General features: G+C 45.7%; 13 protein-coding genes, 1 long non-coding RNA gene and 2 other non-coding genes across 24 annotated transcripts; 6 read left to right on the top strand and 10 right to left on the bottom strand.

Moving 5' to 3' along the window:
- Positions 1 to 21,785: 21,785 nt before the first annotated feature.
- LOC112884080 (L-type lectin-domain containing receptor kinase S.4-like) lies at positions 21,786 to 27,923 on the bottom strand. 3 transcript variants are annotated; one of them, XR_003227031.1, is made up of 2 exons: positions 25,638 to 27,923; positions 21,786 to 21,821 (listed from the first exon to the last, which is right to left on the bottom strand). XR_003227031.1 is itself a non-coding variant. In XM_025949399.1 (1 exon), the coding sequence occupies exon 1, from the start codon at positions 27,754 to 27,756 to the stop codon at positions 25,690 to 25,692; it is 2,067 nt and encodes a 688-aa protein (XP_025805184.1). In that variant the 5' UTR covers positions 27,757 to 27,923; the 3' UTR covers positions 25,342 to 25,689. The 3 variants fall into 3 exon arrangements, 1 of the variants encoding a protein (XP_025805184.1); XR_003227030.1 differs by lacking the exon at positions 21,786 to 21,821 and adding an exon at positions 22,831 to 22,888; XM_025949399.1 differs by lacking the exon at positions 21,786 to 21,821 and having other exon boundaries at positions 25,342 to 27,923.
- A 3,416-nt stretch (positions 27,924 to 31,339) lies between these two features.
- LOC112887685 lies at positions 31,340 to 32,012 on the top strand. The gene is made up of 2 exons (XR_003227609.1): positions 31,340 to 31,405; positions 31,504 to 32,012. It is a non-coding gene; the product is annotated as an uncharacterized LOC112887685 (long non-coding RNA).
- A 2,044-nt stretch (positions 32,013 to 34,056) lies between these two features.
- On the bottom strand, positions 34,057 to 42,638 carry LOC112884680 (asparagine synthetase domain-containing protein 1). Its single transcript, XM_025950158.1, has 17 exons — positions 42,493 to 42,638; positions 42,272 to 42,377; positions 42,036 to 42,194; positions 41,761 to 41,957; positions 41,544 to 41,679; positions 41,020 to 41,400; positions 40,858 to 40,925; positions 40,580 to 40,694; positions 40,329 to 40,434; positions 39,812 to 39,905; positions 39,408 to 39,598; positions 39,186 to 39,285; positions 38,961 to 39,077; positions 38,622 to 38,678; positions 38,302 to 38,380; positions 36,012 to 37,144; positions 34,057 to 34,772 (listed from the first exon to the last, which is right to left on the bottom strand). The coding sequence occupies exons 1-16, from the start codon at positions 42,574 to 42,576 to the stop codon at positions 36,129 to 36,131; spliced, it is 3,006 nt and encodes a 1,001-aa protein (XP_025805943.1). The 5' UTR covers positions 42,577 to 42,638; the 3' UTR covers positions 34,057 to 34,772; positions 36,012 to 36,128.
- Positions 42,639 to 43,643: 1,005 nt separating this feature from the next.
- LOC112886275 lies at positions 43,644 to 44,654 on the bottom strand. The gene is made up of 2 exons (XM_025952119.1): positions 44,427 to 44,654; positions 43,644 to 44,348 (listed from the first exon to the last, which is right to left on the bottom strand). The coding sequence occupies exons 1-2, from the start codon at positions 44,574 to 44,576 to the stop codon at positions 43,920 to 43,922; spliced, it is 579 nt and encodes a 192-aa protein (XP_025807904.1). The 5' UTR covers positions 44,577 to 44,654; the 3' UTR covers positions 43,644 to 43,919.
- Positions 44,655 to 44,817: 163 nt separating this feature from the next.
- TRNAR-ACG lies at positions 44,818 to 44,890 on the top strand. Its single transcript has one exon. It is a non-coding gene; the product is annotated as a tRNA-Arg (tRNA).
- Positions 44,891 to 49,718: 4,828 nt separating this feature from the next.
- Positions 49,719 to 52,838, top strand: LOC112884727. Its single transcript, XM_025950254.1, has 4 exons — positions 49,719 to 49,997; positions 51,138 to 51,406; positions 51,455 to 51,628; positions 52,035 to 52,838. The coding sequence occupies exons 1-4, from the start codon at positions 49,817 to 49,819 to the stop codon at positions 52,668 to 52,670; spliced, it is 1,260 nt and encodes a 419-aa protein (XP_025806039.1). The 5' UTR covers positions 49,719 to 49,816; the 3' UTR covers positions 52,671 to 52,838.
- Positions 52,839 to 52,937: 99 nt separating this feature from the next.
- LOC112884726 lies at positions 52,938 to 57,192 on the bottom strand. The gene is made up of 5 exons (XM_025950253.1): positions 56,726 to 57,192; positions 55,474 to 56,360; positions 54,120 to 54,326; positions 53,888 to 54,021; positions 52,938 to 53,808 (listed from the first exon to the last, which is right to left on the bottom strand). The coding sequence occupies exons 2-5, from the start codon at positions 56,273 to 56,275 to the stop codon at positions 53,053 to 53,055; spliced, it is 1,899 nt and encodes a 632-aa protein (XP_025806038.1). The 5' UTR covers positions 56,276 to 56,360; positions 56,726 to 57,192; the 3' UTR covers positions 52,938 to 53,052.
- Positions 57,193 to 59,723: 2,531 nt separating this feature from the next.
- LOC112885595 lies at positions 59,724 to 60,104 on the bottom strand. Its single transcript, XM_025951181.1, has one exon. The coding sequence runs from the start codon at positions 60,102 to 60,104 to the stop codon at positions 59,724 to 59,726; it is 381 nt and encodes a 126-aa protein (XP_025806966.1).
- Positions 60,105 to 61,147: 1,043 nt separating this feature from the next.
- Positions 61,148 to 64,679, bottom strand: LOC112886470 (probable inactive purple acid phosphatase 1). The gene is made up of 12 exons (XM_025952378.1): positions 64,280 to 64,679; positions 64,087 to 64,178; positions 63,852 to 63,918; positions 63,638 to 63,760; positions 63,439 to 63,531; positions 63,084 to 63,213; positions 62,891 to 62,972; positions 62,647 to 62,779; positions 62,348 to 62,553; positions 62,126 to 62,251; positions 61,729 to 62,038; positions 61,148 to 61,635 (listed from the first exon to the last, which is right to left on the bottom strand). Exons 1-12 carry the CDS (start codon positions 64,451 to 64,453, stop codon positions 61,330 to 61,332), a joined length of 1,842 nt encoding a protein of 613 aa, XP_025808163.1. The 5' UTR covers positions 64,454 to 64,679; the 3' UTR covers positions 61,148 to 61,329.
- A 248-nt stretch (positions 64,680 to 64,927) lies between these two features.
- Positions 64,928 to 68,289, bottom strand: LOC112886471 (probable inactive purple acid phosphatase 1). 2 transcript variants are annotated; one of them, XM_025952379.1, is made up of 12 exons: positions 67,972 to 68,289; positions 67,785 to 67,876; positions 67,615 to 67,681; positions 67,412 to 67,534; positions 67,217 to 67,309; positions 66,961 to 67,090; positions 66,777 to 66,858; positions 66,518 to 66,650; positions 66,225 to 66,430; positions 66,013 to 66,138; positions 65,609 to 65,921; positions 64,928 to 65,443 (listed from the first exon to the last, which is right to left on the bottom strand). In XM_025952379.1, the coding sequence occupies exons 1-12, from the start codon at positions 68,137 to 68,139 to the stop codon at positions 65,138 to 65,140; spliced, it is 1,839 nt and encodes a 612-aa protein (XP_025808164.1). In that variant the 5' UTR covers positions 68,140 to 68,289; the 3' UTR covers positions 64,928 to 65,137. The 2 variants fall into 2 exon arrangements, with proteins under 2 accessions (XP_025808164.1, XP_025808165.1); XM_025952380.1 differs by lacking the exon at positions 67,972 to 68,289 and having other exon boundaries at positions 64,932 to 65,443; positions 67,615 to 67,665; positions 67,785 to 67,823.
- Positions 68,290 to 68,551: 262 nt separating this feature from the next.
- On the bottom strand, positions 68,552 to 68,624 carry TRNAK-CUU. Its single transcript has one exon. It is a non-coding gene; the product is annotated as a tRNA-Lys (tRNA).
- A 184-nt stretch (positions 68,625 to 68,808) lies between these two features.
- Positions 68,809 to 73,331, bottom strand: LOC112886169 (diacylglycerol kinase 1-like). 4 transcript variants are annotated; one of them, XR_003227350.1, is made up of 8 exons: positions 73,169 to 73,303; positions 71,829 to 72,967; positions 71,087 to 71,453; positions 70,937 to 71,013; positions 70,012 to 70,131; positions 69,609 to 69,773; positions 69,381 to 69,514; positions 68,809 to 69,298 (listed from the first exon to the last, which is right to left on the bottom strand). XR_003227350.1 is itself a non-coding variant. In XM_025951977.1 (8 exons), the coding sequence occupies exons 2-8, from the start codon at positions 72,954 to 72,956 to the stop codon at positions 69,149 to 69,151; spliced, it is 2,145 nt and encodes a 714-aa protein (XP_025807762.1). In that variant the 5' UTR covers positions 72,957 to 73,047; positions 73,169 to 73,331; the 3' UTR covers positions 68,809 to 69,148. The 4 variants fall into 4 exon arrangements, 3 of the variants coding, with proteins under 3 accessions (XP_025807762.1, XP_025807763.1, XP_025807761.1); XM_025951977.1 differs by having other exon boundaries at positions 69,381 to 69,518; positions 71,829 to 73,047; positions 73,169 to 73,331; XM_025951978.1 differs by having other exon boundaries at positions 69,381 to 69,518; positions 71,829 to 73,032; positions 73,170 to 73,329.
- A 2,810-nt stretch (positions 73,332 to 76,141) lies between these two features.
- Positions 76,142 to 78,630, top strand: LOC112885596. Its single transcript, XM_025951182.1, has 8 exons — positions 76,142 to 76,911; positions 77,011 to 77,056; positions 77,147 to 77,227; positions 77,386 to 77,502; positions 77,782 to 77,880; positions 77,959 to 78,018; positions 78,118 to 78,212; positions 78,408 to 78,630. The coding sequence occupies exons 1-8, from the start codon at positions 76,142 to 76,144 to the stop codon at positions 78,481 to 78,483; spliced, it is 1,344 nt and encodes a 447-aa protein (XP_025806967.1). The 3' UTR covers positions 78,484 to 78,630.
- An 876-nt stretch (positions 78,631 to 79,506) lies between these two features.
- Positions 79,507 to 88,559, top strand: LOC112884399. 3 transcript variants are annotated; one of them, XM_025949780.1, is made up of 17 exons: positions 79,507 to 79,761; positions 79,834 to 79,910; positions 80,846 to 80,924; positions 81,047 to 81,118; positions 81,606 to 81,678; positions 81,968 to 82,005; positions 82,118 to 82,228; positions 84,150 to 84,269; positions 84,364 to 84,444; positions 84,545 to 84,613; positions 84,729 to 84,806; positions 86,312 to 86,476; positions 87,052 to 87,159; positions 87,249 to 87,317; positions 87,401 to 87,463; positions 87,547 to 87,665; positions 87,760 to 88,559. In XM_025949780.1, exons 3-17 carry the CDS (start codon positions 80,898 to 80,900, stop codon positions 88,232 to 88,234), a joined length of 1,668 nt encoding a protein of 555 aa, XP_025805565.1. In that variant the 5' UTR covers positions 79,507 to 79,761; positions 79,834 to 79,910; positions 80,846 to 80,897; the 3' UTR covers positions 88,235 to 88,559. The 3 variants fall into 3 exon arrangements, with proteins under 3 accessions (XP_025805565.1, XP_025805563.1, XP_025805564.1); XM_025949778.1 differs by having other exon boundaries at positions 79,728 to 79,761; positions 80,846 to 80,911; XM_025949779.1 differs by having other exon boundaries at positions 79,728 to 79,761; positions 80,846 to 80,911; positions 87,766 to 88,559.
- A 4,644-nt stretch (positions 88,560 to 93,203) lies between these two features.
- LOC112886482 lies at positions 93,204 to 95,478 on the top strand. Its single transcript, XM_025952391.1, has one exon. The coding sequence runs from the start codon at positions 94,220 to 94,222 to the stop codon at positions 95,225 to 95,227; it is 1,008 nt and encodes a 335-aa protein (XP_025808176.1). The 5' UTR covers positions 93,204 to 94,219; the 3' UTR covers positions 95,228 to 95,478.
- A 476-nt stretch (positions 95,479 to 95,954) lies between these two features.
- LOC112886313 (formin-like protein 12) lies at positions 95,955 to 110,299 on the bottom strand. The gene is made up of 18 exons (XM_025952180.1): positions 109,957 to 110,299; positions 108,352 to 109,049; positions 108,058 to 108,279; positions 104,265 to 107,974; positions 103,936 to 104,059; positions 103,149 to 103,220; positions 102,188 to 102,286; positions 102,029 to 102,070; positions 101,780 to 101,860; positions 101,645 to 101,695; positions 101,473 to 101,554; positions 99,171 to 99,265; positions 98,323 to 98,394; positions 98,129 to 98,245; positions 97,897 to 97,965; positions 97,744 to 97,810; positions 96,571 to 96,900; positions 95,955 to 96,480 (listed from the first exon to the last, which is right to left on the bottom strand). The coding sequence occupies exons 2-17, from the start codon at positions 109,018 to 109,020 to the stop codon at positions 96,710 to 96,712; spliced, it is 5,763 nt and encodes a 1,920-aa protein (XP_025807965.1). The 5' UTR covers positions 109,021 to 109,049; positions 109,957 to 110,299; the 3' UTR covers positions 95,955 to 96,480; positions 96,571 to 96,709.
- Between the last annotated feature and the right edge of the window lie 5,241 nt (positions 110,300 to 115,540).

Raw genomic sequence — 115,540 nt, forward strand, 5'->3', positions numbered from 1 at the left:
GGAACAAGTCGAGGCCCCTGATGCCGCTCCTACGGATGGCGCAGGTAAGCATCTGACCGCCCGCGGCTAGCTGCCGGGATCCAGGCGCAATGTGCTGAAAACACCTGTACTTGCAGGTGCCCAGCAGCCACCACCTGAAGAAGCCGTCGGGATGTCAAGGAGTCCTGGTGAAATACTGAAAGCCGGGCCCGGGAACATAAAGACCTTCAAGAGAACCTTCAAGGAACTGTACGATTTTTCCATGGTAAGACCTGAGTATTGTTCTGCTTGTACGTATTGACAAGCTGTTTTGACTCAATCTCCGCCGTTACGCAGGATGTGATCACTCACTCCCAGAAGAAATCAGAGAAGCTAAGCGCGGTCGTGAGTGGTCACCAAGAGCTAGCTGCCCTGGATAAGCGCATCTCCGATGAGAAGATGAAGAACTGCTATCTGCAGAGGGAGCTCGACATGCTGAAACAGGAAAGGACTCGAGAGACTTGGCTACTCAAGAACGACCTGCAAAACCTCAAGAAAGCAAACTCCGAGCTCCAAAAATAGCTCAAGGAACAACAGGCGGCGCACCAGGAGCAGCTCAAGGAGCAAAAGAAAGCGCACCAAGGTAAGCCCTCGCTTCCCTTGGGTACTTTCCCTTAATGGGTTCCCCTGGACGCTGAAATATCTTCACCGCAGAGCTTAGGAAAATCATAAAATACAAACAAGAGCTGCTTACTGATGTGAAGAATATGCTGTATCGCCGTACAGATGACGTTGAGAGGCTGCAGAAGGTAGTCGCTGATACTGAGGAACAGTTCGCCGACTGCCTTCGACGAATCAAGACGCTAGGCGAGGAGAAGGGACGGTGGGAGAAGGAACTGGAAATTTTCAAGGAAGCCGCCAGGAACTGGTGGACATGGTGGATCCACCAGAAGAAGGCGAAACAAGCCCGCGTCCCTTACTAGAACGACTTCGCGGAGCACCGCAAAAGGTGGTCAGATTCCTATCGGAAGCCCCGGCCGCGTGCGTCAGCCACGCCCTCACCTTCTGAAGTCTTTTTTGCCGAGGGCGCAACTAGAGATATTTACTCAGGGCATGGCTGTGGATTGCACCGAGGACCAATTCGACCAATACCTCCAAGAAGCCCAACCTGTAGCAGAACAGATAGTACAAAGTGTACTGCAGGATTAGGGTGTAAAAAGTAAGTATTTACTTCCTTGTATATATACTTTCTTTGATGTCTCCACTTGTGTGCCTTGGCTGAATTGTCATCCAGGTTTAAAGGCTAGTAGTAGACGCGACCCTGGATGCAGCGATCCTGGGAGTAGCCATAGCTCCAAGTAGGAACTCGACTAATAAGTTAGCCATAACCCAGTCGGGCAGGCCTAACCTGTTAGGAAAGAACGCGAGCATCATCGCGGGATCGCCGTGCTTAAGGCAGAGAAAAAGCGAAGCTACCCAGAGTGCATCGACTCTAGATGTAGTCGAGCTCGCTCCTCATGCTAGCGCGCTCCACAAGTTAGGTAGGAACCGGATGAACGGATCGAACTTGTTGGGAGCGAATGCGGGCATCACCGCGGGTCTGCCGTGCATTTGGCAAAAAACGAAACTACCCTGAGTACAACGACTCAGGATGTAGTCGAAGTAGCTCGTCATGCGAGCCCATCCAACAATCTGGGTATAAACCAGTCGAACGGATCGATCTTGTTGGGATAAATGCGACTACTATCGCGAGCGACCATCCAAGGTCGCAGCGGAAGTCGATTTGTAGAAGATATGAACGGAGCTGAGGCTTCCGTCGAAACATGAAGTCGATAAGATATGAACATGGCCGGAGCTTCCATAAAATTCATACAGGAAGTCGATTTATATAAATGATACAAGTGGCCGTAGCCTCCGTATGTTCACAGAGAATTTTACAACCCGAATCTTGTGGCACGCAGCCTCCAAATTGATTTGAGAAAAGGAGACTGTCTAAGCCCTCGGAGATTCAGCTATCTCCGGACATCTTCTCATGGGTAAAACTTGCGCAGGTTCTGAATGTTCCAAGAGTTCGGAATATCTTGACCCTCGGGATATTGTAGTCGATATGACCCTGGTCTTATAACCTGCTTGATGACGAACGGACCCTCCCACCTTGAGTTGAGCTTGTGTAGGCCGGATTCGTCCTGAATGCGACGCAGGACCAAGTCACCGATGCTGAATGACCGTTCCCTCACGTTGCGATCATGATATCGCCGAATCCCCTGCAGGTATCGGGCTGACTGAACAAGAGCGGTGCAGCGAGCCTCTTCAACAGAATCGAGCTCTAATTGCCTCGCCTCGTCCGCCTCGCGTTCGTTGTACATTTCAACCCTTGGGGATTTCCACATGATATCGGCCGGCAAGATAGCTTCAGATCCGTACACGAGAAAGAACGGAGTTTGTCCTGTGGCTTTGGACGACTGAGTTCGAAGCCCCCAGACGACATGTGGCAACTCACGTATCCATTTGCCTCCCTTTTTGCTGTTTTCATCGTAGAGTCTCTTCTTGAGGCCGTCGATGATCATGCCGTTCGCCCTTTCGACTTGTCCATTGGCCCTTGGGTGTGCAACAGAGACATATTTAACCTCGACGCATGCATTCTCACAGAACTCCCACAATTGGTTGGCCGTGAAATTTGATCCCAAGTCCGTGATGATGGTGTTTGGGAAGCCGAAGCGATGCAAGATATCGGAGATGAAATCAACAACCCGATCTGGTGTGAGCTTGGCTATCGGCCTGTACTCGATCCACTTGGTAAACTTGTCGATAGCCACCAACACATGGGTAAAACCGCCTGGCGCCGTTGTGAAGGGCCCAATCATGTCAAGGCTTCAGCAAGCAAAGGGCCAAGATGGCGGTATGGTGACGAGGCTGTGGGCTGGGATATGGGACTGCTTGCCGAAGAATTGACAGTTTTGGCATCTGCGCACCAGATCCTCCGCGTCCGATACTGCGGTGGGCCACCAGAAACCGGCCCTGTATGCCTTCCCCACCAGCATCCTTGAAGCTGCGTGGTTACCGCAAACACCTTCGTGTATCTCCCGCAGTATGTCATAGCCAACTTTCTTCGTGACGCACTTCATGAGAACGCCTGACCGGGCACCGCGGCGGTAGAGCTTTCTGTCCACTAGGACGAAACCCTTACTTCTGCGCATGACACGTGCCGCCTCTGCGCTCCTTGCGTCAATTCCCGCCGGTAGCCTTTGATCCCGGATGAAGTCGATAAACGCCTCTCTCCAGTCCTCACCCAGCGTCATGACCTCCCGATCGGGTTGTTGAGGACCCGCATCGGTGGATATCTGTGGTGAAGGCTTGATGGATGGCTGCTTGAGCTCCTGGACAAAAACTCCTGGTGGAATCTGAGCACGAGTTGACCCCAGCTTGGACAAAGTATCTGCGCCAACATTGTGCTCTCGTAGCACATGATGAACCTCCAGGCCGGAAAATTTGTTTTCCAACTTGCACACTTCCTGTACATAGGCGTCCATCGTCTCCTTGTTGCAGTCCCACTATTTGTTGACTTGCTGAACGATAAGAAGAGAATCGCCGTACACAAGTAGTCGCTTGATCCCTAGTGATATCGCCAAACGAAGCCCGTGAAGCAAGGCTTCATACTCGGCTTCATTGTTGGATACCTCCCACAGGATCTGAAGGACGTACTTCAATTGTTCGCCCCGTGGAGAAATAAGAAGAACTCCGGTGCTGCCGCCATCGAGCTTGAGGGACCCATCAAATTACATGGTCCAGTGCTCTGGGCTTGTCAACCGGCGTTGGAACTTGATTCTCCCTCCATTCAGCCATAAAATCGACTAAGGCTTGAGACTTGATTGCAGTGCGTGGCTTGAAGTCGATTGACAAAGCCCCCAGTTCCACTGCCCACTTTGATATACGCCCCGTGGCATCTTGATTATGAAGAATATCCGCCAACGGGAAATCCGTAATCACAGTGATCTTGTATTCATCGAAATAATAGCGCAGCTTTCTTGATGCGATTAGAATTGCATATAAAAGCTTCTGGACAGCTGGGTACCGTACCTTGGATTCGGAGAGTACCATGCTGATGAAGTAGATAGGCCTCTGCACTCCAAATGCATGGCCTTCCTCGCCTCGCTCGACTACAATAGCACTGCTGACAACATGAGTTGTTGCCGCAATATAAAGTAGTAGATCTTCCCCCGGCAATGGTGCTGTAAGGATCGGAGGAGACTGAAGGTGGTGTTTCAGATCTTGTAGAGCCCGCTCGGCCTCCTCCGTCCATTGGAACTTATCTTGGCGTTTCAAGAGCTTGAAGAAGGGTAGTCCTCTCTCCCCGAGTCGGGAGATGAACTTGTTCAGGGCTGCCATGCAACCTGTTAATTTCTGCACATCCTTGATTGTGGCCGGAGCCCCCATATCAGTAATCGCCGCTGGTTTCCATGCGAATACGTCTCGGTTAGCCCGAAGGAATCTGACGAGCGCGAGTTCCTATTTCTCACCTAAGCCCGTGCCGATGACAACGGTCTTAGATGAATCACCCTCCTGGAGCTGGATCGTCTTGATTGCCACGTCATCAGTCGACTGGATGCTCGACTTGCTGGCCTTTCTCGAGGGAATCTCCAGCCCAGACTGGGAGAGCTGCTGCGCGGCCGTGAGTACTTCCCCTGAAGCATCTAGCACACGAGTAGTCGAGGCATACTGGATCGCCTCCTGATTGCAGTCATACGACTTCTTCAAGTCGCCCCGGAGAGCAAGTACTCCACGTAATCCTGGCATCTTGAGAAGCAGATAAACGTAATGTGGCACTGCCATAAACTTGGCGAGTGCCGGACGACCCAATATTGCATGATAAGAAGATTCGAAGCTGGCTACTTCGAATTTGATGAACTCAGTGCGGTAGTTCTCTCTCGTGCCGAAGGTGACTGGGAGAACTACCGTACCAAGTGGGTGCGCCGCGTTACCTAGGATGATGCCGTAGAAAGGGGACTTGCTCGGAACCAGCATGTCCTTGAAGTCCAGGCCCATCTTCCTCAGAGTGCTGGCGAAGATGAGGTTGAGACCACTCCCACCGTCGATGAGGACCTTGGTGAGCCTGACCTTTGCCACAACGGGATCCAGAACCAGGGGGAACTTGCCGGGCTCCGAGAAGCTCATCCACTGATCATCACGGGAGAACAAGATGGGGACCTCTAACCAACGGAGTGGTCGTGGCACCGCCGGCTCGACGGACATGATCTCCCGGAGAAGCAGCTTCTGGTCCCGCCTGGAGCCGAAATCTCCATCTCCCCCGAAGATGATGTTGACGGTCTTCGAAGCGTCCTGGAACTTTGGGTTGCACCCTTGGTCCTCGTGGTCGTCATCCTTGGGTTCTTTGTCCGCAGGCTTCTTGTTCTTCTTACCACCGCTGGAGTTGCTGAACGTCCTCCGGAGGTGGTAGCAGTCGATAGCCGCGTGATTGGCACCTGGATGCCATGGGCACTTCTTCTGCAGGAGCTTTTCGAACTCCTCCTGCGTCGTCGACTTCTTGCCCCGCGAGGGATGATCCACAACCGCGATGAGATCATCTGGCTTGCGCTTTCGGGGTGGACCCGAATAGTCCCGCTGGCCTTTGTCGTTGCGGTTATCATTTGGGCGCCTCATATTGCTATCTTCGCGCCGCGGGAACTGTTCCCGCATCTTCTCCTCCTATTCGGACTAATCGTGCATCATATCACGAAGGCCCGCAACAGTCTTCGGCCTGTTCCGCCCAAAATCTCTGTAGATGCCTGGGTCGGTGATGCCGTTGTAGAAGCAGTCGATGATGTCGTCCTCCGAGATGCTCGCGATGGTGGCGCGAACGTCGAAGAAACAACGTGTGTAGGACCGTAGGAGCTTGTTACGTTCCTGTTTACACTGAGCAAGATCATGACGAGTACCTGCTGTCAGACCCGGGGCCACCGGGCTGGGTACGTAACGTAGTTTAAAGAGGTCTAAGAGATTAAGTCAGTCTTATCTCTTATTCATCTTGTTTATCTCTTATTTATTCCATTTAAATAGGAGATGAGGCTAACCGATACAGGAGGAATCTACTCGAGATATGTTCTGGTACGATTTCTGGATGATATTGGTTAGTATCTTTGTAACCCTGGCCTCTCGGATATATAAGGGAGGTCAGGGACCCCTCTCAAAACAGAAGATCATTAGGTCATTCTACACCAAAGGCAATACAAACCACCATACAGAACGTAGGGTGTTACGCTCCGTGCGGCCCGAACCTGTCTAAGTCTTGTGTTCCTTGCACCTACGAGTTCCTGATCTCGGCGTCTCCTCACCCAAAACTTACCACCTTGGGTATACCCCTCGGTGGGCAGCCGGTTAAACACCAACACCTGCACGAGCAATCGCTCCCTGGAAGTTGTCGATGAAGACCTTCTTGAGCCGCTCCCAGGAGTCGATGGAGTTGTTGCTGAGGCTCTCCAACCACGTGAGCGGCGCAAGGTCCAAAGCCATCGGGAAGTAGACAACCTTGCTGATGTTCGAACCCCCTGCGACCTCAATGGCCGTGGAGTAGCAACGCAGCTACTACTGAGGAGCCTGCTTGCCGTCGTACTTGGTGATGCCGATCGGCTTGAAGCCCTCAGGGTACTTGTAGCTGCTGAACTGCGCAGAGAAAGCTGGGAAGCGGTCGCTGCAGTTCAGTACCTTCGGTCTCGACTTCCTCGCGTACCTTGCGCCTGGAGTCGATCACAGACCGCGCATCGCGGCCTTCATTGATGTGCTGGCGCAGGTCTTCTGGAGGAGGCCGGTGATTGGCCTGCCGCGGGTTACCCCCTGGAGGTGGCTGCTGCCGCCCGCCAGGGGCCTGACTCCCGCGGTTAGTTGTCGTTGTTGTGGCTAGGTTGAGGTCGTGGGCGTCCGCCAACCGTTCGGCTGTGAGCCTGGCTCCGACTCTCACCCACGCGCTCCTCCCTGATGGTAGACACCGGGTTTTGCTGATCCAGCTGGATCCAGGCCCTCTGCGCGTAAAGAAGTGCTTGACGCAGATTCGGATCATTACTGCGCTCGAGTATTGCCGTGACCCTGGCGATGTTGGCCACCGGAGTCCTGAAGCCCCGCTCGCTTACGGCGGCAAACTCAGGGTCAAGCTCGCGATGCATAGATCGCCTGCGCTCGTTGACCCTCCTCCGCCGGATTGTGCGGGCTCTATTCCTGGCCCTCCGCGCCTCACGATCGGCGTCGTTCTTGCCGCCGGCGTTGGCTGTGACCTTATCTTCAGATACAGCTTCGAATTCGATGATGGGAAAGTTTCCATCATCCTCGCCTTCTTCCGCCATCAGTACCTGGCGAGAGACGAGCTCATCAGAGCTTGCGTCGACCAGTTCAGTCGACTCCTCTGCCTCGGTAGCCAACGGCCTGCCCTCCTGGAAAGGCAAAGGTTCGAGGTGGGCCATAACTCGACCCTTAGCCTTGAGTAGATCGGAGAGATCCATGCCCCTCCAATGTACGAAACGCCCCTCCGGTATGGAGGTGATCATCAGATCACTGGCGCCAAAACAACCCGAAGCCCCCCGACATGCAGTGGCTTCAGGCCCTCCAGATTGGAGAAGAAAATCCAGGTCCTCCTCTAACGCAGAGAGGGACCCAGAGAAGTCGGCCTCCTGAAGATCAGTGGCCGGATTGCGTGAACCGAGTTGTGATCGGTTACGCGAGTCCTTAGATTGGAACGAGTCCAACCCAAGGGAAGTTACCGCAGCGCCGAATGAAGTCGAGCCGAGAGCTGACTCCATCTTGATCTTTGCAGCGGATGCATGGATCGACAAGTCGTCGAGATCATCGATGAACTTGTCGAGGTCGCCGCGAGGATCCGCCACGGGGGGTCTATGGCTTCATGTCAACGAGGAATCGCCGAAAATTGCCCACACCATCTGCGATGCAGACCCACGAGCCAAAAACAAATGTCATGCCCTGAGAGGGAACTTGTAAGTGCAATCAAGCTCTTTGTGGGTTTTGGCGTTGATGACCACCTAATTAGGGAACTAATGAGATTCATCGAGATGACATGCAGGGAACTTAAAAAGGAGGATGATGTACAGGTTGGAGGATTCCCCAAATTGATATGATGGCTATCTTGACTCATGAAGGCTTAATTTATTTTATATTTTGAATATTGAGTTTAAGAAAAGCCGTACTATAAAGAGGGATCCAAGAACAACTGTCCAACTGTTGAACCAAATGCTCAAATCCTAAAAAACCACATCTTCATGCTCAACCAAAACAGCCAGCAAAATTTCACATCCAGCAGAGCTGTTTTGATGGGTGCGGCGGTGCCGCACCTTGGTGCGGCAGTGCTGCACTTAATGTACCGTGGGGACCAGAGGGGTATAAATTCCCCAACGGTAACAGACCACGCCAGCAAGCTCTCCAACGTTCATATTCGTGGAAGAAAGAACCAGAGCTCTTCTCTCTCTCCTCCATTGCTCCCAACTCACCTCTCAAGTGGATCTTCACATCCAACCACCAAACCTTGAGAGAAAAGGCAGCAAACTTCGATTCGAGAGTGGATCTACTGATTCCCCCACTCAAAAGAGCATTTGGTTCACGTTTGGCCGGCGGTTCTAGGGTTTGTTACTCTTGGAGCTTGCTCCTAGCCGGCTTGGCGTCGCCCTTGAGCTTGCCCCTTCTTGTGGCAGCCTTGGGAGGTCTGTAACCTTCTCTTGCAGCTAATAATATCACCCCTCATCTCAAGAGTTCACTCTCTTGACCTGAGAACGAGGAAGGGCCAACCTTTGTGGTGAAGCCCAAGCCTTTTGTGGCAGCCTCAACAATGTGGACTTAGGCCAGCCTTTGTGGCGATGCCGAACCACGGGATAAATCTTTATCTCGCGTGCTGATTTACTTTATTGCTAAGATACTTTCTTGTTCTAGGTTTGAGGCCGATCTATTTATCTACTGTGGTGTTCTCTGTTTTAGTTCCATATATATGTTGCTGACACCTGTAGGAAACCTAGAAATTAACTCGATCTACTTTTGGTTCGTCAGATTTTGAATTCTGTAATTTGTGTTCTGTTGAGCACGGCAGTGCCACACTCAACACGGCAGTGCCGCACTCTCCTCTAACGAGAATTTGGAGTTGAGTTTTTGCAGGCCTATTCACCCCCCTCTAGGCCTCCTTACTGGTCCAGTGATCCTACAAGTGGTATCAGAGCCGCGTTGCTTCGTATACGCTTCACCGCGTGAAGTATGGAGACCGGTGGAGGTTCGAGGAAGACCGGTGGCAAGGGAAATGAAGTTCGCATGGAGAATGTTGGTAGTAGTAGTGAGTTATCACTATCTACAGCCAGCAACTCCACTCTCAAGGATGCTCCCGAAGGGAACACCACCGATGCTACGAGAAGAAAAGAAAGAAAAGAAAGAAGAGAAGCAAAGCTCAAGAAAAGAGAGGAGCGTGAGTAAGAAAAGAAGCTTCAAGAGAAGCTGAGCCGCAAGGAAGCTAGAAGAATCACAAGAGAAGAAAGAGCCAAGAGAAGAGAAGAAAGGGCCAAGAAGGTGTATAAAGCATCATCAAGTGAGCTATCATCTAGTTCGAATGATGGTGATGATGATGTATCATACCATATCTCTAAGGACGGCAAGAAGGGTGCGAAGAAGAAGAAGGATGAGAGCAGTATCAACAAGAACAAATACTCCGCTGTATCCTTCAATTATTCTTCTTGTTTCACTAACCGCAATAAGAAGTCTTTCATTAATGTACCCGCGGGCAAGTTGCCTCATTTCGATGGGACCAACTTTGCCAAGTGGAAGCACTTGATGAGAGCCTATCTTATTGGTCTTCACCCCGGTCTTTAGGAGATTGTGTGCAGTGGATTTGAAGGACCGGAGGATCCCGAAGCTCCCACACATGAAGAACTAGCTGCTGTCCATCTCAACGGCCAAGCCACAAGCATTCTTCTTAGCGCCTTGGATGAAAATGAGTACAATAGAGTGATGAATGTTGATGTTGCAAAACAGATTTGGGACACTTTGCATCTAGCACATGAACGTGTTGATAAAGTGAGAAAAGCAAAAATTGACTTGTTGATGGCGAAGCTCAACCGGTTTGTCATTGTTGATGGAGAAGTGCCACAAGAGATGTTTGATAGGTTGATGACCTTGGTGGGCAAGATTAGAGGCTATGGTGGTGATGAGCTTGATGACCACAAGGTAGTGAAGATCATGTTAGAAGCCTACTCACCAAGAAATGAGACCGTAGTCACCTTGATTAGAGACAAGAAGAAGTTTGAGCACTTCACTCCCAATGATGTGCTTGGAAGACTTTTGACATTTGATATGCAAAGAGAAGAAGCAAATGAGAGAAGAAAGCTTGGTGAGTTGCAAGCAAGGTTGGATGGCATGAAAATCAAAGATGTAGCTCTCAAGGCCAATAAATCAAGTAAACAAGGCTGTTCAAGCAAGGCAAAGGGCAGCAAGCAAACTTCTACTTCTCAGCCCAAGAAAGAGAAGGAAATGCAACAAAATGATGATCCAACTTCCTCCTCAAGTGAAGAAGAAGACCGTGGGGCAGATTTCAAGAAGATAGATGATATGGCACTATTCATCAAGAAGTATCACAAAGGGCTGAAATCAAATGGGTACAAGCTCGTGCAAAGAAGGTTCCCAAACAAGAAGAAGCGGACTTGCTATAATTGTGGTAGCACCGAGCACTTCATAGCAAATTGTTCTTATGAGAAGAAAAGCAACAACTACAAGAAGGACAACCATGAAAGCAAGCATGAGCACAAACAAGAGTATAAGAGAAAGAAGAAGCCTATGGGAGAGGCACACATTGGGCATGAATGGGATTCGAGTAAGGAGTCAAGTGAAGAGGATGTGAAGATTGCAACCATAGCCATCCAAAAGCCATCCTCTACACCAAGGCTCTTCAACAACATGTCCGATGATGATGACTACCACTCCTCTCACATTTGTCTTATGGCAAAGGGTGAGAAGGTAAAACTGAAAGCCACATCTCCTCCCTCACCATCTCCTGGTGATATCTCTAGTGAACTTAGTGATAGCTCTAGTGAAGATGATGTCTCTAGTGATGAGGAACTAAATGAGATAACTAGAAAACTAGACCCTTCAACTAAAATCTTCATCACTAAAACTATGGAGGACTTAGAGAGTGTACAAGCTGAGCTAACAACTAGAGATGATCTCTTAGCACAAGAAAAGCTGTACATTGCTTGCAAGGAAGCTCTTGCATTAGAGAGAAGTGAGGTGTCCTCTTTGCGCAAAGCCATGGCTAATGAGCAAAGAGAACATGCTCTCACAAAGAAGGCAAATATCGCACTCAATGACAAGTATTGTGTCTTAGATGAAAAGCACAAGGACCTTGAGATGCAATATAACCTTCTTTGGGAGAGCACCTCACATCCTTCTAAAGCAAAGGACACCTCTACTCCCTCCACTAGTCAAGATTGTGGAAAATGTTATAATGTTGATTTGAATGTCTATTCCACTAACCTTGCAAACATGGAGGCAATGAGAAAGGAGATTATTAGGCTCAATGCTATGCTGAACAAAAGTGGCAAAAATGATCAATCAAAGAGGCTAAAATATAAGGATGGAAGATTACCTCACATCAAAGATGGACTTGGTCATAAAAAGGGTAACAAAACAAATGGTCGCAAGGTGATCAATGGTTTTGAGTATGTTCAGTTCATCAGCAAAGGGAAGATAGGTACAGATAGACCTACACAGAGTGTGACACAAAGGCCAACCCGAGCAGCACAGTCTGTCAAGCGCAGCAGTGCCGCTGTGAAGGGCGGCAGTGCCACACCCCCAAGAAAGGGGAAGGTCACCTACTCTTCCTTTGCTCATGATAAACCCAAGAAGCAGGTCTACAAAGTGAAGAATGAGCCCCACAAGTCGAAGAATACCATCTGGACCACCCCAAATAGATATTCTTATCAACCGAAGGCTCATGCACATAGACAAAGCTTGAGTTCATGCTTTGTATTGAAGAACAACAGCAAGGGGGAGGTGTATGCCAAATATGTTGGCAAAGACAGAAATGTTTATATTAACACCTCTATTTGGGTTCCTAAGATTCTTGTTACTAATATGCAAGGCCCCAAGAACATTTGGGGACCTAAATCAAGGAACTAAATCTGTTTTGTAGGCATACTCCTCCGGTGGATCAAGTTGGGTGCTTGACAGCGGATGTACAAATCATATGACCGGAGAAAGGAGTATGTTCTCATCATATTCCCCAACTACAAATTCTAGTGAGAACATTATTTTTGGTGATAACTTAAAGGGGGATGTGATTGGTCTTGGTAAAGTTGCTATTACACTTGAGCATTCAATTTCTGATGTTTTACATGTTGATTCGTGTAGTTACAATTTGTTGTCAGTTTCACAACTTTGTGAGAAAGGCTTCAATTGTCTCTTTACGGATAAGGTGTGGAAGTCTTTAGTAGGGAGGATTCCTCTATTGTCTTAACAGGCCGCCTCAAGAACAAACTCTACTTAGTTGATTTCAACAAAAGTAAGCCTAAGCTTGAGACCTGTTTAGTGGCAAAATCTAGCATGGGTTGGTTATGACATCGCCGACTAGCTCATGTTGGGATGAGGAACTTGGCCAAACTACAAAAGGACAACCACATTCTTGGACTAACCAATGTTGATTTTGACAAAGACAGGATTTGTAGCGCTTGCCAAGCCGGAAAGCAAGTAGGCGTACCTCACCCACCAAAGAGCATCATGACCACCACTCAACCTTTGGAGTTGATTCATATGGATCTCTTTGGACCGGTTGCCTACCTTAGCATCGGGGGTAACAAATATGGATTAGTTATTGTTGATGATTATTCCCGTTTCACTTGGGTATTCTTTGTCTTTGATAAGTGCCAGGTACAAGACAAGCTGAAGACATTTGCGAGAAGGGCACAAAAGGAATTCGATCTCCCAATCAAGAAAGTGAGAAGCGACAATGGGACCGAATTTAGAAACACCCAAGTTGAAGAGTTTCTTGATGATGAGGGCATCAAGCATGAGTTTTCAACCCCATACACCCCTCAACAAAATGGTTTAGTAGAGAGGAAGAATAGGACACTCATTGATATGGCAAGGACGATGCTTAATGAGTACAAGACGTCGGATATCTTTTGGTGTGAAGCCGTCAACACCGCTGGTCATGCCATCAACCGCCTCTACTTACACAAGAAACTTAAGAAGACTTCATATGAACTTCTCACCGGTAACAAACCAAAGGTATCATACTTTAGGGTGTTTGGGTGCAAATGCTTCATTCTAAACAAAAGGCCCCGAACCTCTAAGTTTGCACCTAAAGTTGATGAAGGCATTTTTCTTGGTTATGGATCAAATGAGCATGCCTATCGTGTCTTCAACAAAATCTTGGGTAGAGTTGAAGTCACAATAGATGTGACATTTGATGAATCTAATGGCTCTCAAGTAGAACAAGTTGATTCAAGTGTTGTAGGAAAGGAGGATCCACCATGTGAGGCAATCAAGCAGTTGGCCATCGGCGACATTAGGCCACAAGAAATTCAGGCCACAGATGAGGAGGATCCACAAGCTGTTGCTGCACAAGATTCCGCTGACGTACTCGATGACCAAGTGCAGCACACTTCTGCTGGAAATCAGCAGAGTGGTAGTGCCGCACTTAGGAGCGGCAGTGCCGCTCCCTCTACCTCGGCAACAGCTTCACCAACTCCTGCACCACCAATTCAGGGGGTCAATCTTGATCCCATATTTGAAGTAGAAGAAGCTGAAGGTGAAGAAGAAGAAGAAGAAAGTGTTGAGCATCCTAAATTACGCCAAACCATTCAACGGGATCACCCTATTGACATCATTGGAAGCATCCGAAGGGGAGTGACAACAAGATCACATTTGGCAAGTTTCTACCAACACTACTCCTTTGTGTCACCCAAGGAACCAAACAAGATTGAAGATGCTCTCAAGGATCCCGATTGGGTCTTGGCAATGCAAGAAGAGCTCAACAACTTTGAGAGAAATCAAGTGTGGAGCTTGGTGGAAAGACCCAAAACCAACATCATCGGCACCAAATGGGTCTTCCGCAACAAGCAAGATGAGAATGGCGTGGTGACAAGGAACAAGGCAAGATTGGTGGCTCAAGGTTTCACTCAAGTTGAGGGCTTGGACTTCGACGAGACATATGCACCGGTGGCAAGGCTTGAAGCAATCCGGATGCTTTTAGCCTTTGCTACCCATCATGACTTCAAACTATACCCAATGGATGTCAAAAGTGCATTTCTAAATGGCCCAATTCAAGAATTGGTCTATGTCAGGCAGCCACCGGGTTTTGAAGATCCCAAGTTCCCCGACCACGTCTTCAAGCTCCATAAGGCGCTCTATGGGCTTAAGCAAGCACCAAGAGCATGGTATGAATGCCTTAAGGATTTCTTACTCAAACAAGGCTTTGAAATAGGCAAAGCCGATCCTACTCTCTTTACACATAAAGTTGGCAATGATTTATTTGTGTGCCAAATATATGTCGATGACATAATATTTGGTAGTACTAATCATGTGTATGTTGAAGAGTTTAGTAGGACCATGACAAAGAGATTTGAGATGTCCATGATGGGTGAACTCAAATTCTTCCTTGGATTTCAAGTCAAGCAAATGAAGGAAGGGACCTTCATATGTCAAACCAAGTACACCCAAGATATGTTAAAGAAGTTTAACATGGTGAATGCAAAGCCAATCAAAACTCCCATGCCAAGCAATGGACATCTTGATCTTGATGAATAAGGAGCACCCGTGGAGACCAAGGTATATCGTTCCATGATAGGCTCCCTACTCTATCTTTGTGCATCTAGGCCCGATATTATGCTTAGTGTGTGTATGTGTGCTAGATTTCAAGCTAACCCGAAAGAGTGCCATTTAACGGCTGTTAAGAGAATCTTGAGATATTTAGTGCACACTCCTAACCTTGGCTTGTGGTATCCCAAGGGCTCCAAGTTCAATCTACTTGGGTATTCAGATTCCGATTACGCCGGTTGCAAAGTAGATAGAAAAAGCACTTCGGGGACTTGTCAATTCCTTGGACGGTCCCTAGTGTGTTGGAGCTCTAAGAAGCAAAATTGTGTAGCCCTTTCCACAGCCGAGGCCGAGTATGTTGCAGCCGGTGCATGCTGTGCTCAACTACTTTGGATGAGGCAAACCTTAAAGGATTTCGGATGTCAATACTCAAAAATCCCACTCTTGTGTGACAATGAAAGTGCTATCAAACTTGCAAACAATCCTGTAGCACACTCTCGCACCAAACACATTGACATCCATCATCACTTCTTGAGAGACCACGAACTTAAAGGAGATATCGAAATTCGCCATGTGAGCACCGAAAAGCAACTAGCCGATATCTTCACTAAGTCTCTTGATGAGTCAAGGTTTTGTACTTTGCGCAGTGAACTAAATATACTTGATTCTCGTAACGTGGTTTGAATTCCTGCACACCTTCTGATTGATCAACTAGTATGTGTAGGAAAAGAATTTTAAAAATAAAACATCATATTGGGTTTCAAAACTAATGGCAAAACTAGCTCCAAAGATCCTGACCATAGCTTGTATTGATTATTTGTTTCTGGTCATGAAATTTGGAGAATATATGTCCATGTCTAAGATAAAAAGAGTCACCTAGATAGTAGCTAAAACTAGTCACTCTGGGGAGGTGCGGCAGTGCCGCTCCTTGTGCGGCAGTGCCGCACTTACGGTTTGCTGTAAAATTCGCCCGTGACTCATCTGCTCCGTGGGGCCCTTATTTATTCGTCCTTATCCACTCTGGCCCCGCAGTAACTCTTCTTCTCTCTCTCTTTTCCCCGTCGCCCGTGACCGTGCGCTCTCCTTTCCTCTCGCGCACGCACGGAGTGACGGCCGCCGCGCGCCCTGCCACAGCATTGCCGCGCCGTCCCTGGGTGGCCTCCTGCTCGTCAGCACCCAAGGGCTAGGGTTCCTGGCCGGACCCCTTCTCTCCTTCCCTCTCCATTCCACGCGGGCAGTCAAGGTGAAACCCTAACCAAATCTGTTTGTGCCCAATCTTTGCAATGTGATATCTTTGCTCTCGGATTTCTGTTTCTAGATGCAATGTGGGGCATTTATAATTGATTTTGGTGGTTTAAATCGAATCAATTTGTTTTTCAATGATTTGGAAGAAAAAGGGGGAGGGCGGCAGTGCTGCCCAAGATAGAACATCAATGTTCTGTGTTGATTCAAACAGCACTTAACCCCTCTTTCATCCACGTCGTTGACAACCAAGTAGATTGGATTTTCTCTTTACAAAGTCAAATTTCTTTATTTCCCATGTTTATTCTCTCAAATTCGTGAGCAAATATCATAATATTTTTAGACTTTGATTCAGAGATTGTGGTAAAGGAAAGATGGAGCATGGTGATGATCAGAGAAGCAAGAGGAAGCCAATTCGGAAGCAGCTTGCTCGCAGAGGCAGGGGGAGGGGATCCAGCAGCAGTGCAGCCCCTCGAGAGTCAATTGACAGGGAAACTCACAGGCAGTACATGCATCAGGAGGATGTGCAGCAGCAGATTGGGTACAGCATCCCTCCTGAAGGTGATCAAGGCACCCCTTTTCACCTTGCAGAAGCCAACATAGGATATATGGTCTTGAGGACAGAGGAGTTTAACCTCACAGCTCCAAAGAATGCAGCAAATCACCGTTTTGAAAGCTATTACAGGAAATTCAAGGAAGTGGCAGATGCTAGAGAGATCAATACTTATACAAATCCAAAGAGTCTAGTCGTTGACCATAGATTTTGGGATGGGTTCCATTCCAACTTCTATGCTTCTGTCATCTTCGATAGTAAGAAGGGTAAGATTTGCAAGATGCACTATATTGACTGGGCAGCTATGAGAGACAAAAATGAGCCCGAGTTCAATGCTGCAATTAACACTTGTGAGAGATATGACTTGACTAACATCATGGGTTTCAGGTATAACTGGAATGTGGAGATCCTTGCTCAGTTTCATTCCACATACTTTTGGAATAGGGATTCAGATGAGATCCACTGGATGACTGATGGCAGACACTACCGTGTTAGCTTTATCACTTTCTGCCAGATTCTTGGTTTTGGGGAGCAGCACAAGACTTACTCCAGGATTCACCAGGATAATCATTTCAGGGTCAGTGACATTAGTCACTGTTGGAGAGACCCCAGCCAGGCAGATGGCAAGAGGAGTGGTCTAAAAGCTACTATTATGTCATGAACAACCTTCTGAGGAACACCATTGATCCTAAGGATGGAGCAGCTTCAGATATTTGTGGCTATGTGAGGAACTTGCTTGCTCGTTTTCCTGATGGTGAGAAATTCAATGTTGGTAGGTTTATTTGGGTGCAGCTGGCTTATGCTATGGATGATGCTAGGAGGAGTCTACCCTATGCTCCCCACCTTATATTCATGATTGAGAGGGTTTCTGGTTATATATTTCCTAAGGATGGTTTCCACACTGTTTATAACATTGAGAAGACCCAGTCTTATGCAGCAGCCACAGAGACAGTTGGTGGCACCTCCAGAGGTCGTGAGGACGTTCCTGAGAGTTCTCACTCTAGGTCTCGCTCTAGGAACAGTGGCAGAGGACTGAGTAGCACAGTCAAGGCCTGGATGAGAGCTATCTTTGGACATTGCTCTTATGCTTCTCAGACAGCCTATGACACAAGGATGGAGCTAAGAGAGTCAGTTAGAGAGACCAGAGTGCGTGCAGGGCTTGCACGTTTCCACCTGCTCCTGTCCCACCTCAGTTTGAGTTGCCTGACCTTTCTGGGACAGAGCAGAGCAGTGACTCAGGACAGCATTCCAGTGATGGAGGACGTGCAGTAGTCTCTTCTGATGATGAGTGATTCCTCTATCTTCTCTTCTCTTTTTGGTACTTGATGCCAAAGGGGGAGAAAATTAGATGGGTCAAACTTTTTTCGACGCCGTGTCCCTGCTGCGCTCCATGTCAGATCCGATGAGAGTAGATGTTAGGTTGTGAGTTTGAGAGTCGATCAAAACTCTATTTGGTTAAATTGCTACCTATGTGACTCTATCTGTATCGGTTTGTGTGCTGTAGCGTACTTTATATTTATGCTAGAGATATTATCTTTCATATATGTCTTGCTGTGAAATATTCATGTTGATCTGACTGATGCAAATGAGTGCGGCAGTGCTGCACTCTTGTTCAGCAGTGCTGCACCCCATTGCAACAACCAAATCCTGTTATGCTCTGAACTGTCACATGCATCACGTATTATTATTTTGACACAGTGTTCAGCACCCCCCAACAGGCATGGATGTAGGGGGAGGCCCCAAATCACATCTAAATATATGAACTTTGACTTTTGTGTCAAAAGTGGAATTAAAATCCAAGTCATATATTTAGGGGGAGGCTCCTACATCCATTTCTCAAAAAATTCTCAGTTTTAATTTATACCTTTTGTAAGCTCTAATTGGGTTGTCATCAATCACCAAAAAGGGGGAGATTGTAAGTGCAATCAAGCTCTTTGTGGGTTTTGGCGTTGATGACCACCTAATTAGGGAACTAATGAGATTCATCGAGATGACATGCAGGGAACTTAAAAAGGAGGATGATGTACAGGTTGGAGGATTCCCCAAATTGATATGATGGCTATCTTGACTCATGAAGGCTTAATTTATTTTATATTTTGAATATTGAGTTTAAGAAAAGCCGTACTATAAAGAGGGATCCAAGAACAACTGTCCAACTGTTGAACCAAATGCTCAAATCCTAAAAACCACATCCTCATGCTCAACCAAAACAGCCAGCAAAATTTCACATCCAGTAGAGTTGTTTTGATGGGTGCGGCAGTGCCGCACCTTGGTGCGGCAGTGCTGCACTTAATGTACCGTGGGGACCAGAGGGGTATAAATTCCCCAACGGTAACAGACCACGCTAGCAAGCTCTCCAACGTTCATATTCGTGGAAGAAAGAACCACAGCTCTTCTCTCTCTCCTCCATTGCTCCCAACTCACCTCTCAAGTGGATCTTCACATCCAACCACCAAATCTTGAGAGAAAAGGCAGCAAACTTCGATTCGAGAGTGGATCTACTGATTCCCCCACTCAAAAGAGCATTTGGTTCACGTTTGGCCGGCGGTTCTAGGGTTTGTTACTCTTGGAGCTTGCTCCTAGCCGGCTTGGCGTCGCCCTTGAGCTTGCCCCTTCTTGTGGCAGCCTTGGGAGGTCTGTAACCTTCTCTTGCAGCTAGTAATATCACCCCTCATCTCAAGAGTTCACTCTCTTGACTTGAGAACGAGGAAGGGCCGACCTTTGTGGTGAAGCCCAAGCCTTTTGTGGCAGCCTCAACAACGTGGACTTAGGCCAGCCTTTGTGGCGACACCGAACCACGGGATAAATCTTTGTCTCGTGTGCTGATTTACTTTATTGCTAAGATACTTTCTTGTTCTAGGTTTCAGACCGATCTATTTATCTACTGTGGTGTTCTCTGTTTTAGTTCCATATATGTGTTGCTGACACCTGTAGGAAACTTAGAAATTAACTCGATCTACTTTTGGTTCATCAGATTTTGAATTCTATAATTTGTGTTCTGTTGAGCACGGCAGTGCCACACTCGGCACGGCAGTACCGCACTCTCCTCTAACGAGAATTTGGAGTTGAGTTTTTGCAGGCCTATTCACCCCCCTCTAGGCCTCCTTACTGGTCCAGTGATCCTACAGAACTGACCTGGAGAATTGGAAAGATGCCATCGAGCTCGCCGGTGGATCTTCGACGCGCTCCCCTACCTGGCGCGCCAGCTGTCGGTGTTTAACCGGCTGCCCATCGAGGGACATACCCAAGGTGGTAAGTTTTAGGTGAGGAGACGCCGAGATCAGGAACTCGAAAGTGCAAGGAACATAAAGCTTAAACAGGTTCGGGTCGCAAGATGCGTAATACCCTACGTCCTGTGTGGTGATTTGTATTACCTTTGGTGTAGAATGATCTAGAGATCCTATTTTGAGAGGGGTCCCTGTCCTCCCTTATATATCCGAGAGGCCAGGATTACAAGGATACTAACCAACACCAGCTAAGAAATCGTACCAGAACATATCTCGAGTAGATTCCTTCTGTATCGGTTAGCTTTATCTCCTACTTAAACGGGATAAATAAGAGATAAACGAGATAAATAAGAGATAAGACGGACTTAATCTCTTAAACCTCTTTGAACTACGTTATGTACACAGTCCCGTAGCCCCGAGTCTGACACTTCCCTTGTAGCAGGTTCTTGCTGCCCATGATCAGGTTCATGCTGCTCGTGATCAGGTTCCTGCCCTTGAACTTCGTTGGCACCAACATTACTTGAAGTTCCAAAGAATTTATATATAGCACTCCTTTGTGATTCAGCCAATTGATCATCTTGTTTTCTTTTCTTTCTTTTCTGAGCACCTGACAAGTGCTTCTTCGGCAACATCTAAGACCTACACAGTAAATAAATGATTACAACAAACAATTATCTCAAACCAAAATTTAATGAAGATGCAAATAAAGATTCGGCGTATACTGGAACTGAATCGCTGCCTGGCCTCCTCTCCTCGTTGTCCTCGATCTCCTAGTCTGATGCCGATGCGGAAGTGCGAGACGGCGGCGGGCGTCAGGCGGCGGCCTCCAGAAGCGCGGAAGATGGACAGTTCGGTTCAGGACCTCACGCAGAGACGGTCAGACTTACGAACCTATACTACATGCGTTGGCTGTTGGGGGCTTTCTGGCTGCGTTCATGGAGGCCTGCTTGCTGTTGACCTGTAAACATATATATTAGATGCTGGGCCCCTTTCTTCTTTGGGCCCCCGGCCGTCGCCTCTCCTGCATGGGTCTAGAGCCGGCCCTGCCCTCACGCAAGTGTGGCTAAAAGTTGTTTGTTACCTTTTGCCAATTTTGAAGGAAGTTTATCTAGGAAAATATTGCAATAATTATGAAACCTGAATAAAAAATATATTATTCATAGAAAACATGCATGCCTCATGGTTCTTATCATGCTTTGAATCGATCTGCTGATAACTGTAGGCTTCCACCTGCATAATTACAATTTAATTGTTTTCGTGTTTGGCCGGCCAAGATTGGCAAATTAGTTTTCAGTATCCTGTAATCGTCGTCGGAGACTTGCCGGGAGTGTAAGTGTTTGGGGGACGATATGTGTGTGAATCCTAATGTGTTTTTGTGGCTGGCAGCTGGTAACCTTGCTTAATTTTTGGTGTGTTAATTCAATGTTTGCCAGGGAGTATAGTGATGTCAGAAATGCCATACTCTTTGGATGTTCAGTTGGGAGAAGCAAAAGTTATCGAGAATGGGGGAAAGGAGTGCAAGATTCTTCAGAGACTGCAGTCGTAGAAACATAATGCTGATCAAACCGTGCTGTATGGTTGCTACACTCGTGGCATCGCTAATCGCTTGGACAGGTTGAGGAAGCAGCAAAGGGTTCATCTCAGCTGCTGTGAAGCTGATCGCAGAGTATACTATGTGTCTTGTGAAGTTGAGCAGGAAGGAGATGCAGATCCGGCCATGTCTAGCTTGCCAAAAGTCTGAGCGGCTGAACTCATCGTGTTGCACAATGCTTCATTGTCACACACGGTTTGGTTTGACAAAGATAACCGAATGCATCCCATATATGCGCCAGGATCAAGTTCCGCACATACAGTAGACATCGCAAGCAAATATCCGAAATAATGCATTAACGAAATAGAGTATAATAGTACTTTATTACATGACCGACAGTCTTAATCTTAAACGAATAAATAAACATCGATAAATTGCAGCGGACTTCCAACTTCACAGGCAGATGACTGGGAGACATACGCCTAGTATTCTTCGAAATCTTCGGGAAACACCGGATAATTATCTTGTTCTGAGCAACATTGTTTTTAATAAAGCAAGTGTGAGTACACTTATAATTGGTACTCAGCAAGTGGAGTAAATTATATGACATGCAAGGCTATGATCAAGGAAAAGCTGACATAGCTTTACTGCGATAAATATTTTTAGTTGGTCAAATTTTAATTAAGCAAGCTTTAATTAGCTAAGTGTAAGTATATACCAGCCCTTAAATAAACTATCTGAGGTAAATCAATCCACAACACAATAAATAAATAAACAATCAAGAACCATCAATTTAGATCATCTTTAAATTTGATTATCATGTGAGTATCCAAGCCGCTCTTAACCGTGAGCACGGCTGATATATCAGTTTTCACTCTGCAGAGATTGTACACTTTACCCACAACTCGTGTTTCCCTTGATGCCCGGGTTTGCAAGGCCCTTAAACACTTTCAAAGTGAGTGGCAGAGATTCACTACGAGGCTTTTACAAAGATTCCCTAACTTATGACAATCTGCTAAGGTTTCAAGTCAAAACTGTCATAACTCTCCCTAATGAAGAAACACCTTAGCCAAGGACCACATATAGCCATATGCCTCAAGAGAACTGAGCTATACCCCGACGATGCAACCCCTCTTGCCCTTTCGGTAAGATTATCATAAGCTAAGGTTTCTAATTAATTAGCCAAGACCAGAGCCATGTAGTATTGTGGTTGCACTGTTTTTCTGGGTGGTTCTCCATGTTCCAATTAATTCAATAATCTTATTTATCACCAATCAAATATTTCGGAACATGAGTAAACCAGTGTAACGATATCCAGGTTATCCAACCAACATCTAAGTAAAAGCAACTAGCATAACTACAATATAAATATAAATAACCCAGGTTTAATCAAGGAAGTTCAAATGAAACTAGGCATATCCTTAACATGGGATCCATCATATTCTAGACACATGCATGCATATAAAGTAAAGGTGTAATTGTATTGTTATTGGGACTTAAACATAATCAAGGACCACTTGCCTTCATTAGCGAACTGCTGCTGCTCGAGAACGTCTTCAAAGCTCGGCTCTTGCGGACCCTCGAACCGCGTATCGTCTATCGTAGCACACAAATACATACAAGCAAACAAATACAATAAATAAGAAACAGTACACCAATCAACATAAATAGAATAAAATAATGTAATAAAGCTACTGCATATGTCGTAAGAATCGCGTGAGCGCAAGAATCGATGAAAATGGAGTTAAAACGGAGAAATCAGGGCTAAAACATGATTCCAGAAGCTTATTTGTGAAAGATTTGAAAGTAGAAGGGCTCTAACAGAAGAAACTGAGGGCTAGATCATAATTAAACCGTAGATCTAGGGGTTAGATTGAAAAATAGAAAGATCTCGGACTGCGGGTTCTATATTTGAGAAAGTCAGGGGCCTAAACAGAAGAAAAAGGTTCTATTCGTGAATGCTTTTGAACTAACATGGACTGCGGATTGATTACCAGAAAACTTAAGGGCTAAACTGCAAGAAGACCGTGGGTTGACCGGTATTAGATCTGTTGACTCGGGTTGAAACGGATATGGACCGTTGGATCTGGATCTAAGGGCGGGGACGCGGGGGGACGGCGCGGAGCGGCGGCGGTGGAGCGCCGGCGACGAGTCCGGCGGCGACGCGCGGCGGCGCTTCGCTGGAGAAACGCGAAATCGCGATTCCGGCCTCGGGTCTGGCTCGGATCTAGACCCGGAGGTAGCGTGTGGGACGAGGAACCCAATTGAGGGGTTAAGAAGGCGAGGCGGCAGCCGTGGACGGCGGCCGGTGGTGAGAGGCGGCGGGGAACCTTCGGTGAGGTCGTGCGGCACGAGAAAAGCGAGAGAGAGAGAGAGAGAGAGAGAGAGAAGCGGCGTGCCAGCACCCTTACCCTACTGCTGTGCTCCTGCAGGGGCTGTTCGACGGCGGGGAGCAGCGATGCGGCGGCGCGGTGAGCTCCCGAGCTCGGCAATGGCGGCGGCGGAGCGAGTGCTTGGATGCTAGGGTTTAGGGCTTGTGGAGGCGGTGACTGCGGGTTGGGCTGCTAGGGCTCGGGTCCTCGCCTTAAATAGGGGTAGCGGCAGCACCTGGGCGTGCGGGCCCGAGGCGGAGTGCGGCGGGGACTGCGCGGGGGCGAGCCGGACTCGAGTTCGAATCCGGTTCCGGCGCGGGGGGGTGGGGGTGGGGACAAAGGGCCTGACAGGCGAGCCCCGCCTGTCAGTGCGAGAGAGAGAGAGAGAGAGAGAGAGGGAGGGAGGGAGGGAGGGAGGGGCGCGGGTGTGGGCCGGGGCGCGCGCGGCTAGGCCGGGAAAAGAAAAAGGCCGGGCCAGCTGAGCTGCGCGGGGAAAGAAGGGAAGGGAGAGAAGGGGGAGATGGAGAGTGGGCCGTGGGTCGGGCTGAAATGGAAGAAAAGGGAAGGGGAAAAATGAAAAGGAAAACCGGCCGGCCCAAATAGGAATAGGAGAGGGAAATTATAGGTTTTGCAAATGCTTTCGAATTTGAATTTGGAATTTAAATTCAAATAGCAAACAACTAATAAAATAATGCAATGAGGCATGAAATGCACAAATCCTATGTTTCCCTATATTTCTTTTTATAGACAAATAAAATGCTACTAAGTGGAGGTAAATGTTCTAAATTTAAAAGAATTTGAATTAAATCTTACGAATTTTAAATAAAACCTAACAAGTTTTGTTTAAACTCCTAGTTTGAAAATTAGGGTGTTACATTCATCATGCATGGTCTCCCTCTGCAATGATGTTCACTGTTATTGCGGCGTGTTGATCAGGACCGTTGGATTCCTATGAACATACCTAGATTTCAAGCACAAGCAGCTAGCTCTTATGTGCCCACTGAGGCCCCGTTTAGATTGCAAAAATTTTGCAACAGTGGAACTGTAGCGTTTTCTTTTGTATTTGACAAATTTTATCTAAACATGGACTAACTAGGCTCAAAAGATTCGTCTCGTGATGTACAATTAAACTGTGCAATTAGTTAGTTTTTTTACATACATTTACTGCTCCATGCATGTGTTCCAAAATTGATGTGATGGAGAGAGAGTGTAAAAAGTTGGAATTTGGAGGTGATCTAAACAAGGTCTGAATCTGATACTAGGCACTATAGTTCAATATCTTGATATGCAGTTCCACCTACCGAATCAAATTTAGAATTTTGATATGCAGGACCGAGGAGTTTCTCGAAACATATATATATGCTGGGGCCCGTTTAGATTGCAAATTTTTTGCAACAGTCGAACTGTAGCGCTTTCGTTTGTATTTGACAAATTTTATCTAATCATGGACTAACTAGGCTCAAAAGATTCGTCTCGTGATGTATAATTAAACTGTGCAATTAGTTATTTTTTTACATACATTTACTGCTCCATGCATATGTCCTAAAATTGATGTGATGGAGAGAGAGTGTAAAAAGTTAGAATTTGGAGGTGATCTAAACAAGGCCGTGGTCTCCTAGTCAAAAAGAAGCTTCTGCACTTCATCATGGACATATGTTCGGTAGAGACATATATACTAGTCACAAATTATTGGCATGGCTACTCACCAATCTAGTTGAATTTTGACGCAACCATATGCCAAAACTTCTTTGATTTGCAAAATTTTGCAAGCCAAGGTTCATCCCACAGAGCGAAAATAGTTTAAATTTGATTTAGCTAGACCACATCTCTTTGACTCTTCAGCCCAAAAAATTGAACGGCCTTTCTCTACAAGAGGCTACTACTACTGTCACTCCGCCGTTTACCGTTACCGAGTGCAGTAAAAAAAAAACAATAGACCTCACAGATATATATAAACAGGCACCCGGACTCACTTCGTTTGACTAAGCCACCTCGCTGACAAGCTGGCCCAGGGGTGACGACTCGTCACATGCTGACGTAGGTTGACCGCATGGACAGCGGCGAGAACGGGAACGTCGCCGCCGATGTCTGGGTCCCGGCGTCCCACCCGCCGCCCGCCGCGGCGGCGCGCTCGAACGACGACGACGGGTACGAGTGCACGAAGTCGTCGAACCCCACCTCGCCCGAGCACGCCGGCGGAAGCGGCGGCGGGGGCGGCGGCTCGGGAACCTCCCCTGCCTCCCCGCCGTCCAGGTACCTCGCCACCTCCCGCATCGTGGGCCGCATCGCCGGCGACGGATGCGAGCACCAGAGCCCCACCTTCACCGCCGCGGCCACCTCCGCGGCGTCGTACGCGCCGCCCAGCCGGGGGTCCACCACCTTCTCCACCTCCCCCGCCGTGTACCGCTCCCACGCCCACTCCGCGAGCACCAGCTCCTCGGGCGGTGCGCGGGGCTCGATGGGGCGCCGCCCGGCCACCACCTCCAGCACCAGCGCGCCGAACGCGAACACGTCGATGGCCGTCGTCGCCTTCCCCGTCCGCGTCAGCTCGGGCGCCAGGTACCCCAGCGTGCCGACCACGCGCGTCGTGCTCGGGTTGGCCCCGCGCTCGTGGAGCTTGGCCAGCCCGAAGTCGCCGAGCCGCGCCGACATGTCGGCGTCCAGGAGCACGTTGCTGGCCTTCACGTCGCGGTGGAGGACCACGCTCTCCCACCCCTCGTGCAGGTACAGCAGCGCCGACGCCACGTCGCGGAGGATGCGGTGCCGGACGGGCCACGTCAGCCGCGACCCCTTGAGGTGGTCGCCGCCGAAGAGGTGCCGGTCCAGGCTGCCGTTGGGCATGTAGTCGTACACCAGGAGGAGGTCGCCGCGGCGGCGGCACCAGCCCTGGAGCTGGACCAGGTTGCGGTGGCGGAGGCGGCCGATGGACGCGATCTCCGCCACGAACTCGCGGAGGCCCTGCCGGGACTCGTGGTTCACGCGCTTCACGGCCACGGTCTCGCCGGACCCCGGGAGCACGCCGCGGTACACCTTGCCGAACCCGCCGGAGCCGAGGAGCTCGCGCTCGCCGAACCCGCGCGTCGCGCGCCGGAGCTCGGCGTACTTGAACCGGTGCGGGCCGTAGTCCAGCTCCCACAGCTCGATGATGTCGCGGTTCTTGTACCGGTAGGCCCCGTACGCGCCGGCGGCGGCGAGCACCACCAGCGCCACGAACGCCGAGAACGCTACGGCCAGGATGAGCGACGTCCGGTTCTTGCCGCTCTTGGTCCGCGGCAGCGTCGGCAGCGACGAGATGTCCAGCTTTGGCGCGGCGCCGCCGCCGAGCCGGAAGCTCCAGCCCCTGACGTAGTGCGAGCTCGCGAGGAGCCCCGTGGACGCCGAGAATCCGACGTACATCTGCTCCCGGAAGACCCCGGACAGGTCGACGGGGAACGAGATGAGCGGCTTCGCCGGCTTGACCCCCGACGTGCCGTTCGCGATCGAGACATTCAGCAGCCTGGCGGCGCCGTCGTAGTCGACCCACGCGACGGTGTCCCCGGCCTTGAGGTTGACGGGGTCCGCGGAGGCGGACTTGTTGGAGACGAGGCTGTTGAGGTCGACGCCGACGTGGTTGCCGTTGATGTCCCCGAACTCGAAGTCCTGCACGGTGTCGAACTCGATGGCGAACACGTGGTTGGTGGCGTTCCCGTCGTCGGCGGCGTTGAAGAGGCCGAGGTACTGGCTGGGCAGCGAGCCGGGGAGGCGCGGGTCGGGCGTGATGACGAACGCGTACCCGTGCCCGCCCAGCTGTTCAAACTCCGGCACCACCGTGACCACGAACTCCGTGGAGAAGGACGCGGCGGTGCCGTTGCGGTCGAGGAAGCGGAGCGGGGTCGGGTAGAAGGCGTGGCCGAGGAGCCGGGACGTCTCGTTGGTGAGGCGAAGGATGCCGTCGGGCCAGACCTCCGCGATGCCGTTGAGGGTCAGGTTCGGGTTCCCCCCGCCGCCGGCGAAGCCTTTGTAGGTGAATTCTTGGGAGGCGGCGAGGCTGGCCAGGAGGAAGAGGAGCAGCAGGAAGAAGAGGATGGGAGGCTTGGGCTTCGAGCTCGACATCGCAGTGACCCAATGGAGACACAAGGTGGCGTGGTGGTTAGGAGGAATTTGATGGGGATGGAGATGGATGGGACTATGGAAGGGGAGGGGAGGTGATGGCTTTGTATCGTAGGGAGGAAGAAAGGGAGAGGAGTGGTGGCAGGCAGAGGTAGTGGCTTTGACGGTTTGGCCACCTCACTGTTGTTTAATATTAATTAATGGTAGCATGTACAGCAGCATTTATAGTACATGTAATTTTGTTTTTTTCCTAATTTTTAATTGCCTGAAATATTTTTGTTTACCTGAATTAGGTGGAGTTTTGTCTCATTATTTAAAATCCGCAATGGAGATAAAGCTGGAGATGCAAGATTCTTTGTGGTACAACATCCAGTGCCACATCTAGTGCTATTTCGACGGTCAAAACCTTTTGTCACCTCACTAACAACCACATGTAGTCTTCACGTTTACTCGATTTCCATCTTGGCTTACAGAGTTGTGTTCAATGTTTGTTGAAAAATTAATATGAAAAGAACTTCCAGGGGAAACCCCAAAACTGGCGTTGAAGATTCGGCCAATCAAACCTCAAGTCTGAAGCAGAACGCAAGCGGCTCTGAACCATATCTGGAGAAGTTGGCGCCAACTGTTTGACCCCAAGCGCCAAGAAATTCAGTCTGGTCTCACTCTGATGGGTGTCGTTGTGTGTGTTTGACCAATCGAAATCGGAGGGATCCGGAGCTGCAGGTTACATGTCGCTCTTCAGTTCGCCGCGCTGCAGTGGCAGGGGCATGCCTGTAGCTCGCCACTCTGACGAATGCTTGCAACGGCAGTTCTCACCAAACACCATGCCATCTGCGTATCCCTGCAAACTGCAAGGCAAAGTTGACGGCTATCTATCATGCTCAAAAAAAAAAAAAGTTGATGGCTATCTATCAACCGTCTAGTTTGGTGGCTCTAGGGATCTGCAAAAGCGCGAGGTTTTTTCCGCACATCCTTTCCAAGCTGTATTCTCAAAATGCGGACTATTGTCAACGATAAAATACGGTACAAATGCTTACTGAATTTTGCTTTTATTAGAGTTATTGAAACAGTACGTACGTCTTTCTCCTTAATTCTTTGAATGAATATAGAAAAATACGAGCATCTGTGTTCGCTCATTTGTAAAATAAAATCTGGTCATGTGCACAAGCAACCCGCGAAAAGATCCGATCATTTCACTTTCGATGGTTAGTTCCTTGGTTGAGTTGCCAAGGTTAGTCCACTGATGACCGACGAGGATAGCAGATAAGAGGAAAACAAACTATAAACTTTAACACGGTCAATGAAAGAACATTCAGGAATGAGTGAGTGACTGGCGCTCTCTCACTAATGATGACAGTGATCCTTGGGGCTTATGTCGCTCTCAATGTGGTTGAGATATGTCTGGCAGTGGCGCCTCTCCCAATGAGCATTCTTCCTGTCTTAATTTTTTAATTACAAGGATAACCAATAGTACACAAATGGTATGTAGTCCCGGTTATAAAGCGCCTTTAGTTCCGGATTCAATATAAAACCTCTTGCATCACGTATAGCTCATTGCCACCCCACCTACACAGTACATAGGATATTTTTCTTTTAAAATAAATCTGTGAAGATCCCTTTAGTCCGGATTGGTAGCATCAACTGGAACTAAAAAAACTCCCCACCCTCTAGCCGTTAGATCCGGAACTAATACCTCCGGACAAATGTAAAAAACCAATGAGGGTTCTGTACCGGTGAACGTCCCGATCACGCCTATCGTGTCCACCTGTTGGGCCTATCACACTTAAGTTCTAAAGAAGTTTAGCAAAAACAAAAGTTCTAAAGAACCTAAAGCATCTGAAACAAGACATCGCTGCTAAGTGAGGCACATCATCATCTACACGCAATCTGATAAATATTTGTTCATGGAGGAAGTTGCATTGGCAAATGCCAATTACTGATGATCATCCCGAAAGTTGCCGAAAGATTTCGTGAACGCGCTGTACAGAGAGAACAATTTTGAATGCGCTAGCACATGATCGAACCATGCATACAAAGGTCAACGCTTAACCGCATCGAATAGCGGTCAAATATGCTCCTGCCTGTTTGTTTCAGAAAAAAAGATTACATTAGCTGTGCCTTTTTTTTATTTTTTTGCAATCTTGGTTATAGCAAACACGGCCGGGTAGCTGGACAAATGCCTGGAAGCGCACATTGCGGCAGCATTCTCAATCCTTGTTGGCGCCGAAGTCGTAAAGGTGAAACGGAGACGTTTGAAAACGTCAAGAAAGGGGGGGATTTCCATCATTTCCAGACCACCAAAAAATAAAAATGCAACCGGCAACAAGTTCGCCATTTTCGGCAACCCTTACTGAGTCGCGTTTCCTTTAGATGTATTGATCACTAAAGATGTACGAAAAGGCTTGACCAGTAACTAAAAGATCGTTTGCCCAGTTTGGTCAAATCAACGGAAAACCAACCAAACTCAGATGTACTGAAAAGCTCACATGTACAATTTGAGGCATCGACTGAGTATTACCGGTCGCACGAAAATGTGCCCGAATCAGTGACCAAGTTTAAGCAAGAACACGTAAAGCGTGGGACGGCGACAGCGAGGGAGATCCACTCCCATTCCATCCACCGACCGATCCACACCACATGCGATGCATGGTGGCGGTTGGGTGGCTCATCCATGGATCCCACACACACCTGTGTGGCTTTTGGCTACAAGTTGCCACAAGATCGAGGAAGAAATCGCATCCAGTGTGGCTGCCTGCGGGTCAGCAAGAGTGGCTGCCGGGCCGGTCAACAAAACCGTCTCCTTGTTGGACGCCGCACCCGTTTCCATTTGGCACCGCATGCCATTGGCCAGCGAGGCAGCGACCCAGCGTGCGTGCCTCTCGTAAGAATGTCGGCAGTAGTGGCCAAACCGTTCGGAACCGAAGGATCAACGTGTGGGTGTATGTCAGTTAGTTCAATGATAGTGATGACGAATACTGATACTGTATTGGCTGCGATCGATGATAGTGATGCCTAGGTTGGTGACTGTGTGAGCTGGATCGATCGTCTTCAACTCATTCTCTGCACTCCTGCTAAAACTACGATCGGCGTTTCAACTGTATTACCGTTCGCTCATGTGGCACCGCATCCCGGCAGTTGCTTGGAGCCGCTGCTGCCCCATCCGCACTCTTAGAGATTTCTCCGAACTAAATTTTATAGTCCCGTTACATCGGATGTTTGAATACGAGTTGGAAGTATTAAATATAATATAATTAAAAAATTAATTGTATAAATGGAGACTAGTTCGCGAAACAAATTCATTAAGCCTAATTAGTCCATAATTGGCAATCACTAGTACAGAAATGATTTTTGATCTTTAATATTAGTCCCGGCTATTGTTGGGCCCGGCACTAATGGAGGTTTTAGTCCCGGGTCCAACCTTTAGTCCCAATTGGTGGTTCAATCTGGGACTAAAGATCCTTATTAGTCCTGGTTGGTGGCTCCAACCAGGACTAATGGTCTAGTCCTGGTTGGAGCCTACCAATCGGGACTAAAATGAGCTTATTGGTCCTAGATTGAAAGGAGCACCGGGGCTAAAAGCTGAGATGCGTTATTTTTCTTTTCCCGTGCACCCCTCCTGGTACTTTAGCTCTCTGTCGTCTCGATCTCTCCGGTCCTCTCCTTTCTCCCATATCCTTTTCCCTCTCTTCTCCCTCTTCCTCTCTTTTCTTCCTTTTGCAGCTAAGGACTTCTTTTCTCCTACTTGTGCAGCAGGAGAAGCGGGGAATGGAGAAAGCGGTGCTGGAGGGAGGGGCCAGGCAAAGGGCAGCGCAGCCAGCCGGTGCTGCGGCTAGTCATGGCGGCGTGAGGCCGCGGCGAGCCACGCTCCCTGCGCATGGCGGCAGCCTGGCGCAGCAGCCCGGCGGGCGCGGGCAAGGCCTCGGCGCGCGGCGGGCAAAGCACGGTAGTAGGGCGCGGCGGCCGGCCCGGTGCGACGGCAGGTCGCGGCAGCAGAGCGCGCCAGCCGGCTTGTTGCGGCGCCAGGGCGCGGCAGCAAGGCGCGGCGGCCGGCGCGGGCGAGGCCCCGGCACGCAAGGCCGGGAGCGGTGGCGAGTTTGGAGAAGATGAAGTCGACGAAGTCGTTTGAGGTTGATTCATTCACGGTAGCCACTCCTCTTCGTTTTGTTTTCTTACTTTCTTTGTGAATGATTCTAGGATTGAAATATGGACATACGGGATTTGAGATAGATTATAAGGATGATTTGTCTGTGGATTGTGATTGTGATTGGTTTCGTGAATGATTTTGTGATTGAGAAAGGAATTGGAAAAGTCGGCCCTATAGGAGCCGGCCGTCGTGGGCGAGCGGCGGGTGGGGTGGGGTTTGCGGGATGCTTTTTTATTTTAAAAAAATCACATTAGTCCCGGGTCGAGAGCTGCTAGGACAAATGGCCAAACACATTAGTCCTGAATACTCTATCCTCGTTGGGAATTCGGGACTAAAGCCGGTTCCCAACCGGAACTAAATGCTCTTTTTGTACTAGTGAATGTTGTGCTACAGTAAATATATGCTAATAATAGATTAATTAGGCTTAATAGATTTATCTCATGAATTAGTCTCCATTTATAAAATTAGTTTTATAGATAGCTCATGTTTAGTCCCCTAACTAGCATCCAAACATCCAATGTGATCTAGACTAAAAATTATTTTTTAGTCCTTGATCCAAACACCCCCTTAATTAAGATGTAGGTTTAATAGTTTTCTTAATGGGTATTTTGGGTGCAAATTTCGAGAGGTTATTTTTAGATTATTTGTCTTTTTCTTTTGACATGCTTGTGTTGTTTAGATAAAAAAATTAAGGGCTACTTTTGTGTTATTTTTCGCATTGACAGGATAGTTTTGACATAACAAATTTAGGCTATTTTAAACTTTTTTCATAGTGCTATACGTATGTGTGTAGCTTTTTCGTTGATAAAATGAATGCTTCAAAGTAAGTCTTTTGTCAGAATTAACGTGGATGCTCCAAAAAAAATTAAAGAGCATTTTGATAAAACGAATGATAGCTAGAGTTTGCAGGGCCATATTTCAAAGGAGTATACACATAGCACGACCGGAATAATGCCGCGTGAACTTGTGCGTGAGAGATATGGATATGGTTTTCATTATGCAAATCAAGTCTACATCCTGATGCGTTTGCTACCAAAAATTAAACCTCTCTATCTTGTGCCACAAATTAACGACTGCCGCCTCACGTTCAAAGTTTGGGGGTGCTATAGTATAGTATAACCAGCTACAGGCTACTATCATATCACTCTAATATAGTATTACTACCATAGTTATCTGTGACATGCAAACTTTTATATATATATATATATATATATATATATATATATATATATAAGCATGTACTTTGGGTACATTTGGCAAAGCTCCAGCTCTAGTAATTACCTGGAGCCGGCCATCTCTAGTTGTAGAAATTCTTGGAGCTAGAGCCACGCTCCAAACCCAGGCATTAGAATAAGGAAAACAAAGACGCGCCCGCCAGGCAGTCCGTCGCCGTCAGCTGCTTCCAAGGTGGACGCAACGCACCAGCGGTCCAGCACATCGGCCGGTCCAGGAGCACACACAGCGGAAAAGCATACAAAATGCAGGGAGATTCCCGTTGACTCGACAGCGCTGATCGCAACTGAATAAGAAGAAGAATAGAAAAAAAATAAGGATTAGCAGATTTAATCTTGTTGCGTTTCGCAAAAGAATAAAATGAAATGCTGCCCCTATTTGGCTCAAAGGAGTCAAACCTAGATGGTTTAGATGTGGGAATTTCATGGATCAAAATTTGGTCCTACTCCCTCCACCAACTCGCAGCATAGAACAGCACTGTAATGTTTCGAAATTATTTTGCAAGGCCTGTCTCGTAACCTGGAGGCGTGCATACTGAACACTTGTCCGACGACTCCTCTAGTGTCGGTCCCCGGCGCGTCTGTCATTCTGGAATCAAGGAGTACGGGCCTCGAAAGCTCAACAGAAGTTTCACAAAGTTCAGCTCGATTATGGATAAGGAACCTGTTTGGGCCCTGCTTCCTTGACAAGTCTTTCCCATGAAAAAAAAAATAGCCCAACACGTTCCCTACCCCAGCAGTGAATAGCCGGGCCACTTGTACAGTTCGGGCCTGCTCGGCCCGCAAAAAAGTCGCCTCCTGTCTAGCAGCCTGCGAGCCCTACTCAGGAGCAGGAAACAGCCGTAGACAAGACACAAGTGCATAAACTCCAGGAACACGTAACAAGCATGCCGCCTTTTGAAACATTCACAAACAGCCACAAACGGATGCACAAGCACCGGTCCAATCGGGGAAGCTCAGGTTAGATAGAGGGAAAAGAGCCGAAAGAATCAATATGGTACACAGTTATTACAGTCCCAGAAAGGGCAACCAAAGCTCAAGTCTCACAGAGGATATGGACTCACCTAGGTCAAGCCTTCTTTGAATCAATCAAATCCTCATGAATGTGTCCCATCAGGTGTTTTGAAAGCGCCCAGATTGCAGGCAGGCGACCAAACAGCGGGCTGAGCTATTAGGCCAACATGTAACATAAAGAAGCTGGCTCTCGGGAGTAACCCGCTAGGTACATCAATCCTGCCCGAGACAAGTCTCGGAGTCTAGGTCAGGAGAATCAGGTTAGCTTTTGTACAAACATCTCTCTTCAATTCTACCAGGGAATACAGCTACAAAAAGTAACTCGGGAGCATCATTATTTTGGACGCCATGTCTGGGGAGAGGAAACACGGCCTCCCAAATCAGCTCCGTATGAAGCGGCTCACTTACAGTTAACGGCTTAATGCCTTAGCAGTGAAATACCAGCAGAACCAAAGTTGAATGAGGTGAAATGGTGGAACTTCAGTTACAGCGCTGCAGAATAACCAGCACGTTGTGATTCCAGGAAAATGGTAGGTGGAGGCGGGAGAGTCTGGGTGCTGTTAGCAAGGTTCTAAGAATGCTTCTGATGTCATTCAGATAGGAGGAAAGTCGTATCACGGACTCATGGCCTGCAGAAATCACCAAACCTCAAGTCAGAACAATAATTTATTTGATCTACTAATTTACAACCATGCTATAAAGCAAAATATCATAAATAAATAAGCAATTCCTACTAGAATGTAGATCCATTCTGTCAAGAATCATGTGGTGTAGTATTGTTCTCCGGACACGTGGAAAACATAATACCAGTTGCATAGTGGATTGATTTACCATGGCTAATTATTACTAGATTTGTTGTGAATACTCTGGTTTGGACTTTTTAACTGCTGCACGAAGAACTACTAAATAACAGGCCATGTACTACATCTGCTTTAACCATGCACCCACACAGTTGTTGGTTACCAATAAAAGCTACTTCAGAGAGACTCCACATTTAAGAAGGAATATACTATATTAGCTATATTACCCTGCCCTCATGTAAATTTGTACTAATCATGTACGTGAAACAGATGAATATGGAAGTGCATATTACAGTGTAACTATATGATTGGAAAGTGGAAACACCCTTAAGCCAATCTACATATTAACCACCAATAGCAGCACGAAAATAATAGTTATCATGTCTGCCTCTTAATAGGGCAGTAAAAACATAAATCATGCAGTGTAATATTGTTCATTCATGTCTTAACTGACTAGTTGGAAGTAGGCTATCAATTAAAAAAACACTAAGCAAAGACTCAATTATGTCCGAGTCATTTCCATCAATTATAATATCTACCAGACTACCACAAAACCAAATTAAGCCTCAGAGCTAAAAAAAAATGGAGAATGTGAAGGGAACAAAAATAGACATATAGAAAAACAGATATGAGCAGGGAACAAAAGTAGAAATGTAGTTACTGTTCATTACAGATATGGAATGGCAAGTGCAAGCCATAAATTTGTACTCTCTTTTAAATGGAAAGGTGAGGGTACCAAAACATGTATCAGTATTGCTCAAAACTTTAATTGTTCAATTGCCAACGTTACTGAGAAGAGCAAGCCTACCTAAAGGTTCATAGTTACTGGATAGATGCATATATGCTTTAAATGATCTCTGTATCATTGTCCTATGTGAGCAACAAATTAACACAAATATATACCAATGCACTGCCTAGCTAAAATTTCAGCATTTTGATACCTACACTGAAATTTATTAAAATTAAGATTACAGATCAATGTGAATCCAATCACATTCAATGATGGGCCTCTAGAGCAATTAACAGCCAAGAGCAATGAGTTACAACAAGTTATTTGCTACAGCGTACCTCAAGATTCTGGAAATTGAAGTTCCACCATCAATCTGGAATATCCATAGCTCCAATAAACTCAATCGCACCGTGATGCGATTCCATTCTGTCACCGCAGTTGATCCATAAACCGCTTCAGAGTTGAGGAAGTTCCTGTGGGTTCTCCATTGATGCTCTTAATATCATTCCTGCTCTCCGCTTCCTGTCATCCTTTGCTTCCTCCTTCAAGAAGGAAGGATCATCCCTCAGATCCAGGGCTTCTGAATTCGGGACAGCTGCTACCGGCTTCTTACCAAATCCAATTTTGAGGTGTACTGGCACCCTCTCCTTTGGAACGATGCTCCTTTGGTTTTGATCCAACCCTGTCCCAGCATCAATCTCCCTGATGGCTGTAGCTTGAATAGCTGGTGCAAATGCCTCAAGGACAGAGAGTTTCTTCTTTTCAGGAGGCATATCAACCTCGGATATAGCCTTCTCTCCAGGCGGCAATGCTGGCTCAAAAAATGGATTTCTCTTGGTCCCAGCTGCCTGTATCTCCTTGCCCTTCTCCGTGCTATCCTGTGCAAGCCCAACTGCTGGATGAAAACCTTCAGCACCAGCCTGTGCTAGCCTTTGCTGCAAGCTGAGCAGGGACTTCTCAGCCTTCCTCCGTTGCCGCACCTGCTCCACCTTGTCCACCCGGTCCTTGGTCGCTGGCGGCTCAACCCACGCCTCTGTCCTCACATAGGTGTGCGGATCCGGGAACACCGGGAGCCACTCAGGCACGTGCTTCATCCCGGTCTCCCTCCCAGCCACCGCGAAGCTGGCGGAGGGCTGCGGCTGCACACGCGGCACAGGGAACCTGGGCAGCGGCCGCACGAACGGGACCTCGTCCTTGGTGTCGACGAACGCCATGAGGTCCCTGACAACGCCGGAGCCGACGAGGCAGTGCCCCGTGGCGGACGCGCCCGCGAACCCGTCCGTGTCGGAGCCGACCTCCTCGAGCGCCTGGATGACGTCGAGCTCGTTGGCGAGCGCGCGGCCGGCGAGGTTGGCGTTGAAGGCCGCGGACCGGCCCAGGTGGGAGATGTAGCGCAGGAGGACGTCGACGACCGCGTCCACCGCGGAGCGGTGCGCGCAGTCGAACCCTGCGGCCTCCAGTGCCTGCGCCACTGCGGCACGCGCCACCGCCCGCCCGAACTCGTCCCCGGCGCCGCTCCCGCCGCCTCCGCTCATATCTCCGCTTCTCCTCTGTGCCCTTCCCAACCACTCATACCGCCGAGCACCTCGCCGGCGCGGTCTCTCAGATCCGGCCGGCCGCTAGGGTTCAGATCCCGCCGACCGCGCCACCGCCCGGCCCGAATCGGTTGACCCACGCTCAGCACCGCATCGATCGAGCTCCCCCAGCTCGCTCTCGCTCCCGGCGGGGGCGATTCGAGCTCGAATTCAAATTCGAGCTCCGAATGGCCGGTTCGAAATCGACGCGAGCGCGCGGTGGTGGGGTATGATTAGGCGGGAAATCGAAGAAGGGAAGTGGGTTTTAGGGTTTGGTCGGGGGGGGACCGTTGGGGCTTAGGGTTTGGGCTCGGATCCAAGGTCCAAGCTAGGAAGGGAGGAGAGAGAAGGGAGCGGAAGCGGAGGCGGAGGAGAGAGACGGAGACGAAGGGGAAGGAGGTGGGCGGCCTGTTCTTATAGAGGCCGCGGCGGAGGGTGGGTGGATTCCCGTGTGCGCGAGGCGGGGTGCGCGGAGCCCGGGGGGCACACGTGGCCGGTCGATTGGGTTCGCGTGGTGGACTTTTTCCAACGAGAGGATTTGCTTACGCAGATTTGGTTCCCCACGGCCAGGCCCAGACCGGCCCAACGAGGCCCACCCAGGCACCACATCAGCCTCGGCAAACAAAAGAGCCGGCCGCTTTCAAGTTGTAAGCAGGTCTTTGTTACATCATGCAGTTACTTCAGAGCAAGGAACAGAACTATCAAGCTCTGAAACAGACAGGAAACAAGATAGAGGCATGTGCGAATTGCGATGCATGACAATGATGCTCCATCCAACTCTAAGGTCTCTACAAAGCCAAACCATGAAGGTAGCCGACCATTCGTCGCACCTAAACGTGTTCATGGAGTGCCATCACCATAATCCTCAACCGCAAAGTTGCCAGGCTGATTGATGAGTCATCCTTAGCCTTGCCTTGTGTCCTGCAGAACTTCAACGTAATTGGAGAAGCTGGACTCTGGTGATCAGCTTGCTCTCCTTCAAGCGGGTATTAGCTGTCAATGGATATGCTACCCACTGAGGACTTTCATTGCATATGCTGGTGAATCTGCACGCTGCCTGCTGATGCCTGGTTCGCAGCTCGGTTACTCCCAAAGTTCTTGCGGTTCGACTCCCTTGCTATTCTTGAGCCGAACTGCGTAAAGCATTGGGCGGAAGTAGTGTTATTAACTGTAAGATTTTAGTGTTCTGGGCCAAAACTGCTTGCACTTTATAGAACCAAGTAACTGCAATAGATGATTAACCTCTTGTTTGTCAACATTCTAATTTATGTGCATTTTTGTAACACAAACTATGACCATTGTTTCCTCAAGAGTTTTATTAATAGTTGGGTACTTTTGCTGATCAAAGCCAGAGTATCTGGTTAGAATGTGCACCTGAATTGCTCGCTTTGGCTGAAGAGCAGCTTCTTCTAGTCCCAGCAGCCTTGCAACCTTCAACGTGAAGAGGAGATGATTATCGCTATTAGACAAATGTATTCACGGAACAAGAAAGGACTGCATGCCATCAGCATATCAGGCTAAGATTCGAATATTCCCCAAGGCAATTTTGCAAGACAGTTTTGCCGGTGTATTACCACCCTGGTAAAGGTGACATTAGACAAAATCATTCAATCCACACAATTGATGCATTCAGCTAGAATGTGTATATTTGCAATGCAAATTGGAATATAATGTAACCACTTCCATTCAGGGTGAGGTGAATTAAGTGCAAACCTCTCTCAAGATCTTCTTGTCACCCTTTCCCACAGGTTCATCAAGTTTAGCAATCTCCCATAACGGAATGTCCAACAAAGTTTTTATCACGTTCTCGTCAAGAAATGGGAAACGGGCCTGCAGGGGATGGACAGCAGCATTAAATAAAAAAGTGAACCTAAAATCTGTCAATTTTAAGCATTCAAATTCATAAAAAATTAAAAACACAGAAATAAGACAGCCTACCTCCTTGCCATGATCAGAAATGCATCTATCATCTCTTCCCATGTTTCTTTTCCATATTCTTTGCACATCTAGTCTCATCTCCTCATTCAGTGCATTCCACCTAAACAGCAGCGCAAAAGATAAAAGAAATTAATGGGATTTTATAATTACAGTGCACAAAAGATTTTAACTGCGATTCATGTATTATCTTAAGTGCAAAAAATAAAGCTGATGCTAACATACCCTCCAAGCCTGTATTTAGTCCGGTGTCTACCATAACCGGCACACTGTTCATCAGCACCGGAACCGACTATTAGGACTCTTGATCTTGACTTGTACTTATGGCGAGAGCCATCTTGCATAAGACATGCACTCCCCTCCACCGAACCATCCCCACCAGCAGCCAACCAGAGAGCAATACCAATGTTTAAATCCTGTACAAGAGATCCAAGATTTCAACTTGAATAACTCTACAATGAGTTAATAGAGATACCAAATTCAAGATATGTTACCATTCAAAACCCCCAAATCCAAGAACACATAAGCAGAGTGCAAGTGCACAAACAATTTAAATGGTATGTTCTTAACATTACGGCATCAAAGAGCAATGCAATTAACATATCAAAGTCTAATAGAAGGATACATACCATATAAGTATTTGAAGGGTGTATGAGTGACATCACGTGTTCACTTTCCCTTTTCAAGTCAGTCAAAGCAGTGTCAATCTCAACAAGTTGCCATCTGCAATTTAAGATCACAGAGGCAACAAAATAAATAACTCAGTTCAAAGTGACCGTGTGACACAGCATTTACAGATAAACTGAAAAGTAAAACAGATAATGAACATGCATTAAAAAGGAAAACATTCAAGTAAATGATGCAGGAGTGCACTGAGATGAATTAATCTTTTTTTGAAAAAGACTGAGATGAACTAATCATCTGATGGGTAAATGCACATGAAATATCATAACAGAAAAAAAAAAGAACTCATAAGGCTATAGAAGTTCCAGAAATTGAGTCCAGAAAGACTCCACCAGATGTACGTGTGCAAGTGCATTGGAGAATATGAAGATTTGGATCATTAAACAACATCAAAATGCATTCAGTACTAGAACATACAAGCTGTTAAGGCTAAGAGCAGAACATGTTCAGAAGTGAAGTCACCTCCGTAGTGGAGAGATCCTCTGAAGCTCCCTCAGTCCTGCTATTGCAGAAATCCTATCTGGGGCAAGCTGACCATCAAAACTGACATTTAACAAATCAATTGTCCCTGTTGGAAATCTTTATTAGTTTTATTTACTTACATGCTGAAGCTTAAAGAGTTGAATGAAGAACCCTATCTTCTTGCAGCAAATATACATCAGAGAATTTTGTAAGTTTAAATGCAGTAAAGTAATATTAATATTTGAACTTACACTTGGGGTCAATGCACTGGTCTAACAATGCGGCAAGTATCATGGAGTCTAAGCCACCGGAAAAGAGGACCGCTATTGGGGCTAACTCTTTGTCCCTAAGTTTATTCAAACCACCCTGTCCACATGAAAGGACTAAATGTAACCTGATATACTAACAAGTAATGAAACATGTGAAAAGATATAACTACTTTCATTCAAGTAAATCCTAGTCAAGTAAAGTTGGTCAGATGTATTACAGAGCATCACTGAGAAGTTAAAACTTAGACATGTATGCCCACCTGAAAGAGTGTGTTCATCTTAGTCCGCAGCATTACAGATTCCCGTAATGCAACCAATACTTTATGTGCTGAATGGAGATATCAAGTTATACATTATATCAGTATTAGCAACTCTTCAAGATGATTTATTTATGAAATTTCAGCAGCAAATGTTTCATTAACCTGATTGTGTTATGCAATTTGCTGAACATAAGCTAGAATCTGAAAGGAGATTTATCTTCGTGACCCCATTTTTATTATTTTCTTCAGATTCCCCTGAGCTTACAAAGTTCTGAGACAAGTCATGGTTCCCACCATCAATAGAACTCTTCTCTATGGTAGGAACTGTCAGTTTCCTCTCCCATTGAATTAATTTATTCAATGAAGAATCCATCCATTCATGTGTATTAACTTCAACAATCCATCCTTCCTTCACACATGTGCCATTTTTTCTGATATTTTTCATGTGGATGCTGTATATCCCACAAGGAAGCTCTTCCCAGTAGCTAGCTTTGTTACAGTCAGAGATGTCAGGATCTGACACAAAACCATTTACCGTTGCATCTGTAGAAGAGGAAAAGATCACATACATGAGATTCAATTGTGAAACTGAATAAGAGTTATCACTACTTAAGCAGAAACATTAAACGCAGACAAAATCACAGCTTAATGTAAAGATGGACACCTGAACATTAAGCATATCTTACCTGCGTTATTTCTTGCAAATGAAGGGGGTGCTAATGATGATAATATGAAGCGTGAATCATCAGATGTGGGCCAATGTACCAATAGGCTTCTCCTTCCAAATGCATCCCGGCCAAACCAAATCGTATTTGAGTCCATCTGGAAGTTCAATGTGAATTGGATGTTACAACGATGAACCACCAACAGACTGCAAAAGGTACAATCATAATAACTACCTGCCTGCCAGTATATCAAAGCCCAAGGACCTTTGATTGTGGAAAGGATTTGTGGTACTGATTTGACACCACTTCCACAAGAACAAGCTTCATCTCTACTAAGAGCATGGCAGTCACATGAACAGCAAGATTCCAGTGAAGAAAAAAGAGCCTGGGTGTCATTTTCATCATCGGCAACTTCAATGCCTCCATATATCTCACCTTAGATGAAACAATTAGATCGGCATATATCACTGTAGGACAAGAACTTGTGGGAGCCCATCACGCTCAAGAAATTACCATTATACACAAGAATACTTCCAGACGGGGACACCAGTGGCTGCGCAACCGGCTCAGCTCCCCTAAGATGCAGTGTTGCTCCAATGAAGAGCAACTCAGCAACACCACCATCACCCACGCCGGCTTTACCCTCTCCTCCGCCATCGCATCCATCAGCCCCTGCAATAAAAAAACAACCGTTATAAGAAATGGAATATATACACCCAAATTCCCGCGTATATGAAGTCACCACCCACCTAGAACCGTGCCGTCAGAGCAAAGGCGGCGCCTTACGCAGCCAAGGCTGTCGGGACCTCTCCGGCGCAGAGCCTCCTTGAGCTCATCAGCCGACACGCCCTTCCCCTGCAGCGGCGTGAAAGCAGGAAATCAGCCCGGATCAACTAGGGTTTAGGGTTTGGGAAACCACGCTCGGGTTTTAACTGGGGATTTGGGAGGCGACGGGTCGCAGCAAAAGTACCTCGCCGGAGTGACGGATCTCCGCCGCCGCGGCGGCGGCGGCGACCAGGGGGTCACCAGAGAGGACGAGGGAGATGCCGCACATCGCGGACTTCTGGGCTATGGGTCCCGTTTGTCAGTGGGTTTTGGGTAGGGCGCACGGTGTGGAGTGTATTAAACCGGGGATTTTGCAGCAAGGGCCCGGGACAAAAGTTTATTTACTCTTTTCTTAAACTGTCGGTGTAACACAAACGGTAGAAGCGATACCAAGTCCTTTTAGGTACTAAACAAGGTTTACACAAATGAAAGAGTGCAAAATGATTGCCAAAATTCACACAAACAGAAAAAGGATTATGCCGTTGGTTGAGGCTCAAGCTTCTCTAGAAACCACTTTGTAGTTTTCTGATCGAACCAAAAGACCTAATCAACATTGTGTAAAAACGAGCTTCTCGTTTCCTCGTAATCTTGCCTCAAAGCTTACGTTTTCCAGCTTTTCTTCTTGCTAAAATGAGCAAGGTACACTCGTCATCGTGAGCTAGATTAATCTATCTTAATTCGTAAGTGAAGGTACGAAGGCTCACTTCGTAACCAAAAAATGGTCTAATTAAGAGAAAGTGAGAAACAAAGGAAGAGGTAATGAAAGAAGGTGTGATCCTATAGGAATGGCAAGAGTTTTGAGCAACGAGAGTAGAGACTTTGCCTTGATATTGCCTTGTGCAAGTATATTAATGTGAGAGATTGGTGCGAAAGGATGAGAGGAGCACAAATGTGAATGTGAGGGTGGGGAAAATGAAGGGTATGGTTGGATGTCCGGAGTTTTCGTTACTCAATGATGTGGTATTTGCGGTTGGCTTGTTGACACAAAAGCCGTGTGAGTAAATTCGAGGAGACATAAGAGCATGTTTGGATACTCGCACCACGTAAGGCTTGTCTTGATCTTGATGCTCTCACTTGGCAATACAAGACAAGCCACAACGCTCTGGTACCTAAAATGTTTCCTCCACAGCCTATGGGTTTTATTAGTACATTGCATTAAGCAAAGATTTGTCTGTGCTGTTTTTAAGTGACTTCTGCACTACTGTGTTTTTCTACTAGTAAAATCGTACTATAGTTTTCCCAACGAATTAAGAGATCAAAAGTGGCGTAAAAAAGAGTTTTGTTTCCTTATCATCATGCCTTGAAACTTAAAGATTTCCAGCTTTTCTTTGCAGAAGCAGGCAAGCAAAATCGCTTGCTAGGTTAAGCGAGCTCATCTTGCTAATTGAGGCCACCAAAGAGCTCGCTCCGCAACTTGGTAATTGATCCCATTTATCTTCACGCAAGCACATAATCCACACAAGGTTAAGCTACTGCTGCTGCTGCTACTACTAGCTAGCAGCCTAGCACAGTGCACAGAGCAATGCCCATGCCCTGCTCAGCTTTGCACGCCGGATTCGAGCGCAGATGCGTTCAGCCGGACGAGCTCTGCAGCCTGGACACGAACGTGGACGCGGCCACGGCGGCGGCGCCGCCGACGACGCAGACGAGCGCGGCGACGGCCTGCAGCGCCACCTGCCACGCCTGCTCCTCGGGGACGAGGTACACCACCGCGGGGCCCGCGGCGAGCAGCGGCGCCGCGAGCACCAGCAGCGCGCCGGGCGTGCCGGGGTCCGTGGCCGCCGACAGCGCGCCCAGCTCCTCCGCCTTGGACAGCAGGCCCAGCCGCTCCACCGCCGACAGCGACAACCCCGCGCGCTCCGCCGCCGACAGCAGCCCCGCGCGCTCCGCCTTGGTCAGCAGCCGCAGCTTCTCCACGTTCGTCAGCAGCTTCACCGGCGCCTTCCCGCTCGCCGTCGCCGGTCGCGGCCCGGGCTCGCCCAGAGGGAACACCGTCGTGCCCTGCACCCACGCGCGCACGCGCGGTTCCCATCATCCGCCGTTCTTGGAATAATTCAGCGAGGAGAGGCGCGTGCTTACCGATCTTCTCGTGCCGGAGACGGTCTTGGGCGTCGGCTTCGGGCCCTTCTGGGTGGCCATGGAGGCGACCCTCAGACGGCGCCCTCTCCCGCCGCCGCTGCTTGGCCTCGCCGTGGTTGCTGCCACGCCGGTGAGGGACAGCGACGCCATGGCCACCGCGCGCGCACTCTCCTCGGCTCCTCTGCTGCCGCGCTGCCAGCCCAACCAACCCGTGGTTCAGAGCACACTGGCCGGCCTTGGCAATCTTCCTTGGTCGAGGCGTGCGGCCTGATCCGTCCCTGCACACGTGCCCGTTCTGCACTGGTCAGATATTCCACGTCAGCAAGGGGGAATATATTATCATTAATATGACGGAGATATAATATTAAATGTTTTTACATCCAACGCAAGCGACTCCGTGGCCCAATGGATAAGGCGCTGGTCTACGGAACCAGAGATTCTGGGTTCGATCCCCAGCGGAGTCGCTCTTTTTCTTGGTGACAAGACTAATTTTTTTTTTTATTATAACAAAGAATAAGAATTGGGTTGGGATTGCTGGACGCTATTTAGCCGGTTTTGATGCTGTCTTGTGTATCTACTGTTTTGCAACTAAAACAGTATTGTTAGTTGTTGGATGGTCCATTTGTCTGCAGTAGTAAAATTGCTTGTATCTCTACTCCTGATAAAACTAATTAGTAGACAAATCCTTCGTGTGACCGGCGGCGTCGACGCCCATTGTCTCGCTTCCCGAGGATCCCCACCGCTAGTGAATTTGACTCGCTGTCAATATTTGATTTAGACCGTCGATCATAGGTTACCGCAAGATTTCCGCATCGTCTCGCGACGGAACGCCTAGGGCCATCCGCAGTGCATCCGGCACCGTTGATAGATTTCGCGTAACGCATTAGGTCAACTTGCAATCCCCCCATCCCATCGCATTTTTATCGTGGCGGCAGTCATCGCGTTTTCACCGTCTCGACATCGGCTATCACCGCATTGCCGCGGCAACTGCAGCCAAGGAGGGTGAAAACGTATAGGCGAGGCGGCGCCGCAGCAACTGCGATCAAGGAGGGAGAACACGGCGGCGATGCGGCAACTGTGATTAAGGAGGGAGAACGAAGAACTCAGGTTCGATTTCCTCGCCAGCTACCTTGCTAGCTCCCCCGCGTCCCTCTCGAGCCCTCACGCGTGACCAAGCCCCATTAGAACGGGGCTCCCCGTGGTAGCGCCCATGGCGCGGTGGGAGGCGGCGACACTCGGGTGAAGGTGAACAGCCGGATTCTGGTGAGGACAGTGGCTGGGGCGACTTGGGGAGTGGAAGAATGGGTTGTTGGGGCTCTTGTGCTGCTCTGGTAAAGAGGAATCAGTCGGGGAGGGCTGGACGGCGGCGGGAGCTCACCGGAGGCGAAGAAATGGCCGGCGGACAGGGGAATGGTGAAGGGCGGCACCAGATGAGCTTCGTTTTTTTTGGGTGGGGCATCCTCCATGTCATACCTGATAGCCTGCTTCTAGCTCGGTCGATTGACGCGTGGCGCGGTCAAATTTCTCCCGCCGGCAATCGGCGACGAGGATAACCTCGGCTCGGCCTAATCTGTTCAGCTCTGCTCTTTCCTTTCCATTTCCCTGAACCTGATTCTTGTACTTCATTTTTCTCTAAATTTTGCGTGTTAACTTCGAAAATGTCCAACAGAAAAATTGTAGGGGACACTTTCCTCTACAATTTTTATTACATGCACTTTCTCCAATTCAGCCTGTATCATACTCAAATATTGCTCTGACCTTGCTGTATACCTCGGGTTCAGCCTAAATTTTTCTGAACCTGAGTTTACCAGTCCACTTATCTCCAAAATTTACTATTAAACTTTGAAATCTATCCAAAGAGAAATTTTAGCCCTAACACTCCTCTAAAAGTTTTGTTTCAGGCACATTTGCTGATTCAACTTCTAACCCCTCCAAAAACTGCTCTGAACAGGTCTGCATAAAACCTATTGCTCGCGCCCTAGTTTTTTTGTAAATTATCCCCTGTGGAATAAAGAACTGTGGAATAATTTTGTGAGATCTGCATAAAACCCCCTGTATATATTAAAGTTCAGTGCCGTCCACTGAACCATCGTTGCATTTTTAAAGCTGCACGTACTAGAACATTGCAATTGACCTTTTACGTTGAGATGCCAATTCATAATGCTTTAATTCTGGTCATCTTCGGTGCCTGTGCTGACTCTTTTTTACTGTTTTGAATAGCGTAAAGTAGAATTAAAGTATCACTACAACTATGATAAGAAGTTCAGTACTCATAGATGTAATGCATGCATCTCTTGTATACTCGTAGATTAATTAGCAAAAGGTCTTGAAGCCAGTCTGCCACTGCCCCGTGAAGCAATTTTGATTTTGATCAGTGATGGGGATATTTGGCCCTCGGTTTAGATATGTTTTCTGATATTTGACACTCTATTTGCGGTTTGCCCAGACCATCTTTTCAAATATGAGTTAAGGCAAGGTGATCCATGGCAGGTCGATTTCCTTATGCATGCGCAGTTGGTTCCTGGCTTTCAGCACGTCTTGCGATTGGAAACAGAGGCGTGATCCGGCAAATGCGGGTGAGGAGGAGGTGCGCATCGGCCTCCCCTGGTTAGATGGCGATCTTCTTTTTTTCTGTTCTCATTTGTATTACAGTGTGCAAAACCTCGTAGGCTGAATTGTTGAGTGTTATGATCTTCTTTTTACTCATCTTTTGCATGTGGATGAATTGCAGTAGTCACCTGATCATGCCTTTTTTGACCTGAAACCCTGGTCGTCCTGGCTGTAGGGCATGTAGCTGATTAGCTGGATTTTAACCTTCATGGTGTTCTGAAGTTCGTGTGACCATGCATGTGGATGAATCGCAGTGGTCACCTGATCATGCCTTTTTTCACCTGAAACCCTAGCCGTAGAGCATGTAGCCAATCCTCTAGATTTTAACCTTGATGGTGTTCTGAAGTCCGCATGAGCAGTGTGGTGTGTAAACATTCAGAATATGTGGAGAAAAGACCTTGATCGTTCAGAATATTAAGCAGCCAAACACTTTAAGCAGTAGGAACAACTACTAAAACACACTTAGCAGTCAAACTAGACTGCAGTCTTTTAGTATAATGATTTTATACGCAGTCTGTCTTTTTGTATATGGTTTCCTTTGCTGCTTTATATTAATATTTTGTAGGACCCCCTCTTTGAGGCCTTCTGTTTGGATGATGGTGATAATATTGGGCACCTTGTCTGCCTAGATCGTACGCGTTTTCGCTGATGAATTCAGACAAGGCGAATGTTATTCTAAGGGAACCATTTGTCGATTTGACGAACAAAAACGGCGCCGGTAAGTGACTCACCACACATAACTCATCCATGATTGTACTGATATAACTAGTTGAAAATAGTTTCATCTGATTGTCAGATATGTAGATTTAAATGAGCTTAAGAGGCAAAGGGAGCGAGCGCGGTCTGCCACGTTAACGAAAGAGTAGAAAATTTACGCTACAGTTAGAAGAAATTTGCATAGCGCTATTATAGATATTTCTTAGGTTAACTTTACAAATTGATAATCTTTGTTCAAAAATAAGAAATACACTTAACCATTATAGCGGGCTGCCAACAGCGAGGCGCGGCATTGGCGGCGACGGCAAGCGATTGCGCGCGCGAGAAGGCGAGGTAGAGGGGAAAGAAGGGCCAGCGTTGGTCCTCACCATGTCGTGGAGCTTCGGTGGCAGCTGGGCGTTGAAGGGGAGCGGCGGAACGACGGTGTGGCAGTGCTCTGAAGCTCGGCGAGGGCGGCAGGACCGCGGGAGCACTAGGGTTACGGCGAGGCAAGAGGCGGCAGCTGCAGGTCGATGGGGTCGAGGGGCGCGGGGCGGCGCCTTAAATAGGGCGACCGAGCAGCCTCGACGTGCGGGCCCAGGCGTGCGGGGAGGCGCATGCCGCCAGGACTCGGGCTCAAGTCCGAGTCTAGCTCGAGGAGGAAGAGGGGTCCGACGGGCGGACCCCACCTGGCGTTGAGAGAGCGAGGGGGAAGAGGGGGTGGAGCAGGCCAGGAGAGGGGAAACGGGCCGAGCGTGTTGGGCCGCACGGGAGAAAAGAGAGGGAGAAGAGAGAAAGGGAGAAAGAGAGAGTTGGGCCGGGTCAAAATAGAAGAGAGAGGAAGAGACAAAAAAGGGGGGTTTTGAAATAAAAGAGATACACACAAATTTATTTGAATTTAAATTTAAAATTTAAATTTAACTGAAAAAAATAATAAAACAATGCAGTGCGGCATGAAATGCACAAGACCTATTTTTTTATAGCTAAGTACATTGTTTTGTCATTCATGATAAATGTTCTAAATTCAAGATAAATTAAGTAAAGCCGAGCTTGCGAAAAATCTAGCTAAATTTTTTTAGGCTCCTAAATTGAAAATTAGAGTGTTACACCTATAAATAAAAAGAAAATCACGTTCAAAAAAAATGAAAAGGAAAAGCTCGTTGAAAAGGAAAAGTTCGGAAGCTCGCTTGTGGCGGGCCAGAGTTTTCGATTGTTTCATGATGTTAGGATCTCCTTGTAAGAGGGTCGCCGGGCCCCGAGTTATTTTTTTTTATGTAATATCACCCTTTACTGAACTCGCTTGCTGCTTCTTCTTATATCACATAGCACTACTCCTGCTTTAACTTTCAAAAAAAAAACTGCTGCATGCGATTGGCCGTCGTGTGCCGAGAAGAAAATATGACCTACGCACTGCACATGCACATGCGATCTACAGTTGATTGCTTCGTAACTCCTCCATAAATTCATTAGTTTCACCTTTAAAAAATAGAAATTGTCTAGAACAAATAAAAATATTCCGTGAAAAAATAGAGAACAAATAAAAATATTCTATGAAAAAAATAGAGAACAAAAAACTGTGACATCAAAATAAATTATTCTAAGAACAAGAAAAAATGTTTTGAGAAAAGAATTTGTTCCGGAATAAAAGTTCTAGAAACAATTGCAAATGTTTCAAAAAATATTATTTCAAATATAGTTAAACGTGATCTAACTCTAAAGATTTGATCAAAAGAAGCACAATGGCACGCTTGAAATTTCTTTTGTTAATCACTTTGTGAACTATATATTTTATACGTTTCGCTCATTGAATCCACTACATCAGCAGTGGTGGGCTTCCAGCTAAAGAAAATAAAGAAAGAGAAAAATGACTAATGAAAAAATTGCGCACCTTACATTTTTATGGGCCGCGGGCAAGCAAGATTCGGCCTGCATCTCGTCTTATGCGATAGCTCGCATCCTACTAACGCGTGCGACAGATAGATTTGTCCCTCTCCTGGCCCAATGCTTGTCGTCCATCGAAGAGTCGAAGGTCTGGGCTGGTGTGGACACCCTCCACTCCAGTCATCGTGGCGGAAGGCAAGCGTATGGAGACCGAGGAAGGCGGCGGATCGTCGGTGACCTCCAGCCCTGGTGGCAGCGACAAGAGTCGGCAGCCTTCCCCGCCTACCCCTCCGGACGGCGACGAGGATTCATCCGAGTCTACATCCATCGGCGACGGCGATGAATGGCTGGTCAGCGACGAGGATGCGGATTGCGAAAACACGGGTGAGACTCAAAATCATCCGTAACAGATCAGCTACTACTTAATTCGTTTAGTTCGTTTAATCCGCGAATAGAACAAAAGATGCATATAGTATTCTAAAAAAGGTACCGAACATATATAAGTTCACATGCTTTGCTTGGTGGGCTTTGGATTGAAAGCGGAAACAAATCCAGTGCTCATCCAAACGGTGAAGAAGTCTACTAACTAGATTCTGCTCCAATTATGGCTACATATAGTATTCTAAAAAAGGTACCGAACATATATAAGTTCACATGCTTTGCTTGGTGGGCTTTGGATTGAAAGCGGAAACAAATCCAGTGCTCATCCAAACGGTGAAGAAGTCTACTAACTAGATTCTGCTCCAATTATGGCTAAAGTAATCGGACAAGTTTAGGTCCCCAAAGTACCATGGACATATAGTTTTACGGGATCGTGAGAGGCTCATAAACCCTGGGTCGGGTATAGAACAGAAATAAGATAAAATATTTCAGTTCAAAACCTACTGCATCAGAAATACACCATTTAACATCAGGTTCATTAAGTCGAGACACGTACCTGGTAGATAAAACCAGGTAAAGTAGACAACATATTAGAGTTTCTCATTTGGCCCAAATTAAAGTAGATAACATTAAATCGGCGGCTCGTTTAGAAATAAAAAAAAAGGATTTACTCTTTTGGTGCTCCTGCACACTGTAGTTACGATTAGGCCCAAAGTCTAGCAAAAGAGATTTGTTTTGGAAAGACTCTAACCTGTGTTATGCGGTAACAGGTTGGTAACCTGTTTTTGTAAAGTTTGTTTTGCTTGAACGGCTGCATAAGCACCTGCTTTATTTTTTTGGCTAACTTTTTGTCTACAGTTTTGGAACCTTAGCCTGTTCTGGACTTTGTGTGCTTATCTGTCTATGGAATCCAAGGCGTGAGCATGTAACTTTGTTTAAAATTGAAATAAGCAATCATGCTGCATGCCCTCGGTATTTCTCATGGACTGTAATTGATTTGCACATATATGTTAATAAAGCAATGTGGTTAGGGATATTGAACTATCTTGTGATGACCTTCACATCAACAAAATATGATACTTCAATAAACTCCGGAACTTGTTAGCTTTATGCTTTTGGCTGATTTCAGTGACTTTTATGTAGGACCTCACCGCCCATATACAGTTGATGATTTCCCAAGGTTTAGTTGTGGCTACGAAGAGCAGAACCATCTGTTGTATAGAAACCCAGACATTAAGCTTCGAGGTCCTTCACCAATTAGACTTTACCCAGCATTTAAATATGGCAAGCATGTGTTTGGTTCTGATTATAATCTTGGGGATAAATCTGGAAGTAAGTGGCCTTGTTACTTTCTTTGTTCATTGTTATTTTTATTTACAATACATTATATAGTCATCAACTACTGTAAATCTGTATATATATATATATATATCCTCTTTTATAATTGATTTTGCAGTCAGCAGTTTTTGCTTCAGTTCATTGATATTAAAATTGCTCGATATCATCATACCTGGCCTGGACCTGCTAAGATCTTTGGTTTTGTTGCGGCACGGGATACGATTGAGCCCTTGCGCAATTATGTCTACAGGCGTGAGATTAACAGCTCTGAAGATGAATATGTGAAACGAAACACGGTAAATTTAATCATGGAGTATGGTAATTTTATTTGTTATATGCACTTTGAAAGCTTGCAAGTATCTGTACATGCTCCTTTTTAGCATTCTAAAAGTGCCCTTAAAAAACACAGGCATCACATCAGAGCTGCATATCTTTTTAAATGGACATTTTTAGGCTTTAGTCTTACAATTTGTGAAGCTAATATCAATAATCCCTGCTACAACAAAATAAAACAGGCATACTAATTTACAACAACATATGCGAAGAGAAGGGGATAATTTGGTTTGCAAATTCGCAATTGTCTACCTGCAATCCTTTATCATCCTGAAAATTGTCATGCCTATTAGTTGTTCCACACATATGCTATCTCGGATATGTGATTGTCACTGACTGACTGATAATCTGAATATGATTGCACTGCAGGGCGTGGCACGTTTGTCACTGACTAGCCCAGCTCGAGTCATTTCAATGGCATCCCGGGCACTGATCGAGTTTGAGCTCCGGGTGCGGACCGAAGGCCGACCTGATGAAGATGAACCCAATGGTGACTGCCTCATTGAAGGATGCACTGAGCTCACCAACATGCTTGCTTCAGATTCCTTCATTGAACACCGGCGCCTGTATGGTGACAACTGCGCTCTGGACGTCAAGTTTGCTGTGCTGATCAATGCAGTGGAGGCACGCGTCGACATCAAGGTCCTCAGCCTGGGTGCCATTGCCAGCGGCATCAACCTGAAGGTATACGGCAAGACTAGTGGCTTCAGTGAGGTGATCCGTCTCTTCGAAGGCGCTTCTCCAAAGCCAGGTGTTGTGATGAGCTTTGCTGTTGCAGTGGATACACACAACTACCTCGATGTCTGCATCGAAGGGTCATCGGAAGACAATCCTGTTCTTGGGCGAAAGGAGAAGAAGCCGGCGTCGCGTTCATGGTGGAAGTGCAGCTTCGGTTCTGATTATCATGATATGGACAAAGAAGTAGCAGAGCTGGGCGAGTTTGCGGTAGTTTCAGTCAATGTCAATTGGAAATCCTATAGGAAGAAAGAATCCTTAAGGGAGTAACTGGGAATTTTTGTTAAACATGTAACTGTATAACCAGAACAACAACTAGAGGGGACGTTGACTAGGAGTATCTAGTATCTACATTTTGGCAAGCCCTATGCTCCAATCATGCTCAACACTCCTCCACTACCAGAAAAAATTGATGATTACTCATGGTTGAAAATCTCATTTCAAACAGACTTTTATCTGTATGTTGCAAGGCCGCGTACAGCTGTCTAACAAAGTTCACTGTGAATTCTTCAATTCCCAGCCTTGAAGAGATTGATAGACAGATAAAAAATAATAGTACATTGTCAGAAGGTTAAAAAAATCAATATTTCCCTTTCCTCGATCATTTTACACTGCATGACATCTCAAAAGCAATGCCATATAGTCCAGTGACCTATTGATCCACAGAAAACAGAAGTTTTTGAGCATTAATGAGTACAGGTGAACCTTGTTTAGTTCTCTCTACAATCTGCTGAATCAGCATTTTACTATCGTCATCAGTCTCATCTTCAGCATCCCCATCACTCTCTTGAGCTCTGCTAGGATCCACACTCTTCAGAACTTGCTCCCAAGTGGGCACCTCTTTCGGCTTCCTAGAGCTGTCCTCCTCCAGGCCCCAGATCAAGCCACGGTCCACCAAGTAATCTTCAGTCACCTGAGGTTTCCCGTTTGTACTTGTGGTGCACGGGGAGTCAGCAATTCTCATGAATTCTTCGTAAGCTTCGTCATAAGCTTCTAGTGCGTCTCCAGATAGGTTTAGACAATAGGGTTCTGCTGTAGAGCTAGTTTCCTGTATGAACATGGGACTTTCCTGGTTGGACGAAGAACCCGACTCACTGTTTGAGCAGATTCGTTCATCGAAGATTCGATCAGCCACCATCATCTGCAATGATGCCTGCTTCTGTCTATGGGCAAGTGCTGACTCAAGTTCCTTGATTCGGTCTTCAAGCCTATGTTGAATCACCTTGTGGAGACGAATGCTGAGATCTCTAGGTGAGACAGGACAATTTGTTCCACGTGTATAATCTGGGGAACTTTCTCTGCTGTCCCTGCCATGGTCACTTTCACTGCTGTAATATGTGAGGTCGCGAGGGACCATATCAACTTTCAGTTCCCCACAAACAATGTCACCAATGAACTCTTGGTCAACCTGCGGATGCAGAATTTCAGTAAATAGAATTGTAGGCTACTTCAGATGTATGTGGAGTGTTTCGGTGAAAGGTCATTACCTCATTGAAGTCGGATGTTTCTTCTTCCAAACGTTTTGAGGTGATATTCAGTTCCAGTCTCGCAAGCTCGGCTTCAAGCTCAGCTTCGATTTTGCTCATCGGCTCCGGATCAACATGTATTTTGTTATTATCATCTATTATTAGCAGATAAAATTGACAGTAATACATAAGCTTTTGCTTTGAATAAGTTACAAAATGTCCTCAGAAAATAATATAACAGTTGACACTTTACCATATTGTTTGCCAGAAGTTTCATTAGGCAATTCTTTCACAGTTAAACCTTCTTTCATCTCAAGCTCATCTTGTAAATCCTGAACCAAGTTCTCCATTCGCTTCACTGTGCCCTTCAACATATCAAATTCCTTCTTGTTTGACAGAGAAGACGCTAGAATGCCGATGCTCACCCCAGTGGAGAATAGGAGCAATCGATCACGTAAACCTGCATATCGAGTGTCCTTATTTACGATTTGCTAAATGCTTCAAAGCAGAGAAAAGTCTAAAATAACATGAATTCAGTTAAGAAGCATGCCATTCATACAGAAAAGCCACCATTCCATATAACCTACTACCGGAGAGGGTTTACTTCATTTACAGTCATTAGAACGACAGAGAAAGAGGTTACTGTAAGACATGAGTGTCTGCAAAACATCATGTGAACTATAAGACAAAGGATTGCACCTGGCTCTAGGACATCGTTGTCCTCTGGAATTAGACCACTGAATTGTAGTAAGCAATGTTGCATAGGAAAGCATGAGCAAAAATCACTAGTAGTAATACGAATGAGAAAGTGAAATCAGAGAACTGATAATATAACATTACAAGTAGATTTTCTTTAAAAAAGCCACGGAGGTAGTACTAGTGAAGAGGATGTCATAACAATTAATGAAAGGAACAGAAGTTCCCCACGAGTTATCAGGTTTTCTCTACTAGTACTATTACCTGAGCATGGATGTCAAGAGTTGAGTTTGGCCCCGTTTGTTTCAGCTTCTAGCCGATTTTGAAGGGTTGATTTTAGGAAATCCAAAAGTCAGATGACCTTGAGAATTGAGAATTGAGAATCCAGCTGATTATGGATTCTTGATTCTGGATTCCGGGAGTCATCTGACTTTTGGATTTCTCAAAATGAACCTTCAAAATCAGCCATAAGCTGAAACAAACAGGGCCTTTGTACAAAGATGACAGATGATAGTTTCAATGTGATGGTGCTGGTGCTAGTAACAGGACAAAGGGCTGGATGCTGAGTACTTGATTACGCAACTATAATAAAATTCTCAAAATCTTATAGTATAACTGTAATATTTCCATTTATCTTAGCAGCTAAGCACTTCAATTGAAATGTTTAGTTTTTATTTCAAATTGGATTGCCAGACATAGTAGGCATGTCAAACAAGAATTCGTGAAGCATGCCCGTCATGATATCATAATACATCAGGGTGTCCAAATGTCCAAGGAACGCAGTATTTGACTCACTTTCATTTGATGTATAGTATATGATTGGGAAAACATCATGGAAGCAAATTATTGAAGCATAGAATTACTCTGCAATAATTATATAGCCAACATCAAGGAATGATGCTAAAGTTTACCTGATTGTCCATATGATTTGCTACTTCTCTGAGAACCAGACACACCAGGCCTTGCAGTGCGTGATTCTCTGCCCTCTTGTTTGAATTTCTTCAGCCCAGGCAGAGGAGCGATCCCAATCATGCTTCCTGGAATCATCGAGGTGTCTCTAAATTCCTCCTTGTCGAATCCAATATTAAAGGGTACAGGCACTGGTTCATAGCGTGATTTACTAATTATTCTTCTCCCATCTGTTACAACGAATGGCCTAGCAGAAGCTGGGGAGGGAACCGGAGCAAATGTGCATTCTTCAATTTCAAAGTTCTCACTGTAAAGATGTGGAACACAGGAGTTGTCCATCAGCACAAGTGGCTTCATCGAATCCCCACAAGATCTGCTCCTAAGAGCTCCACAAACTCTTCCAGGTCCAGAAACATGACCAGGGCTCCTTGCAGAAACTTCAACAGCATGAGCATCTCGAAAGCAATCCACCAGATTCTTGCCTGTACCAAATGCCCTGCTGCCACTGGCATGCATCCTTTCGTTATTGCTCTTTGAGCTGCTTCTCTTAAAGATCCAAGGCTGTAAACTAAGTATGGATCCAGGATCCCTCAGATACTCGCCTGGGCCTGGGCTCACCGAATCAGTGTTGAGGCTGCTGCTAGTAGAAGCAACAGCCCTGCCTGATGAGCCACCAAACGAGGAGTGAACAGAGTTTCTTGGAGTATTGCAAGGCACATTCTCCTCATCCCCAGCAATCTGATTAAGAATCATCCTGCGAAAGTTATCCACCTCCCCATTCTTGGGGTTGCCATGCTTGTCCATCGGGAGAAGTCAAAGACTCGCCCTAATTCTTCAACAGCAGCACCGAAGGCTCTCCATCTCCACACCTCAATATGATTGAACAATCCTACATGAAGAAAACCTTATTAGACTAATAGCATTAGCATAACTGCATAAGGCTTGTGGAATATGGGTTCTCTGATAACATATGGGTTCAGTTGAACACCCAAAAAAGTAGTGGAATACCCTATACGCTCACCTTGGGCGCCTACCCTAAGATGTCAACGACTATCCACCACGCGAGCTTAAAAATGAGGAGCCTAATCAAAGCGAGCCACGGACTGATGGGTTGTATTAGCTACGCGCTACGCAGCACACAAATCCACAACTAACTGACGCAGAGCTAGAAACAAAGATTTGGATTTGACTGCTCTCATTCACAGCAAAGAAACGAGCTTCTAGAACAATCCATTCAAAGCAAGCAAGACTCACCAAAAACCAATCCTCCACATCCAGGTGGATCTCCACTCCACCAGAGTACAAGACCGGGTAGCGGCGGCGTCGGCGGCGGCGGACCGAAGATCCCGCAGAGGATGAGAAGCCCCCAAAACTCGGCAAGCTAGCTCGAACTTCGCCGGCGCCCACCTCACGAATTGGCCCCCAAGAACATCAGAAACAGCGGTAAATGGATTTTCTTTCCCCCAAAAAAAACAGGTGGCCAGGAATCGCCAAGGCCGGCGGCTTGTTTCGCCCCCAAGAAGGGGAGGAGGGTAAGGCGCCGCCCGCGGCCGCCGCCGGCCCCGCAATGCGGCGACAAGGAAGCCCGAGTGGTGGAGCTAGAGCAGGAGGGGAGCAGCCGTCATTGGGCAGCAGGCATTTGGTGGGATTTGGGGTGCCTGGGTTTGGGGTTTGGTCTGGAGGAGGCAAGAAGAACATCCCGAGGAGCCAAACCACCAGGCACAGGACCACGACAGCACAATAAAAGGATTTTAAAATGGAAACGAAATTGCTGGAATCCAGTTAATTTTCGATCCACGTATAAATTTATAAGATAAGATTGTGTACTGTTCAAAAAAATCCAGCCACCACACAATTGGTCAGGCAAAAAGTTGTAAGACCTGTCTATCTTTCTTTAACCTACTTTCAAAACGAACGGATGAACACAGATTTGTTCCATGAAAATACGACAGAGTAGAACCATCCAATGAGATAAATTTGCGAAGGTTTTCGTGTGCATCTTTTCGAATGTACACGTATTGATGTCGTTTGAATTGGCACCAACCCTTAACTTCTTGCTAATTTGCCTCGCCGAGCATTAACTACTATAATTTTTGAGTAATTAGAGGTTGTCAAGATGAGTTGTTTCGAAAGTTGTTCATGAATCATTTCCTATTTGGTTGCTGCACCAATCTTATCTAGTTCAGTAGAAAAAAGGTAGCCACATTTTTTACGCATCAGCTCCACAATCTTTTTCATCCAAAGATTTGTTTTTTTCTCGTGTAATTTGTCGAATGCATCGACCTTTTTCTCCTTTCAATGATGGCCGGCCCAGCCCTTGCGTACAGTGTCCAAGGACTGCACTTTGTTTTCCGGGGAACGGGGCAAAAGAGATGCTTAGCCTTTACATCATTGCCAAAGCAAAGGTGAATCGTTTTCAATCCCAGCCGTCGGCGTGTCCTGCTCTGTGTATAGATGGCCAATCGGACCGCCCGGCACGACCCGGCACGGGCCCGGTAACAACATGGCCAGATATTACCGGGCCAGGCACACCACGATAGTGCTGTTGGGCCGTGCCGTGCCCGTCCACGAGCTGGACCATTTGCCCAAGCATGGCACGAAGGCCCGTTTCGTGCTGTGCCGACCCGGTCTGGCACGGGAATTTCACTGTGCCTGCCGAAGCCCGGTGGCCGCTGCGCGTATCAACGCCCCCGCCATCCGCCGCCTTCTCGACTCGATGAAGACGACGGTGGGACTGCCGACTGCAGGAGAAAAAAATAAGGGGCGCCAAGTAGTTAGGGTTTTGAGGATCAGGTGATAATGTTAGATGGGCCGGTGAAAGGAAATAATTTCCGAGCCGCTAACGAGCTACCCTTAAATATCGGGCCGCTCCGTGCCGCTCATTGTGCTGCTCTGGCGGCCCAAGCACGGCATGTCATAACGGGCCGCGCTGGCCCAGGCACGACAACCATCGTACCATGCTGTCTTGGGTCGGACGAAAACTCGAGCCTCGTGCCGGGCTGTTGGGCCTCGGGCCCTTGGCCACCACCTATAGCTCTGTGGTTTCAGCTCTTGGATGGCATGAATGTGTGCAGGCCCACATCTTGCTCCATGTATGTTCTGGTCAGCTGCACTTGGACTTCGATTGTTTTTCTCACAATTATTCTTGCATGATATAAATGCACTCAACTTCATAATTTAAGTCCACATCGACTAGTTTTCTCGCATTTTGCTGTATAAAGTTAAGATTATATTCCGAATGTCTGTGACAAATTAAGATTGTAGTTATTGTAATATATTAGCCATCTCTAAATGTTTTGAGATACACATATTTCAATGTTAAGCCCACCCAGAAATTTCATGCATGCCAAACATGACTTTTGTGCATGGAATGATCACATAAACATTTCTTTTGTACGACGAAGAGTTTGACTGACATTGTGAAAATGATATGTAGGGTGGTTCCTTTTTTTCTGCTTAAACTCCTCTTTCTTTTTATTCATGTAAGCAAATATTTGTGTACGTGTAATTGTGCGTGTAACCTTTGCAAACACAAAGAAAGGGTCTCAGATTTGCACAGGCTTAAACAATGCTTGGTTTGGTGGGGAATGTCTGATGGGAAGAAAGTTACATCTGATGCTGATGGGTCCATGGCATTTTGCGCAGGGGAAAGCATCTCTTGGAAACACCAACCAGCCAACAGATGGGGCTTTTTTCTGTGTAATTTTCACTTTCTTGGACCTTTTCCTTCCTGGAATTCTCCCCCTCCTCACAAAACAAGATTGGGTAAGGTTTTCATTTGGCCCACACATATGTACTGGTGTACATCACACAGCCGGCAAGAAACAAACAGGTTCAGAGATAATGTCAAGCAAGGTTTGGCACAAACCTAGAGAAAAAGACTGCACGGAACTCATTACACTGGCAGCTGACCAAAAAGTAGATCCTGAATCCATGAGGAAAATTTTCTGAATTTTCCTCCTTGTTTTTGAGTGAAAAGTAGGAATTTTTCTTTTACCAAAAAATATTTACGGCAGTAAAAATTGTTCTTGGTTTTGTTAGGCCAAAAGCCTGAACAACGAAGCCCAGCCTATGGCCGAATGTCATGGACTATTTTGGGCGCGTTTGGTTCCTTCTAGGTACCGCCTGGCTCGGCTCTCGGGAGACAGGCTCTCACGGGCCAGCAGCGAGCGAGCCAGACTCCGGAGAAACGAGCGAGCCAGGCTCCAAAAACCACAGGTTGAGCGCCGATTTCTGCACGGTAAGATACGAGTCAGATGGAGATGCAAGCAACCAATCGTCCCTCAGTTGCATGCGCCGAGCCTGGAGCGGGCGGCCGCCGCGACCGCGGCCGTTGGTGCGTGCGGCGGGCGGAGGCGAAGCTCAGAGCAGCCAGCAAGCGCAGGGCGCGGAGCGGGCGGCCGCTGGTGCATGCGGCGGGCGGAGGCGGAGCTCGACGGCCAGCAAGCACGGTGGCGGAGCGGGCGGCCGCGGCCTCCGCTGATGCGTGCGGAGGGCGGAAGCGGAGCGGGTGGCCGACGCCAGTGCTTGCGGAGGGCGGGGGCGCGGCGGCCGTTGTAGGCGAAGATGACGCACGGCGGCCGGTGGGGACGGCGACGAAGCAGGATGCGGCATGGCTTGGAGGGGACGACATGGCCCGAAGCAGCGAGTGGATGCTGTCACGGGAAGTGGGGTGGGGCACCGTCGTCACTAGTGTCTGGCTCGGCCGCGCCACGCTAAGCTCCTCGCACCGGCGTCGTCCACGCCGTGCGGGGCACCATTGCTGGTGTCCGGCTTGGCCGCACATCGCAGCTCGTTTGGACGCCGGTGCTCGTCCGCGCGGCTCGGCGGCCGCTGGCGTCCACCAACGCTCGACAGGGAACGGCGCTGATTCGGCCAGCAGCGAAGCGAGGATTAGAGCGCGGGAGCCGGAGGAAGGGGACGTGATGGGAACAGGCAACGGGATGATGCTCCTGAGATGAGATGGGAAATATGAAGATGACACCTGGGACCCACCATATCTTGGCCAGTGCGCTGTAGATAGATTGTTGCATGGGTCGTCGTTTGTGTGTTGCGTTGGCAGGCCACGGAGGCACTAACGAGAGTAACCGCCGATAACTGTTGCGGGTGCCCTAAGAGATAATTAGTTTAGCCCGCTGCCGACTACAAGAGTTTGCTATGTCATCTAAAGTTAATATTGTAGTCAACAAATATAATAGATTGGCTATTATGTTGGCTAAAAGAGTGTTGTGTAATTAATATTAGACCCACTTGTATACTCTCATTCTCTCACCTCAGTCTGGGAATTTGTGCTATAGCCAGTTATGAGCTGGCTACTATCCTACAGCCAGCTCCTTCTCTCTCTTCTCTCTTCTCTCCTCCACCTCAGCATAAATATAATAAAATAAGACTTATAGCCAGCCGACTAGGTGTTATTGTACCTGCTGTAAGATACGAGTCAGATAGAGATGCAAGCAAAACCAATCGCCTCTCAGTTGCATGCGCCGAGCCTGGCTCGTGGTGCTGCGGCCAACCAATCACTCATCGGGTGCATGCGCCGAACCTGATCAGACCGCATGCAAGCAACCAAACGGCGTTCTTACCCATGAGCCCATCCATCTGAACCGGGCCACCCACCCTTGATTAAAGAATAGAAAAAATAAGTTGAAATTAGCAAATCACCGCACCTCCCGCAAAAAAAAAAAACTACCGCTGGGTAAATTTCAGGTACAACAAAATAACATAGACAGAAAAAAAAAGAGATGCTCATTTATTGGTGCACTCCTAAGAAAAATAAGTTATGTATGTACAGCAACTAAATTGCTCCAAGACCAAGAGACCCCATGAACTGAATTCCCTGTCTGAAACCTACTGGGACCTCAGGAAGCCAGTGTGGTCCGGGGGCAGTTGTCGACGGAGCAAGCGAGGATGTCCCGGTAGTCCCGCGAGATCGTGAAATGGTCGTACACGTCGCCGTCGCGGCTCTTCTTGTACTCGAACAGCAGGAAGGAATGGTTGAAGGCCGTGAGCTTGACGAACCCATGGTCGAAGTCGGTGAAGTGGCTCCATTGGATCTTTGAGGTGGTGAACTCCGAGAGGCTGGCTCCTGCGCCGCCGACGACGACGTGCGTCGTCGCCTGGAACGGGCCGCTGTAGTGGTTCGATGCATTGACAACGCATTGGCTCTGCAGAATTCCGAGGTTACAAAAATTCAGTTTTGTTTCACTGTAGAATTGCAAATGTAAATGTAAATGGTAACTGAATAACTGAAGGCGCACCTGATAGACTGGGCATGTCCTCTCATAGCTGTGGACATGGCCGTAGAAGGCGAGATCGACCTTGTACTTCTGCCAGAGCTCCTGCAGAGCTTCCCGCCCCATCGGTTCCTCGAACGTGCCCTCGGATTCATAGTATGCGCAGGAGGAGTACCCGAGAACACGGTGTGCAAGGAAGATAAGCCATGGCTGCTTCTGCCTGTCGACAGAGGACAGGCATTGCTCGATGAACTTGTACTGCTCGGTCCCCGGCCTCCAGTCCTCTTCTGTGTGAGCAATGCAGAACCTGAACATGCCGTAGTCCGTGGCGTACCTGAAGAAGGATAACAGTTCTGTTAGTAAAACTAGGGAATGGCGTCTGAAGAAACTGCTATGGCGTACTGAGCTGCACTACAGTTACCAGAATTTTGCACGGTTCTCAGCAGGAGTGTAGAACATGGTTTGAGCAGGAACACCGCATTCTCCGCCGGAGTCGAGGTTCCCATAGAAAGACCCAGTTCCAGGCCAATCCCTTTCATGATTACCACTGCACAAACGCCAATTCATTTGACCATGAATATAAGGGAAGCAAGAACATATGAAGTACAAGTACTGAAATGAGGCACTCAAGTCTCAAACTGACCTGCCAATCATGTATGGCACCGTCGAAGCAATCGGCTCGACCTGTGCAGTGAACTGATCCCACTGTGACAAATATCCATTAGCGTAGCAAATGTCCCCAATGTGGACCACCATGTCAATGTTTTCCAGGTCTCTGATGATCTGGTAAGTAGAGTTCAGTGATCCCGGTTGGAAGTTGTTGAACTCGTTGGAACCATCTGCTTCTGCCTGAAGAAATTTGTCAGAAAAAGATTCGGTACACTTGCAAATGAAAATACCAAATTCTGTCTGAAAGTAGGATGCAGATGGAAGAAAAAGTACCTTTCCCATGTCCCCAAATATGACAACTCGTTGCAAAGAATCTTGTCCAGGGTAAGGCGATGCTTTGAAGCTGTATGACTTGCTCCAGATACGAGTACCATTCATTAGCCTATGGCCAAGCCTGTAAGTGTACCTGAAATTTTGCAAATCACCATGTTGCTTAGTAGCTGGATCAGCCAAGTTCTACAATAGGTTAAACATAATTGGAACGTTCAAACAAATATATGCAAGACAGAACACATACAGTGAGTCTGGCCAGAGATCCTTCAGGTAGCTAGTATGAATGTAGCCAGGATGGCGCCAACCAACAGTCCGAGCCGGTGCGCCTGCATTTGCAGGTAAGCATGAAAAGACAGGTATATTGGCATCATAAATTGTGAGCTGTCACAAGCTTCTTTGTTCATCTCTCTAGGGGGATTAGGAAAATAATGACTTACCACACATGCTATTTTTGTCAAATGTTAATGTGCCAGCTGGAGCAAGAAACTGGCGTCCTCCTTTCTCACCCCATTCAACAAAAGGAACTGCTTCTGTAATGTCATAGCCACTTGTCCAGGTGACTGTCATCTGCAATAATAACAATATAATATTTGATATTTCCATCACATTCTTAGGCTTGTGACTACAGCTAATTTTCAGAGTGAATGTTATGTGTGTTATTCGGAGCTGAGCTGAGAAACAAATATTACAGTAACATACTGTAAAACCACACACTCAAACATTGCACACTGCTTTTTAGGATCCATACAACAGAAACGATTATCGCAGTCGTGGGATGACAGTAAAGCTTACTTCATTCCAAGACTTCCCTTGCGCCAAACGCGGGTACACTGGTGCCTTTGGATTCACAAATGCCACTTTGTTGGAGACAGCAATCAGCTTAGGCTGTTACAGGAGTGGATTTTCTTTTTCAGATGGAGAACATGAAGGAATGCACCTTCAGTATCATACTGGAGCTGCTGTTTCAGAGGATGCAGTTCTTTCCACTTACCGCCAAGAGACCTCCTGAAAAAAGCGCGAACGAGAAATCTTCCCTCTGGTTGATCAACTGAAGCTTCAAAGATCCCTTTCCAGTCTTATTGTAGTCATCATTTTTGAAATTTGCAAATTGGTACTGGAATGAAGATATGGGGGTGAAATCAATCAGGGTTCAATACTATGGGCCTTCAGGAAGTGAGGTTAAACTGCACAGGCTGCATGCCAACCTTAATAGGTGCTGTGCAAAGCACTGGGGGATACTGCCTCTGATTCTCAGGCTCACAGATTGCAGAACTGACAATGCCCAAACAAGAAACATCAATTTTGTTTTTTATTTAGCAAGAAAAACATCAGATCAAATCTTGGTCTTTGCATGCAACATTATAAGCACATTTATTCCCATTAGTTTGAGTTTGTTCTGATCCAATTGATTTGCTTACATGTAGACACCAACACTGTTACCTGAAATCGGCAGGAGAGAACACACCGATCCAATCGTCACCGGATGGGTTCGGATGGAAGAACTCCACATCCACCCACTCAGTGTTTTCACCCTGCATCATTACAACCCACAAGTTACCCAGACTGTCAGGAACCCATGAACCCTGCAACAGTCAAACAGCATCAGTCAGAGCCAGGGGATATCAGGGCTCACCGTCAGACCAAGAACCAAAGGGGACGCCTTGACGCGCGCCGCGTTGTCGACGGCGTGGACCGTCCTCTCGACGGCGATCCTCGACAGCGGCTGCTCCCCGCCGGCGCCTCTGCCAGGGTGCGCCGCGGCGCAGACGGCCAGCCATGTGGCGGCCGCCCACAGCAGCAGCCTCATGCTCCTCCTCCTCCTCCTCCTTTCTCACAACTCTGATGGATTCCCAGCTGCAACTGAAACCGCAGCTCCAAGAACCCCTCCAAGAAAAAGAAAAAAAAGGCAGCGACTGAATGACGCCGACGACGGTGACGAATTGCGCAGGATTGGCCCAAAAGGTGTTGCCACATATATACCCAATCATTGAGGAGGGCATGAGTAGAATATTCCCGGTAGCAAAGTGGCGTGGCGTGGCGTGTGGAACGGAACGCCGCGAATGCAGAGCGGGAGGTTGGGCCGCCGCCGTTGACTCTGTCAGTCAGTGCCAGAGTGATCCAGTGTGGGCTCTGCAATTTTGTTCAGGCCAAAAACATATTGCAGCACGATAGTTTCTGTGCCGTATGCAAACAAACGAAGTTACACATTGGTGAAGGACATGGTCGATTGGATCGAGAGTGGATCTGTACAGTGGGGTGGGCACTGTCATGTGAGTTTGTTCAGTTCACTGTTCTGATTCCTAGGTTCTAGATCAGATTGGTTACACAGCATACCAGTAGTGTAATTTTTGGACACAACAAAATTACATCGAGTTCATTGGTGTATACAAATAGTACAAACACATTTCTTTCATATGGATGGGAGATTTACTGCCAAAAGGTCAAAATAGTACACAGAAAACCAAACATGCCTCTGGATTCCAAAGGTTGCTCAAACAGATATGGTAGTCCGGGGGCAGTTGTCGGTGGAGCAGGCCAGGACGTCTCGGTAGTCACGCGAGATGGTGAAATGGTCATACACATTGCCATCACGGCTCTTCTTGTACTCGAACAAGAGGAACGAACTGTTGAAGGCTGTGAGCTTGACGAAGCCGAAGTCGAAGTCCCTGAAGAAGCTCCAGTATGGCACGGTGGCTCTGAACGGGGAGAGGCTTGCGCCACCGCCACCGACGACGACATGGGTCGTCGCGTTGAATCGCCCGCTGTAATGGTTAGATCCATCCTGAACACATCGATTCTGCAAATAGAGAAGGTGCCATGCTAATTATTTTGTGGCCTATTTTTTTTCTTATTTGCAAAAAATGTAAAAGGAAGCGCATACTGTTGGAACAGAATGTGCGTTTGGGCATTTGGCTTCTGCAACATAGTGTTTTAAACAGACGTAGAAGAAGTTCAGGCTTGCCTGATAGATGGGGCAGGTGCGCTCATAGCTGTGAATGTGACCGAAAACCGCTAGGTCAACCTTGTACTTCTGCCAAAGATCTTGGAGCCCTTCTCGACCCATCGGCTCACCATACGACCCCATCATGATCTCGTACCAGCTGGCCGATGAGTACCCAAGAACCCGGTGTGCGAGGAAGATGAGCCATGGCTGTTTCTGCCTGTCGACAGACGACAAGCAGTGCTCGATGAACTTGTACTGCACAGTTCCTGGCCTCCAGTCCTCTTCAGTGTCAGCTATGCAGAACCTGAACATGCCGTAGTCTGTCGAGTACCTGGAGGTCACAATTGTTTCGGCAATAGACCAATAGTACATGTCAGAGTTTAGCTTAACCAATGATGGTTTTCAGTTTTTGCAGTAGGTACCAAAATTTTGCCCGGTTCTCGGCAGGGACATAGAACATAGTCTGAGCAGGAACACCGCATTCGCCACCGGAATCGTTGTATCCATAGAATGATCCGGTGTCAGGCCAATCTCTCTCATGATTGCCACTGAAGTTCATACAAGGATGGCACACTTCCAAACATTACCTTATGTGCAATTTCATGGAACTTTCTGAAAAATGGACTGAACTGACCTGCCAATCATGTATGGAACAGTTGAAGCAATTGGTTCTATCTGCGCTGTAAACTGATCCCACTGGGACAAATAGCCATTCGCATATGAAAGATCTCCAATGTGGATGACCATGTCGATGTTCTCCAAGTCACTGATGATCTGTTTGGTGGTATTCAGGGAGGCTTGCTCGTAGTTACCATACTCATCTGAACCATCTACCTCTGCCTAAACTAGTAAATGTAAGTTAGATACTGAAAGAAACTGAAATAAAACCCCGCAAAGAATCTCTCCCAAATGTGCAAAGAGCCGCACCTTTCCCATGTCCCCGAAGATAACGACACGTTGCAAAGAATCTTGTCCAGGATAAGGTGATGCACGGAAGCTGTAAGACTTGCTCCAAATGTGAGTACCATCTGATAGCCTGTGACCAAGCCTATAAGTGTATCTGCAACATGATCAAGAAGAAAAATAATATGACTGCCCTTCTCTGTGACAAAGTATTCAGATTGTATTTAAGGAAAGAAAACCGATAAAGGAATGCTGGTTGGAAGAGTCGATGCAGATCACATACAAAGCATCAGGCCACAACTCCTTCAAGAAACTTGTATGAATATAACCAGGATCACGCCACCCAACAGTCCGTGCCGGTGAACCTGCAGTAAGAAGTAGTTATGCAACGAAATGCAGACATGCTGTATTTCATCACTGCATACAAGCAATCATTTGCAGACTGAAATGTCTACTGACAGACCTACCACACATGCTATTCCTTCCAAATGTCAATGTTCCAGCCGGCGAAAGCATCTGATGTCCGCCTTTAGGGCCCCATTCCACAAACGGTAGTGCTTCCTTGATGCTGTATCCACTTGTCCAAGTGACTGTCATCTACCATGTTGTTAACAATCAAGCACTAGTTCAGAGAGAGAACGATGTATGAACATGCATAGGCAGTCAAACAACAATCACTCGTGCATTGCGTCGGCAAAAACAAGTCAAAAAGTTTGAACTTACTTCATTCCAAGATTTCCCTTGCGCTAGCCGAGGGTACACGGGCGCCTTTGCATTTTCAAATGTCACTTTGTTTGAGACAGCAACCAGCTTCGGCTATTGCAGTGCAAAATAAATCATCGTCAAATACCATTCAAACTATTTTGCTCTTCAGTACAATGCACAAAAAAAAATTGAGAAGACATGCTTTAGTCTTACTGCCGATAGGCCTCCGCTGAAGAGCGCAAATGCGAAGTCCGCTCTCTGGTTGATCAGCTGCAGCTTCAAGGACCCCTTCCCAGTCCTGTTGTAGCCATCATTCGTGAAGTTTGCATACTGGAACTGCAGGTCAGTACCTCACCAAAATTCAGTCTCTGATCCATGTGAGTAACGCACAAGGATGGAAGAGCAGTGCTGATGACCTTTATCGGTGCCGTGCACAGGAAGGGCGGGAGGTCCTCCCAGTTTTCAGGCTGGCAGATTTCAGAGCTGAACACGTGAAGATGAGATGAAACACCATCGTCTGAAGAAAAACCACAGGGAAAGGGGGACGCAGCGCACACATGTCAGTGTCGTAGTTGCAGCGGCTCACCTGAAGCCTGAAGGTGAGAAGACGCCGATCCAGTCGTCGTTGGAGGGGTTCGGATGGGAGAACTCGATGGTCACCCAATCACTGCTCTGGCCCTGCAACACAAGCATCAACAAAAAATGTGAGCGAGCCTCGAGCTAATCGGTGCGCCATCGCTGAAGAAAAAGCTGAACAAGCATGAGCGAGAGACCTTGAGGCCAAGGACTGCCGGGCGAGCCTTGACGCTGGCCGAATCAGCCACGGCGACCGTCGCCCTCCGGATGGCGATCCTCGACAGCGGCTGCTCGCCGGCGTGCAGCACGCCGGCGCAGGCTAGAACGCTTGCAAGAACCTCCCATAGCGCCACCAGGAGCCCCATTTGCTGTTCCTGGTGCACAGGTTGGATCAGATTTCTGAGGGGGATTGAAAGAACTGAACTGGCTTGAGTATCTCCAGTGAAGGAAAGGAACTAAGGAGGCATCGACTGACTGATCACTTCGAGAAACAACTTTGGTGCAAGGAGAGTAAAGAAATGGTGATCAGCTCAGAGGGACATCGGAAGCCGCCAACACAGGCCGGCACTTCAGCCACTAGGCCAACAAGTGGGCATAGTTGGAATTGCGAGCTTGGCAGTTTGGACAAGATATAAGCGAGGACTTCATCATGAATCTGTTGGCTGCAAAATGAAACCAAGAAATTTTGGAACATTGTTTTGGGAACCAAGAACATGACTTGAGCTAACAGGGGAGAACAAGAGGAAACAAAAAGAAAATGAAGATGGAAAAATCATTCGCCCACCGTGGGGCTCGAACCCACGACCACAAGGTTAAGAGCCTTGCGCTCTACCGACTGAGCTAGACGGGCTTTTGGTTTCTGTTTCAAAAAAAATTCTATAAACAGATCGCCACTCCAAATGGCCTTTTCTTTTTTTGTAATCACTCCACATGGCTTTGGCACTGCTGCAAACTGTCACTAATCCAAACCGTTATATCCACTTTATGGATATGGGTAACCAAGAGAGAATACCTTTGCAAAATTTGTGCCAAACTGAAAATTGAAATCCAGATCAACAACAAAGTTGAAATATTCTAGTTGAGTTTCAACAACCAAGAAAATGATATCACGTTTTCTAGCCTCACCAAGGGCAACAGAGTACACACACTGCTCTGGCAGGGGCCTAACCTACTATGCTCAACCCAATAGGGCGTACAAAATTTTACACAAAAAATTATATACAGGCACAATCCAAATCAGCCGTAAAATACCACGACTGTATGTACAAACGTCCAGGCATAGTTCCCTACTAGCCCGGAAGGAAGCCTCTGGCAGCTGAAAACAAGAGAACAAACTATAGGGTGAGAACTACAAGCACGAGCGTTAGAACTGTCCTACAAAAGCCTAGATGCTATCTCCTGGAGCAGAGTCCTCTTCTGCATGGCCGAAATGATGCCGCTGTTCTCGGCATTTTCCAGGATGTCGGCCATGACAGAAGCGGCGTGACCAAGAGGTTCTTCAGAAACTCTCTTCAGCATGAAGGCCTGCAAGAGAGAGAGCCTTGCTGTAAGTCAGGGATGAAGCGGATGCGGTAGAATTGATAAAGTAGAGGAGAGAGCGAGGAACCTGGTTACGATGAGAAACTTCTATGGTGCATGGCTCCTGAGACCACGGCTCTCCATCCACTTGGATTGGCATTGTCGTACTGATCTCAATCTTTATATGATGACCTTGAGCTAATCTTTTCGCGCGAGAAAGCCCTACCTAGAACAAGATTGTTTATTAAAAGTCCACAGTCCATGTCAAACACGAAACACCGTGAAGTCTAGAATCAAGAGTATTCATCTCCCATACCTGCAGCCTTCCCAGATGCAGCATTCCTGTGAAGCTAACTACTTCCAGCTTCTTGTCATGCATGGATTGAGGGAGGTAAGTGTCAGAGACATCATCCTCATTCTTCCACAGGTCAACCCCTCCCATGTAGCTTCGGATATTGGCAACAAGGATACCTTCAGAGTCCTGCAATTAAGGTGTAAAAACAATAAGGTTACACAGTCTAACCAAATATGCTTCTCTAATACTTCCAAAGGTGCTTACTAAAATTTCTTCAAGAAGTGGACCATGAAGCTGTAGTAACAATCTTAGCTAAACAATCCATCACTAATGTGCATAATGGGGTCAGCATTCTATTTTCCAGATTTGCAAACCTTGCTTACTTTGAGGAGAAAAAGGAGCAGAGAAGATGTGGTGCACTTACCTGAGGAATATCAATTTTGGATCCGTCTATCACAAGTTTGACATCCCAAGGAAAATAATCAAACGTGTTGTCCATGATGTTCTTTGCTCCCTCTCTTGCATAAAGCACCTTGTTCATAAACTACAAAAATATCTGCATCCTATCAGTGCTAAAGAAAATATACAAAGGATGATGCATGCAGAACAGAGTGAAACATTGCTAAGCATGAAATGCATGGGAACATGATTACCATCAGAAGTTTGAGTATAGCAATTAGTAAGGCAAACATAAGTCTGGAAAAGGTGAGGGAAGAAAATAGACAATTAAGATAATTTGTTGAATGAAGATGCATCAGTTTGTTTCGTTCAACAATTTCTCACTACAGCTAGAATACATTTTCAGATCTATATGAGCATTAGTTTGCAAATTCAATGGTCCACAAATCATCCAGGAAATGCTTGCAACAGGACCTGATGTTGAATGTCCAACTCCCCAAATATCCTAATGATAATGCATGCACAATTATCATCAACATGTTAAAAGGAGATTTATTTCCCTCCAGGCTTCAATGAACCAACTTTAAAAACACATACATATGCACTTGATCCATAATATTTATTATGCTTACAGATATACATCATACAATATTGTACAGAAGTTTGACATCCTAAAACTTGTATGTATTGCATTGTGCTACTCTGAACATTGTCCCGACTTTTAAAAGCATAATTTCAGTCCAAGAGAAGCTGAAAACATACTGTTTTACTCATTCCAAATGTTTAAGCAATTTCAACAATCTTGGAACATATACTAAGACTGGCACAAATCATGCATGTCATCATGGGAAAGTAAAGCACACAGGTCCACCACCAAATTGCAACAACAAAAGAGTCAGGGAGAGTAATGCACATAACAGGGGGTCAGGGAGCAAGCAAGCAGGTATTACCTGGCTATAAAACCGCTCAGGGTTTTCTTCCCTCAAGTTATGGATATCTAAAGCAACCTTTGCATCGCAACCAACCCCTGAAAAAGCATCAGTATTACGGTTATCTGACCATGCAAAAACCTCCAGAATCCAAGATAAGAAGTAACATACCAAAGTAGTTGTTCATAAATTTTGGTGGTGCCATAAGCTTCCCTTGTTTGTCCTTAATTGTTATCTTCCATCTGTCTAGAACAGTGACTGCTGCGTGCTCAATATCTTGCAAAACTGAGAAGAGACCTCCCCGCTTCTCAATAACACCAAGGCCACCACCCCAACACAGAACCCTCGCAAGATCATTACCAGTACCAGCTGGAAGGATGGCTACAGGAGGCGGAGCTTCGAACTTCTGTTTCTCAATGGCATCTAAAACCCAACCAGCAGTGCCATCTCCACCACATACCAGAACTCTGAAGTGGGTTACCTTCCGAAACAAAGCTAAACCAACTTCTGGACTTTGCTGCTTGCTCAACTCAAAAACCTAATGAAATTGAGTTAGTACCATAATGGAAAGTGGCCTCGTGTTGTATCAATAAATGTCATAACATGAAGAGATTAAAAAGGGAAGGTGTAGCATTAACTGAATTGCGATTTGCACCAAACTTTATCAAATCCAAAAAGTTACAGAGTATGAAGTTTTAAACAAACAAAGCATAAAAGGAATTATTAATGTTGTGCGAACAAGCTTTCCACTTCCAGCTCTAAAGATACATGCAAATTCACACAAGATCATACTGCATTTGTGCTCCCAAAAAAAATTGGATGGTGTGCTAGATGTATCAGAAATCAGAGCAAATAAAAAATGAAATTTATAGAATTTAAAACTGATTAAAGAGCTTAAAGCAACTAAACCAACCTGCACAGGGTTAAGAAGGATCTGCAGACGCTGTCTCAATGAATCACCGCTCTGGGCACCACTTCTCTTGTTAACAAAAACAAGGAGGGGCCTGGAATCAGAAGGCACGTTGACAATTTCATACTTCTGATTGTTCTGTACATGAGAATTCTCATGTTGCCCATTTGACCTACCAGTTGCAGCTGTGTTATCTGATACAAGTTGTTTATCTTTCTCTGATTCGGAGCTTTGGTGTACCTCATCGAGTTTGCCGTTGGTCTGATCATCCCTCCTCTTTGCTGCATTATTTGCTTCTTGCGAGTCTCCTTCAACATCAGATGGTAGTTCAATAGCCCCAGAGCTATCTGAGTCAGCAGATGCGGTACCATTTTTGTACCTTTTTCTACGAATCATAATCGTCTCTCGGACAGTGGAAGCCAATTCATTAGCCCCACTTGTGATAGAACTCAAAATCCCTGCACCTGTCCAATGAAGCTCCTTAACACAAAGAGGTGACAATATCAGCCGCTTCAATGGCCCCAAGTCACAGATATCACCAGTTTCCTTGGCTAAGCTGCTGTGGCAATCAACATGCACGAGCCGTTGACACCACATACAGTACCAAATCGGAGACCCTGCAAGGAAAGCTCCATTGCAAGATTCATCGCAGTAGCAACAGAAAGAGTCTTCCTCAGAGTGATCCGCTGTGTCAATCCACTGCACAGCCCACTGGTGAAGGACATGGTTCAAACCAGCCATGGAAACGCACTTGCAATCCTTGTGGGCATTCCCTGAGCAGCTCGGATGCGTGGCGGCGCCGCAGATATCGCACTGATGGATGGTCGCCCCAGAATACTGAGGCGGCGAAACGGACTTCAGGCACACGCAGCATTTCAGGCCTTTACTGCGGGGGATAACTTCTTTCCTCCAGACGTGGGACGCGGCGGGTACCTTGTCCTTCCATTTCTTGTACCGCTTTGCCCTGACCCTGATAGCCTTTATCAGGCTCAGGCTGATGTTCTTGTTCAGCTGATTCACCACGTAGTAAATCGTCACCGCGCCCACACATGCAAACACAGCAGTGGCGATTATCACAGACCAATATTCAGACACATAAGCCGAAACAGCACTCCAGCTAGGATCCAGCATCTTGTGTGTCCCTGAACCAACCACCAGGCAACAGGGGCGGACCCAGCGTAGGACATGGGTGTACACATGTACACCCGATAATTTTTGCAAACAAAATCGAAGTTAGTAGGTAATATATTGTAATTGGAGTCAGATTCGAATGCAAATAGTTTTGTTAGGGTTTGGGGTGCTCCGTCTCGCACAGCAGAAGGAAAGCGGAGGGGCGGGGATACCTGGAGGATGCGCTCGTCGCCGGCAAAGGGCTGGGCGAAGACGTGACAAATGGCGCCGCCGCTCGCCCAGTCGTCGCCGCCGGGGAAGGAAGAGCGAGGGAGGAGAGAGTCCGAGAGAAGGGAAAGGTGTAAGAAACAGAAAGAGATGAACGATCGAAAAAGAAAAAAGAAAAAAAGGAGATGAACCTGAGGCCCTGAGCCCTGAGCGGGAGGCCTGTCAATGAGCCAAGCTCGAGCGAGCCTGCCAGCTCGAGCTGGAGCATCCGAGCCGAGGTCGATCTAGAGCTCGAGATGTTTTTAATTGAGTTTTTAGGGAGTTATAAATTTAAATAGCTTGTGAGTCTTGCTATAACAAGGATAGGGCTATTATCAGTTTGTATAAATCAGCTAGTCGTGACGCATTTTATTTTACCTTATAACAGATAAAATAATAAAATTAGTTTATCATTTTTTAATAATGCTCTATTTAGCTACATAAAATATGTTATACCAATTAAATTAAATTGGGCTATCCTTTGATTATTGTTTTACTAGGTTAATCTTTTCAATATTGGTTATTGATCCGAATCTTACGCAAGTATACATAACATGAAATTTTAGCGAATAAGTTAGAAAATAACTAATAAGTAAAATTCCGATATGCAAATTGTCACATATCTATAAAACATATATCTAACAAATAAGTTAGAAAATCGTCTATCTTCTACAATTTGACTTTATACGGTGGCTTAAGAAATATGACTAAAAAAATAATGATACGGTGTTGATGTTTAGTGTAACCATCTAATTTAATATTTACAATAGATGATGTTTCAACTGATGGTAATGAAAATATTGAAAATTTTGATATCTCACGGTCCACCGTTTGGAACATCTTATTGCTATTGATCTTTTTATATAGTGCTTTGCAATAAAATGAATGTATTTTTAAAATGGGGTATAGAAAGTTATATTATATTAAATTTTATCATAACGTTTCAAATAATATCTCTACCCATTTCTAAAAAGCGGATTGTTTTCTTTGTTCCTTATTGATTTTGGTCATTAAATATCTCATCAGATACAGAATTGAAAGTGGGCGAAGTTCATATATAGTAGATTGTAGTCTCCTCCGACTTGAAATCGAGGCCGCCTTACCTTCTTTATAGACAACATAATTAGCAAGAGAGGAGGGGAAAAAATATGAGCATGATGAAGTAGAGCGTGCCAGCGACACGGAGGCGGCCTGCGCTAGGTAACCATGCATCACAAGGTAACCACACAAGAAAGGGGGTGACAATATCAGCAAGCGAACAAGATGGGTAAAAGAAAGGTTGGCTCACTTATCAGACCGTAGTGTTGGGATGAGCACGCATGCCAATATAGTGGGCACCCTCGTCGTTGCTAAGGTCGAGGTCGTGATAGCCAGCACCGTGAAGGATGGCGGGGAGATTTTTTTGGAAGGAGGATGGGTGGCATGTATGAAAGTGTTAAAAAGTGCTAGAGGTCAAAACTTTATTTGAAAAGATTTTGAACGAAATGTTGTCATGTGGAATTTAATTATGACGTGATGATATTTAATTAGATAAGGTTAATAAATGCTTCATAGTATCACCTGTTGCAACGCACGGGCATATTTGCTAGTATTATAACAAATTGTTTAAGCTAAAAGAGTCTTATTCTACCTTAGTGTTAGAAAACGTGTCTTGCAACATTTCAAATCATATACACATTGATAGATATTTTGTTTGCTAGCTATATAACAACTAATATAATAACATAAGCTATAAATAAAGTATTATAAATAAAATACTAGACAACCATACATAAGACATAAGACATGTGATATCTTTATTATGTAGTCATAAAAAGTTATTACTTAAAAGGGATGGAATGTAGTGAAGTATACCAAACTTTTCAAATAGAATCAACATGAGGAAAAACAATCTATAAGCTCCATAGAAGCGGAAAATTCACGCTATATACAACATATATATATATTGACTTGTACATTTTATATCAAAAATACCCTATTTCTAATTTTAAATGATCATATTATAACCACGTAAATAAATGATCTTTATTATCCTCACGTGGATACGTGGAAACCTAGTCAGATGTAGAGCAGGACGCCAGATCCGGCCATAGGAGCGTCGGATCTAGCAGCCAGCAACGAGCGAAGCGAACACGAGCTGCTAGCCACCACGGTAGAGCGTTGCTGTCTTGCCGAGCTTGGGGATGCAGGAGCTTGGGGATGGTGCCAATGACTAATTCTTATGGCTACACACAATTTGCTTGTGTGTTTTTTTATGTATTATGTATATAATTTAGGGAGGGTTAGAAAACCTTCCAGCTCGGTTGCTGAAAAATTCATGAGAATCCTCTGCTCCCATGCATTAGTCCAAGGGGCAAGGGTAAATCAAGAACGGATCTGATTTGTTCTTTCTCTGACTCCCAACGGCGATACAGTCTCTAAATTTCAATTCATTTCAGAAGCAAAATCAAATCAAGAGCAGATTTCACTGCTAATTTCGCAGCACGAAATTTCACCCAACGGTAAATACCATGACCACCATCGATCCACCCACTCAATAAATCCACTCATCGACCACGCGCATCGACGGCCGCAGATGGCCCCCGCTCCCCGATCCAACGGCCCAGCGAACCCGCAGCGGCCAGGGACCCCTCCCGCTCGGCCGCTAGCCGTTGCGCCTCCAAAACCCACAGCGCCGCGCCGCGCACCAACGTAACGTTGCCTCGCCTCGCCCTCCCCTGCTTCATCGGCTTCTCCTCCTCCTCCGCCTCTATAAATTGGTTTCGATTCGCCCACGCGGATTCGAAACGCGAATTCCACCCCTCTCGGATCGCGCCTGCCTCATTACTCCCGCTCATCAACCGCCGCGCGAATTGATCGTTCGGGGATTCGGAGGCTTTTCGTTCTGTTCTCTTCTTGGTTTCGCGTCTCGATCGGGGAGGATGGCCGCCGCTACGGCGATGAGGAGCGCCAGAGGAGGAGCGCGGCGGCCGTTTGAGCCGGTGGCGGTGTCGCCGCCACCGCCGTCGCAGGCGGGGAATCAGCTGGCGCAGGAGGAGCCGGTTCTTGGCGCCGGCGGCAAGGCGGCCGAGAAGTGCGGCTCTGGCTCGCCCCCTGTTCCCGTCTCCTCCAAGAAGACGCCGGCGGCGGCGGCGGCGGCGGGGAGGGCGCCGAGGACGGCGACCAGGAGGAGGGCGGGTTCTTGCGCCAAGAGGTGCTCGACGCTGGGGGCGGCGGCGCCCGCGGCGAAGGCGAAGGCGAAGGCGGCGTACGACGCGCCGCGCGCGCCGCTGCGGGGCGTCTCCGACGAGCGGGGCGACAGGGTGAGGGCCGTGCCCTCGTCGCTCCCCTGCGACGAGCCCGGCCAAGAACGGCGGGGCAGCGGGGCCTCCGCCTCGAGGAAGCGGAGGACGACGAAGAGCGTGGTGGTGGAGGAGGCCGTGGCGAGCCTCCCGGAGCCCGGCGAGGGCCGCGTCAAGTACCTGGTGAACACGTTCGAACGGCTCCTCTCGCTGGCCGCCGCCGGCGGCGGGCCCGAGGCGCGAGGCAGAGGCGCGAGGAGGACGAGGAGGAAGAACGAGGCGAACGCGACATCGGCGTCGACGCCAGCAACGCCGCCGGGCGCCGAGGAGATCGACGTGTCCTACCCCTCCATCGCCTCGTCGTCCGAGGTCTCCTTCTCCGCCATCGCCGGTGTCGCCTGCATCCTCGACGCATCAGACCGCACCAGGTCCCGGATTCTGATCCATCGCTGCATTACATCGCCGTTGCATGTGATTTCTTGCTGTTCTTGACTCTTTCCTGCTTTTGCGTTTCTCTGAAAATGCAGCAGGATCACCCGTGCACGAGGTCAACGCCGGCAGAGGACATACAATGTACGTGCACTGCATGCTCACAATGTTAATTTTCGTTGAGATCAAGATGAATTTGTGGTGAGATTTGTTTAATGTGTTCACACATCGCAGTTCACTGGCGCATCGGAGAAGACCTGGAGCAGGAAGGTGACAAGGGTGACGAGCCAGCAGCCCTTCAACCTTAGGACTGAGGTATGAGTGATGTGAAGCTCATCATGTGCTGTTCATCTACAGTGCTTACTCTGTTTTTTTTCTTTCTTTGGGAAACAATAGTGCTTGTTCTGCTGGTCATGTTCTACATGACAAGTATGGCGGCTGACGAAACTGTGCTTCTGTTCTTGTATACTCAGAAAAGAGGAAAGGCAAAGGAAGAGAATTTCGTTCAGAGATTGAGGAAGATGCAGCTGGAGGAGAGGCTGCGCAACCCGCTGGCTCAAGGTTTACCCTACTCCACCGATGAACCAGAGGTAAGGCAGCGATACCTATGATAATTTCAGTTCAGTGTTCAAGTTTACATTGCGGAACATCGTCGCATCGTCATACTCGGCAGTGCCTATATGATTTTCCATGTACAATGATCAGCATAAAAGTATCAATAGTGTACTTTAGATGAGCCTAGCACCAGGGTCACACCTTTGTCGGACTGGGTACAGTGTCACACCACATTCACAAGTATGTTTCTGAACTTGGAAGGAAAACCGTGTTTCCTTATCAGGTATCTCAGCCTTTCTCTGACCCTTCTGCAGACTCCGGTGAAACCTCCAATGAAGGAACCCACTGAACCGATCGATCTCGTGCTGCACAGTGATGTGCGCGCAATCGGTCGCTCCAAGTTTGATCACCAAGTAAGTTGTCCATTGCGGTGCTCGCTCGCCGTCCAAGAGTTCCTGAGGGCCATGCACCGGCTGTCTTCAATCCTGCAGGTCGCCGAGCGCAACAGCTTCATAGAGGAAGTGAAATTGGAAAGAGAAAGACAGCAAAAGGTATACCATATAACCACCATCTATCTGAAAGTTACAGTATCAGGTTCATCTTGTTCAGATGCAAGAACTGAAACAACGCTATGATTTGTTCTTCTGCAGGTGGATGAGGAGATCGAGATCAAGCAGCTGAGGAAGGAGCTGGTGCAGAGAGCACATCCGATGCCAGATTTTACCAGGCCATTTGTGCCGAAAAGGTATGGAATTTCTAATCCTTTGTTTCCTGTCTCCTCTAATGATCTGATAACCACCTTTTGTATCTCAATCATTCAATCTCACGATCTCAGGTCCCAGAGGTTCTTAGTCAACTGAAATCATAGATTCATGTACATGCAAGTATGCAACTGTTCCTTTCAAACTATTTTCAGCTGAAACTTTTGGCGAAAATGCAGGTCAGTGAAGCCTCAGACAATTCCCAGGGAGCCAAGATTTCACCCCAGATTGATGAGGCACGTCTCCAAGGCATAATCAGCTTCAAAAGTAGTAGCCATCGTCACCGCCATCGTGGCGACTCTTGCTGTCTAGCGAATTTCACTAGCTGCTAGCAACTATATTTTCCAAAACAAAAAAAAGGAGAAAGTAGCATGCATCAAACATGTTGGTGCAATCTGTTGAATGCTTGTAGAGTTTTTTATGTTTAATTATATTTTCACAGTACATGCATTCGGTTATTTTGCGATCCTTTTTGTAGTAGGCTTCTTGATACTGTCGTGCTTATTCTTGTCAGTTATACTGAAATATCCAGCAGGCGCTTTCAAAGAGATGAAAATGTATTTTAGTCCAGAATACGTTTTCATAATCATGTGATTATCACAAGTGATTAAGCTCCTTGCGACACAGTTTAACATGGGTCACTTATTTTGAAGAATATTCAGGCAAGTAACAACCATAGTACTCTGAGAAGATAAGAAAACCTACTGAGAACACTGCGTGCAGAGTGCTGCACATGGAGAGTGGTTGACGCAGTTTATTGTAGCGTCCGTTTTGGAGGGAATGCTGTTCCAATTCCCAACGTGAAATTTGAAACAACAAGCGTTTGAATCTTTCTGCAGTTGATATCTACTCTTCGATTGAAGAAATTGGGTGATAGGGTGATCCAATTCGGAGCATATGCCACAAATGCGTAGCAAAAGTAAGTTTTTTTTATTTTTATTTTTTGGAGACCAACGTATGCCTGCATGGTAAAACTTTTATGTTTGGTGATTTGAAAAAAATGTTTACTTTTAAAAAATTGTTAGAAACGAACAAACTTTAACAAATATCACCAATTTCTTTTTTTGAGTGGAATGTCACTATATTTCTGTTTCGAAAGGAGGTAATAAAGAAAAATAAAAGAAATTACACCAACTGGTTCATAGGGTCAAACGGCCCAGCTCGTTTGCTTAAAAACTGGGCCAGCCTAAACAGCGGTATCTGACAGGTTGGGCCCAGTATTTTACAAAAGCCCATCAACTATAAAAGGAAACAGTAATTCGGAAAAGAAAGGGGAAAGGAGAGAAAAGGAGAAAATCAGAGAGTGCCGTACGTTCTCGCCATTATCTGTTCGATACCAATCCCGTTAAATTCAATCCATTTTCGAGTCGATTCGTGCGGATTCCGCCAGATTGGGACCCGGAAGGCACCGGCGATCTTCCGGTCGTCGCGGCGTCCGATTTGGTGCGGGTTTCTGCTAGATAGCCCGCGTCCTGACGCCGCTTCTGTTTCAGGATAAGATGGCGCCGCCGCGGGGCGACTACGACGAGCAAGGTGAGTACTTGTCGAGGAACGCAGTGGTGTTTTTGATGATTCGAGAGGTGTGCTTCATGCCAGTGGTCGCAGATCGCCGAGCGGGGAAAGGCACCGAGGTGTTCGTCGGCGGGCTGCCGCGGTCGGCGACGGAAAGCACGCTCCGGGAGGTTGGTTTGGTTCTTCTGTTTCAGGGTTGCAGTTCACCACCCCCTGCGGATAGAAGATTAGTTATGTGTTAGACTGAGACCTTTATATGTTGCATATTAGACGATTTATGGAAGTAGTAGTGTCTAAATTGAAACCAGTGTTAGAGGAGTAACTGCCTTTCGAGCATTTGCTGCTTGTTGTTGTTCTCGTTGTTGTCAGTCAGTTGACAGCAGCTGATAGTTGTTCACCTGTCTCCTCATACTTGCCTACTTTTTCCCATCGTGGGCAAGTCCGAATTTCATTACCAAGGCAACGAAATTACAGTGTTTTTAAGCCAGCTTTTTAACTGGTCCAAAATCTGAAGCAAACTAAAGAAAAGGAGCAGCAAAACGGTTTTTAAAGATCAGAGATCACACGGCTGGTTACACCCAGGACTACCACCAGACATATAGCCGGACCGGCTTCACGAGCAGCGGCCCCCTCAAAAGATCATTCTCTCCACAACTTAGAAAGACTAGCTACTCCAAATGAACACCGCATTCGACCCAGCGGAGCGCGATCTTCACTGGAGAAGCACCACACCCGCGTTGTTTGGCGATTCCTTGTGGTGGAAGAACAGAGTGAAGTAAAATGGGAGAAGGGGTTTATATTTCTTCTGTAACCCAAATGGGGGAGTGTTGAATCTGAAAAGCTACAGTTGTACTGTACCTTTGATCCTCTTATTTATTCTGTAATTTTTTGGATGGAACAGCAATACACTCACATGCAAAAATGCCGTAGTCTATAGTAATGAGAGAAAATGTCATATTGTAAGGATTAGGATAATTATTCCATATTTAAGTGTTGAACTTGATCATAAATAGAATTTCTACTATCCAACAATTCATGGCTAAAGGAAGTTTTCTCGCATTTTCTTCGTTATGGAACCAATGGGACTGATTTGTAGCATTGACAGGTATTTTCTCCTTGTGGAGAGATCGTTGATGTCCGTATAATGAAAGATCAGAATGGCCTTCCAAAGGTCTAGTACAACTGTAAATTTTTAGACATTGCTTGCAATATATCATTTCAGTCTTTTAGATATTTGATTTTTTTCACTGTGTCATGAATTACTAAAATATCTAACATCATTTTTTTTTACCTGAAATCTTTTCAGGGATATGGTTTTGTGCGGTTTGCAAAGAGGGAATATGCTAATACAGCTAAAAGGCAAAAGAATGGTATCGAGGTAAGAACGATGTACTTCTTGTACCATGACTGACAAAATTTCCATGTCTGGCATCCTATATAGTCATTTTCCCTGCGTGGCTATTTTTTTTTCCACATCTGCATGTAGACACCTTTTCTTTCCTTGTTAACCTTTTATTATAGACCTTGAGTCCAGGGTGGGATACTAGTGTGCTGTTTCGTTATAACAGACGTGAACAACAACATTATTTTTTTTTCTCGAACGCGCAGGAGAGCTGCGCATCAATATATTAAGAAGAAAAGGAGGGGGAAAAGAGCCCCCAGTACACAAAACTACAGATTAGAGGGTCTGTAGCCACCCTTAACAAAACAGCCAGCTGACTCTCTCTCTAAGAAAAAGAACTTGACCAGAACTTGACCAGAACTTAACACATATCCAACTAAGATACAGGAGGGGCAACAACAACATTATGCATCATGTATCAAACCTGACACTCATAATATATTTGCTGTTGGTTCTTTACCAGCTTCAAGGAAAGAGGCTTGCTGTTGATCTTTCAATGGATCAAGATACACTTTTCTTTGGAAACCTTTGCAAAGGTAAACTTCAGCCATTGTGAACATCAAGAATCATAATGCAGGAAATTTGTCCCAAAGAAGAATACATGCCAATATAGTTGATGGATCAATTGCTGATGTCAAACACTCATCAATGTTGTCTTGTAGAAAGCTGTAATATCTGTCCATTGTCGTAAACAACCCAATGCAGCAGTGCTCTTGTTAATATGTTGATCTGCAAAACTTTTTTTTTTTGAAAACTGTTGTTGATCTGCAAAACTTTGTTATGAAAACATGCATGAATGTTTGCTTTCCCTTATTGTCTTGCCAGAGTGGACTTCAGAAGAATTTGAAGAATTGATTCACAAGGTAGAACCTTGAATACATATACCTATCAATCATATATTTCTTGTATCTATTTACTTCTTAAACTAATTTCACTAAGACACACATTGTTTTGCCATTCTCTTTGATCTAACAGACATTCAAAGATGTAGTTTCGGTTGACCTTGCAATGGCTTCAAATCATGGTTCGTCAAGCAAAAGGCATGTAAATCGAGGTTTTGCATTTGTGCGGTTTTCTTCTCACTCAGTAAGTTTCTGTTCATTGCTAGAATAGTTCATTTTCTTTTGTTAGCACATGCTGCTGCGAAAATGTCAAACAGTTAATAAAATGTTTCGTTACAAGTTTTGCAAAATTCTGCATTTACCATTAATTTTTAAATCTTGTTGTATGAATATTTGCTATGATCTAAGTCCATGTAAATCATATATATACTTTTTCATATTTCGTTGCCTTGCATACTGCTTAGTTTAATTGTTCCTTTTGCAAAAGTCCGTAGTTTATTTAGAGTTGACCATAGCTTTGTCAACTGATTTATCTTGCAGGTATTGGCCAATATTGTTGCCTCTTGTTTTGTTTTTTTTAAAAAACAGTTTGTTTGGATAAATAATCTTATGCAAATACCAGGATATGTGCAAAATTACCTTCAATCTATCCTCCTAAGATTCTACTGTTGCTACTTGATGAATGATCCTGCACTTTGTTGCTGTGCCCTAAATCTATCTACTAGCAAAAGGAGCACGTGCGCCATTAATTTCATGCATGATCAAGTGACTATATATCCTTAGTGCTACTATGTCCTAATCACAGTACGGAGCCAGATGATGAATTGGGACCAAACTATCAACATGCCTTACAATCTGCTGACAAGCTGAGGAATTCATCTATGGCTTACATACTTGACAATTGACATTGATTTTGGATTCATATAACAACATGCTATCTCCCATCTATTTATCTTAAATGACTGACTAATGTTGCAAGGGATGCTCTTTATAGTTACACACATGAAATATTTCCTATTGTATCGATGATACTTCTGAAGTAACCACACACATTGAATAAACCTCGACACAGTTGTAGAGAGATTTGGATCTGGTGATATAGGACAAAGATATATGCCAGAATTGTTCTCACACATATCTTGTATCTTGATCTGTTCTCATCTTTACAAGGATTTCTATCCATCATTGAAGTTCATTACAAAGTATCAGGGAGTGAGGGAGGGAGAAAATCCCCGATCTTCCTGGTTTGGATGATGGTGCTATATCTGATGAAACAATTGTATGGAAAGATGATGATTGGTTAGATGAGCCAAATGAGTACTTGCATGCTTGCATTGAATGAATTGTATTCCATGCTTCCACTAGTAATTAACAACGTGAAATCAACAATTTGTGGAGTCACCCGATGAGCGTGTTCACGTCCTTTATTACCATTTGTTTATCTGGATGGTCTTTGTTCTATCTGTTTCTCTAGAAGCCTGTGAGGGGCTGTGTTGAAAACACATATGCCGGAGAGATAATGCAGTTCCAAAGTTCAGCCAAAGTTTTAACATTAGCAAAGCTGAAAATTCGTATCTAGGATTTGTAGAAACAAGAACGTGGAAATAAAAAATTTGTCATCTGCTTGTGCTTTAGAGCTTCCATGGACCACGGAGTACCTCCCTCAACACCGTTACTTGGCCTCTGTTACTTTGTTACTCTTTTTGCCAATCTGTTATTTTCCCATTCTGTAACTTCCTCTATATTTCTTTAGTTCAAGTAAAAGTAACTAGAACATTCTTTGCCCAGTTTTTTTTCTCTTTTTCCTAATTGATTGTTCTACAATTTATTCCCAAATCTAGCTGTGTTCTTCTCTCCCACTCCGATACTTGATTCACTTCCTTCTCTTGGCTTCATTACTACACCACAGTAATCTTGAGCTGCCAGAGTATTAAGTCTGCAAATATCACTTGGCATTAATCACAGCTGCTACATACAAAATACAAGTATGTTTTTTTTACAAAGATCTTGGTTCATCAGTCATCACTGATCTGAGGTTACTCCCACTGAGATATGAGCAAAAGACAAATATCTAATATCATCCTGGAGAAGATGTTCTTAAGTCCATGCTTTCTACTCAAATCAGCTTCCTTTGATTTCATTCCTCCTCAAACTACCAATCACAGGCAGCGGCACGTGTAATCCGTATCGGTTCCAGAACAGATTTTATGCTTGGCGATATTTTGCATCCAGCGATAAATTGGGCTGATAAGGAGTCTAATGTTGATGCTGACGAAATGGCCAAGGTAATGTAGAAGTGAAACAATTTTTTCCTTGGGGCAAATATAGCTATCTTCTGTTTGAACTTTTGATTGGGATTTCTGTTCTGTTTACTCTCAGGTTAAGACTGCTTTTGTTGGGAATCTGCCAGCAAATGTTAATGAGGAATACTTGAGAAAACTTTTTGAACAGTTTGGGAAGGTTGGTGCACCAAGTTTGCTGTCAACCTGTCACATTTTGCAGCTCCTACTAACCAATTTTACATGCAATGTTAAACAACTATGACCTGATGTGCAATCAGGTAATACGGGTTGCTATCTCAAGAAAAGGACAATGCCCAGTTGGATTTGTTCACTTTGCCAGTCGCTTGGTAAGTGTTTCTCTTAAGTCTGGAGACTGTTCTCATCGAATTAATGCACCTGTACATTCTTTAAACAACTGTATTAGGTGATTGCCATAAAAAAAACCTATATTATCAATTGCAGGAGCTGGACAATGCTATAAAAGAAATGGATGGTGAAACAGTGAGAGGACCTGATCGAGGACCGGCTTTCAAGATCCAGGCATGAATAAGAATGCTATTCCCTCCGTCCTGAAATATAATGCATTTTGGTTTGTTCCAAGTCACACGGTTCTAAGTCTGACCAAGTTTATAGAAAAGAATAACAATATTTTAAATCTCGAATAAGAATAGTTAGATCCATTATAAAGCATATTTTCATAATTTACTTATTTGATGTGTTAAGTTAGATCCATTATAAAGCATATTTTCATAATTTACTTATTTGATGTGTTAAGTGTTAATATTCTTTTTTATAAATTTGGTCAAACTTAGACTACTTTGACTTAGGACAAACTAAAATGCCTTATATTTCATGACTAAAGATGGCAACAGGTGAAATCCGCGCGGATATCAACTTCGTAAACCCGTACCCACGGGCTAAAATCCATGCCCGCACCCGCGCTCGCAACCCGCCACGGGCAGAAAACTACGCCCGTACCCGCTATCCATGGATACCCGCATACTCGTGGGCACGCTAGTGTACCCGCAAGCTTTAGGAAATCAAGCACATTTCAACAGCAAGTAAACACCATTTATTTGAGAAAACAAATAAGTCTGAGCAAACAAATGAACCAATCTCATACATGATACATCACACATTAACAGAAATAAAAGCATACAACCATACAAAAGTCATTGTTCAAAACCATTATTACATAAAAGTCCAACTGAACCAAGCAAATATTCGAACTCAATAACTCATTAGTTGGAATCAGCGGTAGTGATGCAAGAATCTGCCTTCATTTCTTCTTGAATGTCTTCAAGACATGACCAGAAGCTATTGACCCTTCCATCACCGTCATCTACAAACAAGTTTCACATACATTAGTAGCTGCAGTTTATAGTCTTATATCAAAATTACATTCTCATGCAAATCAAGCATATACAAGAGCAGATCTAGCATTCTTGGAGAATGGAACAAGTAGTTCAGTGCAGTGCATACCTGTGGATGTGCAGGAGCAGGACGAAGAGCACTTGGGCTGGGGTCGGGCGCCGCCGGTGCGTGGCCTGGGCGCCTGAGCAATGCCGGCGAGGAGGGGGAGCGGCAGCCGGTGGGGGTGCGGCATTACGGCGCCGGCGCCGCACAGGGGCCCGAGGCGGAGCTGAGGAGGGCCGAGGGGGGCGCTGGCGGCTGGGTGGGGTGGGGTGGCGGCCGGGATGGGGAATGGGGGGGAAAATGAAGGGAAACCCTAGAGATGTTTTATATACAGGGGTACTTGGGCCCACATGTCAACGGGTTTGCGGGTTCGGGTATCATTTTTTCAGACCCGTTACAAGATACCCGTCGGGTTTAGAGTTGTACCCGCGCCCGTGCCCGCGGGCACAAACTCAGACCCGTATCTGCGCCCGTGGGGTTTACTGTCCGCAGGTATTCTGTACCCGTTGCCATCTTTATTCAGGACGCAGGGAGTATCTGTTTGGGGTTATAGCTAGTTTCTTAGTACTATTTGTTTTATTTTTCTACTTTGGATTAGACAAATTAAGCTCTCATGTTTATGTCAATAGGTGTCAGTTGCTCGACCTGCAGTAGACAATGAGAAGAAGCGATCTCATGAAGAAGTGAAAACTAGAAGATCAAATGTATCAGGAGACAGGCCAGATTATTCTTATGGAAGACATGGACATGATTCATTTGATCGTCAAGTGAAAGCTCCAAGATTATCTAAATATGTATGTATGATAATCAACACATCGTTAATTATTTTGCTATTTTCTTCTTTTGCTTCCTAGTTTTAAAAACTAACAAGTTAGTTTCAAATAGAGATGATTTCCTAAAATTGACTCTGAAATGACTTGAATTACTAAGACTTGGAATTTTTTCAACTTAGCTAGCCATTCACTTGCTTGAGCTTTGGTTTAGTCAGCTTCAAGCTTATGGGTGTACTGTTTTAAAACTGAAGCATCCATCATCAACCTTCTACGCCTCTGGTTGGCCTTATGATCTATTTATATGATAGCTTCTTGTGTCTAAGCCTATTATATTGTTATCACCGTACATAAAGAACATGAAGGCATAAGATTCTGCATCATAGGTTGCAGCTCAACTCTTGCTTAGAAGGCTAGAAGCACAACTATTTTTCTGGAAGCTCTCCTGTTTGATAGCTTAGCTTTTATAGCTTAGTATTTGAATATGGTTTTTGTAGGCATGCTTTGTTAAAAGGAATAAATTTCATATTGCGGTAAGGAGAAAGGATGATGTGTTTGTTGATGTATTTGACAATCTTTTCTGCTTGTTTATCTCTTAGGTGGATGATGCCTCTGACCCCTATGAATCAGCTATTGCTTCACTACCTTCAGCTGCCAAGGAAGTCTTGCTTCGAATTCTACGTCTGGGAATTGGTACCCAATATGACGTAAGTAATTTGTACAGAAAGGTCTCCGTCTTGATCTTCTTTGATGTATGAACTGGAGCACGATGTTCCTGTCCATCTTCCTTTTCCAGATTGACATCCATTGTGTAAAAAATCTCAATGAGCTTCCTGAGTCATCTGCTGTGGCTGTCCTTAATCAGGTATTTCAGTTGTTTACACAAATGATTTCTAAGCTCTCACCTGAACTATGTTATCATTAATCCTCACAAAAGAGCACATGCAGTTTTTGATATCTGGTAGAGATAAACGCAATAAAGGAGATTATTTTGCTTCCTTGATTGCTAAGGTTACTACCTCATTCAACATCTTCCGCATGTCCTTTTTGCAGTTCTATTTTTCTTTCCCTGAACGTTTTATTTTGACTTGCAGCACCAGGCTGAGGCCTATGGCTTAGCACACACATTACATGGTACTACTTATTTGCCGAGAAATCCTGAAATGCATGGCAAACGATACCCACATGAAGATTACGATTACATGGCACCCGGGTATGTTGCACTCACATCCCTCCTCTGGCAGGCCTTACAGTAAATGGTTCATGTGGTAGCCAAGCTCTAATAGTGGTCTCGATTTTACTTGCAGGAGCAGTAGATACAACTCAGGCCATCTTCCTTCATCATATTACATAGATGATCCACCAGTGTCTCAGTCAAGGATTAGAAGATATGGCGAAGAAAGATCCACCATTGTGAGAAACTCGGAACCACGACACGATGAAGTAGACATCAGAAGATACCCTGAACCAAGATTAGCCCATGAATCAAGGCATAACACTGGAAAGCATCTTGATCGAAGATACATACAAGAACAGAGTTTAAGTATTGAAAGATCAGCTGAAGAATCTGTTCTGTCTAGGGAAAGGAGATTCCTGCCTGCTGCAGGGTACGGCACGGACTTAGTCTCGGATTACCGGTCCAGGTCGCCTGCTGAATATTCAGCAGAACGCCAACAAGTAAGGTTTGATCCCTTCACAGGGGAGCCCTACAAGTTTGATCCCTTCACTGGGGAGCCCATCAGGCCAGAACCAAATCAGCGGCACTCAGGAAGCCTGTACTGATTTGAGTGGTTGAAGCAGCACTGAACATGCCAGATAAGACCATGCTCCTGAAACAAAGCTAGATCTGGATATGCACTTCTTATCTGCTAAGTGCTTCTGTGTGCTGTTGCTTCTGGCCTACAGATAGTGGGTCCCGAGCTCGAATTCGTGTTCCAATAGCATGCTTTATTTATGTTTGATGAGCCATCTTGGCAGTTAAATGTCCGGGGAATTTTTGTGCCAGTGTCGCTAAATATTATGTTTGATAGAACATCCAAGAATTTTTTTTTGATAGATTAATTAAAACTCAGCAACATGAACTGGGAAAACTATGCTTTTGTTGGTATTCTCTTGCAGTAAATAATGTAGTTCAGGCAGTGTAGATTGCAAATGCTATGCACATTTTTTTTTGGAAACTAAAATACTACGTACATAGCAAGTGCTCTTTTTATTGGTTAATCTTTACGTATTGCCAAATGTTGATTGTTAACTGGAACTTGCTCATTGACTTGATAATACTTATCTGTCCACTTTGGATGCTGACAAAGTGACCATGCATGCCTTTCTCATATATACTCATCTGGAGCATTTCAAGCAAGATGACTGATTGGACAGATGTCAAGACCAGAGGAGCTTGCTGCCTCCTAATGACGCTACCTTCTCTTCTACTGGTTCAACACCAGTTCACACGCCCTCTGAAACTTGCATAACGTAATAATAAACTGGGTTGCTTGAATCATGCCACTTATGCATGGTGTATGAACTAGTGCAAAACTAGCGAAAAAAGGGGACATCGCTATGCGTATCAACGAAATTTCTTGTGAAATAATTGTCAACCATGCTCTGCTTTTGTTTTTTTTTTTGGCTCACAACTGAAGTAACTGGGGATATGGAGGGAGCAAATGGTTATGGTGATTGATGCAATTACTTGAACCTAATTGAAAGAAAAAGTTAAATCCACAAGAAAAACATTTTCCCCCAAGTACGCCGATTGTCCTTTTCGAAAAAAAAAGTAAGCCCATTGAACTGTTGGGAATTGAATTCGCAAGAACTTATTGCTGTCAGTCGGATCGGATGCTTCCATCAGCTCATTGGATTAAGGCTAATGGATACACGCTGGATTTGCATTATGGTAGGGTAACACTCATTGACCTACCACCCAACTTGACAGTATCCTCATCACATATGGACGACCTTCTCGGATCATTTCTGAATAATGGCGATTCTCTCTGCAGTAACACTCTGCAAATTATTGCAGATCCATCTCCTATCCATTTGGCACTGCTCACGTGCCATTATTCCACATAGTTTCATAGTTACTATTCCCTTTCGGAGAATGAGAATCTCATACTCGTAATAATATACTTCAACCGTACAAAGGAGCGATAGTTTAGCATAACACATTTTCTTTTGTTTCAAGATCAATCAATTACAGAAAAAAAAAAGATCCATAATCCCCCCCAAAAAAACTGTCGTGGCATAATTTAGTGATGATCCAACTATTAGCCAACTTGCTGCAGCATTCATGTGTATTATTATATAAAAAATAAAAATATCAAGCATATTCAGTTGATGTGACCAAGCAAAACATGCTCAACGAACAGATCATGATGAGCTAGTGTGCTGAAGATGAGATGTCAGTGGAGCTGACTGAGTTCTTGAAGGGAGAACAGTACAAAGAGCTGGAAGGAAAGCATCGGCTCACTCACCCCAATCATCAGGAGAATGCATTACAATTAGGCAAGCAGCAGCTGTGCCCAGCAACTACTTAGTCCATGCATGGGTTATGGATATAGGTTCTGGGACCCAATGCAGAACCCTAAACAATTGGTGGTTGTGGCTTTTTTTAAAGGGAAAATGGTGGTTATGCTGTCATCAGGGATAATAATGGACCCCTCAATACCAGAGCACACACTGGCAGCATTTGCTGCCTGAATTTGTTTGCATAATTTTGCACACACACATGAGTGTGCGGCTTTTCTTCGACTTTCCGTTCCTCGCTTAATTTTGCCATATCTTCAGCTTTAGCATAGTGACCACTAAAAGACTGTTGGGTTTTATGCTATGCTATGGTATGCCTTATCTTAGCGACTTCCGGCGCAAAAGAATCACGATATGAATCCATGAAATAAGTTACCTGGATAACTTGACTTCCAAGAACCGGTGTTTGAAGGTAATTTGGTTACTGAAAACCCTCCTTAATTTGAAGTCCTGTGAAGCAGTAATCTCGACCGTTCAGCTTGCAACCTGATGGACATCCCAACATGAACAGCATTCAAACAACTCCTCTGACCAGCTTTAAGCTCCAATTCGGATGTCGGAATCCAAGGAGTCCCTATTCCCAAAGGTCACTGGCAGCAAGATGCTCAATTGCTGGTATATGGCGATGATGTGAACAGAGGAAACAGTTAGGGAGTAGCCGTCTCAGGAACACACTAAAGCCACAACAATCTGCACCTATTAAATTGTTAGTGTTTTCAGAGAGAAAAAAAATTGTGTGTGTATGTGTCTGTGTGTGTGTGTGTTGATGCCAACAACCTGAAAGATCTGGTTGTGACAACTACTCTCCATGAGAACTATGCGTCACCGGCAGATGACCGACACATGATAGCAGTATGTGAACTACAAGATGTGCCGGAACTGAGCACATATAATACAGTTACACCCATGATACGAACAGCTACTACATGCTGGAGCAGATAACTGCACGATTCACTGCGATGTCATGTGCTCATCATATGAATGGAACCTGAACTCTATGAGCTAGACACATGTGAGCAGTGGTCCTGGTGCTTGCTGGGACGATGTTGTGGTTCAGTGGTTGCGTGCATCCCGGGCTCAAAATCTTGCTCGGTTCTGATTGAACAGAGGGCCCCTAGGTAGCTCGTGCCCTGTCTCCTAATCTTGGAGGAAAAGGCTTGCATAATTGCATGTATGCATGTCTTTTTGTGGGTAGAGATTGGGGATATGTGAGAGACACTGAGATCCGGGCTTATGGTTGGGTAGACCGGGGCGCTGTGGTGATAAAGCATTTGGTCGCAGCGGTTGAGAGTAGGGTTTAGGCACTATATTTTTTTTAAAAAAAGGATCGGTTTAGACATTAATTACCTTGTGCTTACCATTTTTGTGATATATTTCCTCAGTCGAATATGATTGTTTTGACAAATTGTAACAATATTGTACTAGATGCACGGGAGATCAAACGGATAATGTCGAATCAACGGCTAGGATCAATCATGTGCGTGTACAAGATAGAAGAATGAAGTGAAGAATATGCAAGAATATACTTACAAATTAGAAATGATTGATTGCACTTCTTTCTGAAGGAAAGATTGCACAACTTTTAGAAAAGAAGAATCAACTAATAGTTAATAAACAGAAAGGAAAAGTTTCGAGGAAACATTTCTTAACAAACGCAAAAGATAAGAAAGGGAAAGGTTGAGGCCAGCAAGAACAGGTAGTTTGGAGGCTTTGTATTATGCTTTGCCACCAAATGAATTGACTTGCCACCAGTAGTAATCCAATGCCCAACTAACCACCCCTTTCTGGCCCCTCCCCAATCAACCTTCCTACCGAACTAACGCTTCCTCATTGGTAGAATAATCATTGACGAGATGGATGACCAGTAGAGTTTACAAGCAGCTTGGTCAACGCAACAGTATGCATTGCCTCTTTGAGTCCCAGCTCAACAACCTATCTGGTCAGCTATCCTAGAGAGTGAGAGTGAAGTGACACCCCCAAGTCAAAATGCATGCATTTCTTGAACAGTAGTTCTGTCCGTCACTGCACAAACACTTTGAGTGCAGACGCTGCACAAAATCAGGTTAGAACTGCTGTGCCTTCCTCGATCCTCTACCAAAAATTGTGAGAGGAATTTAGGAGCGTTTGGTGGCTGCTCTACCCTTTTGTGCTGTGCTTAGTACGCGAACAGCTTAGCTAATAGCTGCCCCTAATTGCTGGTGGATCTCCTTTTTTGGATGTACATTCACTTGGCTACAGGAAACCGTTAATGGCGACAAAGACTCGTGTGGAAAAGGCTAGTATAGATCTGTGGTCTGTATATAAATCTCCACTAGACAGTACAGTCGCCCGTGAACCATAGCACTTCATATGTACGGTTACAAACTTGCATCAATTGTGATTCAGTTTCTCTCTACCATGTCAAATTGTCAATGGAGAATTAATTTATTGAAATGAACAACACATACGAAATATTGAAAAGTTGAACAAAAGTGTGACTAGATAGATTAACAAGTACTCACTACTTTGAATTTTACAAGGCATATTTCAATTCGTTTCAGGACAAGTACTATTTGGTCAACACAAATTGATACCATTAGGTTTCTATTAAAAATACTTATGATTACAATTTCATATCCCATAAACTACATTAATGAAATAATCGCCGGTCAAAGTTCTTGCAGTGAAATGAAATGTGCACTGTCTGGTGAATGTGCCGTACATGTCCAAACAATATAGATGAAGTAAAACTACTCCCTCTCCAGTCACAAATAATTGATGTTGGGCTACCTTAAGTCAGCCATTTGATACTTTGACTAATGTTTCAGGTGTTAAGTTTGATTGCTTGAAAATGATATGAGTAGATTTGTCTCAAAATGCAGTTTAGTGAAAAAAATTATACTTTTGCTATGTTTTTTTAGATATTTTATATAACAAAAAAGTACCATCAAAGTTGTGTTTTGAAGGCGCCATAGGGAGTTCTTTTAAAAAAAACAGAGGTGCACAACGATCCACTATGAGCAGATTATTTCTTCTATTATCAATTTTTGTCAGGATAGGACTTAGTGCTAGTATATGACACTAGAATAGGACTATGTTTTCGTTTCCTTTTATTTTTCTTCAGAAAGAATATGACCTAAGGAACGACTCTCTTGAAATTCACATAGCACAAACTTCATGAAACATGAGAAGATCGTATAGTTTATTTTTCTTTGTCACGACTAGGACTTATTGCTAGCACGGCACCGGAATTGCAATATATTTTCTTTTTTCTGAGAAAAAATTACATTGAATCATCATCTGCCCATAGGGTTCGACCCCCTCCAAAAGAATCCCAGCACGTAGTGCCAGATGACTCTGAAGTAACTTCCATCCCAAGTGAAGCACACGCAAGATGAAAGCAACCCGAATCCACGGAAACCAATCTAGACGAAACTGACCAATGCATTTCGATCTTCCTAACTGTCAGTCGGTCAGCCTTTCAGTGAACCTAATTTCACCCAACAACGACAGTGACAGTCTCACACCCTCCACTCTGCCATCACCAGCACCCCTGCCTTCACCGTCTTCTGCCAGCCAGCTCTGCCCGGCTCCGTCGCCGTGCTATCGACGTCTCAAAGCTTGCAATCTTCTCTGCACCACGTTTAGGTACATATATGTATCTTCCTTTGAGTAGGATATGATCCAAGCAAGAAGAACCCCTCTTCGTCCTCACACCAGCTTCCAGCTAGAGCTCCCGGCCGCCTTGTAACCGACGGCACCTACAATGCCTGCTGCAACGTCTCCTCGTCCTGTCTCTTCTGGCCTGCTCGTACACCCATATAATAGTGTTTGGTAGATGCTACCGAGATGGGGTGAATTTCAGGCCAAAATTTTGTATTTCTTCCCCCTCTCCTATCGCTTGCTGCTTCTTCTCCGCCTCTGCTCCTCCTCCTCCTCCTCCATATAAGTAATAAGAAGCCCGCCCAGGTCTCGCCGTGGCCGTGCTCCTCCGCCCGCGCGCCCGTGCAGTCAGTTACCGGGTCAGTGCCGTCATCAGTAGCAGTAGGTGGTCAGTCCGCTCGGCTCGGCTCGGCCATCCATTCGATCGACCTCCCCTGCTCCTGACCGGCCACCCATCGGTCGCGGCGCAGCCAAGCGATCCCCGCCATAAAGGCGAGCGCGACGGAGGGAGAGCAAGTACATTACTGTTGCATTGCTGGCTGCCTCTGTCGTCGCCGTCCGTCGTGCTTGCCGAGGAAGGAGAGGAGTGGTTGAGGCTGCGGCATGAGGCGAGCGGGGATGGCGCGCGGCGGCCGTGGCCATGGCGCGGCGGCGGGGCGGGCGGGGAGGGTGATGCGCGCCGCGGTGTCGGCGTTCTTCGGCGGGTACCACTGCTTCACCTCCTTGGCGGCGCTGCTGGCGCTGCCGTTCTCGGCGGCCGTGCTGGCGTCTGAGGCGGTGGCGCCGTCGTCGGGGATGCTGCGCGGGGCGGCGGCGCGGCTCCGGTCCGTGTTCGCCGCCGCGGGGTTCCCGCCGTCGCCCTTCTTCGCGCTGCTCGAGGCCAAGCTCGCGCAGACCGTCTTCACGTTCGCGGCCACGCTGCCGTTCGCGCTCACGTTCCTTCTGCTCGCCAAGGCCTGCGTCGCCGCCATGCTCCGGGACGACGGCGCGCCGCCGCCCCGGCGGCAGCGGCGGCTCGCCGCGCTCCCGCCCTGCGGCGCCGTCGCCCGCGCGTACCCGGCCGTCGTCGCCACGCACCTCCTCAACGCCTTCCTCATGCTCACCGCCAACGCCGCGGTGTTCTCGCTGCTGCTCCTCGCCTTCGGCGCCGCCGACCTGCTCGGCCTCACCTCCCACCCCTGGACGCTCGCGCTCTCCGCCGCGGGCGCCATCGTCTACTCGCTCGCCATCGGCGTCGCCACCGTGGTCTGCAACCTCGCCGTCATCGTGGCCGCCACGGAGCCCGGGTGCGCGGGCCACGCCGCGGTGCTCAGGGCGTGCGTGGCGATCAGGGGCAGGGTGTCCACGGCGCTGGCGCTGGCGCTGCCCACCAACCTCGGCATGGCGGCGGCCGAGGCGCTGTTCGGGCTCCGCGTCGTCGCGCAGCGCCGGAGGGCCGGGAGGCTCGCGCCGGGGGTCGCCGGCGAGGCCTTCTCGATCGCTTACATCCACGCGATCTGCGTCGTGCTCGAGATCATCGTCAGCTGCATGTTCTACCGGAGCTGCAAGAGGAGTGAAGCGGACGAGCTCAGAGAGCTCGAGCCAGAGGAGAAGGGTGACCTCCAGGCTTGAACTCTCAGGTCTCAGCTCAGCCTCAGCTTCAGTCAGGTGTAAAAGAAACGGAAAATCTCACAAATAGCCACACAGGATCAGATCAAACGGTACAGAGCTGATCCAGAGAAATATAGTGAATTAAGATAGATTTCTGCATATGTTTTTTTGTTTGTTGGCGAGCAACAGACAGGTTGAGGTCAAATAAATCATTATTATCTTGTACAAAAGGTAATAAGTACCTTCTACTGAAAGCACGGAATTTTGCATTATTCAGTGCTTCAGGGTCTGTTTGATCGACTAAAAGCAAAGTAACTAAAAGTGATTAAGGTTCCAAACAAAATGACTAAAATGAAGAGCAAGCCCTCTCAACTCCTCCTTTTAGCTCCTTTTAGCTACTCTTTGGGAGCTAATGGGACTAAAATATTTTTAGTCATTTTAGTCACTTTGTTTTAGTCAGTGGAAACCAAACGAGACCTAAAAGGGACACGATATGGGACTGTTCCTCATATAGACACTGACAGCTCCAAAAGCTTATGAGTTATGACCAATGTTTGTGCTACTAGCATCTCTTGAGAATTATCTATCACAGTACAGACTATACGAAACATGCTCCTGCACTCTGGTGGACCACACATCAGTCAGATTTCACTTTTCATTCAGATTCTAAACAGAAATAGACTGCCTGATGTTGAAATGGCCCTCATGTATGGAGTTCCAGCATTATATACAACCAATGGGGCTGTTCTCTATTTTTACAACAGATATTACAGTGCCGTAAACACCATAACTGCGATCATAGGGGGGAAGAGAAGATGGTACAAGAGGATAATGCAAAGTCAAACCAGCAGCAGGGTCACCCTTTTTTAGTTTTTTCTGTCACTAAAGTCACAAGGTGAAACACTGAAGCTCGCATTTTCTCCTGGTTTTAGTCTATCTCCAGACCATTAAGACAGGGGAAGTGGGGGGCCATCCACAAACACTTTGCTCTATAATCTGTCAAGAAGTCAAGAATATGGCTATACACTCGTCGTCAGCTGGTTAGGAATCTGCCTGTGGTAACACTAATCCTTTTCTATTGCTTCTGACCTGATCACTACTTCCGCTCCTATTTCCTAGTTTACAAGCACTGACCTACTCCTGCTGCTAGTATAAACATTACGGGGGGAAAAAATTCTAGTATGAAATCTGTACAGAAGAACCTAATTTGGTGCGGGGTTAGCTTTGTACAGTGTCATGAGCGATCAGGCATGGATGTTCAACCGAAAAAGTATCTGTAGAAAACACGAGCAATGACTATATGTTAGGGCGATACTGATTTACCTGTTAGAACAGAACACAGAATATAAATGACTATCTGTTACCTTTTCTTGTAACCATAAGTTGTCCACAAGAAATTCATGCATTTGGGTAACCACGGATGCTTCTGAGAAAACCTGTGCGGGCCTGCGGAGGTGGCATTTCCCAAGGAAGGAAAGGTGACCATAAAACTTTTGGCGCATACTATTTGAAGGCTGATGGTGATCTTGGTGATTTGTCCCCATTCCCATTTTTTGATTTTACAGGAGTTTTGTCCTGGCTTGCTTCTTTTTCGGCCTCTTTCTGGGCTTTCTTCTTCTCAGCCTCAATCTGCTTGAGGTTCTCATCATGAGCTTTCCGAAACAATCCCACAAAGGTCAGAAGAGTTGTAGCAACTGCAGTGTTTATAGATCCGTTAGGAGTAAGATGTAAGAGATATAAATGTAAAAAGTGGAGCAACTGCAGTGTTTATAGATCCGTTAGGAGTAAGAGTTGTAGCAACTGCAGTGTTTATAGATCCGTTAGGAGTAAGACGAATTTGTAAAAAAGAAAAAGAAAAAATGGGTCAAAAGCTAAAGCAAGTAGAAAATCACATAAAGGGAACTGATGCAGTACACAGATCTATTTGCCATTTCATATCGACTGTCTCAAATGGAGAAATTTGCTTAAGCAAAATGACCAGAAAATCTACTGCAGATCTAATGAAGATCAGGCTTCAGTAGTGTTGCACTGTTGCGGCACAGAAGCGAGACGAACTCAAGAAGTAGATCACATAATTATGTAAATCATGGTTCCAACCAGTGTTCATAAATGTGCAAAGAGGCTTGTTCCTTGCCACTGCGAAATGGATGACTTCGTATTGAAGGAACTGGGAATAAGTTAGAAATTTGAATCACCACAGAATGGTCTAAGTCATAGTAGCTTCGACATCATTGAAAATAATCCAACCGGGATTCAATGTCACGCCTTCTGCTGGCTTGGACACTACCAACGAATATCAAGCAATTTCCAGAACACTGACTTCAGTTTTTCAAGTGTCAATCTAGTTGATGCACAAAACAACTGAAAGCAGGTGCAGGCTAACCAAATTCGTAAACTCTAGTTCCTCAAACTGGATCCAGATGTGTCAATGATAAAAATTCACAGCTTTACCAGCATAATGGTAAAATGGAATAAAGAAAATCTAATTTAACACCTCCAGTGAACCATTTTCATGGATGAATTGGCATGAATATTACCTTGCTCAAAAGGAAATTTTGCAGGGTCTTCTCCAAAATAAAGGGCAAGTGCATCTGCACTTTTACCCTGCAAGTACTGGACAAGTTAATAAGGGGCGAATTTAAAGCTCACAGTGTTCATACTGGAAGCAGGAAGGATGATGAATGACTTACTACTTCAGAATAAAATGCTGATAGGGAGCGCACATCAGCACTAGAATAATCAATGAACTCCTTTAAAGTCTACATGGCATCAAAAGAATGGATAAATAAACAAAGTCTCAAACTTGCAAGGGAACATTATGACTCTGCAGAATGATGTGACCAAAACTAAGATATACTAGCCACAAGAAACTTCAAACAGCGAAGGAACTGTAAACACCACAAAAAGGTGGTGAGAATATACCTTACGGAAAACATCAGAAACCGGCCCATCACTTTCTGAAGCAGTTAGTTCCAGTTCAACTTTCTCCAGCCCTTTTACGACTGCCTGCTGCTCTTCTGCCAATGCTTTCAGTTGCAACTGTTTACATAAATTCCAGAATACTTAATAAATTTTATCAATATAGATTATCTATACTAGTCAGAGAAGCAAATTACCTTTGAAGAAGCTTCCAAGCTGACAAGATCTTCATGAAAATCCATTACTTCTGGTGACTTCTCTGCAAGGGACTGAAGTACATTTAAACCAGTCATTAAGTTCTGAAGAAAATTCAATCGATGCAAAATAAGCAGTGCATTGACAGGATATGTTCTCATCATAATGAGAACATATCCAGTGCTACCATCCCTTAGGGTGCTACAATGCTACACTTCTTGGAAAAGGTACAAATGACCATAAAAATCCAGAAATATTAGGTTAGACAAGGCTTATGCAAAAGATCAACTTTAAATATGAAAAGAGTTAACTCAGAATATGAAGCATATCAAGGTCCATTTTCCACTTCTATATGCATGTTCTTCTTGCTACCATCGTAAAATATATTTTTTGCTGTCAATGGTCCTTGCTGTCTATTATTTTTGCTGCTACCTTCAATTTCGTCCAACTAACAACACCCATGAGGTGTCACGTCAAAGTTTACAAGGCCAAAAATGCCTCTATCACCTTGACTACTCTAGGCCATCTTTGTGCATGTATTAATCCATGACAAATAATAGAGTAGAATAATTTGGGAAGGAAGGATGCGCATGTAGTGGCGCAAGCAAGGATGCATCACAAATTAATATGGCCTTTTTTTAGGTAACATGGCCCAACAAATGCATACATATTTTTTTAAAAAAAACCTAGACCAATCTAGATGGAATTAGATGGCTTTATATTAAGAATAAAATAGGCACCCAAATTCACGTCAACTTGAACTTGAGTGTAAATCTACATCCCAGTTCCTAACACATGCATACATACAATATTACCAATATTCCATATGAACAGTGCATTATCTCCATACCTTACATAGAAAGTGCATTAATGTCATTCTACCATTAGTGGCACGGGTCTCTATAAGTTTTAAGAGGCTGTCCAAGCGAAAACCAACAGCCTGACCTGCAATGAAATAGCAAGAATATTACTTTCTTCAATAAAGTTGATATAAGGTATTGGTAATTAAAATTATTTAGCGACAAACAGAGCCCAAAGATACAATAAGTTGATATTAACACATGATCTAGCCCCCAATTAATTTGCCATTATTCCATCTATGTAATAACTTATTTATCGATATCAGTCTTTCAAAACACTAGGCAGTGGTCTATTGCAGGGGCTCGAGGAGTTTCCCATCTCCTTGCCCAAGCAGAAGCAGCTCCAGCTACTAAGGAGTTCTGGTCTAGCCTCTTGTGGTCATGAATATCCTTTTTGTAAGAGCCCCTTAGCTTGTCCTTAGGGTGGGTTGCAGACCCTTCATATCTGTAACACTTCGGGGATCTATTCCCCTCCTTCTTCTTAATATATTGATGCGCAGTTCTCTTGCGCGTTCCAGAAAAAAAAAACACTAGGCTGGGCCCTTTGGATGGGTCGCTTATTGTTGGATAAACTGATCTGTATTGATCATGAGTGGTTTGCAAATACAGGTGCATCCGAACATGAAGGCAATGTTTGCCATGGCTGTTTTTACGATAGTGGGTAATGGCGTGTCTACTAAATTCTGGATGGATTGCTGGCTATGGGACTTGTTTTTTTCTTCGAAAAACGCAGGAGATCTGCATATCTTTGAATTAAGAAGAGAAAAGGGTAGAACCCTTAAAGTACAAAACACACGCCCCCCTAACCCCTCATGGTCTCACGAGTTACACACGCGCCTTTGGACAACATAACTACCACGACCACAGCTAGATTAACCATCTTCCCTTGTCAAGGCCAATAGGTAAGAGATCCCTGTGGCCCCCTGCCAAGCTCCAAAGCTTCTTCTCTTCAGAGATACAGCTCAATGCATCAGCTAGCATGGGTGAGGCGCCATCAAAGAAGCAGCAGTTGCGGAGAGTCCATAAAGTCCATGATCCTAGGATGATGATAGAGTTGAGCCCTTGTCTAACTTAACCAGCCACCACCTCGCTGGTTCTAGATCACCATGAATCAAAAGAGGAATCATTAGGCTGAGGGGAAAGGATCTGATGATCAAATCTTTTCAGCACCTCAAACCAGAATTGACAAGAAAAAACACAGGTCCCCAACAAGTGATTGATTGTTTCTGCTTCCTGATCACAGAGTGGGCAGCATGGGGGATGATCCAAGCCATGACGAGCAAGCCGATAGGCCGTCCAGGCGTCCAGCACTTGTTATGGCTAAGGGACTATCATGGAGCTAGCACCTAATCTTGTTTCTTCGGTGCCTAAAAGAATTCTAAACAACAGAATGATACAAGAAGCATTGGCTGATCGACGATGGTGGGTATCTGATATCAGAGGGGCGCTATCAACAGCGCAGTGGTGGGATAATTAGAGCTTTGGGAGATGCTGGATGTTTGGCAGCTGGAACATGGCATACCAGACTAGCACGTCTGGCGGTTGTCTACATCAGGTACATAAGATTTATGACGTGGAAAAGTCTTTGCAAGTGCTGGGCACTGCTGTGATTCAAGGTATTCTTATGGCTAGCCCTCTAGAATCGATGCGGGATGGCAGATAGATTGGTGAAAAGGGGGTTGCCTCACCCGGCAGAGTGCCCCTTGTGTGATCAATCAGAAGAAACTATGCATCATCTCCTCATTTCATGCATGGTGTCTCAAGAGGTTTGGTTTTCCATCCTCTAGAAAGTAAATATCAAGGCTGTAATGCCACAAGGAGACTCCTCCTCTAGCTGGTGGCGAGGTGCACTCAAAAGACTAGAGCAAGGGATCCGCAAGGGCTTCAACATGTTGGTGCAAGCAGTGACGAGTGGAAGGTCCTTGTGGTGTGCTGCAGGAGGACCTCCCAGTATTTCCCTCAAAAAAAGGGACCTCAGTGTTACCCTGGGTAGTTTCAGTGTTTTGGTGGTGTATTTAAGTGTGGAACTGTGGATCATCTCCTTCATGTAAGTCAGTAAGTGACATGGAGTTTGTACGATCCTGTAGCAGTTATGTCCTGTAACCTAACAATCATTTTTTTCCTCTATTATTGAAATGACACACAGCTCCAGGAGAAAATAAAGAACTGATAATACTGTCTAACAGGGTGTGTTGAAATTATCCCAGAAACGTCAATGTTTTTCATCTGAACAGACATGCAGAGAATTAGTTTCAAAGATATTCACAACATCAGCAACCCGAAGTCCATTACCTCTTGGAGTGCCTTGATTCAATGTATTCCCAATTAACAGAATATTCTTCATGATGACCTTCAACTTCTCAGAGCTTCTGAGCTGATTGGCATATCAGAGATGAGTTCTCTCATGACCAGCATGGATACCAAATGTAAAAAATAAAAATAAAAATTCAGGAGTTATGCTTACCTCCTCACAAGCGGATGATACAGTCTGCAAATTCTTCCTAACATCCCTAATCTAAGAGGAAAAGAAGAAAGTTGGATAGTGAAAAGCCATGAACAACTCAATAATCAAAATCCCAAAAAGTTATCAATGTATGACCTGTGACTGAAACTGAATCTTGAAAGCAAATATTCTGAGCTTAGATTCAACCCTTGGCACCTTCATTAACTCTAGAAAGAACTGCACAGGGGAAAAAAGGCAGCAAGGTAAATTGAAGGAGAACAAGCACCTTATGATTTGTAATAATTATGCAATACACCAGTATGCATTTGTATCCTTAGAAGAAAACTTAGATAAACATGTTAATTATATTGGAGTATATCTATAAAACAGAATATGGATGCTTACATGCTCACACTTTCCAAGAGCTTCCTTGTCCCCGCTGTAGTTCTGGTGGACAAAAATATGCAAAATAATTGACCTTATTTGGGCAATAAATTCAGGGAAGAAAATGATTCAAGCTTATGAGGGACACATGGAAAGTTTAAGTATTAATTCAAAAACAACCTTTAGAAGCTCCATCTCCTCTTTTGTTGGGCAAAATTTAATGAGATTTTCAATTTGATCAGCATCCAAAACTGAATCATCCAAAGCTAGAGCAGCACTCTGTTATAAATAGAGAAAGTAAACATATAGATACATTACAGTTAACACATGCACTTGAAACCTTACTTGACTGTTAGTCAACAATTTGGGATTAGTTTTTGTGTAAATTCCCATGAAACGGAGATGATTCTTATCAGTGAAGCAACTTTAGTTGCGATGTGAGTAAAGCTCACCAAAAACAGGTGATTGTGGACCTACATATTTTTCAAGAATACAATTCTGGACAAAATATGCTGATAACTTCAAGACAATTTTGCTAGATTGTAAAATTGTGTGTATCAAAATTGCGATACAATCTGGTCGAAGTAGTAAGTGTGATGACCTGCCATATGCTAGCTCTACCATATACAAAAATGCATTTTCAGTCCGAGACGGATATGCAGACCAATTGGGAAAAAGTGCAGCCACAACAGCCAACGCAGTTATTTTATCCACTTATCTGAGCTGGAGAACCAATCCAACAAGTCTAGAAGTATAGATAGGAACTCCCTTTCTTGCCACAAAACATGCTGCTATTTTGTTTTTTTCCACTTGACCCACTTGTCACTAGTCAATGGCGAAATTTGTGAAACAAACAAAAATTCCCTAAATTTATTTAATGCTTTCACTTTTACTGAACTGTTTAAAGAAAACTACAGTGTGTCTTCTATAACAACCAGGTTTCATGCTTGTATTGATATTGAAAGGGAAATAAGTGCTCATGGTGAATGTTCACTATTCACAGCGAACTCATGCAATTGATAGCATGTAACTAAATGCTTCAAAAACTACAAAAAATCTATGCGTTTTCTCTTCGATTTGTAACATAATCCTCAAGAAATGAAAAGGGGCATAGGCACATAGCTAGTCAATAGATACTTACCATCATATCAGAGAGCGGCATTTTAATTTTTGTCAACATGATTTCTGTGTTATTGGCCCGTCTTAGGTCAATCTGTGGATTAGTCAAAGACACCAACACACTTTTAGAGGAAAAAATAGTAACACAAGTAAAGGATTTTTTTATGGAAGCACATAAAGGGCTTCTATTGTCACAGAGCGAAATAAAAAAAAGGACTAACTTTAGTGACAGCATTTTAGTGCTAACAAAAGTATATTTTGAGATAAAATATTAAAATGGACTGCAAATACAGAAATATTGCATGTTTTCTTTTCCCAATTTCATGGCTAGGAGATTAGATTTTTCATACATATTAAGCCCCTGGGCACAGAAGATTAAACAGAACAAAATATCACTAATCATAATTGACATTCTCCAATATTCTGAGAGTGACTCATGTACACCAAAATAAATAAAAAAACAGTTTAGTACATGAAAAAAAAGGCTCTTTAAATTTTGCATATTCACTCCTTTCTGTGACTCAGGTCTCCGAGGGTAACTTGGGGAGGTGGTCTTACTTTAGGGTCCGAACATAACCTTACGTGTATTATGCGATATTGTACATCATTTAATGCTGGTTGGCTACAAAGGTAATTAACATACATCAGACTGAAGAGTAGATGGCATTCTTTCTATGCAGTATGGACCCATCTTATAAAAGGCAAATAAACTCCCATGCAACTACTAATAACTAACAAAAAGGCAGTACATAAACTCGAGATTGGCCATTGTTTTCATGTCTAGCATGCTTAATCTTTGAGTAAGTTACCAGTTGAACTTTATCCGATTTAGATCCAAGAGATTTTCCACGTCCTTCTGATTTTGAGCCAGCTTTTGTCTTTGGAGCAATGGTAAACAGAGACTCCAGTTCATTTACATCAAATTCAGCACGACTGCATCAATCATGTTACCAGTTAACATAATAATGAGGTGAGACATATACATTGAATGCTACTAGAATCTACGATCATTGAAAAAAATGGGATGTCAGTTAAAGTTCATATGACATTTATCACCAGAGCAATTTCTAGAATAAATATGAGAAAAGTAGAGAAACTATATCTTTTGGCAAGCAAATGATTGGTCAGTTGATAGTACCTATTGGCATCCACTTGCTTTTGTAGCTCTGCCCACAAACTTCCTTGCATTGCCCTTGTTACTTTTACCCAGTGTAGTGGTTTTAGAGATGACCTTCGCGCTGCGCTTTGTAAGGTTGAGCCTAATGCCCGAGCAAGGCCATGTCCTCTTCCACCAGGTGGAGTAGGCATACCTCTTCCACCTGGAGGCGGAGGGGGCCCACCAGGCACTCCAGGAGGCATTGGAGGGGCAGGTGCACCAGGAGGAGGAGGAGGGCCACCTACTCCTCCATGTCCTCTAGGAGGAGGAGGTGGAGGTCCTCCATGACCTCCAGGGGGAGGAGGAGGAGGGGGAGCTCCACCTCGAAATCCAGCAGGTGGTGGAGACAGTGGAGTGCCTCCTAGTCCTCCAACAGGCGGTGGGGGAGGAGGAACTCCTCCAATGCCTCCAGGTAGAGGCGGCGGTGGTGGAGCCCCAACGTATCCTCCAGGAGGTGGTGGTGGTGGTGGAGCCCCAATGTATCCTCCAGGAGGTGGCGGCGGTGGTGGAGCCCCTACATATCCTCCGGGAGGTGGCGGGGGTGGTGGAGCCCCTACATATCCTCTGGGAAGTGGCGGTGCTGGTGGAGCCCCTGCATACCCTCCTGGAGGTGGTGGTGGAGGAGGAGCCCCTACATATCCTCCAGGAGGTGGTGGTGGTGGTGATGGAGCCCCTACATATGCTCCGGGAGGTGGTGGCGGTGGTGGTGGTGGTGGAGCCCCTACATATCCTCCGGGGGGTGGCGAAGGAGCCCCTGCATATCCTTCGGGAGATGGCGGGGGTGGTGGAACCCCTGCATATTCTTCAGGATGTGGCGGTGGTGGTGGAGCACCTCCGCATGCTCTTAAAGGTGGTAGCGGTGGTGGATCCCCTATATATCCATTGGAATATGGTGGTGGTGGCGGTGGCGGTGGAGGTGGCGATCGTGAAGGACCTTCCAATCGTTCCTTAGGCTGGAGCAATGATAAATCTTCACTTTGAAATCCAATTGGCAATGGAATTCCTCCTAGCCCTTCAGTAAGGGGTGGTGGTGGTGGAATGCCCCTTAATTCTCTCGAGGGAGCTGTTAGTGGAGCTTCCCCATGTCCTCCAGGAGGTAGAGGTGGTGGAATGACCATAATTCCTCCACAAAGAATAGGCAGTGGAGATCCTCTTTGTTCTTTAGGGAGAGGAGGTGGAGGTGGAATTTGTTTAATAACTTTAAGAAGAGGACCTTTCTGTGGCGATTTTGTACTCTCAATAGAAGGTGGTGATAAAATTTCACTCCCTCTAGGTGGTGGTGGTGGTGGTGGTAGCGGAATTTTATCAACCCTTGTTAAAGGTGGAGATGAAACTACTACATGGTCCTCTAAGAGAGGAGAAGGTGGGATTGCTACATCTTTCTGAAAATGAGGTTGGTATGAACACGGAGATGGAGGTGCAATATAACATAAAGGTGGTGGTGGAGGTGGAGGTGGAGGTATAATATGCCTTGTAGGTGATTGTGGAGGAGGCGATGGAGGTGGAGTAATATGTTTTCTACGGGGAGATGGACGATTAGGGAGTGGAGGTGGAGGTGGAGCTACAAAAGATTCTCTAGAAAAAGGTGGAGGAGGGGGTGGGGAAGGTGTATTTTCATAATGTTTTCTTGGAGAAAGTGAAGTTAAAGATAAACATGGAGATGTTACAATTGTTGTATGACATGATGGTGGTGGTGGCGGTGGTGGAGGAGAGAAAAGTATAGGCTGAGATAATTTTTGTGGTGATGGTTGAATTGAAATGCGTCCATCATCAACTATAGTGGGCAAGACTTCGTTGATTGTTTCACTCTGTGATATCTCCACATTGCAGGGCTCCAAATGAAACAAAGATTTTGCATCTTCACTAGTAGTTGGGACATCCATGCCAGTTAGTGTATCGGGTCTACTTGCTACTTCATCATCATCTACCAAATTAGAGGCTCCTAAGAGGCACTCTGTTGTATCTATACTACTTTTTGAAGGTGAAGTTACTGAGGAATCACCTAAGTCAAGAACAGTTTGTCTACAATCATGACTAGAGGAACAAGACCTATGAGCTCTTGTTTGTCCATGTTCAGATATTGGGGCACTTGAATCACTTTGGGTGCAAGAATCATGTGGAGGTGGCAGTGGAGGCGGGCATGGGAAGTGAGGGGCATATTTGTTGGAAGAAGGAAAATTTAGTGGTCGAGGTGGTCGTACTGCGGGAGGATGTGGTTTAACATGCTCTTGGTGTTTGGGCGATATTGAAGACGACATTGACATCTCTATGTAAGCTTCAAATGTTGATGAAGGTAGAGATGAAACAGTTCTTATTGGTCGGAGAAGGGGATGTACTAGAGATATTTTGGATGATGATCCCAAGGGTGTATAGAGTGAAGATGGTGGACGCACAGAAGATGAAGCAGAATCATCCCTTCCACTTGTAGAAGCAACAGAGTTCTGCTTAGATTCTCTTTGTAATGGAGATAAAAAGGACAAATCTGTGGATGCTGCACGAAGTAGACTGCGCCTAGGAGACGATTGAGCAAAAAGACTACTTGTAGACAAAGGAACAAAATATTTTTTCTTTGCATTGACAGAAGTTGGAACATGGGTTACGGCAATGATAGATCCTTCTGGTGGAATGTTCACAGAAGAAATATTCGAAGATTGGCCCTGGGAGCTAGAAAATGATGCATCAATTCCCTCCGTTTGTTCTACAGTGTCATTACTCCCGCAAGCATGAAGCCGCTTGATTTGTTTCTTGACAGAACTTGATTCTGAAGAAGTGCTTGAGCTCTGCAGATGTGATTTCCCTGATAATGGATGTGCCACCCTGTTATTTTCATCTGTGGGCCCAATCACTTGTACATTTGCATCTCTGATACGAAGTTTTTGTTCATTGCTGCTCTCTTCGTGTTCAATCACTAGGCCATTGTCATAAGCAGCATATTCATCTCCCCCACTGTCTTCCTCATCCTTGGGAAAAGTATCAAGTCGTTGCTTATCCTCAGCTTCTTCCATTGTAGTACTTTCTAGATTGTGGACTGTCTCGCCTAATTCAGTGTCCATCGTATTCCCCTCTACCACCAGTTTGGGAGTTGTAACTTCAGATATGATGACCTCTTTGATCATCTGTATGTCCTTAGGACTATTAGTTTCTGATATAATCACCTCCTTTACTAAGACATTATCAATCTGACTCAAGTCTTGATTGGAACCCATACTTTCGTCATGCTTGGAACTGCAGTTCTCTAACATACAGCCATGTTCTTTGTTGGAAGAACAACATGAAATGGCATCATCTCTGTCTCCATCTATTGTAGCTGCCAAACTTGACTTCACTACTCCAGTTTTGTTGCTGTGCATCGTATTGGCTTCATTGGATGTGCATGTCTTTTCATCATTTGTTGTTTCTATCAACAAACCCAATTCATCAATTTTATTGTCTCCCGATCCATTGATGCAAATATCTAGCTCAAAATTGGTAAATGGTGAGTTTTTCCGAGGTTCAGCTCTTGGAGTTGGACCAAAGTCTGTAGAGGTTACAGAAAGAGTATCAGCATCCTTATGTCCTTCTTGGGAATCAGCATTACTGAAGATTTCTTCCGCTTCAAAGAACTCATCAGCAGAGGCAACATCGATATCATCATCATCATGTGCTACTTCAGTGGACGCATCAGACTCAGCATCAAACTCTGAAAAGAGTACCTGGTTCAGGCATGCACTTACAATTAACATTGATATATTTGGTAACGAATTACCACATGCATGCATGAGAAATCATAGCCTACCTCTGCTTTGAAGTTCTTTGTGAACTTGTGATCGGCATCCCATGAGATATCGATGTCTTCAAAGGTCAACAGTAAAATGTGAGATTGGATAAAAAAGGTATTGAACATCACCCTGAACATTAACTTTTCATCTTCTGGGCCATCACCCACGTGAAGGCATTCAAGGACAACATCACCTTGGACGTAAGACCCAACATTTAACTTCACTGGCACATTGTCTGCCTGCAACAATAGTTAACGAGTAACTTGAATAAATAGCAGAACCATTTAGATAAGAACTGTGCTTGATGGTACCTGTCTGTAACGCCTAACATGCTTCTTGGCCTTCGATGCTGGTGAAACGCTTCTGTGATTTCTGTCAATTGTTAGAATATCCTGCCCATGTACTCGAACTACAGGCCGACAACCACCTACTCCATCAAAATTTGGTACTTTTCTAAGGATTACACAATCCAGTGTGAAAGGAATAGGCTGCGTGGGCCAACCCAACTCATCATCCATTCTGCATATGTACCCAAGATACCGAAGATGAGATGGTTGTGGATTCAATGTGGTTAACATCTGAAGAAGCTCCTTTGGTGCTTGCTTGTACACCATATCTAGAGTTTGTTGCTCCCCGTTATATTGTTTCCTATACAGAAGAAGACCTGCAAGCATAAAAGCCAACACCGGCCATGCACCTTTCTCACAGTGCATTAGCAGAATGTTTTGCTGGCCTTCAACCATAAGCCACCTCTGGCTCAGTCTTAGAAAGTGGAGAATGATTTCCAAAGGAAGTAATGGGCATCCTTGGTACTGGCAAGGGTAGTCTTTGACTGTAATACCGTATGTGGAGAAAATGCCTGAAACCAGACCCTTTCCTTCATCTCTGAAGTTGAGTACCATCAATGAAGAATCTGCAAACTGTTCATGGAGCTGCAAAATAATGCTGTCCAGGTAATTCTTGTATTTGTATTGATCCATGGTTTCTGTCAAGAAGCAACAATCGAATACTGCAAGCACAAATAGGCCAATCATTTTCTATTCATGTCAGACCTAATTTGAGCACGTTCGCAAACATTTTAGCAGCATGATGGAATCCAAAATAATTGAATATGGAAGCAGTTCATGCGCTCTTAAAGCACTAATGCACGAGTTATCCTATTAGGCATAGACTAGAAGATATGTGGGGTCTGATAGCTAGGGGACATATATATATATATATATATATATATATATATATATATATATATATATATATATATATATATATATATATATATATATATATATATATATATATAAACCATAGTACATTTAGATGAGGCACCACGGCTGATGCATATTTAAGAGCTGTCATTTATATACTCATTACATGCAAACATCGAGGTAACATTTATGAACTAGAAATGTAACAACCATTTAGCGCAGAATGGTCTACATAGCCAACGAATCATCGCAACCTATCCTAATTGAGTAACCAGGTCGCAATGTCGTAATTTACCATGTGCTGGACACTGTTGGCTTTAGTTTCAGCAAAAGCAAATGCACTGATAAGGGTCATCCTAAGCAAAGTAGCAAACCCATGCCTTTCAAAAGCATGACGGTAAGCGAAACTAGAACAATAAAGCTCAACCTTCCAGGCACCGTAGCATGCTAATGCAGCGCATAGTCACGTACACAGCACATGTCCTGGAAACATATATGGCCACGGCAGCATGGCTGTTTTTCCGGCAACATTTCGTCCGAGCAATGTAGTCCCGAATTGAGCAGCTCCATTTCTAATGCTGAAATCAATAGGACAACCAATTCCACGTCCCCAAAATTTCCACTAAATCCCCCACGTTCAGAGTCCAGAGCTCGACCCACGCCGATTTTGAATTCTGCAAGAGGAGAAATGAATGAATGTGGTTACCGTACCATAGACGCGGTCGGCGATCTCGAGGAGCCGATCCGGAGGCTTCCGGTAGAAGAGCCTCCGGAAGAGGGCGATCCCCTTCCGTTTCCGGCCGCCGTCGCCGTCGCCACCACCACCGCCGCCGCCGTCTCCGGCGGCCTGCCCGCGGGCCCACTTGCTCCGCGAGGCCCGGGACCAGCCGACCGCGCGTTTGCCCGCGGCCAACCAGCCTGTCCGTGGCGGCGCCAGCGATCGGGCCCGGTGCTGCCCGCTACCGACCCAACGCCCGCGCCCGCGCCCGCTACCACGCACGCCGGCGATCGGGCGCGCCACCCGCCCGCCGAGCTCCGTCGCGAATCGCGGGAGGGGCAGGCAATGCCGCGGCGGAATCCGGCCAGCTAGGGTTTCGCCCTCGCCGAGGAAAAAAAATTTCCCTTGGTTTTTTTTGCGCTGCGAAAATTCTTTTTGGGTGTTTGAGGTGGCGGAGAAGGAAGCGGAGGGAGCCAGGGAGGAGGGAGGGAGGAAGACAGAGGGGAGAAGAGGAGGCAAGGCAGGAGGCGGCACGCACGAAACAAACACGGGCGAATGTCTGCGGATGACATGTGGGTCCGGCGCCAACGGATTGCTCCGGGCTGCGGCCGCGGCGCGACGTGACCGTTGCCCTCGGCACCCGGCGCGCGCCCGCCCGCCTGCACCGCGCCCAACACCAAGCTGCGCGCACCTGATGGGCTTGGCTTGCTCGGATGGTGGGCTGCTACACTTCTTCCTCAGGGAGAGGCCCGGCCCGGTGCGGATGGGTTGGGCTGGGGCCGTAGCTCTTCTTGCTGGGGATTGATTCAAGATGATTGATTGGGCCCAGATTTACTACAGGCCACATCCATGCCGTACCGTAATGAGCCTAATCTAGATTGAAAGAAACTCCTGATCTTCAAAAAAACAAAAAGGCTCCCCAAGGCCAGTTCGAAAAAAATTCTTGATTTTTCAGAGGAAAAAAAACTGCCCAAAATATCAGTGTGAAGAAAATAAGTACGGTGTTGACTCTAGAGCAAACATGACTGGACAATCGCACACGCGACTTGCTAACCGTCAGGGAAAACACACACACAAAATTTGTGCACGTGGACAGTTGACTGCATGAGCTGCATGGCACGTATACCACGAGCCCACACTGTAGGTAGCTTAGGTGTTCGATCAGAGACGACACGTGCACGCTAGACGCAACAACCACGTTAGCATCCATCCATCCCCTACGTTGGTGCGCCGTAGACGACGGTGCATCGCGGCATGGACGCAGCACGTGACGATGGGCATTCGACAGCACACTCCATCGGTGGCTAGTAGCTCGTCACGTTCCCTTTCATGATTGACTGTACTTGCGCACCAATAAAAGGGTTTTCCATTACGTCTGAAAGAGAAAATTAAAAAAACAGTACGGCTGTTCAAACGTCTCGTCCCAATAATTGGCCTGTCAATTTTTGGAGATGTCACGAAGATATAAATGTTCATCGATGAGCTATTCCTTAACAGTTCCCTGGTTTCTTTATTAGTTTCGCGCTTGGAACGTTAGCTAGTACAAAATTGTAGCATGAATTTGACTTGTCGTTGAAATACATCCTCCAATTCAAAATAATCCAAACAAGTCCATTAATTAGGATACTGATGACATGATCTTAACTCAATTTGCAACTTTAATAATATCTATAAAGATATATTTTGCAAATAGAAATAGTAACATATTTTTTTTAAAAAAGTAGTTTTCATGATGAATGATGAATCAAGTTAGGACAGCCTTATGTTGCGAATGTCTACGATTTTTTGTTTGTATTGATAGTTAGATTTACGTAATTTCTCGTAAGTTAGTCCCAGTGCATAGTTTCACACAGATACCAAGACTGAGAACTTGATAACTATACCGGTTGGATTTCATAGGGATGGAACTCCTCTCTCATCTCATAAAAACTCTCTATCATCTCTCCTGATAATGATACTGTCAAGTCAGCAAAATTGTTGATGTGGTACGTTATTTAATTCTTGAGACCGGCTTTAGAACAAAACCAAATAAAATTATATTTGGAACCAGAGTTATTGTGGAATAAATGTACTACATAGATCTGATAAGTACCATAATGTAGCCTGGACTTTAAAATTACTGCTACGTCCGTTCATAAATACTTGACACCTGTACTGTTGATCAAGTCGTAACTGTGACCACTATTTTTTCTATTAAAATAGAGTTATAATATCTAGCCATTAAATGTACGAGATTATATGCAGAACTATTTTTCTAGTTAAAATGGTTGGCCCTGGCAACCCAGTAAATGTAACATAGTTCATGTAGTAAAACAGATATAGCCATGCAAAACGACCGACACTACACGAGAGCATGATGCCACGAGCTAGCTAGTTCACAATAGTTTAGTCCAACAACCACACTAACTATGCAGTGCTACATAATATACATCCTAATTAACAATAATGGTGTTACTTAGCATATATAATACTATGTTTCTTGTACAAATGGGGGGGCACACGCAGATCATGGCGAATCAGACGGTTGAGGCTTTTGCAAACAGAAAAGAGGGCTCATTCTAAGATAAAACCAGATTAGTTAAAGTTAGGTGATGCAAATCAGCCAAGATCTAATTAGTGAAGTAGTTAAGTTTGCGATTAGTGGACTAATGAGTGGGGAGCCGGCGAGCTGCATGCCTCTTCTGTCTTCTCCAAGCCGGCCGGCGACGATACCATACCAATCGGATTACGACGTAAGCACGCGGTAGGGGAAGCATATATAGTATTTATCTTCTGTTCAAGAATACAAAGTAAATGTTACTTTAGTCCGGTTCTATACGACTTTGGCCATTATTTATTTTCTTACAAATATTAATATTGGTAAACATACTTAAAATTTGGTTAAATGAGGATGAAAATATTCGGAGCTCGAGACTTCCAAAATGTACAATATATCATTACATGAAACAATAAAAATAAAAAATTAAATTACATGGTACTGCAACTACTATAACAATTACACAAAACTCCTTTCAACTCTTTCCCTTTTTTCTAGAGATACTCCTTTACAATGGAGTCATGCTGGCGGTAACATGACAGCAGAGAAAAACAACTTGAAATTCGTACTACTCCATCACTACTGCGTGTTAGAGGATCACATCACATGTTTGATACTAATTTGAATAATTAAATATAAGCTAATTATAAATCTAATTGCATAAATGGAGACTAATTCACAAGATGAATCTATTAAACCTAATTAATCCATCATTAGCATATATTTACTGTAGCACAACATTGCCAAATTATGGACTAATTACACTTAATGGATTCGTCTCGCGAATTAGTCTTCATTATGCAATTGGTTTTGTATTAGTCTATATTTAATACTTCTAGTTAGTGTCCAAACATCCGATGCGATAGTGACTAAAGTTCCGGGGAAAAACAAACGGGGCCTTAAGTCTTCTTCAATGGTTGCGTATAAGCTAGCTCATACAATATTTTTTATATTTTAATAGGAGAGAGGGAAGAGCTATCTATTGATCAGAGATAGTCGCGTACTCTAAGATTACGTGAGGATGATGCGTGGGATTATTTGTATCATAAGCTATGTTTTAAGAGTCAGATTATTGGAAGGGTTATCTCTTGGAGTGCTTAGAGGAGGTAGATAGCTTGTACCATTAGCTTAGCTCGTATCATTGGAGGAGGCCTTCAAAGGCAAAGGGTTTGAAAAGATGCGGGGCTAAGCCTTGCTTTCAGTGCGAACTCCATCTGGAGGATGACAAGCTGCCTGCTGCGCGTGCGTGCTGCGTGCACTCCAGATCGAGTGAATTTCTCCGATCGAGATGACACGTGTCGTCGCCGCGCTCCGCCTGTTGTGTGTCGCGTTGGGGCCCCGATACCGGAACATCTGGAGGGCAGCCACCGTACCGGCCGGCTGGCCAGAACATCATCAGGTTCCCAGCCGTCCGATCGATGTGACTACACCCGGCCGTCGTTCCCGTACAGCTGCAAACACGCAAACACAAACACAAGCGTGCACGTGGCACGAATCGCAAAGCTGCCGCTGGCCTCTCCGCACACGCATGCACGCTAGCTCGTGATCGATCAGTCACCTCCTCTATCTCGAGTCTCGATCGATAGCAGCCTACATGCACCGACTCTAGCTATCACGCATTCACGCACCGTACGTCCATCCATCCCCATGCACGTACCCCCGCATGCGTAGTGACGGTATACAACGTTTCATTTTAACAGTTTATTAACCTTTTTTTAAAAAATTCACATTTGTATCATGGAGGAAAGAATCTTAAAAATGGATCCTTGTCACGGCGCCGTAACATAACCTCATGATACTGTGCCGAGGATCTACATTTAGAATTCTTTCCTCAACGTCACGGCGCCGTGCCGTTGATCCATTTTAAAGATTCTTTTCGTCATGATCCAAAAATAAAAACTTTTCTTAAGAAAAAATAAACTAAATTGGAAAAAGGAAAAGTACATAGCGTGGTAGAAAGTAAAAGGTAATGGTGCGTGCGCTTCAATCTCGGGTCGAGGCATTATTGCAAAGCCGCAAAGGGCACAACTACTGCTCGCATCGGTGTCGTGAGTGTCGCCGTCTCAGTCGACTTATACGCCAGCCTCGATATGCAAGTTATATATATTTTAGGTTATCAGATTGATTTAAAAAATTAATAAAATGAACTACAATAGCATTCTGTGTAAATAATTTGGAAGAAAAAATGAACTAGCGTGGCATACCATTATAATTAATTAGCTGACAAAAAATACTACTGGGTACCCCCTTACATCCTTACAGTGGAGGTTTCATTAAGAGTTTTATAGACATTGAACAATTTTGCTGACATGGTAAGAATGTAGGATCATTATTAGGAGAGAGAAGGGGGAGTTTCATAGTATGTGAGAGAAATTTCATCTCCATAACACTCGTACACAGTTATGGTAACAGTACAATTACTATAACAATCTTAACAATGGCCTACAGTTTTCTAACCATCGGGCATTAACTTGTACTGCCGGTAAAGGTAATAGCCGAGGGTATACAGTCGACAATCCGCTGTCGGCCACTCTTGGTCGGGCATTCCCCATTTTGCTGACCGGCAGTGTCAAATCCGGGGCCACAGGACTGCGCACGTAGTGTACATTTTCTAAGATAAGAAATAGGACATGGTCCACACCCTACAAATGTACTTGTAACTACTTGTACCGTAGTAGAACTAGTTGGAAGGGAAGGAAACTACTCAAAAAGTACTCGGGTAGGAACTCTGACCTCGTATCTTGCTAGGATTTCTATGTAACCCTATCCCTCCAAGACTATATAAGGGTGGACAGGGACCACCTCAACATATACACACCTAAGGTAATACAAACCACCACACAAACGTAGAGTATTACGCTCTTGGCTGTCCGAACCTGTCTAAACTTTGTGTTCCTTACACCTTCGAGTTCTTGATCTCGGCACACCTCACCTACAACTCACCACCTTGAGGGTATCCTCGGTGGGCTTGGCGGTAAAACACTGGCGTGCCAAGTAGGGGTGCTCATCAAAGATTCACTGGAAAACTCGATGGCATCGTT

Source organism: Panicum hallii, chromosome 3 (assembly GCF_002211085.1).
Source record: "Panicum hallii strain FIL2 chromosome 3, PHallii_v3.1, whole genome shotgun sequence".
In the NCBI taxonomy this organism is placed as follows: Eukaryota; Viridiplantae; Streptophyta; class Magnoliopsida; order Poales; family Poaceae; genus Panicum; species Panicum hallii.

Bases quoted from the DNA above. Each gene is read 5' to 3' on its own strand.
- LOC112884399 (XM_025949778.1), top strand. From the start codon at position 79,728: ATGGCGCCGCCGCGGGGCGACTACGACGAGCAAG. The intron at 82,006-82,117 runs GTAGAACCTTGA...TTGATCTAACAG, and splicing joins TTGAAGAATTGATTCACAAG to ACATTCAAAGATGTAGTTTC. The intron at 84,445-84,544 runs GTTGGTGCACCA...ATGTGCAATCAG, and splicing joins TTTTTGAACAGTTTGGGAAG to GTAATACGGGTTGCTATCTC.
- LOC112886470 (XM_025952378.1), bottom strand. From the start codon at position 64,453: ATGAGGCTGCTGCTGTGGGCGGCCGCCACATGGCTGGCCGTCTGCGCC. The intron at 63,919-64,086 runs GTAACAGTGTTG...GGGCATTGTCAG, and splicing joins TTCTCTCCTGCCGATTTCAG to TTCTGCAATCTGTGAGCCTG. The intron at 62,780-62,890 runs GTATGTGTTCTG...GCAAAATTTCAG, and splicing joins GATCTCTGGCCAGACTCACT to GTACACTTACAGGCTTGGCC.
- LOC112884080 (XM_025949399.1), bottom strand. From the start codon at position 27,756: ATGTCGAGCTCGAAGCCCAAGCCTCCCATCCTCTTCTTCCTGCTGCTC.
- LOC112885595 (XM_025951181.1), bottom strand. From the start codon at position 60,104: ATGTCGTCCCCTCCAAGCCATGCCGCATCCTGCTTCGTCGCCGTCCCC.
- LOC112886313 (XM_025952180.1), bottom strand. From the start codon at position 109,020: ATGGATCAATACAAATACAAGAATTACCTGGACAGCATTATTTTGCAG. The intron at 101,555-101,644 runs GTAAGCATAACT...TATGCCAATCAG, and splicing joins TATCATCCGCTTGTGAGGAG to CTCAGAAGCTCTGAGAAGTT. The intron at 99,266-101,472 runs GTAATGGACTTC...ATTTCATTGCAG, and splicing joins GAATCAAGGCACTCCAAGAG to GTCAGGCTGTTGGTTTTCGC.
- LOC112886471 (XM_025952379.1), bottom strand. From the start codon at position 68,139: ATGGGGCTCCTGGTGGCGCTATGGGAGGTTCTTGCAAGCGTTCTAGCC. The intron at 66,859-66,960 runs GTAGGTCTGTCA...TTCTTACTGCAG, and splicing joins TGGAAGGAATAGCATGTGTG to GTTCACCGGCACGGACTGTT. The intron at 65,444-65,608 runs GCAAGCCTGAAC...CTCTATTTGCAG, and splicing joins GCACCTGCCCCATCTATCAG to AATCGATGTGTTCAGGATGG.
- LOC112886482 (XM_025952391.1), top strand. From the start codon at position 94,220: ATGAGGCGAGCGGGGATGGCGCGCGGCGGCCGTGGCCATGGCGCGGCG.
- LOC112886169 (XM_025951977.1), bottom strand. From the start codon at position 72,956: ATGCTGGATCCTAGCTGGAGTGCTGTTTCGGCTTATGTGTCTGAATAT. The intron at 70,132-70,936 runs GTAATACCTGCT...ATATTTTTGTAG, and splicing joins CTGAGCGGTTTTATAGCCAG to TTTATGAACAAGGTGCTTTA. The intron at 69,774-70,011 runs GTAAGTGCACCA...CCTTAATTGCAG, and splicing joins CCAAAATTGATATTCCTCAG to GACTCTGAAGGTATCCTTGT.
- LOC112884727 (XM_025950254.1), top strand. From the start codon at position 49,817: ATGGAGACCGAGGAAGGCGGCGGATCGTCGGTGACCTCCAGCCCTGGT. The intron at 49,998-51,137 runs GTGAGACTCAAA...ACTTTTATGTAG, and splicing joins TGCGGATTGCGAAAACACGG to GACCTCACCGCCCATATACA. The intron at 51,407-51,454 runs GTATATATATAT...TTTTGCAGTCAG, and splicing joins TCATCAACTACTGTAAATCT to CAGTTTTTGCTTCAGTTCAT.
- LOC112885596 (XM_025951182.1), top strand. From the start codon at position 76,142: ATGAGGAGCGCCAGAGGAGGAGCGCGGCGGCCGTTTGAGCCGGTGGCG. The intron at 77,057-77,146 runs GTACGTGCACTG...CACACATCGCAG, and splicing joins GCCGGCAGAGGACATACAAT to TTCACTGGCGCATCGGAGAA. The intron at 77,503-77,781 runs GTAAGGCAGCGA...ACCCTTCTGCAG, and splicing joins ACTCCACCGATGAACCAGAG to ACTCCGGTGAAACCTCCAAT.
- LOC112884726 (XM_025950253.1), bottom strand. From the start codon at position 56,275: ATGGACAAGCATGGCAACCCCAAGAATGGGGAGGTGGATAACTTTCGC. The intron at 54,327-55,473 runs GTAAACTTTAGC...CTCGATATGCAG, and splicing joins CAAATCATATGGACAATCAG to GTTTACGTGATCGATTGCTC. The intron at 54,022-54,119 runs GTAAAGTGTCAA...TGCTAATAATAG, and splicing joins AACTTCTGGCAAACAATATG to ATGATAATAACAAAATACAT.
- LOC112886275 (XM_025952119.1), bottom strand. From the start codon at position 44,576: ATGGCGTCGCTGTCCCTCACCGGCGTGGCAGCAACCACGGCGAGGCCA. The intron at 44,349-44,426 runs GTAAGCACGCGC...GCGTGGGTGCAG, and splicing joins TCTCCGGCACGAGAAGATCG to GGCACGACGGTGTTCCCTCT.
- LOC112884680 (XM_025950158.1), bottom strand. From the start codon at position 42,576: ATGTGCGGCATCTCCCTCGTCCTCTCTGGTGACCCCCTGGTCGCCGCC. The intron at 40,695-40,857 runs GTGGGCATACAT...TCATGTGGACAG, and splicing joins AGATGAACACACTCTTTCAG to GGTGGTTTGAATAAACTTAG. The intron at 40,435-40,579 runs GTAAGTTCAAAT...GATTTCCAACAG, and splicing joins CCAGTGCATTGACCCCAAGT to GGACAATTGATTTGTTAAAT.